Raw genomic sequence first — 107,734 nt, forward strand, 5'->3', positions numbered from 1 at the left:
TTATTTCTCCATCCAATTAAGTATTGAGAACGAGGGACATTTGCTTTTTTCTAAGGATGGGTGATTTTCTGTTTGACGTTTTGTTCATTTTGCTTGAAGCTTGATGTTTTAAAGAACTCGCCGGGTTACAGGCCGCGTCAGGTGTGTGATTTCGCTCAAGGCGACATTCGCTCTCGCGTACCGGGGGGATCTTGATCCCCGAGAGAAGTCGGGATCGAGAACATCGTTACAGTGAGAAAAAGTAAGAAAAAGAGAAAGAGCAAGAGAGACAGAGATAGAGGAAGGAGAGGCAAAAGACAGAGAGCAAGAGAGAGAAAGATACCAAAACGATTGCCCAACTCTCGACCCAGTTATAAATAGGTGAGCGACCTCGTTTCAGGGATGATATCTCGTGTTCATCATCTGCCGATGAATTTTCGAAGGTGGAGCAACATCACATCTGCAACAATTAAACGCCTTCGATACGTTAAGAACTCTCGTATGAGATGTTCTTCGTGTAGTTTTGTCCCTATCTGTATGCTTAAAGAGATCGCTATAAATCGCCACTTCCGACCAAAATTAAGCGATTAGATGGCGAGATAATTCCTATGACTAACTCACCATTGTAGTTAGGAAGGCTGCGTAAAGGAAGGAAAATAATTACAGTTTACCGTAAGCAACTAGTATCTAGATTCCTCGTGTTCTACATTGTGCTACTTAGTACTTAGTAGTGTGAATTAATCAAGCCAAAGTTGTACGATATGAGTCATCAGTGGTCGCTAATGGACCTTGTAATCGCATCCGCCGACACTAGGTCTTCATCCTTGAGAGGTACATGCGACGCGCACCGTCTATCGAAACTATATGGCCTCCTTGAGTTGAAATATGTGGAGCGACCGAAGCGCTTCTGGTTATTTCAATAAACGAGGAGAAATATCGAGTAATTTATTTGAAGAGCCTCAGAATTTTGTTCCGTGAATTGCACACCGACGGACAATCATTGAGGAATCTCACAGTTGACCAGAACTTGTTGATTAGGCGATCTCGAATCAACGTCATTGCGACGTTACATATGGACTTCTGCGTACACGATGGTGGTGATTTAAGTCACACAACACTCAACGTCGTAAAATAATAGTAGGCGGGTGGTCGGGCGAAATGGTGCGGCAAATTATATAGGATCTACATATATACTTTTTTCCGTCGTCCTGAATGCCTGCAGGTTTCCGTCGCGTTGTACACGCGGCTTTCCTTCATCGTATTTGATTCCAATTGGTACCGGAGAGACTCCCCGCTGTTAATGTAATTCAAAGTAGGTCCATAGCGTGAGAATATGTCAGTAGAAAGAGTAGGCTGAGAAACACGAAGAAGAAGAGAAGATTGGCCAGAAGAATGCAATTCGAGAATACATGTTAATCCTGGCTAAAGAATACTGAATATATTTATCAAGATGCTCGATATAAGAATCTCTCTGTATTATATAGGTACTCTTTTTTCCCCAATTTTTTTTTTTTTTTGATCGCATTTCTATCGTTGTTCCTCTTTCTCGCGCTTCGCTGATTTTTACCTTGCCAAAATAATCAGGATGACGAGAGGGAGGTGAATGAAAAGGGAGGAAGTCAGTGTGGGGAGATCCTGTGGCACCCGATACACTTGACGGAGTAAGAGAGAGAAAGGGGTGGGGGGGTAACGAGAGAGGAGCAGCGAAAGGAGGGAGACGAGAGAGCGTACGACGCGAATGCGGACCCCCGATGGCCTGCGAACCCACGAGGACTCCCCTCGTGCGATACTTCGGTATAAAAGCAAAGCAACCTCTTTTAGATGTAACACACGAGTCAGCATCGGCGCATCCTGGCGTGCTTGATTCGAACAACGCGCCGCTGCACGTTGGGGCACGGAAGAATCGAGAAACAAATTGCACGGGACGCACGCGACTTAAGGATATCTTCGGCGTCTTTTGTACGAGACGCGTAAAACGCGGTGAAGTCGCACTTGGGTGATAATGGCCAAACATTTCGTGACGTTATTGTGGGTGTCGGCGGCGTTGACCGCGACCCTGGCATTGCCGACCAGCGACAAGGCCAGCGGAAGTGAGAACGATCTGGTGGCGAGCATATACACCGATTGCCTGAAGAAGGAATCCATCAGCTGCATCAAGTACAAAGTATTCACATTTGTCGACAAGATGCTGGCCGACAAAGAAGACATCACTCTATCCGAGGGCATCACCGTCGTAAAAACGTCCAACGCCGAGGGCGAGGGTGCGCCAAGGTTGGTTGTCATTCTGTGAGATCCCGAGATCGCGCTTATGCGAATTTAAACGTCGAACGTTTAACTCGAGAGAACTGTTACATTTATATTTGCATTTTTGGCAGATCTATCGAATCCAACGATTTGGATACGTTATTGTTTGATCGTCTTGGAAGATTCCTGAGGACGCATTCGGTCAAAGTTGATCTTAAGGGCAGCGATATTTTAGGAGCGATTGAGTCTGCCGGACGCAGTTTCGAGGACTTTAGCGACAATGCTGTCGAGAGCCGTGGAAAAAAGAGTGAGTATAGCACGTGTGATGAAACTTACATCTTAATACTTATGTAAAACCCTAGGTTTAGATGCGCTCGAACCGGTTAATACAGAACCGGTTACGATAGCATCTAATTATGTTTTATTGAGTTCGTTATTCGCGGAGGAATTTTGTTACGGTGATTTCTTACATTTGCCAAATAAAAGATCGCTTTAAAAACAAAACTAGCGTAGCAATCAAGTCGCTATGTGAGCCACACACACACACACACACATGCGAAGTATTAGTCTCAATACATTTGCATTTATAAATGTCAACATTTTTAATTATTACAGTCTTTATTAAGTAATCTACGGGAAAAAATAAATTATTTTACACCAACTTATTTATGCAATCGTTTAGGACTAGGATATATATCTGATAATCAGATATACCAGAATTTCAAATTTGTTCTATCATATTTTTGTATGCAATTAAAGATTTTTATTGATATATGGTTTATATATATTATTATTAATATATAATATAAATAATATTTTTATTTTTTATTTTTTGTTATTGATTTGCATATTCTTCTGCTTTTAATAGAAATTTTGATAGAATTTTTAAAATTAAAATTATACAAAGATGCAATAGAAAAGAAAAAAAAATAAATTTTTCGCATATCGAAGAGGTAATCAGGGTTCATCGGGACAACGTCAGCTGGAGTATGGGAGTTCTCTGCGTTCATTGCCGCCGTGTGAACAGCGACGATGACGACGAGGAACCCCATACCGGTCGCAGACGTTGACCCACTGAGGAACTGGTTCCGCTTCCCCTTGAACCTCGCAACGGAGGAGGAGAACACCGGTGATATTGAAAGGTTGAGAGAGAGATAGATAGAGAGCGGGAGAGATCCCGCCGCGCAAGATTTTTGACATACTTTCCATCCTGGTACTTCGCCTTGACCTTCGACTATTATTCCACTTTAAAAAACATTAACATCGATCTCCGTGATCGGCCGGCGTGACGTGATTTACAGAGGACTATTATTACCGGGCCTACAAAAGCTACAAATAATTTGCGAACAATTGACTTGCGTGCGCATTCGTATCTCTCGGCGCTAAATCATCTGTTTATCTATTTATGAATTGCTATTACTGTTACACAATGATTAATTCTACCGTGCGAATATTAACGATCAGTTTTCTACACAAATTAATTCGGGATTATATCACATCATTTGCAAATTTACATGTATTATCTTGCAATCATTATATTATCGTTATACATTTTTATTAAAACATTTTTTTGTCGCATTAATTTTATATTTTATTAGACTTACGGATTTTTAATCCCTAGTTGATACTATTTAAGAAATTATATTATTGTCTTCTAATTAAGTTTTCTTGTAACTGAGAATTTTTATATCTTCAATTGAGTCTAAATGCAAGATCAATTATAAATAAGCACACAAAGAGAATGTGAATTTTTACATAAATATCTTACTTGTTATATTATTTGTTATTTTCCATTCGTTCCGAAAACAAATATAAGTAGATACCGTGATAGTACATCTCATAATAGGATAATTGGCATCATAAAACGAAAAACGTAAACTCTCAAATATATCTGTTATTACATCTGACGATGTACTCAAATTCCCGTTCTCCACAGAAGTGTGAAAAGTGAGTAATGATAGTATTAAACTTCGCAGTTCGTATACTTACAATCCACGTTAGAGATAAATAGATGCTGTATATATGATTGTATATACCAATCTTCATTTTACACAAATCAAGTGTCTCGACAGGTTAATTTACGTTGATTATAATATTATAATTATTAACTTCTTATATGTCTATAGAAATATAAAAAGTACAATTTTTTAAAAATCAGTGACATATTTTTAAGTGCTTATTATTCATTAAAGCAAGGCACAAGAAAAATAATCAAGATAAATATGAGGTTTCGAATCATATTTGTACGCACAATAAAACCAGGTTAAGAAGCTACTTGAAAATTATATTGATAAAAGCATCGAAATGAATATATATCGCTTATTTCGATATAAAATTAAAATGCAAACATTTGGAACATTACAGAGAAAGCGCAGAAAATCTTGGGACCCTTGATGATGGCAATGGCCCTGAAAGCGGCCGCTTTATTGCCGCTGGCGCTCGGCGCGATTGCCTTGATTGCCGGCAAGGCTCTGCTCGTGGGCAAGATCGCTCTCGTGATTTCGGCTATCATTGGACTGAAGAAACTTCTTTCTCACCAAAAACACGTGACCTACGAGGTAGTTTCGCATCCGCATCACAGCAGCAGCCATGTTAGCCATGAAGACCATGGCGGTTACGGCGGCGGCGGCGGCGGCGGCGGCGGTGGTGACTTCGGTGGTGGTTACGGTAGCAGCGGACACGGATGGGCCAGAAGTCTACCGCAAGATGCTCATGAGATTGCCTATCGCGCTCACCAACCCCAACCACAAGCTTAATCGTACCATAGAAAGTTTTCTTCCCGCCTCTCGCTTCTTTTCCGTTTTCTGACGGAGAATCTGACAATTCTCTTCCCTTTCATTACACTCACGCCTACTTCACTCGCCGCGTTTCTCGTTGTTTCTTTCCTTTTTCCTTTCTTACCTAAGCTGTTGCTATGTATAATACCTAGTCTATCTCTTACTCCAGGAAAATATGCCTATTTATATAGCTATTTTCAGTTTAAAATCTCTTCAAATTTGCCTATTCTTTTTTTATGCTTATATGATCTCTCTTATATTCCAATTCTTTTCTTTCTTATTTTTCTACTTTTTTTCTAATTTATCCTAAATAATGGTCGATTTATCCCACGGCCAGTCACCAGTACCTCTGGGAGATGCTCATTGTTTTATATTATCTAGATTTATATGTGAGTTATATTTATTCGTTGTATCTTATACTATTAATATTTATTTGATGTTTGACTGCGTGCTTCCATTATGACACCTCCTGTTTTTTTGTAATAAAAAAAAACCGACAAATGAGACGACTCCATCTTGTCCCGAAGAAAAAGAGCTTCATTGTTAAGTTCACCTGCAGCGTTCACCGGCCGAAGAAACCGGCACGTCCTGTGGCTCTCGTAAGAGTGACCGTGGTTCATGACCGAGTGCTTCTATTTATACATAACACTGCACTTGCACTCGTAGCCGTAAAGCGTAACGTAAGGCCGTGAAATACGGTCTATTGAACTCATAGCACAATCATGTACCGGATGCACCGCTGAACCACATTTTCCATACATAAATAGATATACAATAAAAATAGGATAAAGTTCACGAGCACGGGCGAAAGTAGTCGAAGAATGCGCGGCACAGACACTCTATTGCACCGGAATACAAATCGTATAATTCCTTTTCAGGATCATGAGCAATTTATTTAAACGTAGATTTACGGTATATGCAGAAATATATATTTATATATATTTCTTTGCCGCGCTCTCTCTTCTCTGTTCTCTGTTCTCTCTTTTCTCTTCTCTCTTCCTCTCTTCTTTCTTCTCTCTTCTCTCTTCTCTCTTCTCTCTTAAGATGTAACTTATTTTACTGCAAGAAAAATAAATTAATATATAATATATTAGTAAATTAATAAATATTATACATTAATAAATTAATATATACACAGGAATAAAATATAGAGCATCGTGAGCTGGATCAATGTCAGAGATATTCGTTTCCATGTGATGTAAATGCCACTAATTTGACTTATTATTAGTTTCACGAGGATTAGTTCTACGATAATTAAAAAAAAAAAAACGTCTGCAAATATCTTAGGTAAGATTTATCTGGACTTTCCACCGATTCATAGCTACAGCGAGACAATGTGTCATAATCACAATAAATATCCACGATATTTAACTCAACCCAGTAATTGCCCTCCAAAACCGGACGCACGCGCCGCCAGGTACAACTAGTAACCTGCATACCGCGAATAATGTTGCTCTGTTGCTCTTTCCGTTGCTACCGGAGTGGCCTTAAGGAAGAAAAAGGATGTACAATAACGACAGTTTCATCGGCCGAGCAGCCACGCGTATCGGGCCGGTCGAGAAAATCACCGTACGACGAAACGGTTGTACAAAATGGAATTCAGAGCCGCGGCTCGATGGGGTTCGTTCCGCGAACCGGAAACGGCACGGCGCGGCGCGGCGGAGGCACGATTATTATTTCGCGTCTCATCGTGGCGTCCTAATACAAGATCCGTCGCTTTCGCCATGCCGCGCCGCGCCGTCGGGAGATCATTTTCACGGCACGTACGCGTATGAGAAATCGGTAACGCGACATTATGCAGGTAAGTTCCGGCAGCATCGTAGTCGCGTGGACTTGTGGACGACGACGCGACGCGGCGGGGAGTAAGCCGCGAGAGGAGAAGAAACGTCTCCTTTGCATCCGTTACCTGGTCGCGATGCTTTCTTGAATAGCACGTGCGCTTCAATGAAAACGTCATGCACTGGCAGTTTTAAGGCTATATTAACGAAGGCGAAGAGGCTGATACGCTAAGCATACTGTACATATTTTAATAATATAATTGTACGATAGACGATACAAGTTATTTCGCTTTTTTTCCTCACGCGATGGTGATCTCTGTTTCGTTTTTTTTTCCTCGCTGAAACGCCGATGGTCTAAGCGTATCTACATGCAACGCGTTTTCACTTGGTATGACCCAGTTAAAGCCGTGTCTATTGGCGTATATCGAATTGGATAGGATGAAAAGTCAAGGATACGAGGGACCAAGTGGAAGAGAATGAAGCATCGTGCAAATTAGATGATTAATCGGATGAAGAAATTGTGCCTAACACGCATAACGGTATACGTTAATTTGCCGATTCATCGTTTCTCTTTTTCGATGACATGATTATGTTGATCCGTAAAGGGAAATGTTTGTTGGATCTTCCATTGAAAAGTGGAACGTATTGTCACCTTGATTTAATAGCTGAACCAGAGAACCACAATGCTGCCAGTATAACTGTGCGTCCAATACTTGAGAAGTAATGAGAAATGCAGTTATATCCAATCGCACACATGTGATGATGATAATTTTGTGTAGTAATTTTTTGTATAGTATCGATAGTAACTTTAAACTGTCTCGATCGATATTTAGAAAAGTTTTTCACGACCTTTCAGACGTACATTTTCAAGTATTTTGGAAGCGTGTCTTTTCTGTCTGAAGCTTATTCGTAATCTGATAAGTATTGCCGCTAAATTCCACCGTAAATAAATTAAGATAGCCTAGAAAGAAACAGTTGGAGCAACGGATTCCTAAAAATTATCTTGCCATCTCAGTTTAACGAACGATTTTATAGTATCATAAACGGGAGAGAATAATCTATGGGCATGTAGCCCCGTGCCAATAACACACTTTATATTTTATTGCGCTTCCTGCTTATCAAATATATCAATGACCGTGAACGTCAAAGTGCTTTCTATTGTACATCCGCGATGTACAATATTATTTCGTCTTCAGCAGCTGGTATCTCGTGTTTTCGACGGCGGATCATTCCGAGGTGCGCCTTTCATTTTCAATCTTGTTCTTATGCCTCCACGAACTCGAGCGGTGACGAGAAATTAGAGCCGAGGAACAACAGCGGGAGCATCGAACCGAATCGACTGGCAGCCGATGCGTATGTAGCGGCGCCGCCCACGCACAAGAGGGACAACGGAATAACGATACGGACGAAATGCGGTTAAACCGGTCGAATTAAATCGGCGAGATACCAACGCGAGATGCGAGCGGGGTGGAGGACAATGAAGAAGAAAAAGAAGAAGAAACCCGCGGAGAGGAAGCATGGCGGCAAAACTGTGGTGGAACCACTCGGATGCGTCCGACGTGTCGTTGGTGGGAGGCAAATCCGGAGGGAGAGCTTGAGAGATCATGACGCGCGTACCGGTGGAATTCTGCTCTCTACTCTCGTCTCCCGGGTGGTTGGTTTAAACGCAAAAGCAACCGTTCTCAAATCAATGTCCGCGAGCATGAAAATAGTCGCGCCATGGTGGTGTACACCGATGCCAACCGGGTGGGGAGAATATCGCTCGGTACGGAGGTATACCTGGCTAGATATATAGAGCTAGGGCAGGGCTTCCGTTACGTACAGTCTACTTAGAGTGCTCTCAGCTATACACGCATCTCGTGGTGGCACGCATCGTGTTAAATTAAATAGAAGTCGGTAGCCCTGTGGACGCAGCCGGATAGCCGAGGGAGAAGCGAAGGACGAGGCGTTTGATTTTTGTATCGAGCCGCGTGGAAGGTACAGTGCTTGATTGGGACTTGCGCGGCTTAATTCGAACCTTCGGCGATCGCATTAAGTGTTGTCTATAAGAGTCTTATAGACCTGTGATATATACGGGAAGCATATATGAAATTTCAAAAATGTATTCTAATTGATTCAGATAGATAACACAAAAGTGATTGGATTATTCGAAGAATATCATGATTCTGGATAGAAATTATGTTTTGAGATATATTATGCGGCATAAATGCTTTTAATTTTAAGGAAATTAACATTTTTCTACGTTTACCAAATTTCATAAACTTTAATTAATTTTAATTTAACAATATAATTAATTGTGATATAAATAATCATTTTTATAATTTAGAATTTAAAACTATATTGAAAAATTATTTGTGCTTACACACATACACACACGCACACACAAAATTAAGTAAATGTTTCATTTTTTATTAATTGATTTATTTATTAATTGCCTAACAGAGTTAGAGTTGTCTTGATTCCATATTATTTAATTATGAATCATATTATTGGTGTGTTAATTTATTATTATAAAAACAAATGTTGAATTGATTTCTTTTATAGATTTTTCTTCACTTTGAAAAATGAAACGGTTCGCGCGCTGTTACGTATGCCTGGCTGTATTATTGACAGCGGTCTCTGCGAGATCGGCCGAAACTAATCCCACGTCTAACTCAATCAACGAGCAACAAACCGCAAGATCGAATAGCAATGGCATATTTGGCGACTTACGTTACGTCTATCAAGTATACAAGGAATGTTCCGACACGGAACTGAGTCCTTGCCTGAAGCTGAAGCTCTTATCGGCTATAGATAGGGTTTCTCGGAGCGCTCAATTGAATGTGGCTGATGGCGTCACTCTGGTTCAAGATGAATCGGCTGCTAACGAATCCGAACCAGAAAAATCTCTGCAGGAAATCGAAGCCAGTTTACCCCGAGCATTGGAAGATAAAGAGGATGCTCTCAATGGCATGATTTTCGATAAAGTCGCCAAATTTTTTCAGAGTCACACTCTGAAGCTGAAGTTACCAAACGTAGAGGAACTTCAACGTAGTTTCACGGAAGAAGGTATATAGGAAAACACCGTTAATAAAGTTATTCAACGAAAATTATTTATTAATAATAAAATATGAAAAGTTTAATTACTTGATTAATTAGATATTCTTGCACTATTTTCGATAAATGTATGTTGAATATAATTGCAATTTAAACCTTTATTACGAAGAAATTAATTTAAATCTAAAATTAATTGTTTGTTATAATTCCATTATTTTATTGTTCGTTAAACACATATAGATTTCTTCCGTCAGATTGTAATTACATTTTCTTCTCTATGTCTAGGTCGTAAGAAGAAAAATAAAATGGGTGGTCTTCTCGCTATTCCTCTGTTAATTGGTGGTACGTTAGTACCCCTGGCGCTCGGTGCTCTCGCGCTGTTGGCTGGCAAAGCGCTGATAGTGAGCAAACTTGCGCTCGTACTCGCTTCTATCATTGGATTAAAGAAACTTGTGTCTGGCGGCCACGATCACGGACACGAAGTTGTTCAAGTCGGGGGAGGACATGCATCGGGTGGATGGGCGAGATCGGGACATGATATCGCCTACTCTGCATACAAACCATTGTCAGCATAGGAAAAAAATTTATAAACGTTATCATAGCATCTCTTTAATCACGTCGCTATTTCCTCTCGCGAAATTTCCTTTTCTTTCTTCACATAATTTTTATTTATTTCCATTTTGCGAATAATTCTTTCCAAACTGTTCGCGAAACTCTCATATCTGTCTGATCTCTCTTTTCACTGTCTCCTATCCAATTGTGTTCACTCTAGGTCGTCGCACGTACGAGGCCACTCATGCACGGATCATCTTCGGTATTTATTGTTTCACGCGTAGCTGCAATACGCTCGCTGTCATATAACATGTACATTTATTAATGCGCAAATAAATTAAGACTATATAATAATTATCGAACACAACCGTGTACCCGTTTTATTTTCTCATTTCACTTCCTGTCGATAAATTCTTGCATTCCTTGAATGAAATCTACATATGCGTGACTGAATATTCCGAAATCATCTTACTGTGTTAGTTCGATCGTAATCTTATATTTTTGCGCTGCTCGTTGGAATTCCGGTATCGTCTTTTCGCCGATTGCGAGATGTTTAAAATTCAGGTGAAACTAACGGATGTCGACGATACGCCAAAATCGTAGAATAGCGAGGAGAAAGAGCAACGAGCGAGAGAGAGCGAAATACGTTAAAAAGAACACGAGTGAGATGGATGCGAGGAAACGATGGGGATGAGGCGTGTAAAAGAACTGGAGCCTGACCGACTGATGGCTCATCAATTCGGGACTCGATCGAAAGTAAGAGAACTCAATGCGCCAGACGCGATGGAAGATGAAGGAGTGGGCGAGGGAATATCGGAGGTGAAAAGCGCCGAGACAAATACATGAGATAGAGAAAGGCTTTTATAGCATAGGCCGAGTACGCGATGAGTTGTCTATCTGAATGACGGTTTAGCATCTTGATGCGAGCAACTGACGTCTCCGAGTCTCCGGTTGTTTCTCCGAGAAGAATAGAGAAAGATCGTCGGGATAGCGAGCAGTAGAATAGGACGTAGGTACGTAGAGGGACCGAGAGAAGGAACGGCATCACCTACATACGAGAAACGCATGAATAAAACCTGACGTATCCACACAAACGCGTATCTATCCTTACGCACTTGTTCGATTCGCGTTTTGTTCGCGGCGGTCATCGTACACGTATTCGAGCGTGTGAACGTATGCGTGCACGCTCACGAGAGAGTCCTGCGTGTACGTAAGATGTACACGCGAGGACCAGTCGGTGGACACACACTTGGGAAGTAAACCAGGCCGAGCAGACTGATCGGGCCAGTCAGCATCCGCGCTGAGTCTTTTCAAGGTGCGCCTAACACTCTCTACCATACCGGAGAAAAAGTCGAGACCTGGTCCCCCGATTCTCCCCGGTACTCCGCGAGTCCATGTCTCTCTCTCTCTCTCTCTCTCTCTCTCTCTTTTTCTTTTTCTATATATATATTATATATATTCGTTCTTGTCAATCGACTTCTCTGTCTCTCGCCCAAACTCGAAGTTTCGTCGATTTTCAAGAACGCATCTCTGGCCAGGTGGTCCCGTTTCTGATACGCGTGTCGGCAGGGCTCTTCCATATTCGAGTTCCGAAAGTCTTCTCGATGAATCGGGATTCAGAATCCTTCATTTCTTTTTCCTTATTTTCCTGGATACGACACACGTCGCTATTTTAATACTGCGTTTATGCATTCGAAGTAAGACTGTCTCTGTCAATTCGTCTCATTGTCAGTACTCATCGTGGTGTTCGTAGAAATTGCAAACATTAGTACCGAACAGCGATATAAAATAGGTTGAAGAGCGGACTAGAAGAGTGCCCTATGTAGGTCATACGCGGGAATTAGCACTAACTGAGTTTACATTAAGCACAAATTTATTCTCGTGAAAGTACTAATATCGCTACTTTCTTCGGCGACGAGTAAACAAATTAGAACTCTGCGCGGAGAATACCCGTATTTGCGGTATCGCGCGCGCTGTTATTACAAAGTGGCTATTAACCACTCATCTGCTTACCTACTGTTTGCATCTCGGCGGGTGTATCATTCCAATGACTAACTCCCGTTCATTCATCTTTGCGGCTTCATTTCTTTTTTAGTAGTCCACCGTGTTTGCTCTAAATGAATCATAGAGAGAGAGAGAGAGAGAGAGAAAGAGGAGCTAATTGCTAGGCAAAAAACTATAGAATCGCATGCAAGTGCAAATGAGAAAGAAAAGAGGCGAGAAAGAAAGGTAACAACTTTCGTTTCGTTCATTCACGCGTGCTTCCAGCGTGTAAGGTGCGAATCTTTTTTTTTCTTTTTCTTTCATATCCCACTTCGCGCTCTCAACGGTATCTACAGAGGAAAGCAAGACGGATCAATACTACGGTTTTACTAACCCGCATAGCGACATATAACGCATATAATAACTGCACAAAATTACGTACTTTTATATACGTTTCACTTATCTTTCGCATCATCATATCTAAAAAAAAGATATACGCTCTAATGAGTCCGAGAATCGATGGATATATATAAACGAAGAAACGAGTTTCATCATATGTAGTAAAAAACGTTTTCTTCTTTCTTTTATTGCGGTATCATTCTATTTTATTGTTTTTTTATCGTTTCGATGGTTTTGAACGTTTCGTAATCAGCTCACGAACGAACAGACGGAACAGGGATAGGTGGTATAGGACGAGGCATGGGAAGAAACAGGACAAACAGGAGAGCGAGAACTCTCAGGTACGAAGGCTTCACTTCGTGGGGGCCTTGACCTGACCTCGATCTTCGGACGAGTTCACTCTCGCCGGCGTCGAGAGGAAAGTGTTCCACCACCAAGAGTGCGCATGACTGCCACCCGGCTCGATGTACCATCCAGATTAGCGTTTTAGCTCGCGATGCTATGTACAAGTTAATTTGCTGTACATAATACAGATGTGTAACGCAATGGACGGCGGAACTTTCAGATTTGTCTGCTGATCGTAATCGGGGAACATTTGACTGTGATAGAGCAACGGAATCTCCAATGCGCAAGGAGAATAAACGTTTCTCGTGCGAGACGCGGGAAAAAAAAGTTGCGAGAACAAAGTGAAAGTTCCATGAGATCCATTGTATATTATGTATCCTGCTTCGTCGCGAGGAGGTCGCGAATAATGTTAATTGAGAGAAAGAAAAAGAGCATTAATATTTTAGAGCAATAAAATATATAGAAATAATTAATATTTACGTTGTTTTTACATTACAACATTATTTATCCTAAATTGTATGTATCGTTATAAACTAGATATTTAAAATTTCTTTCGATTTTCATATTTATATATTCTTAGAATAATATATGTATCCATGTCCAAATTCCATGTAAATCCATCAAATCCATTAAAAAACTTATGCTAATTAAAATTTAAAATATGACATCCAAAAAATGTAAAATATTTTAAATACAGATGATATGGAGAGAAAATACCTGAAGAATGCTTTAAAAGTTCCTAAAAAACGTTTTGATTTTAAATATCTTTTAGATATTTTTTAGATTCTAATGTGATTATTGGAAACTTGATTTTTAGACGAAGATTTAACATCATTCATTTAAATAGCTCGTCGTGTGTTAAAATACCGTTTTGTGTAGGCAAATTCTTCGAATTTCATGACTTCGTGAGAACGTGAGCTGGACCGACCGATGCAGAGATTCGCTTGACCATCTTCGAACTTGAACACTTGAAGCGCGGAGAAAGTTAGCCGCACATCCGAATTCCTCGTGCGCGGATATACCGGCAGCGATGAAATACTTTTGGGTATGTCTCCTCCCTTTTTCCATCTTTTTTTCTAGACAAGAAGCCTTCGGGTCACGGTGACGCGAGACGAGGCGAGACGAGGCGGGGCGAGGCGAGGCGAGACGCGGCGAGGCGCGGCTTGTCCTCCTGGAGGAAACCTCTGGCTTGAGCCCAACTCACACACATGATCGAACCACAGTGATGCGTGCACGCACATTCCATTTGAAAAACCGTTAAATGTTCCGTGCGACAGAGTCACACGGAATACATTAATTTCAAAGATCACTAACTAGTTATCTTATTGGTACCATCCAAAAGATGACCTTAAATCATGTGTTTAAGTCGTAGGATTAATACGACGAATAGGACAGAAGACAAAGAAAAGAAGACAAATGGGGAGGCGGATAAGCGGAGTGCAGTGGAGAATCGAGAGGAATGCAGGATCACAAGACACAAAATCCAAAAGTAAATGTTATCAGTAAAAATCAAAGCATGTTATTAGGAAATATAAATAAAATTAGACTAAAAAATGTGACTCCAGGGAAGCGCGAGGGAGCTTCGGCAATCGAGGAACGTTAGGGATATCACAATTCCAAATAATAATGAATCGCGCGACGCGACGTCTGTACTGTCGATTGCAAGACCATGATAGGCTCGTATAAAGTTATAAGCACGTTGGAAAGTTGTGGAGGTGTACGCGAGCGAAGTATCATCTACTTGATATTATAGTATAGAAGTATCCGGTGTAATATACTTTGACGAAAGCGAAATCATAAGCTAACTTATCGCGAGTGCTTGGTCAAATATATAACTGCTACTTCTCTATTAGCATAATATGAGATTTTTTGCAAATGGTGTCACGAAATTTCTCGAAATAAAAATAGTGTTAATTGCAGATTCTAAAACAAATCGCTTTTTTTTTATTTAAACGCAAGTGGAAGTGCACAATCACAAAAGAGACACAATTTGATAATAAATTGAATATGAACAGTCTCCTTATTCTGTCCTAGAAACTAATTATGACAAGTGACTCAATTCGGCAAGTCATCTCAAGAGTCATCCGGAGAGAAGACTACGCCAAATAACTTATGCTACCGCAGATAATTCATCTTTAATGCATAGCACATTGCACATGTGTCTCTTTGAAAGTTCTGACAAGTAGGCAATTCCTGTCGCAGCTGCTGTATCTTCACCATTGCATTTAGCAGGTAAAAAACAGGACGTAACACCTAAATCTTTCGCGAGAGTAGCCTCGCGTAAAATTCCATAGTTATTTGCATAGCGGCTAGCGCGAAATCGCTAAATAAATAAGAATCGCAATCAGTGGCACACCGGTGAATGATAACGCGCGACGACGTCGAACAAGTCCGCTTTCTTATCTTCGTTTTTAATCTAAATTCCCAAAGGATACCCGGATTCCTTCTACCATTAGTCTCGGTACGTTCAGTGTCTTTGACTCGTGCCGAAATGTCTCCCTCGATTCGATCGTGGTCCGATCTTGGTGGTTCGGAGGAAGAGGCCAGTGCGTAGGTACACATCATCTTTCTCTCGTTTTCTCGTTTTCTCTCTCTCTCTCTTCTTTTTTCCTCGTCCTCTTCCCCTTGCGTTCTTGCGAATGTGCGCCTGTATGCGCATTACGCACACGTATGGGGCGGGTTTGTCGACAACCAACACACCCGTTGTGTACACAAACGACTTAAGTAGGCACACAGGCACACGGAGAGGAGAGCCGGTGGAGAAGGACCAGCAGTGTGGAGGCGCGTCAACGAGAGACGCATACGACACAAACGGAACGACCGCCTGGAGGAGAACCAATAGCTCGTATGGGTTGTAACCCGGCGGCAGGCGGGGGCCATCCGGTGGGGGCCATCAAAATTTCAAAAACGTACGCGGGCCCCTTTCGCGACGAGGATAAAAGGCAGCAATCGTGATTCTTTCGGGCAGTGTCGATACGATCGCCGTACTCGTTCGAGCGTTCACGTGCGAGAAAAAAAGGGAGTCGAAGTCGCAACGTCGAGGAAGCGCGAGGAAGAGAAGGAGAAGAAGTGAAGAGAAGTTTTGAGAAGTTGGAGTAATTAACTCGAGATTTGGTGTTTCCCTCGCTGTTCGGAAGAATCCGTCAAAATGTTCAAATTCGCGGTAGTCGGCGCACTTTTCGTGGTATCCGCTCTCGCTGCACCAGCGTCACAGGACGCGCCGGCGGCGGCGGCGCCGCCACCCTCGATCCTCGAGGAAGCCCTCGACGTGTACGCTTCCTGTTCCGAGGAATCGAGTATCGCGGTGTGTCTCAAGATGAAGGCCCTGCGCTACGTCGACCGTGCCGCTCGCTCGGCCGACATCGAAGTCATTGACGGATTCAAGATCGTGCAGACCGAGGAGGCCAAGAATAGGTAAGAGAGACAGGATTTACTCGAGATAGTGATCGGTATGTCCTACGATGATAGTCGACATTGAGTGCAATTGGGACGTGAGAATGCAGCAGGTGATTCGTGTAGTGAACGCGTAAAGTCATATACAAAATATATCGTATTTCTTAAATATCGTCTATTGTATTTTCGTATTAAGTTTTAAAGTGTATAAAATTATTTACATAGTATAAGATAAAAAATATATATCACTGTTTCGTTACCGAACTTAGCTTGATTAATTATTTCATTACTTGTAATATTTGATAATTTTGATATTTAAATTCACTTTGAATATAATCAGAATTAGAGAAAGAAAAAGAGACGAAAAGAGCAAAAATTCTTAAATTGATTGTCCAATAAACTATTTGAGAGAATCAATTCTTTACTCTCACTTAATTACTCTGTAATCAACGAACTCTTGAATGCTACTTGATTCTATTTGACTCTACAACGTCCGGTTGTCGTAAAATTAGCATAGAAAGTTGTTAACGGACATTAAGATAGCTTGAAGCGTTTATGCAGATATAACGATCATGATAAGAGCATGTTTCTTTCTTTTCAGCCGAGCTGACAATGCAAGGTCTCTTAATGACATTGAAAGTACTTTACCTGCTGAGACCGAAGCCAAAGAAGCCGCAATTGATCAGGCCATTGTCGATAGAGCCTCCAAATTCTTATCCACGCATACTGTTGAGTTGAGCCTCCCCGAAGACGTTTCCCGTTCTTTTGATGAAGGTAAAATTTAATTTTAACTGATATTTAATTTAAAAAAAAAAGAGAAGAATATCTTTGAAGTTTTAAAGTTATTTCCGTATATTTTCTAGACAGCGATAACATGTCGCTTGTATAACATTTGGAAATTTAATATAATATATATAAATGAAAGAAATTTGGATAAGTCACAAATTATAGCCTTTCAAGAAAAATTGGAGGGTTTACGTTTCGGAATTATGTTTCAGCTCGTGGAAAGAAGAAGAAGATCGCCAAAACTCTGTTGCCCATCCTTCTTCTCCTGAAACTGAAAGCTGCTGCTCTTATCCCTATTGTTCTTGGTGGTTTGGCTTTGGTAGCTTTCAAAGCCCTCATCGTCGGCAAGATTGCTCTCATCATCAGCTTGATCCTCGGCCTGCAAAAACTGCTCGCTTACAAGAATCAGAGCTACGAAGTTGTCGCTCATCCCGTTCATGATTATGGACACGATGTGCACCACGACCATCACGGCTGGGCGAGATCATCGGCCGGTTCTGATCTCGCGTACAAGGCTTATAAACCTACCGAATAGTTAAAAATTATGCACAACTTCTCTTCCTTCTAATTTTCTACCTTCATTCGCCAAAGTGATCGTCTCTAATCCGACGATCACCTGAGAGTGGCGTGGCTTATCTTCTCAGGGATCCGCGGACAAGCTCAACTCGACAACGAAGACGTTTGTCTTTACGACATACGAACGACTATATTGAACGACAATTCTGTATGGACGGGCAAACGACTGTTAGACACGGACGGTTACTGGATTTTGTGCGGACTGGATTTAACGGTACACGACTCGACGACTCCGACGACGATGCCGCAGTCGACGATCGATAGGGATGCTACGATCGCCGTGGTTCGATGTATATTCCGGCAAATCTCGACGACGAAACTTATTACTTCACTGACAACGACGAAAGGCTACACACTCAGAGATTATGAGAATCTCAAAAGACTCTCATGACAGAATAGTGGAATCCTGTCAGAATGGTAGAAGTCGCGCCCTCTCGATCATACTCGTGCGGTATCCTTTCAGAATCCTCCGTGTCTATCGTATGCGGAACGACTCGTAGTCAGTACTCGCACGAGACCACCAGATTTAATCCAATGATTATTTATATATCGATCACCCCGTTTTGGGATCATGTAACTTATCATATTATTTATAAATAAATTGTAATTTTTGTATAATATTAAAAGTTGACTACTTTATTTTTCCTCAAATATTTGTTCCATTATCCTTTACAATATAAGGCTGTTTTGATATAAGAATCCCTGAAATAATAATATAGCGATAAACTATAATATAATATATGCGATTTATATACATAACTTTACATCGGAGTCAAAAACAATGTTGAAATAGGATGTTTAAAATTAACAGAGACAATATCATGCCAAAAACGAGAGAAAGATTTTTAAATATGCTATTCAAAAACTCAATCCAATATATATCTTTGCCTGAACGTCTTAAGTGGATGATATCCTTAGATCTCGTTTGTTCCAGATTTGCGCAAATTCGGCAATTATATCCGCGCTACTTGCGTTCCCAATTTTTCTTGCTCAGCTGTCAGGCCTGTCTCATCAATTTGACTATATAACGATCTTTCCGACACTCCATTCTTCGACCAAAGGAAATTACCCTTCTCAGTGCATCCGGTGTATCGACCAAGCGCCATGCGCACGAAATACAAACGAAGTATACTTTCGCTACTTGTAAAATCCGCCGAGTGAAACCAATTGTTCTGTCGTGTGTGAATGCCCCCTTGTCGCCTATATAGGTGGGTGATCGTAGGAACAGCGTGAACAGTATTTTACGAGAACTTCATTACTCTGCATCTCCTCTGTGCGATAGAATTCTCTGTTACAATTTTGAAAAAAAAATTTCTAAACAAAATTATGACAGTTCGTAGATGTGAAAAGCGTGCTAGAAGCCAAAATTTCTTTAAGCGCCCGTTATCTTCTAGTGTGGATTATTTCTTGTGTTTGCCATCTCGGAATAAATTAAAATAAAAATACTACGTGAAAGTTTTCATAAACCTTCCGTAATTTTGTTCAATTTATTTTGAGTCTTATCAATCCGATGTTCAATTTTATCTAAACACGTTTGTATGACGTGAAGGATCGATTAAAGTCAGTGATCCAAAGATGAAAAGCGAACTCCGTTATTTATGTCTGCTTGTTCTCGTGTCTACGAGTTTTACAGTGATTATGGAATCTAAGGAGCATATCACTCTGGATGATGGACATTCCTATAGCTTCAATGAAGCTTTCGGTGTATGTCTCGCGAAGAAAGAACACGGTACATTCGAATGCGTAAATCGTGGTATTCTAAGTGCCTTGCAAACTTTAAACGACAAGGAGAGCTTGGAGTTTGGAAAGATGCGACTGGACAGATCGGAGGGCTACGGCAGAGATCTTCTGGATCTGGACTACGATCCGAAAGATTTTGGAAATGTCGTGAAAGCAGCTACCAGATTGATGGAACGTCGTAATATTAAGTGGAATCTGGATAATATATATCCGGGATTACAGATGCGCATCGGACCAATGCTGAACGGAAACGGGATACTGGAATTTGTTCTTAATGAAAGAGCTGCTTCTTACGGCGATAGGCAGATTGGTACAGGTAAGCTATATATAATGTTGATTCTGCAAAATTAATCGCGCATTTTGACTTTAGTTATCTTTGATAAGCTTGATCATCTTTCAATTTATAGACAATATAAAAAAGAGTTTGTTTTAAATACATATACAAACTGTTGCTCTACTGTAAAACATATGATAGAACATTTTTACAATATCGTAAATTTTACAAGTATTTCTTATATGTACACATATGTGTTCTTTATTAATAAATTGTGCAAATAATCTAATGTAAGAATTACATGTGATTGTTACAAATTGTTTATGAAAGAATGATTACATAAACGAATAAAATTACGAAGTGCTTACTTCAAAAGATTGTTGCTTGTTACACGCAGAATTACCCGCGTTGTCTTAGCGCGGAATCAAACCTCATGCTGGTTCTTGTACTGACTAAGATGTTCCAACCGGTTTCAAGAACGTCCTCCAGTAGGCAGCACGGTCAAGGCAACGGAACCGGTTGTAAATTCAAGGTCAAATTCTATCATTTCAGGAAGGCAGTTGACCAGACATATATTACTGCCATTTCTATTGGGTTTCAAATTCAATATGGCATCCCTGATCCCGCTTATGTTCGGTTTCCTGTTAATCGTGACCAAGAAGGCTCTTTTACTGACGAAGATGGCATTGTTTCTGATCAGTCTTTTAGGATGGAATACGCTCTTTTCCGGAGCACCTGCAGCACCTCCTTATTCGGCGAACGCGTTCAATGGCTTCCATGCTTACGGACACGAGACACCTGCTGGTGTATACACCCATCACGATCATCATTTTCCGCAGCGACCTTACAGACCGCTGCATGACTATAGTCCTTATGATCAGCATGTTATTAGGGAAGTCGTCAATGTTTACGAAGGAAATAGCGATTCGGGACAGAATGGACAAAATGTAAAGAATATTGTTTTTGACTCATAATAAATAATTAATTGATAGTATAGCTTAAAATATATCGATAAAAGTTTTAATAAATCATTAGTATAAAATTATGACCAAAGAATGTTTACTTCTTCCGGATTTAAGTTTAGTTTACTGTCTTTCCAACAATTTATTTAATTATTCTAAAATATAAGAATATCAACTTATATTTTATCAACTTTTGTTATTTAGGGACAAGATTCTTAAGAATTTAGAAGTTATTTTTTAAAACAACAGTTCTTTACAGTATCGTGTACAAATATTACAATTATACAATTTTTATATTCATTATATGCATCAATTGATTATACATATAATTAAATGGATAGTTTGATATGAAAGTTTAATTAAGATGCATTTTATTTTTTCTATATATATTTATCCTTAAATATTTACAGTAAACGCGTTATATACTTTCTTAGATAATATTTTCTTATCAACATTGATTTATCATAATCTATATTATTAAACAGTATTAAGTAATCTGTCGGAAATAAACATAATAAGAAATGTATAGTATTTATTAGAATATAGTACCTATTTTTAATTTTATTTACCTTTGACATTAATTTTTTTTTCTATTTCGTTACATTATTATATCATACGCAATCTTTATCAGTACAATTAATGTTGAAATGAGCCTAATAGATCGAAAGAGAAGAGATATTTTATGCCGATAGAACGACTATTATTTCTTCGTCTGGATTGTGTAATAATGTTTTTATTTATGAGTTTACTTTCAAGTTCAGTTTCAAGTATCTGTCCATTAGTATAAAGAATTGTCACTGAGATTCTGATGTTTTCACTTAGCGATCCCATTAGTCTCAGTCCATTATTGCGTCGTCCTTTCTTTCGGTCGCCTAACTGTACCAGGTCTCTCTTTCTTCGTCACTCTTATGTTACTACCGTCCGCAAAAAACAGCGATGATTACATCCGGGAAACGCACATTTGCTTGTAAAGGAAAATACCACCGTATCTTTACGGTCATGCAACTACACATACGACCACGTGCTCATAGCATCCTCTGTCAAGTATAACAATCAAGGTGGAAGCGCATCGCACGTTGTACGTTCGGTGAAAAAAGCTTTTAAACAAGTTTATCGTCTATGTCCATCATCGTTTAACTATTCTTTGTTTTACACATGTAGCTTCTTGTACGTTACTAATCAGTTTATGTCTACGTATAATAGTATTAAGATATATATATATATATATATATATATATATATATATATATATATATATATATATATATATATATATATATATTATATATATGTATATATATGTATATATACACACTATATTAAGAATAGATTAAGATTTCCAATTAATTGTACGATGGAATTATTATTTAAACATTTTAAAAATAAGCAATATCGATCAGATAGCTTTTTATTAAGAGAGCTCGTTCAGGTTTGCGAATTTCTGATAGATAGGGAAAAGTGGCATTTACGGAAGTATTATTTTGCGAGAAATGACAATATTATCGTTAAGACAGTACCATTTGGTAATGAGACCGTGACAAAACTTTACATTTGTATATACGCTTTCTTCTTGATAATAATTATTTGTACTATATCATTAAAGTGACAATGAGTGAAGTGGATAATGAATACTTGGCCTCGTATAACAATCGATGTTGATTTGATTGGAATTTTTGAGATGATGCGGAACACTTGGCTAGTATGACAAATAGCCTACATTTGAAAGAAAGAACTGCGAGAATTGAATACACTGAATGGACAGTGTTAATCAAGTCTATTACTGTAATTGTTTCAAGTTTCAAATTATTTTTCAAATGTAGCTCGTTACGGATCGTAAACTGTACTGGATTAAAAGTATATCAAGTGCAACATTAATGAGTTTCTTGATATGTTCATTAGTCATAGTATATTGTTTTGCTTATATAAGCCTTACATTTGATAATTTCGAGCCTCAATAATCATTTAACAATGAAATCAGTGTACTTGTCTGATGTATGCCTGATATATGCTTCATGTATGTTTTTTTCATTATCGTGCATCAATATTTTAATAAAATGTATATTTTTTTAGGTCAAAAGCATCGCCCCAGTAAGCAATCTGCTCGCAGTATGATAATAGATTGGCAGTAGATTTGCTCATAAACAGATATTGCAATAGATCTGGTATCATCTGTATTCGCATTAAACTCGTATTTTGCCGGAAAACCCTGCCGATATAATCTGACAGCAAATTGCCAGCAGAAATCGAACAGAATCTGTCATTTCGCAAACATTTAAATGGAATATATTATTTAAATAGCAAATCTTGCTCAATTTTTGCAATCAATTTGCTATTATATTCTGTTAGCAAAGTCTGTTATATTTCTACTGACATTCTATCGACAAAATTTGCAGTGGACGTTCAAAATCTGTTCTCTACAGATTTAGCTATCTGGGACAGTGTATTAAGTAACGAAGTAACTCTCTCTTACTCTTTCCAGTTTATTACTAAAACTTCACTTATCTTACCATAATAAAAGGTTTCAACTACATTGAAATTACATTTTAACAACTATTGTTTCTTTTACTAAAATAAAATGCTTAATTAATTTTCATTGTCAAGCATTTTATTTAAAAAATGTTAAATGCAACAAGATGAGAAAATTACCCAAGTAATCTATACTAAAGCTATTATTTTATGTTAATATTGAACTTAGACAGTGTGTATGTAGTAACAATGCCAAGAAATAACTGGCGTTGAAAATAAAGAAAACTCATTTCCGCATGACATTATTCTGTAACACGTAAAGTAAGTCATGCATGCAAATTGATGGATAAATCTACAACTGTTTCTATTTCTCGATACAGAGGTTTGCACTTATAATCATGTCTGGGTGGAGAATATCGTCTGTTTACCTGCATTCCACTCTTGATGCGTTGTTATTAACGACGATTGGCGCGGCGGAGTTTTAAGGTTCGTTTGACAAGCAGGTCAGAGGGATACTTACTTACGGGGCTGTACGACATTGTTTTGGTTGAGGGGTCTTTCCTTCCGTTGTGTAGCGTTAAACAGCGCGTGGATCAAGTACGGGCGCGTATACCAAGAATCTTAATGCGTTGGTAGGAGAGGCTAATGGGTGCACACTTATATAAGTCACAATGCAACCAGATTCTAACGAGTAGTCGGTAGGATTTATCGGACTGACCAGAGACTGAGAGCAGAGTGGAACTACAGACTAAAACGTAACAAAGGAGAAGCTGATCATTGTGCTAGAGACAGCTAGAAAATATCTGAAGAAGTAGAATCGACGAGTTAGCGTAAATCACGCAATCGCTTGATGATGGAAAAACGGCGTTTAATGATTTGGATCTTACATATCTTTCATCTCGCGGTGTTCTGCAATTTAGTGACGGCTAAAAGTGAATTTACGAGTCTATTCGAACGGTGCAGAAACGAGAGGAACACCTTCGATTGCTTCAAACGACGTGCCTTGGAGATTCTCGACTCGGCTATCCAAGATAATTCTGTGTATAAAATCAATGATTATATTTCAATTACTAAAGATCCAGCATCTATCGCCAAAAGTTACGACTCGATGACGTCTGAAAATGGCACGGAATTAAGTCTCGATCAGAAATTGGATAACAAGTTTCATCAGTATTTGACATCGAGAAGCGTGAAACTGACAATACCGGGCAACGCCTTTGAAGGTAACAGATTATATTATTGATAAATTGCGTTAGTAAACATTTGTTTTATACACTTTTCAATTAAATCATCGCACTGTAAATTATAAAATATAATTATAATCTATAATACTTAATAATCGACGTTATTTCTTACAAATAAAGTACGATTTGTTGCAGTAAATATTTGACAAAAAAGGTTTTTTGAAAAGAGAAAGAATTTATTAACATTCAAATAAATATTTGCAATATTTGCAGGAAGAAAAAAGAAGAATAAGGGTTACGGATATGTAATAGTAGCAGGTGCCGTGTTAGCAGGTAAGTTTTCCTGTACATTAATATTAAACATTAATATTCTAAACATTAATATTCTAATTCATAGAAGAAATAACTTTAAAGTCAAAGTTGAAGAAGTTCAATTAGCTTAGTGAAGCTTCTTCAGGTTATGAACTACTAAACTATATTTTAAACAACATTACTCTAACACAATAAATAAAATCTGTTTTTTTACTGTGTAGACAATGATTTTTATTTTAACTGTTTCCTTATTTTGATATTTGAAATGAATAAAATATCTTCTAGCTGTAAATTTAATTAGTAGAAAAAAATCAATTCTTCTAATCTTGCTTATGGAAATAATTATTATTTGTTTAGGCATGATGGCGCAACTAGCTTATGGGAAAATTGCTTTCATCGCTGGTACGGCTTTGTTGACGGCGAAAATGGCCCTAGTTTTAAGCGCGATAATCGGCTTGAAAAAGCTTGCATCGAGCGGAGGAGGTCACGAAGTGATCTATGCGACTGCATCGGAACATCATGGAGGAGGTGGTGGTGGTGGTGGCGGATTTGGTGGTGGATACGGTGGCTGGCAACGAGCAATGGAAGTTGTTCCTCCAACCTGAATCATATTCGATTATTTATCAAATTCAAAAGTTTTATGATTTAGTTACCGCATGTAATACATCTTCTTTGATGTATCCGATAATGAAAACATACTAACATATCAAAAAATTTTTTATTTAATTTATTTATGATTTAAATATTTAATTAATAAAAATAATTAATGTACATTACTTCCTTCTTTGACCCGAACAAACATGTTATTCCACAAAGAATAAATAATCCATAATATCATTGTTTGACAAACAACGTGTTTTAGATTTTAACTGTAGATTTTCTATTAGTTTACGAATTTTATTTTCCATTAATATGTTGATTTATATTAATTGGAAAATGTAAAATCAAGATAGATATGATATATTTGTTTGTACTGTTTGTATTTAAGAGAGAGATATTAAATATTTTTAATATAATTTATTACAATATTGTTATTTGATTTATATCTATTTCCATTATTTTATAAGATATGTTATAGGATATTTTATAAGATGTAAATACTAAAATAATTCCAATGTTAAAATATCACAAAATATAAATGTGTTTATTTATTAATTTTATGAACACTCTTGATATATAAATAATTGCATAAAAAATTAAAAGTATATATGAGAAATAAGTTATGTATTTAAAGTTAAAATTATGTATTTAAACTTTTTAAATAATTATATATAATATATTGTGTGTGTGTGTGTGTGTGTGTGTGTGTGTGTGTGTGTGTTAGATTTTGTTACAACATATCTATATTTAAAGATTTACAAATAATTGCTATTGTATAATTTTGGGTGTACAAGTAATTTTTCTATTACAAGATATTGCCTAAATTAAAGCTATTTTTCCGTTATGGATATATATTTAAAGTATACAATTGGTAACTTTTGTTGTTGTTTTTTTCCAAAATATCAAACTCTGCTAAAGCACAGTAAGTCTTAATTAAGCTTATAAATAATTTAGTTTATAAATTATAGCAGTGCGTATAATATATATACACAGAAGGTTGCTGCTAAACTTAAGAAGTGTATAGAAGGGTCAAAATAGAACAACTTTCGATTAGGAGCTTATGTTCTCCGAAGTAATCTTAAATCAGTACAGGTTTTTGAATGTATGAAACTCGGCTAATATACCAATGAAATAATCGTAATTTGCTACTCTTCCACTAGCTTTATTTTGTTTTTATTAAGGTTTTGTTAAGGAATACGCTAGCACAAACTGAATTTACAAAAGGTGTTCGAATTGGCGACCTCCACATTCAATGCCATGCATTGCATCATCGAACAGAACTCTGGCGCACTCTTTCAAATATCTTAGATATTTCACATGATATTTAATAAAATCTTAATAGAAACGAAATAAAGCTAGCGAAAGAGAAAATTGCGATTATTTCATTGGTACATTATCCGAGTTCTAAATATTATATGTATATAAGTGGCTTTATATAAATATAATTTATTTTATTTGCTGTGGTTGTCAATTTTTAAATACTTAAAATCTATTTCTATTAAAATATAAGTTGCCGTCGTTTTCGATATTCGTAAATATAATCATTACGGTCATCAGTATCATCACTACGATGATCGTAATCGACGCTTGAACTGTGGGTTTGTATATAGCTGGTATGTGGATGTTTCACTATTTCGTAAGAAACTTTTCCAGAATCTGAAAGAAAATTTTATTTATTAAATTATTTAATTTAATTTATATAGTCTGTTCTTATGTCATAAAATCCGTATCACTTTATAAAAACTAATCTTTCAAGTTTCATGATCAGAAAAATTTACAGAATGTATTTTTAAATTTGGAACAATTACAAAAATATATTGTAAAACGTACTGTTAAAACATACGTTAATAAATTCTGTTACAAAACAAAATATAATTTAATTTGTGCACTCTTTGCAATATTTATTTTTAGTATTCTTTTCCTATTTTTGACTGTAACCTTTCTGTTATTGAAAAACAAATATTTATATGCACTTTTTTAATCATAGAGACTAGAATTTTCAATTCAACAGAATTAAATAATATTTTTTATAATTTATGTAATTTACCTACTACGTACCTACCACGTACCATTCTTTTTTACAAGTGCGGCAATGGCAAGTGCTAAAGCTATTTTGGCCAGCAATATTGCCTTTCCTGCAAGAGCTGCAACGCCATGTAGTAATCCATAAATTAGCGCTGCTTTCAAAGCAGCTAACATGTAAACTATTACTCTACCGTATCCTTTTTTCTTTTTTTTCCGAGCAGAAACTGAAATTTAAAATAAATAAATAAATTAATTTAGTACCTGCTATCTAGCTAGTTCAAATCGGGAATTAAATTAATCGAATCGATAATACTATAAAAAAATGGAGAAACTGACATTTACGAACAAACATTATACATTAAATTATCTCTCTTTTTTTTCCTTCATGCATATACATATATAATATCTGATCTAGAAGTATTATTTTTTAAAGGAATAATAACAAATGTAATAAATATAATAAACAAATATAAAATATTCACAATTTGTTTTGATGTAATCATTAATTGAACTTAATTATTTCATGTCATACTTTCTTGCTTAATTGTTGGTTAAGAAATTCAAAATATCGACTATAGAGTTAAAAATTATATAATCTTTCCTTTTCACATTTTTTTCTATGTTAATAGTAGATAGCAAAAGTATTTGTGAATTATTTGAGAGATACTTTTGCACAAAGAAAAAAATGTTGTTGCAAAATGCTTTTGTTTCATTTAGTATACTTATAATTATATATATATAGTTTTTATAAGGTATACATTTTCTAATATAAAAATTTATTTGACATCTTTCGTTCAACATCCTTTTTCTTTGCCTAAACCTAAACTTACTTTAAGAAAGAATATAAGACAATGCAAATACTTTCTTTAGTACGATATATAACCATAGATTTATTTTAAAAATTCTCAGCGAGAATTCTTACCTTCATTCCCGTCATCGACATCATCTAGGAATCGGGCTTTCCTGCTAGATCGCATTTGAGTCTCGCTATTTGACGAAGGAGCGGCCGCCTCATTAGTTCTACACGTGGAGATGTCACCTTCATTGCTGGCACACTCGTTTGACTCTACAGCTTTCAGTTTTCTGTTCACGGGCTCGCAAGAACAAATGGCGATAAAACCGCCTAATACCAGAACCGCGAAGAGCCGCCAAAGCATGTTCGATCAGAACTGACGCTTTGTAGAGACCGTCATATTTATAGGCTCTAGCAATTAGTAATAATGGCGGAGTAAAGTGATGTTACGACATACAGAGCGTGAATGCATCTATGGTAAAATGCATCATGCGCGTAAAATTATTCCAACCGCTATAGAACCGTACGTTTCTGCACGCACATGGTGGCGCACATATTCAATATATATATAGTACCGTACTTATCACAATGTTAAATGGAGTACATGAAGCGCAGTGAGAAGACAAGTCCCAGCAGCGCGTATCATCATTTTCGACCTATCTAAAGTACGGAATAACGTGTATTTGTAGAGATACGCGGTGCAAGTTGACTCGTATATTCGGTCGCATTAGTGAGATAAATAGATAGATAGAGAATGAGATAGGGTGGGAAAAGTAGTAACGGAGAAAATGAAATAGATGAAATTTCAAATTTATCGAAATCGAGGGTCAGGCATCAACGAACATGTTGGTCAGAGTATCTATTTTTATGTAAGTTATTGTTATGCATTTTTGATGTACATATAAAGGTTACGGAGCCGTAATTTGCGAGAAAGGTAATTTATTTAATATCAAATAGACCGATAATAGAAACGTTGTTGAAGAAAGTAGAAAGTGATGTGAAACATATGATTAATTTACGTGTTAGTCCTAACTAGTGTTTTATTTGTCTTATATATACATACATTTTCTATATTTTCGAGTTGATCGCTTGATTCAAAGTATCTATTATCAATTATTTCCATTTGTTATTTAACATTGACGATTATATAATAGGTATATACTATTATTAATTTGGAAATTTTTCTTCAAATATAACAGGATTAAAAATGATGTGAGACTTGATTAAGTTTCCTACTATTAAGTTTATAATAATATTATAGTGATATTATTTCTCAAAAGTTCTTCCACAGTATTTTAATCTAACAAATGAACAATTATCATCATCATCATCATCATTTAGTATATTATTTTCAGCTATACACATCTTGGTATAAAGTGATAGTAAAAATCGTTATATTACAATAAAAAAACTATTCGGATTTGATTGCCTACTACAGCTACGTACTATAAAAAAAGTTATTAAATGAATTGGGAGTTGAATTAAGATAATAAGGATTGTTAAGTAAATTAACAAAACTTGCTTTTCACTTGTTATAGCTCCCACGATCCTCGCGCGCCGGAAAGTGGAGAATAAGGCCTAAAAAGCATGATCTTTTTCTTCGACGACTGTTTTGTATGCCACTGGGCCAATCGAGCATCCTCGATTCACTACTCAGAGTATGCAGGGTTACAGCCTCCGAAGGTTACCAGCTATACGCATCCTAATATGGATGTTTGTGCTGTACAAAGAATGCAGCTCTCGCACTTGAAATTCCTCGTCTGAAATATCTCTGGCGTTAATGTTAGGTATAATTCAAAGAGCCATTATTTTTTTTTTTCATATTTTTTTGCAATGTTGTTTTATAGATCCTGTTATATCTGCTATGTAAATTTGATGTTTTTGCGTATTGCTTTCCTTCGCTCGATTATACTCGACTATACATAACGGGCAACGCTCGATTATGAATGATTTTTTGCTGTAGTATACATACATGCCGTTTTAATATTTAAAATCAATTCTGATAGAGTAGCTCATCGGAGTACGAATTCTTTCGTTTTATTATTGAACCATACTAAATTTAATGCTTTAGCGAACGAGCGTGATCAAGTAATGAGTTAAATCAGAACCCTCCGCATGGCATGCGAATCGGCAGAACCACCTGTTGCTGGTCGTTGACCTGAATCTAATAACAGGCAGAAACGTCCTGTTCTTGTCTAAAATATCTCTCGAGGAAATCGCTCATGACGGTTTAACCTATTGCCTCACTTTTATTATTCTGGAAACCTGTGCGTTCCGCACCATAACTGATCTTCCGTATAGATTAAGCTTTTACTACGAAGCGCGCGCGAGGCTTTTCTGAAGTATCTATGTACTTTTCCCCACTTTGTATAGTTTGGTAGATTTAAATCACAAAGTGCAGTGGTAAATGAGTATAGTCTATTTTAATTTTCAATTTTCTTCGCGAAGAATAGTATTATTATGACCCAATGACGCCTCAGAAAGTATTCTTTCGGCAAACTTCCGCGAATTAGACGTTGAGGGATGAATGGGATAATTCATGCGACGTCATTAAGATAAATGTCCCGGCAGAAACGTCCTACTTGTCTACTTTTGCGAACAATCGAAAGTCCGCCGCTTTTGTGACTTGGGACCTGAGTGGAGGTATCAGATAACGAATAATAATTGGGCCTAACCGCACACTGTGCGTAGGTTCATTGCGGCGGAATCCATTTCTCGCACCGTTCGTGAGAATATAACTGCGCGCTCAGAATGTGGCACGGGCCTTAATACAGTTAAACACTGTCTGTGTAGGCCCATGGCACTGACTCTGGGATAATCGCGAAGTAGGTAACAGTATGGAGGATGCATCGTTGGCTGTTGTCGCATTAGAGATGCGCTAACCTCGATCGAGTGTGTCGAGGATGCGCCATGCGCTCAGCTTCACGCTCCTAACAAACCGTGATACAAGAAGAAAACAGAATACGTTGGGTCCGTCAGTTTCGTGTTGTGGGTCTGCATACATCGTTAATCCTTTCGAGGCTAAGTGCTATAATTTCGTACAAGAAAAGACGCAGATCTTTTATCTTTCACGTGCAGCCCACGATAATGTTTAAAAAAAAAGAAAAGGCTGTTTCCACTATAATCCAGAATTATAATAATAATAATTTTATTAAAAAATAGCTCTTGTTGAGTTTCAAAGTCTTGCTTTATTTTAATTGTATAAAGGAGTTACTTATCTCCAAGTAGTAGTAAATTGGTATGAAAACATCTAGTAATGCGTTAATGTAATCGGTAGGCATACACGGAGTGCATATGTATGTCAAAACATTACTGAGCAAATTAGCTAATTATACACCATAAGGCTGTGAATTCCACATGCTCGTAATATTCATTCATCTACCGATAATCTCCATTTCATAGTTATCGCGCCAAAAATGAATGACAGCTGGTTTATACGTGACGTGTGCTGAGGGATGCGATGTGTACGCAATCAAAGCGCAATTTGCGCAAGAGTGAGGTGCTATGCAGTCATAAGTTGTACTGTTGCGCAATATAGCAGTATCACATCACGAAGCACGTTACTGTTTTATTCGTTTCGCTTTACGCGTATTTCGGTATATCAATAAATCTGGAACGAAACAAAATCTCTTTTTCATATCTTGCTGAAAAAACAGAGATAGAAGATAATTTCCGTTATATTTCCACGTTTTTCTCATGCAATTTATGTTTATTTATTATTTTCAGAACAATAACGTGCAATGAAAAAAGATAAAAAGAGATAAGAAGCGATTCGCAACGATTCTCGTTACATTTTTCACATAAATACGAAAAATTATCGAACCACTGCGCGCACCGTCTGTACGGGACACATCATGATGAGAATGATGCACCGAAATATAGGGAAAGTAGATCATCCGTGTCGATAATCCTCGTTCATTCCGCGCCGCAGGAAAATCGTACGATAGGAAGGTCACGGGCTGTACGTAACCTGGAACCAGTTTCTAGCATCCTCACGTTATGCCAAGGGTCAGCGAGATCACGGTGCCAGATACTCTGCCAATGCAGTCCACGGCGCGGCGCTCCCCAGTCCCCTCTGTGGTCTCATCTCAACACAGGCTTTGCCTCTCCTCCCGCGCAAGATGCGAATCATGATGAGGCCGCACACTACATCACGCGGAAGACGCACACATAGTATGCTCGTAGGTACGTAACATGTAACCGCCGCGCCGCGCGGCGAAATTTAATGAACGAATCGCGTGGCGGCCGTTGAACAGCAGTGTCTCGATCTCGAGACGCGAGTGGGTCTCTGTGTCAGGAAGGGTCACATGCTCTTGGCGCGCTAGCATCATGAGAATTTTTACCTCGGCCCCGTCCCGCCGCGATGGCAGCTGTCTAGCGAGCTGAAAGAGAAAGAGGAGGATGCAAGGACGAGAGGGGTTCGCGACGGAGAGAAGATAGAAGAGGATTATCCACTCATACAAGTGAGGTCGTGTCGTCACGTGCACCGGCATATCCATCCGTTTATACGAGAGAGATACCTCACCCCCTTTGTGAAGGATAGCATCTAGCGGAGGATGGCTCCTCGCGCTGGTATATATCTGCCCGGAGACTTGGTCCTGGTGCCAGTTCTCTCTAGTCGAGGATCATCCAGCTCGTGGGTGCGCGCAACTATTTGTATCTCCGACTAGTCACTTCGAATTTCGAGTCGCGTGCCTCTCGCGTGATTTCGACAATACGAGGTGTCTGTGATTTCGTCCCAAATTGCCCAGCTAAGCATTCGCGAGTTGGAAAGCCATCCGAGTCCAGCATGTCGGCGATTAAGATTATATCCAAGTGCGTGCTGCTATTGTTAGTCTGCGGTGCAACTATCCACGCCGATGAGGACGGCGGATTCCTTGAGCGAGGATATCGTGCTCTTTATCGCGTCTACGAAGAGTGCGAGCATCGCAATATCGGTGTGTCGCCGTGTTTGAAGAAGAAGGCGATCACCTTCTTTGAGAGACTCGGTCGTATACAGACTTTGCCGATCGGCGACAATCTCGAGCTGGTCAAAGTCGCGTCTACGACGGACGACAGCTCGAAAAACACGGTCTCCGATCTGGAGAAGACTTTGGCTAGAACCAACGGAGGGGCCATGGACGAAATACTCAACGATATTCTGCTCGAGCGCATAGCCGCGCTAATGAACAGTTTCAACGTGCAGATCAGCTTACCAAAGACAAGTTCCAGCGATTTGAAACGAAGTATCGAGGAGGGTCGTGGGAAAATGAAGAAGATGATGGGCATGATGATGATGGGAATGGCGATGAAACTCGCCGCATTAATTCCTATTGCTATAGGCGTGCTTTTCCTGCTGGCCGGCAAGGCTTTAATCATCAGCAAGATCGCTTTGGTTCTGTCGCTCATCATCGGCTTGAAGAAGCTACTCGCCCAAAAACAGGGTGGCCACGACCATGGTGGCTGGCAGCAAAGCGGAGGTGGATGGGACAGAAGTCTGAAGGGAGTCGTAGGCGCACCGGTACCATCATTAACGGAAGCCGATCGCGAGTACGCTCACACCTTGGCTTACAGCGCGCGGCAGAAGCATTAAACAAAAAAAGAAGCGACGGGAAATCTTCAGGTATTGGGGGAGGGAGCAACGCCTGTATCCAAAGGAGCAGATGATACGCGATTTCAGAGACAGTTCGAGACATCGAAATAGTTTCGCTTATTTATGTTTTAAAACAAATTTTATCGTTCATGAGACGTCGCATTTATGCGTGCTGCACACATTGCGAGGAAAATAAGAGTGTAAAGATGGAATATATGTGTGATACTGATGTTGGAATGGCAAGATATTATTGTGAAAAGAAATACAAGATATGCAAAAGTTTTAGAAATATTAAAAGTAGGAAAGTAGATTCGAATGGGCGAGCTGTCTCATTCGTGTAAATTTTTACGAGTCTGCTAGCTTTTTGAATAATCATCGATATATCATTATAATCGCATCGCAATTTTTCGTCTTTTAAATTTACGGTTTGATAAATGACGTAACTATTTAATGCAATGATACAATAATAGAAATGTTACATACATTTGACGCGAAAAATAAGTTACCGCGACTCTTGACGATTTTTTGTAAAGAGAGAAAAAAATGCGCAAACCACAGCTAGAATATGTGAAAATAACTGGATATGTGTAAAAAAAACTGGAAAAGAAAAAAAGTTGCAACGACAAGTGCAACTTTTTTTGTTTTACAGTTTTGTAGTTCAACTGCCAACTGTCCCAGCAAATAATCTAATGAAATGATAGCGAGAGAGTAATTTTCACACACGCGAATTTCTAACGGTGCTGGTTTAGAAGTTTTTGTCGACAAGTTTTGTCGGAAACACGATCAATTTCGAGGTCGAGCGAAAAGATGACAGACTTCATTCTTTGATTAGCCGAATTTGCAGTCGTTTCTCAGTATACTTGCGATATATTTATATTTATTTATAGTACCGCACCAAAATAGGCGGCAAAGTATATTTATTTATTTTAGGTTTATAAGATAACCTTAGAAAGAGTTTAGAATGTGTAGCTTGCGACAAGTACTTACACGAATATCTGTATCCATGTTTACGTTACTAAAATCGTGTGTTCAGTAGAGTAAGCGTGACGACTAAAACACTTGAGTATTAAAATATAACGAATAAGAAATACTAATTCCATCATTTGTCAACATTTATTATAATGATTAACTCATATATATATATATTACATTTTAAGAAACGTAACATTTATTTCGTAATGATCGTAACCATGCGGATCGTTTCACGTAGCGTTTTTCACTTGTGGTCTCTAAAAATAATTTGACTTAATGTGTTTATAAGTACACACTTGACGACGCGACGCATTCTACGAAATGTATACGAGATGTATACGTTTGACTCCGAGAAGCGATTATAAATTCGGCCTTAAGTGTTACTTTGTGCACACAGGCGTTCAATACTTTCTCAAAGATAACGGCAATTAGTTATACAAGTTTAACCTGATTGTAAATTATTACGAAATAAAGTCGTATGTCATTCTCACTTCTTAGTGTATTTTTGGTGCACTCCTTCCAAAGATCCTTCCTGTCTGATTTTGTTGTCAGTGTACTTTTAATCCAAGGACGGCAGCGAATAGGGCGAAGAAAAATCCCGCGAGTAGCGTCGTTCCTTTGAGAAGAATCAAACCTCCGAGTATCGTTGGTATTAGAGCAACAAATTTAAGCTTGTACGCCATCAGCAACGCCATCATTGTACTTGGCCGTACTTTTCGTTTCCTACGCCGTGTTTCATCTAAAAATTGTCACGAACAATATGATTAAAATCTTGAACGTATTTTTGGTGACTTAAATTTCTTAAATTATGGAAATACGAATTATTTAACACTGTTATTTAATATTAATTTCATAAATTACATGATTTCGTGTATATGAAAATAATTTCACGTATGTTACAAGATTACATAATCAACATAACGTGAAATATAATATTAATTATTAATGTAATTGTTAAAACTTTTGATATATTTTTAACTTATTACAATTGAAGAGAAATTAACGTTATGTTTATTAATATCATTTCTTAGTGTTTAAAGTTCAACAATATGAAACTCTAAAAGTGTCAAAATAAATATTGGATACATTCTATCTCAATAAAAAAAGCCATTACAGTATTAAAAGAAAACCGTTATACAGCGGTATTGATAATCATACTTCATCAAGACGACAATTCAAATATAATACTTGCTACTATCTTTTGGCGTCAGTGCTTTATAGCACTTGCATTACGAGATAAAAACATTTCCGCCATTAAATATTATAACGTTATCATTTTTTATTTACCTCGGTCTCTCATTTCAATCTTGGAATATGCATTATAGATGTCTTGATCAATTGAACGATGAATCTTGGCTACCTTGTCTCTGTCACCGTTGCGACCATTGACCGAAGAAATAGGACTCTCGGACGTCACATTATCATACATGTACCTGAGGACCTTCTTGTCGGAAGTGACGGCTCTCCCTTCCTCCTGCCATTTCTCAAGCGGCGATCTCGAATGCTCAATCGCGCGGCTAACGCAATTCAAGGTCAGCAGAAGCGCGACCAAGTTAACTCTCGATAACATTTTTTCTCGCGTTCATGAAGAAAGGGTCCTCACCGGAAATCCACTAGCGGTATCTGCACGCGGTTTCGTTTACAATCTCACTCTTTCGCCTGTCTCACCCTATTTCGTTGTCAAGATGTCATCGCGCACTGACGGTTTTCCCAGGTCACGGAGTACCCGACGAACGTTTTCTCGAATCGTAAAAACATCCGAATGGATGACAGGGTGAACACTCTCTTTTTTCCAGGATCGACGACTGGTCACGAGAGATGAGCGCTACGACCGTCACGACATGCCTCTCTTCCGTTGCTCGTGCCCGCCTTTTGTCACGCTCGTTCTGTTCTGTATGTGGAATTTTAGAGTTGTTATCTATGGAAATGTGTGACATATAGGAAATCAACTGGGAGTGGACAGTGTAAGACGAAGGAATGAACGGTGCAACGAGCAACTGGGAACTAACCGATCCCGCCGTTGATCCGCCGCTCGACGACAAACTGACCGGACGCCGCGGCCGCGAATACCACGCCGGGCACGCTTCAGTTGCCGAGAAAATCGGCAGTCCGTGTAAAATGAGCTCCGACCGACGAGCCAGCGATATATACGCTCGCGGTAAACACTATGATCCAAATTGTCAGTACCGATATATGTATGTGTCACGTTATATCGCAAAACGGTATGTACGACGCACGGACGCGGTCGTTGCCGATAAGACGGCTTCTGCGGGTATTTTCGCACGAGAGAAAGGGAATGGAGGCCTCTCGCGCGAATGAGCGCGTTATAACGCCTTTATAGGGGCGGAAATGGCAGAACACGATGCGTCGACGTCGACGTCGATGTTTTGCGATGTGTGTGACCGCGCGATTCTTTTTCAGTTACGCCACGCAGACATCCGGGCCGGAGAGAACCGATGAATGGTCTTCATGTTGGAAACGCTTTATGTCTCGTGTCATCGTATAAGATCGCAGCGTGATTTGATCTATACCTCGAATGTTATTCCTATCTCGAGGAAAGTCAATTTACAATTGTGTGATTCAATTTTCGATTCTCTCTGATCAAATGCTGCGATATGTACTTTTGTATCAAATGACTTTTTATTCTTTTATGTTAGGTAACTCGTAACCAAGACGCTTGACGCTCACAAGTTAATTAGCATAGTATGTTGTTCGATAATCTCGTGATTGATTAGTCGCATTACGCAATTTTAAAGAGAAATTAGCGACTTTTGTTTAGATAAAGCTTATTTTAAAATTAGCTGAAAAACACAAATTTATTTGATGTTTTCACTGCTAGATAATCCCGTTTGTAAGTTAAAATGAACTGCTGTTAGTTTGAGTTTAGCTGATTTATTTGTGATTTGTGATTGAAATGATATCCGGAAGGTCTGGGAAAAGTTGTGTTACTGTTTCACTTCACTTCTTCCCACTTGCTTTTCAATTCAGTTACGCCACTTTTAGATTATCGATTGTCTTTTTCGTCAGAGCATCATCTTGCGCTCATAACAGAGCATCGCAAACTGCGCTATATCTTACAATCTGCTGCATATTTATCTGAACTATCCGAAGTACTCGGAGCACGTGGTTCCGCTTAAGCGCACAATAGAATATTGAACACATTGCCGTAACCAACGACATGAGCGTCTTATTTACCCGCAGGATAAGAAATTAGAAATCTGCGTGTATACGCGTAGAAATCTACGTGAAAAGATTGACCGATCGTAGATGATTTCGATGGGATATTTTTTTTTAGTTACGCCCAGCAAACATGCGGGTTGCTAATAACCCACAGCAGCTTTAAATGATCCTTACAACTTGATAATATTTTCTTCATTTTGCGTTTAATGCATCAATTTGCGAATGTAGGTATATGGGTCCGAAAATATTTATAAATACTACTCTTGCAGTTACTTTCGATTTGTGATGCCTTAAGATAGTACAAAGATATAATATTTTGACATAATATAGGGACATTGGTGTTACTTAATTGATTTAATAGATTCTCTATTGCTTTCTCATATTTCTTCAATGACATAATTTATAGTGCCACAGAAATATTTCTCTATAAAGTTACACATCATTGAGATTCAAATAAAACGGAGACTTTAATTGCGTTATTTATCGAAACTGTGCTGCAACTTCTGCGAGAGATTGACACGATATGAATTTATATTACTTAGCACCCCTACAGAGTAGATAGACAGTGAAACGCTTAATACTTATTAAATTATAAAAAAATATAGTGAAATTATTAATAACTTTGCATAATTAAGACAAAGCATTCAAAACATGTATCGGATGCTCGCACACGAGATTGATGAGACAAAGCGTTATATCGCGCGAAATTCCATTTTATTGAATGATTAATTGACTTTTTCCATGGCAATCATCAAGTTCTTATCTGCTCTGAAAATCACGAATCAAATGCACCACAACGAACAACGGACACTTAACAGTCATTATCACGTATGCTCTCTCCGTAACTTTCTTCATTCTCGGATGTTGCATCGAGCCAGTTTCATGAGTAATAAACCTGTTTATTTACTATCACAGGAAATCTGCACGCACTGATTACTCATTGGTATAAAAATTGTCTTTTTGAATGTATCGTTTCTAATTCGCTAATAAAAGATATTGCCCATGCATTAGAATGTTTGTTGCTATTAAAATCATCAGACTGGCTATTTGAAGACAGATTATAGTAACATATTAGTCAAGTCCTTCGTGTATGAAGCCGGCAACCCACATATCGATATAGTAGTTTTATTCATATGCCACCTAGGTGTATCACTTTAGATTCTTGGAAAGAGGAAGTCAAGAATAATTTGACAATTTTTTTCAAGAATTTGAATTCCAAATAACTATGACCGTTATAAATGAAGAGAACATCGAAAGATAAAATAAAGAACACAATGTTGATCTTGTTATTGGTTTCTGGTTAGATCATTATTGTTGTGTTACCATTATTTTTTTTTATTACACAAGTTATAATAAACTCTTATAATAATTACTGTAAAATTTTGTGACTGATAAAGTATAATTATACTTATATATTATTATTACGATTATTATGATTATTATAAGTGTTCAACAAATATACGTTCTTGAGATATCAGAAACTGGCAATTGTCTTTACAATAAATAAAAAATTTTACTGACAAACAATATTGCGTGATTACTAGTTTTATGAGCATAATGAATATCATTTGTAAGCTTACTCAAGTGTAACTATTATTACTGTTATTACTGCTGCTAGCCACAGTCCTAATTTTGACAAATAACAGGTGCTCACAAAGGAGTCTGTCATTAACGACATAACAACTTTATTCGTAAAGTAAATTAACGTATAATAACATTAATATGTATATAAGTACATATAACGGTATGAAATAATAAAAGGTACAAATTTAAACACGCATGAAAGTCTCAAAAAATTGCTTTTTGGATAAAACGGTATATCTCTGCAGTTTAAAAATAAGCTTTACTGTAATTTATTAATAACAATACTTTTTTCGTATGTAATCAAAATTATTTAAGAAAAGTATTATTGTGATTTAACAATAATTTCTAAAAATATGATTTTGATAACGTTGACGTGTACTCTTCATTGCTTTTCCGACGTTTATCTATCGTGCTCAAGCGTATAACATCATTTTTTGTGACATTGATAGAAAATACTTTGCTTGACGATGAGCACGGAAATAGATCTTTTTGCAGCCTTTGTCAATTAATTGAAAAGTCGGTTTCTAAGGACAAATACACTTTCTTCTGCGGTTGATTAATGCTTAGTTTAAAACACCGCTCAATAGAGATATGATATCATTTACTAATAATTCGTCAAAATCTTTTAATATTAATTGATTATTAACAATATTATTAATATCATTTTAGCTTCTTTATAGTATAGCATATTTGCAATTTTATCATTAATAAATGAAAATATCACGAAAAAATAGCTGGCTCTAATTTAATTATTTATCGTCACAATAATCGGAACGCAACTGATTCTCTTTAATTATAGATTTGCTTTTAAATGAAATAACTAAGTTTGCATTATTTCTGGCTTACTTTTCTCGATAAACAGGCCGTAAACAGACCTACGGGTCGTGGCAGCGAAGCTCGTTTTCGTGCCACAACTATTCGAGTGTAAAACGAATTGATAATAAATGCTGTACACTCTCACGACAAAGGACAGTAATGGTGAGGACGTTTGACGGAGAGAACGATCTACTTACCCCGGTCGAAATATTCCGGGGAAGATTTTTCGAGAGTGGTCGACGCGAACAGCGTCCAATGGTCGAGGTAGACTAGCTTGGGAGGTACGGGAGTGGACGTTGGGTCCTTCGTCACGCATCAGTACCAAGTTAGATGAGCGGTCTCCTCCTCTGAGCTTTTCGCGGTCTTACTATATAAACTAATGGCCCGGTCTGGCACGAATGTCAGTTAACATTGGCGAAGAGGTCGGTCGCGATCACAAGATAAGCGAAGTTTTCCAGATAAAACGTGATCATAGAGTGTGTTATAAGAAAGTATAAAAAAGGAGTAAAAAGATCTAGATGCTGGAAAGATGTTACTGCTGTACATGCTACTTTTTCTACCAACATTCGTCGCATCACAGGGATCGCAATCAATGAAGACACTGGACCGAGAGATGCTGTGGAACGATTCTAGAGGGTCTTTAGACTGGATTGGTGAAAGTTTTTTAAACACCATTGATACAATTTTTCCTATTTCGAAATCGTGTGACGATGTAGAAGGTACTAACAATAATAATTATTTGTGGTTGAATGTAGCTCAAGAAAATTCCATTTTCAAATTTTACATTTGGTGTTTCATAGAAAAAAAAGTTCAGATTTTGTTTTATTCTATTCTCTTATATTAGATAATAAAGCGGTGCATAGAGAATAAACAATTAATTATCTTCAGACAAACATATAATAAAATAAAAAACTTTTAACAGAAATAACTTTTATATTAATAATTAATTACTATCAAGTATTTAATAATATTATAGATTTTAAAGAAAAAAATTATAGTTTTTTTAACCGTTTGTATAAAATTTAAATGTTATAATGTATAATTTTTATATTACATTTAAATATAAAAAATATTGTATTAAATTAATATACGAGAGGTATTAGTATAGACGCGAAATATATGTAAGCATTACTTTGAAGAAAGAAATATCTTTACTATTAAAGACATTAATATTATTATAATCTACTGATTTTATAACTATATTTTTAATTGTATTAATAGAATGTCAAATAGAAAAATAAAATTATTGCAAAATTTATGGCTATTTAATGATGCCTGTATATAATGCAATTTAGTATTAAAGCACTGTGCAAAAGATATGTTTAAATTTTGATATACATTGGCAAAATTTTTTTTTTATTATTACCATAAGTTTTTTATAACAAATTTTACATAATATATTTGAATAGACTAAAGGAATTGCGAGCAACGAGCAAATCTAGTGTGGTATTTCAAGTTTAGTGGTCAAAGATTTGAATAACTTGCTGTGAAATTGAATTATGAGACCGCGTATTAATCAAACGTTGTTAAAGGAGCGTGTAATTGCACATGTTGTCCATTACGTTATGATACTTTTGGGTTTACGGACGCGCGGAGCCTCCCGGTACAAAAACATAAGTGCTTTCTACTCTAGTTCATCTTTATTAACTTCCGTGACGATCGTACCTAATAAGGAACGTATACTTCGATAAAGCTCGATATGCACATCCTGGTTTTCGAGGGAGCAAGATACTTTTATATAGCATAACTATAATATAACTTTTTAAAGTCAGCATGTGTAATGATTAGTAGAACGTTGCAGGCAATGTAGTATAGAATATATCGAGTGGGGATATAAAGGATATGTTTATTTTAAAGCGTGTCACACATTTATATATATTTCTTATATATTTTTTACATCCATTCATATTTACTAAATATCTCTTTCTTTATTAATTGCAGGGCGTAAAGATAATAAATACAAAAAACTGAATAAGTATGTTCTGCCTTTGATTATTGGGTTTTTGCTGATAAAATCGATTCTATTGCCCATCACGTTGAAGGTATTGGCTATTCTAAGTGGAAAAGCTGTTGTGCTGAGTTTGATGAGTTTGATCCTGGCAGCCATAATTGGATTAAAAAAGATTGCCCATAAGGAGAGCAGCTACGAATTAGTCAACAAGCACAGGCGACAGGATGTATACGGTTTCATTGGCGACGTACAAGAATTCGAACCTTATCGATTTTATAAAGAACGACGTAGAAAGAAGTGAAAAGAATTATTAACGGACAATAAAATTCTTCGTCTGTTCCTCGATTATTCTTATATAATGTGTTTGTCGTATAGGAAAATACCAATTTTACTTTAATTTTAAGTAATTCTAAAAATGATTGGCATTATATACATAAAATTAAGAATAAGATATATTCATTTATAGTTTTAATTAATTTTTTATTTGCTCTATTTATTTATTTAAGTGTCTAGCTATGATAAGATTACACTAAGATCAAACATTGTAAATATAATAAATTTAAAAGAAGCATAATATTGAAGCGTTATCATATATATCTAGTGCTGTAAAAGTTCCTCTCTTATTCGTATTAACATCAATGAAGAATTTTACAATGGAGATGCGTTAACTGCTTGCGTTAATCGTGTTAAATACGATAACTGACTGTTGGTATATTGGTGAAAGTTACCACAAACTATGAAATTTGTAGACGAAAACATACAATTGCTAAAATACATATACAATGCACTTATAGTTAATTTATTACATCTCTAAAATAGCTTTATGTCTCTTTTACTATAGTAATATTTAACAAAATCCTTTTCGAAGATGAGTAATCTCAACGTATCTTGACGCATTTCACTAGTGTGATGTAAGAAAGAGAGAAAGTTTCTTCATTCCGCAAGGAACTAGTTTGTAGATAGAGTATCCATTTCTTTCTTCGTAACTGTCGAAGTTAAATTACATCTAGTTATGGAAATAAATATGTTTCCAATAAAAATTTTTTGAGCGTTACAATTATAACATATTTATATAATTCTGTAATCAAAGTATAAATCTCACTATTAATTGTGAAGAAATAAAATATTGTAACTATTACAAAAAGACCACTTATTATTGTAAAATGTAATATTTTTTTAAACAATCTAAAATAGGAAATATTAATACGATCAATTATATAACAAATGCTCAAGAGAAAGCGAGAAAAGGAATTTTCTTCACGTTATTCACATGAAGAATAAGACGGAAAAAAATAAAGATATGACTGGAACTGACCCAAATGTAAGTCATCGACCTTCAATTCCTAAGTCCTGTGCAGCTAGAAACGCTCTTCAAGGGCTTTTAGCTTCATCATATCATTTCTATAACATATTATTTTTATAATGTAAATATAAAGTTTTACGTATGCATATATCAAATATTGCATATAGGTATTGATAATTGTTTGCGTTGGGTATAATCACCGACTGATGTATTAATTAGTAATTTTTTGTACTGTTCAAATAAATAGAATTATTAAGATTTTTTGTTTCTTAAAAGGAAAATATGTTTTTAAAATAATGGTGAATTTGTCATAGATAAGAATTGTTATATGAATTTCTCCGAAATATCATATTCGTAGGAGGAAGTAACTGATAGTATTCATAACCCAGAAAATTAATCGCAAAATTGTCTTTGTTCCTTCCAGGTCGAATACCGTTAAACGAAGATGACGAAGTACCTCCTGTACCTGTTAAATATTTAAACAGATTCGTGTGGAGCACAATGGAATACCTCCTGTGAATAAGTTATTTGTTACTTTCTCAAGGTTAGTTGCCTGAAAAAGCAACGTTGATGATACCTTTTATTGTTTATTGTTTCGTCACATCAATTTCTCTCATGTATAATCTAGTATACATCTTTTCAAATGTGAATTTAATAAACTCAATATATGATGTCAAAATTGTTAAGAGTACGTGCGATCTCTTATAAATCAACTATTTTGAGACTACAATAATGTCTTCTTCTGTCTGTATTTTAATACTTTAAATGTTTTTGAAAAATGAAATTTTTCACGGTGCAGCTGGTAGAAATTCTTGTAAATCAGAGCTAAGCGAGTGTAATAAAGTTGAAAAACAAAGCAAACTTGTAATAATAGTTTATCATATACTTAGATATTGTTCATAAAATGTCGAGTTATTTGAAAATAAAACATCTCACAATATATCTCTCATTTTATTATAATAATTACATTATACAATATTCGACGAAAACATACTAAAATAATCAGGTGGACACAAAAGTAGTAAAAAAAAGTTTTAAATAGTAAAGGAAATTTTATTAACTCCAGTTATATCAGAAAACCTGTCAGAGACGTAATCTATAGTTCATATGTATTACCGACGACGGCTGGGTCAAGGTAAGCAGCTTGGTGCACGTGCTTGGTTGCAGGAGAATGCATCGGTCCATTTTATAAAGGAAGCTGGACTATGATGGTTGGATTGTTCCGAAAAGATATTTAAAACTAAATTGATATCTTATAATTGATATGTTAAAATCAATAATAATGCAAATAGATTTAATAGATTTCAAATATTCTTTATTTATATTTCGTATTTCTTTTGAATATTTTTAATTTTATTTAATATAATATCTAAAATTGTATATTCTGCGATATGTATGCGCCTGCTTTACTCACAATTCAAAGAAAAATTACTACTAGAAATTGTTCACATTTAGCGTCACCTAAATGCACACGCACAGGCTACTTGTAAGAAAAGCGTATATCCGCGACCGCGAAGCACGTGCAACTGTGAATGGCGGCAAGGTGCGAAATGCACGTCTGTCATCACCGTTGTTGTCGGTTTTCTAAACAATCTGCTGCGCGTGAAGAAAAAACAGAAAGTGCCGTATGTCAAATTGTTAATCTTGCCGACGCGACGAGAAGAAAGGAAGTGATATCTAAAGAAGTAAAACCCCACATCAATATAAAGTACTTATTTTTAAAACTAAATTATAAAATATGTTCAACGATTATTTAATCAAACTAGATGTTGTCACCAAATATAATAGTAAAGGCTCATAAGATTAGAAATCAATCAATGAAAGATGGAGCGTGGAGCCGTAATAAGGTGTTGGTGTTCATATATTCTATACTTCCGTAAAGAATTAACGAATTGTAATGTACATACTGTACATATACATATATTCCAACTTAATAGACTGCGCGCCACAAAGCTGCGTTGTCACCAAAAAGATATTAGTACCCTTCTCAAATATAACATCTTCAAAGGTCTTTCCTCCAATAATTCCTGAATCTATAATAAGTGTTACCTTCCCTACTGACCCAAATTCTGAATGGTTACTGTGGTAAACGTAAACTTCTCTCGGTGACGTTAGGGAGAGCGACTTCTAGGTCCGCCCAAGCGGTGACGCGTCTCTCCATACGCAGTCGTTCGTTTGTTTAAAAATTATCGAAGAAAGTTTTCTGGGGAGGTGGCTGTGGCATTTACCCGTAATGATGAGTCGTTCGTCTCATCGTTCCTTGTCGTCATACACGTCGTCGTCATCCAGAGTGGGGATACTGAGGAGGGTCCTACATGGTGCACACCTATAAAGATTCAAGCGCCGCAGGGCCAGGTCACACTTTGTTCCGAAAATTTTCCGGAGAGTAGTTTGCTCCGTCTCCGGCCACAGCCTCTCGGTGTTTCGTTTCGTGACGACTTGACGAAGTGATTAGACGAAGAAGATGAACAAATTGCTGGCACTGGTACTTCTTGCTGCGTATACCGCAGCAGGACCTGCGAGCGTTTCCACGCAGCCGTCTCAGGATCTGAATTGTTTGGAGCACGACAATGAGTTCTTCAGCTGCATCTTCGTGAAGACCATCAGTGCTCTCGACAGAGCGGCTCGATCGAGTGACATCAAGATCATCGACGGCGTCACTTTCGTACGAGACACCCCGAGTAAGTTTTTATATTTATTGCATATATATTATTCTTAAATTTTAACCATATCAATCTGTATAATGTTAACTTTAAATAACATTAAATTTATTGCTGTAAAGTTATTAGTATAATATAAAATGTAACAAATATTATATATTACTGTAAATTAAGTCAGTACAAAATACAAAAAATGTTGAAGAGAATGTTAGTTTTGAAGAAATTTATATCTGCTTCTAAATATGCTTATTAAAATTATATTCTTGTAATATTCATGAGAACAGATATGCGATAGTGCACAATTTATATTTTTTATCAATTTTTGTATATATTCTGAATGAGATAATAATTATGGTAACAATTAATAATCATTCTTCTTATTTAAAAAAATTGATCTTCTAGTGGACCGCATTGGTAAAAATTTAAAAACAAACGAAGAGGAGATCATGAATGAATTACCACACGAGAGCTCTGACAGAGCGATAAAACTTGCCAACATGCTGTATGATTCGGTCGTCTCTTTTATAAAGAGTCACAGCTTGAAACTTAGCATGCCCGAAGGTTCGGTCTCTCGCGCCCTGGTTGAAGGTAAGTCTTATTCCTTTTGCCTAAGTATTTCGATTACGCAATTGTTCACTTTTCCTCGATTATGTCTATCCGATTAACGTTACGAATTCGCGACGTCATGAGTATAAACGAATAAGCGTCTCAGCAATCTCAGCATGCCTTTCACCTTCGTGATATCTATATGTACGACGTCAGGCCTGTTCCGGATAAACTCGTTCTTCAAGAAAAAATGATTCGCTTTCCTTGTCAAATGTATTTTAAAAAAGTTTAAGCAGATTGTAATTATATTATTAGAATTAGGATATAACATTCTTATTAATCATTCTTATTTTCTAAATATAATTATGCAACTTTTACATTGTCCAAATATATAAATAATATTAATATTTAATATCTCTTTACATATCAAAAAGTTAAACGTTAAAAGTGAAATCAAAAGATCTGGCAAATATAATATTAAATTTGTATCGATATATATTTCTATATTTATTAAAATATGTGTTTTAGTATAATATAAAATATAACAAAATACGAGTCTCCTCACATTTAAATAATTAAATTAATTTTAGTTTCTTATATTGTTGATATCGTTTATATTAATCTAATCATACTATCATAATCTAATACCAATTATATTAATTTTTTTCTTATGATTAGGACGTGCCAAGATCAAGAAAATGGTTCTACCACTGATTGCCGCAGCGGGTCTCAAAATTTTTGCGTTGGTACCGATCTTGCTCGGCGGCTTAGGTCTGCTGGCTGTGAAAGCTTTAATCTTCGGTAAAATCGCCTTAGTCGTTGCCGGTATCATGGCATTCCAGAAGCTTTTCGGTGGTACCAATGTGGCTAGCAGTTTCTTCAATAAGAGTCCCGCGCCTGTTTGGTACGACAATGGCGTCGCAGGAAGTTGGGCCACTGGTGGGTCTCCAGGATTACAGCACCAAGGATATAGAAGCTTCGACAAGGCTGACGCGAAAGTCGACGCCCATGATTTGGCATATTCAGCGCACGCACCGGTTGCCAACGGTACCGATTAAACGAGATTTTTTTACTCTTTTCGTGTTATCTGCCATGGAAAGACTTGGAAATACCCGAAAGCCATATCTCGCGGAGCCAAAAAACCTTCTCGAGGCCATTGGACCCACCTACGACTGCTAGATTATATGGAGGGGTAAATACCACAGTGGTGTAAGTCAAAATTTTAAAAATATTTCCTTGTGTGCATAGATGCAATCTGTGCAATATATAAATTGCATCTATGCACACGAGAAAATATTTTTAAAAATTTGACTTTTACACCACTGTGGTTTTTACCCCTCCATATGTAGTATTTATATATCTACGTTATATGTAATTTATATCAACTAAATAAATTATTTATTAATTGTACGTATTAAATAACTAAATTGTTTGTACTTAATAAATTATTCATAAAAAAAGTATATCCCAGAGAAATATTTGTGGAACATTCTTTTTTTTTCCGCTCTTGCTAAATACAAATCAGTATTAAATTTCTAATTTGGAGAAATTATCGTCACAGCGCAAGATTCAATGCAGTACAATGCATAGAAAACCTCGTACGTGATTAGTTTCTGCTAAAGCGAAATATTGACAGCTTTCGGCGTGCAATTGTAGCCGATCGAGCTCATAGCCGATTCCAATCGTATATGAGCTCCAATCGGCATACCTTCAGGTCATTTACACTCCCACTTCTGTTTTCTTCGGTCTTTCTTTCGTCTTAGCCGCTACTTCTGTCACTCGTTCCATTTCTCTTGTTCGACTGACTTCCGACTGCATGATTTAGGACACAAGTTTTACATACCATACCGTGTCACCAAGAGACACGGAAATCTAATTTTCACCAGACTGTGCGTTGATGATGTATGCTGATCGTAAACATAGGAGATGATAATTGCTTAGAGTCTTACAGACCATTGTATGTATATGTGATGCAAATAAACCGTAGGTGCATACAAATAAATTAGAAATTTCCTAAATGAAACGATTTCTTTTCTCTCTCTCTGCAATAAAATATACGTTTATACAAAAAAGTGTACATATACTAGAAGAAGAGTAATTAAACGATAAAACATGATATTTTCGAAATTATTTTATTTATTTTATTTAATTACAAAAACTTTTGTTATTAGATACTTTATAAAATTTTATAATTACTTAGTTTTTGATTGGAAAAAACTCTTGGAAAAGAGGCTGAAAGGTCCTAGAAAGAAATTTTCTAGGTTTGATAGTAAAATTCCGAAAGTAAAAGGAAAATTTGCTTGTGCCGGTGCATTCTACGTCACGCGATTCTTGTGCATTGCATGTGCAAGTTAACTCTTCAGAGAGTCGACAGAATTAAAATTCTTGACACTACTGCCCTTGCACGTTGCTTGCCAAATAGTTCAGTATTGGCCCCACCACTAATCGGTCGTGGTTCGTATAAAAGAAAAATTGTTCTGGGGGCAAACAGTCAAAAACGCTTCTTCGAAGGCACGCATATAGCACTTCGCAACAATGAAGACCAAAGTAATCATCCTCTTAGCGTTGCAACTGCTGACGTTGGTGATAGGCGAGCCAAGCCAAGAAGATGGAAACAGTTTGGAACATCTAGAAGGGAAGCTCACAAGAGCGATGGACGAATTCAACAGAAAAGATATCATCGACATTTACGGCGATATGGTAACCCTCGAAAAGGTTGTGGGAGACGGGGAACCATCGGAAGAGAGCGCGGATCCGCTTGTGAGCAGGATCGAAAAATTCCTGAGAACTCGAAAATTACAAATTAATCTTCCTAATGACGCTTCAACCGCTGGTTTGTTCGCACGCGCTCTCGGTCAGAGGAACATCGATATAGACCTCAGAAGTTTGGCACGTGGAACATCCGAAGGTAAACAGATGTATTACGAGCAAATTATTATAAATGGAAATTTAAATAGAAAAAAAACGCAACTATGATTATTTTGTATTTAACTAATAGAACAATGCGCTGTCAAATTAGAGATAACTGGAGCGTATACTTTCTAAAGTTTTTGTGAATTTGCGTAACGAGATTGCGGTTAGAATAATTTGAGGAAATATGCTAGTAATGACAATTTGAGATACTTAACCTTATATAATAAAATCTATTGCATTTTTACAGATTATATTTTTAAAACAGTTTCAATAAGCTCAAAAAGCAATAATTTTTCTTTGGAGTATAAAAATACTTGAATGTTACAATTTTCACTATAAATGTTATAATGAATAATATCTGCTTGCAGTGGGTACAATGTTTCGAAAAATATTTCAAAATCTTCGAAGATATTTTATTTAAATAAGCATCCATAAGCAAATATTTCAATCCATTAAGTTTATAAAATTAAGTCTATATTAATCTCGCTTAATATTATATGTATGAACGCTGTATTTTTCTATAGATGCATATGAATATGTTAAATACTGTTTCTCTCTTAAACACTTATATAAATTATTTGATAAATACATTTAATATACTTCTTATACCTAATTGATTTGTAGATTGATCTTACGCTTTATCTTTTCTATACATGTTAAATTTATACTTTTTTTTCGCAAGAATTTTTTACAACTAAGTTTTTCATTTGAACAGTTTTGAACATTAAGTTTAAAGTCCTTGTTAGATTCTCGTCAGACTTATGTTAGATACTTGGATCTAACAAAGGCTCTTATTCTTCTCTAACGTTCCGATCTGGTATGAATACATCATTCAGTGGGCGCAAACTTATAGTACCTCACCTTTCTAAAGTCTCGCCAATGGGGTTTAAGTAGCTCACGAATCTCGGGATTCATTGGCTGGAAAGTGTAACTTGTATCTTTCTTTTCAATTCAATCGTGGCCGGAATACCATTCACACACATCCTATATGTATCTCTCTCTAGCGCCCACCGTTCTCTCTAGTTCACCGCTTGTCTTATACTTACAAATTTTCTTGAATTTTTTTCATTCACGTATTTACAATGTGTAAAATACTTTTTTCACGCGATTCTGAAAATAATGAAAGATTCGGGTACGCATAACGTATTAATGTACGTTTATCGATGGTCACTGAGAGAGGGAGGTGAGAGCGATCGGAATGAAGGATTCGCGTATACGTAGAAAGCCACAACGATGCGTTCCACTTCTACCATGTTCGCGAAATAAATGCCGGAGGTAGGAGTGGACCAAAGTGGGTCTCCGTTTGGTAGATATGGTGGGATTCCGGGTTTCTGGGACGGCTACCGCGAGAAGAGACGTCTGAGAAGGACCTTGAACGAGAGTGTCGCGTGTCGAAGAAAGTAGACTGGATGATAAACGTCCGTTATAGCTTTTTAGAAATCCTCGATCATCCAAGTATTCTGCGATTATTGATATCATCTTTATGTATTAATTCCGTTCTACCATTCTTATTGTAGTAATGCAAATGTTATACATGTATATGTTTCGTACCTCTCACAAACTCTATACTCTATACTCTATACTCTATACATATATAATTCGACTTCGTATTTGAACATTCTTTTCATTATTTCTTTTTTTGTTGTAATTGTTAGGACCTAGATACACATGCATACGTTAACTGACAATTTTAAGAAAAAAAAAATTACATCATTACTTATACAAGATATTGTATATGTTGCTTACAGCGCGTACGAAATTGAAGAGGATGATCGTGCCACTCTTGATCCTGCTGAAGCTAAAAGCAATAATCGTTCTGCCTATCGTAATTAGCCTGATCGCCCTAATAGGTATGAAGGGCTTGGGCGCAGGTCTTATGTCGCTCTTGATTTCCGGCGCGGTAGCCTTGAAGGCCCTTGTTACACCACCGCCGCCGCCAAGAGTCTCCTACGGAATTGTAAGACCGCACGAAATTCATCACGATCACTGGCACAGGTCAGAAGAAGAGGTCAATCAACCTTACAGAGGCTGGGCACCGGAATACAATGGCGAACATTATCCGTACCATGAAATTCCATAAAATACAATGTCCGGCCCCTTGCCATTCGCACTCGTTTACTTATTTATTTATTTATTACGTGTCTGCATATGCTTGCTTTATACAATAAAATAAATCATCCTTTTTATAAAATTTTGTCTTGTTCATTGTGAGACATGGGAGACGACGCCGCGACGTAGTATCACCATGACATCGACGAACCGTCAAAAACGTCGTATCATTGCAGCGATTGGTAAATTGCCAAGCTCAGATATGTCATATCTTATTAATGCTCGACCTAAATGCGCATGTGTTATCCGCGACATCGATAATAAGGATTACTTGCGGCAAAGATTTTACGATTTGTAAATAATTAAATAAATATCGAAAAAGAGAGCTATATACACATATACATATAAATATATAGCTGTAGCTGTAAGCAGGTTACTCAGTCGGTCAGACGAGAAGGCTAATGACCTAGATGGAGGTTCACGGACGGAGGAAAGATAGAATGATGTTGCGCAGGTGGGAGAAGCGGAGAAAGACCGGATCAAGGTGGGGAACTAGGAAGAGGAAGGAAACGAGGTTACTGTGTCGGGAGCGAGGTAGGAAAGCGGATCGTAGCTGTGATTGGTCTACCGAGTTCCCCCTCGGTGCCTCGCACGTAACAAGGTCAGTGTGTCAATGTCTCCACGTGGTTCTCCACTTCTACCAGTAGATACGACCGTGGCCTTCGTGGTAGGGATTGAAATAACGGTATCAGTTGTGATTAGTCGAGTCGTTCGAGAGGAGTGGAACAGTGAATACGGGTATATATAGGCTGTTAGAGAGGCCAGCACCGTCGAGAAGTGGCGAACATGATGAGGAACGGAAGCTCTGATCGCCTGATCTCAAATGCTCAGGCATTCTTTTTTTAATAATAGAAAGGGACACGTTATTGTTTGTAAGATCGCAGACACTCTGCAAGTAGTCAACATTTTTCACGTATAATTCTACATCCAATTCTATTTTAATAAAATATTTCCTGTAATTCTATAATTCAATTAATTTAAGTTATTTGGTTATATTATCAAACGATTTTCTTTGTCATGATTAATAATAAAAGCACAATAAGATATTTGTTAATAAATTTAAGAATATTGTTATAAACTTTTTCTATGTAATAATACAAAAATTATAAATATTTTAAACCTTATTAAATTGCGAATGTAGATTTTATAAATAATTCAATACTTTCTTCGTTTTCAATATTCTTTTTCAATAATTTGATATACAAATATAATTTTGCTCTTTAATGAGACTTGTATAAAAACTAATAAATTTTTTAAACAATATATACTTTTAACAAATAAATTTTTTTACATTTTAATACTATTCTTTTTCAATATATTTCTTTAATAAATACCACACACATATCATGTAAAACTCGGTACTTAACTATAAATTTAATGTATTAATTTATATGCATTTAAAGGAAAAATTTTTACAAAATGTTGTAAAAATTAATTTGCGGGTGTATAAAGAGACAATGTACGATATACAGTAGTATATCATTATTCTCTATACTGTTATTTTATAAAAATTATTTTGATATTTGTAAATATTGCATGATGTAGAGGCATTCTATATATATTAAATTTGTGTGCTATCGGAAGTATTTTTTATTTTAGTTAAGAAAGTAGATCTAGGAATTTCTTGCGGATTTCTTTGATTCAAAGACTATCAATACAGCAATAAATTATTTCGCATCTTGACATGACTGGGCCAGTAGCGACCAGTTTGCTTGAAATATAACTTACTGAGAAAATGGCAACGTACGTAATATGGTGGCTGTATAGACTAATAGACTAGTCTATTCTTATAAATCCCCACCGTCGAGGCAGAAGAAATTCGCGGTATGTAACGTTCACTTTAGACCGCCGCGAAAAAATTGCGAAAGTATAAATGCACGCAATGCATTTTGAGTACATAACGGATATACGTTCTCGAATTAACGAGGTCTATGCAATCACTCGAGCAGCACTCAGTGTATTAAATGCGGTAATTCCACCTTTCTTCTTTCCTTCTTGTTTCACACCTCGACGCATAAATCATATACGCACTAAATGCGCGTATTTGTATCATACACTTTCCTAAAATAAATTCATGTACTGTCTAATTGCGAAAATTATGTTATTTTCAACAACAAACTAATGTTTATAAATATATATAAATAAGAAATTGTTAGACGTATGAATAAGAATATAAATAAGAAATTGTGGACATATCTTAAGCAGCTAAGTATAATGCAGATATCTTTATTCATTAAATTTATTTTTTTACTGTAATATTCTTTAATTTTTATATAATTAATATATTCAATGTAGCAAAAAACCATTTTACTATAACTTTTATAGGAATTTGAAAGAAAAAATAAATACGACACAATACTATTTTTATATAAATGTAGAAATCAAAATAACGAATCAGATTTTCCCGTTAAAGCATTGGAATCTTGAGTTTTCTGCGGCAAAAAAAGGAGCGGTAGTACCCAACCATTTATGGAATATAATAACGATTTGTGTGCGTGTGCCAAAGGAAGGAAGGATAACAATTGTTTTCTTGGAAACAGACCGTCCGTAAAAATTTTGCAGGTACCGTTTATTAACGGACAATATGGTAAACAACGTTCCAAACAGGCTCGGTAATTTTCAGCTTTCCAAGACAATCAATTTCTCCATATTAAGTATTTTTTTCTAAATTCCTAACAGTACTATTGTACTGACATTCTAACAATTTCGATGCGTAAGAACACGATTTGCCGCAGTAATCGTCAGGGAGAAATTATTGACACATTTTCTGATCTAGCGTGAACATTCCCTGAATTGTCGCAAATTGTTGGGTGAGTACGAGCGACTTTCTTGAAATAACGAGTATCTCAATTTCGACTGAAAATGGAGTAACTATGCGTTATGGAACGTACAATCATTATAGTCTTCTATACAATCTGTACGAATTCACCTGCCATGATGTTATGTTCGCACTTGCGAATATATGCTGTCTCTTATTTTCGGAGCACCCCATACTTAAAAAAATTTTATATTTTGCCCCCTTAATTTCATGTATTATAAAAAGTCATCTAAACAAAAATCTAAAATATAAAAAAATTCTTTTCTATTTTAGAAAGACCTTATTTTTATTCTAGGAACATTTTTCGATAAGTATATTTATCTTATAAATTAGTATTCAATTCACTCAAATTCATTGTATCTTAAAATTTATATACAAAATTTGAAAATATGAATAAATAAATTTAAATAAATATTAACGTTCACAAACTTTTTTCCTCTTTTTTCTGTCTTTATCTGCATGCCGCCAGCTATTTGATGATAAATTGCGAGATACAAAAACCTTGATTTTTTTATCGGATGTCCCAAATACAGCGCAATATTGCGGTTTCAACTAAAGCTTGGTAATTTAACAGGAAACACAGATTACATTACGGGTTATTTGATTGAGATCTAATAGAATAAAAAATGTAATAAAAATTGCAACTTCAGAATAAATTCGTGAATCAGAATGGGCGCGGCTGAATCCAATCTGCGTAACGTGATACCTTTTTCATTCCTGCGATTTTCGATTTAATTAGTAATGCAGATAAACGAAAAACGATTTTTAGGATCGTTCCACGTTGTCCTTTTCGTTGATGTTTACGACCGTAAAGCCGACGCCCATTGCACCACTGATTCGATCTGTCGCGCATAGTTTCGCGAGAACAGAATCAGCACGACGTGTTCGAGATTATTAACGAAAGGAAGGCGCTACGTGAAAAGGAAGCAACAAATCGCGAAATGCATGCCTCTGAAAGAAGGTCTAGTCCGTTCTAAGTCGGCACACCTGCCGCAGCAACATGCAAGCGCGTGATATCGAAACGTGGAGGCGCTCGTATTGTGCATACGCACACGCGCACGCAACGATAAGGCCCCATCGAGTTGCCCGTGAAAATCGACTGCGCGGTACTTTCACATCGGCAGATCCGTCTGAAGCGCCGTTGCTCGAGCGTAGCGCGCGAAAATCGGATCTCCTACGAGCTAGCTAAACTGGGCTGATTTAAAGTAGGACTCCCGTCTCGTTTCGCCTCGCCCGCAATTACAATTTTCACAATATACTTATCGGCAAACTTTTCAATTTGCAATATCCACTCGCGCTCAGTTTGCAAACTCCGCAAACACAATATGTGCACCATCGCTCTCTTAGTTTCGTTCTTGAAATCGAAAGTGATTTCACACTGGGCGATCGGGGGTTCCAATCCTGATCCTGGTAATTAACATGTGCTCCGATTGATCGGTCTTATCGCTCAAATGCCTTTACTATAATATCGCCTCTAATTTCAGTTGATTTCTGTTTCACCCCTTTAAATGGTTATTAATCTCTTTGCGAGATAGTTCAAGAACGAGAAGATTTCTAGGCTATCCGGATCATATAGACACTTACATTATATGTCCTACATTATAGCCCAAACGTTTATTAATTTATAAAATAATTATATATAATATAAAGGGTTGGAACATTTATATGATTTTTACATAAATATTTTTATAATTTCTATATTTATAATTTTATAATTATATTTCTATAATTTAAAAAATTATAATTTTTTACAAATATATTTAATTGTGCAAAAAATTGTGTAACGTAAAACAGATTCCTAATTTTTATAAGCTATTTCACTACAACATAAGCATGCTCAAAAGTGAAAATAATATGGAGAAAATCTTCGTAGACTATAAACATCGATAAACATGTAAGGAGTAATGATGCGCACATGAAAAATAATTGCATTGTTAAAGATTGATCGCGTACACATTAACTATAACTGCCGATTGAATTGGCATTAACGTGATCAGCCTTCGCTCTCATTCATCATCTCATATCCGTTCATTGGTAACGTTTTTTCCCGTAAATTTGACTCAGATTCGAATTCTCCGCTCTATTTGACGCTCCCTCTCGCCACTGCTGCTGGACGGCTGCGAGAAGTTCCTGCCTCCTCTTCGACGTCCGCAAAGAAGAGAGTTCCGTCGCCGGTGCTCTCGACTACGGAGAATGTATGGAACGACCGAAAGGCAAAAAGGAAAAAGGACTATCCGTTGACTCGCTCTATATATACTGCAAGTATCCGAGGGTATGCCCAGTGCACGATACGCGTCTCATCCGTCAGCTTCAAGGTCCTTCGTCTTCGAGGATATCGTCGTGTTACTGGCGATCAGTAAACCTGGGGCGAAAAAAATAACTGCACGAATTCGCGCGTTCTCCAGCTAGACTTCGTGGAAACATCCAAAAATTCACGATGAAAGGAATTACGCACGTTGCCCAATTGTCACGTTGTCATCTCCTTCTTCTGCTACTTTTTTTTTCGGGATGCGCCAATGCGGAGATCGAGAGACGCACCGCGAGGCAAATGGTGGAAGATGCGGAAAATCTGGAATCTAATTTGAACAAAGATTGCGGGAAGTCGTACAGTGCCACGTGCCTTAAGTTGGACGTGGTGTCCTTCCTGGATAAATTGTCGGAACAGGAGAATATCGGTATCCTGCCGGGTGTATCTGTGATCAAAGAGAACAGTTCCGCCAATGTTCCACCATCGGAAGTAGTCGCCAATTTGGCGAGAGATTTCCCGAATGATGTTGAGAAAAGGCTGGATGCCTTTTTGATTCACAAGGTCGGCAGTTACCTTAATAGCCACTCAATCTCTATCAAACTTTTCGATCCGAGGACTTTCGAAGCTGCCAGGAGCTTCAACGAAGAGACACTTGCACAACTCGGCTTAGGTGGCAACCAGAATGTTGAAACAGGTTAGAAAAAAATGTTAAATTTCAGTTTTATCTGTTAGCAAAGCTGTAAGACAATGAATCCTCGCATGGTCAGTTAATGTCACATTGTGATTTGTCACATAAAGACGGTTTTTTTTATTTCACGATTTTTTTATTTGACAGGACGTAAAAAAAACCAAGGTGGCAACGGCTTGATGGCCGGTCTACTGATGATGAAGGGCACCCTCGGCATGATGGGATTCGGCGCAATTGCGCTCCTCGCAGGAAAAGCTCTGATGACGGGTCTCTTAGCGCTCATGTTATCAGCTATCATCGGATTGAAATCCTTAGCGCACCACGGCGAAAAGAAGACCACGTACGAAATTGTTAGCAAACCGGTGTACTCCAGCTCGCACACGCATAGCTCGGAAGAGCATCACGGACACGGATACGGACATTCCGGATACGGAAGGTCTCTCGATACTGTTCACGATTCTCTTCAGCAGGCTGTGCTGAAGTACGGCAACGCGCATGATCGTAGATCGCTTTTGCAAAATTAAAATCATCCAATCAAGTTCGACGAGGTGTTCGCACACCGCCGCGCCGGTACACCATAAAATCTTTAGCACATCTCTACCTCACCGACTTTCCTTGTTGTTTCTTTTCTTTCATGTTCAAGCACTGTCAACTTTTCTCCCGATCTGTCTACGTCTTTTCTTCATTTCTATCTATTACTTCGTCTCTTACTTGTCTTTCTTCTTCGCCATCATCACACTTTCTTCCTTCTAAGATCTCGTCCAGTCTCATTTCATCGCGATTCACGAATTATCACCCTATTATTATTTATAGTCATATAGGTATTTATTGCGGCCACTGTTGCATTTTCGACTGGTACCTATCGAGAAAGCGTATCATCGTCGAGTACGCAGAGTTGCCCAAGATCATGTACATGATTTTTGGATATTTATTTCGTTATTGTAAAGTTGTAATAAAGAACATTTGTAAAAACATATGGTGTTATCATTATTGTAATAAATGCAACAGTTAAGAAATCGAACAATAAATCGTAGAATAACATCGCGCGATAACTTTATTTTATTGTCTAGCGATAGTCATCAGAGATAACTTAAATGAGAGAATTATGTTCAACTCTTCTAACTATTCTTCTAACTTGATGTAAATGCATTCATACAAGTATATCACGCGCTGAAAAGTGCACGTACTTTCTGTTACGGCAATTACATTTACGTTACTGTTAAACATATACATTTCTAAAGGTGAATGTACGGACCAATTAAGAAGTAATAAGGCCAACACCTTCACCACGTTAGACTATCAGACTGGCAGTTCTGCATCGGGTCATAAAGTATTGCCATTCTCAAGGCGCATGAATCCTACATTATTAATTATATATGTACATATGCATATGGTGTTTCAAGTATTTAATATAAACCCTATAACTGCTGTCATAATTATAAATATATACGCTTATAGAAAATGGTATGCCAGTTTTTTAAACCGTTAGTAAGAAAAGTAAGAAAAACTATGACATATTTTTTGTTGATATAATAAAAAACAATAATTTATATCAAATTTTCTACAAAAAATATTAAGAAACTTGATAAAATCGATAAATTTTATTCTTTGCTAACAAAAAAATGTAGAATTAATAAGACATTATAATTAAACATTTCTATAAATTGAATAATACAATTCTGTCAACAGAGATATTCGTTAAATATATTCTTATTATTGGTTACTATCCTCGCTTTTATTTCGATTATAAATGCTGTAATCCTTTAACTTATAAATTTCTATTCTGTTCTGTTCGTGTATAATTAATTTAGAAGTGGCACAAACTGTCTCATTCTACAAATGTTCTTATAAGCGTGTCAGTTTATTACAGCAGGTCGTAATGCAGCATCCGGAAATATTTGTTATTGTTCGCTTATGCCATCCATGGTTGTGGCTAAAGCTCGATGAATGATTCTGATTTACCTTTTCAGCCTTATTATTAGCAGTCTATTTATCTCGCTGCAAGTAATGACAATCGTGACAAAACGTTGGAAGAATACCGCGAATGACATAAATCTCAATGTATATAAGCGATTGTGATGACCCAGAGATCAGTCAGTGTTAACCAGTGTTCCTCCCAAAGTTATCTTCGTTATCATCGTCATCGGAATCGATCAACGTTTTACTTGTCTTACTGTGCAAAAGTGCGTGAACCTATGTTCATTTTTTGTTTGTTGATCACGTGCGTGATTCACGTGAATGCGTACGAGAAGAATGGGATACGAAACATCAAGGATTACATCCTTGATACGGAATTACACAGGATACCAGTCGAACGCCGAATATTCAACTTAACAAAAAATGGCTTTAAAATCGACGTGAAGGTCGTCTCATTGACCAGGAATAATTCGGTGCAAAATAAAAATGATTCTTTTCCGAAGTTTCCTGTAAAAGATATAGGGAAATGCATCATTGAATTTTCGCTTGGTTGCATCAAGAAACGTTTTGTCCGTTTCTTAGAAACAGTAAGTCGCCTCGATGAAATCACATTATTTGGGCAAGATGTGAAGTTAGTGAAGAGCAGAACAGTACGTAGATCTGAGGCTCGATCTATGAATGACTCGGACGTCAGTATCGAGCGCAGCGTAGATGATTTCTTTGATTCCTATACTCTGCGGATCACGCTACCTAGATGGAACAGCAAGCGAGAAAAGAATCAGATCGACGTGATGTTTGACGAGACAGCTGTAGCAGAAGGTTAGCGCAACAGCCGTTAAAGTATAGACTAAAAAGATATCTTAAAAATATCTAAGTAGCACACTAAAATTTATCGCGCACTTAAAATCTCTATAAAAAAACATTTTTAGAACTTTCATTTAGGAAATTATTTTTTTCTATATTACTAAATTATTAAATATAATTTGTTATAGGACGAGGAAAGAAAGGAGGCGGAGGTGGATGTGGTGGAGGCAAAGGCGGAAAATGCAAGATGATGATGATGGGCATGATGATGATGTTAAAAATGAAGCTAATAGGTAATACTATTTATCCCTTTCGTATTTTCCTGTACTTGCGAACATATTTCTATTATTTGAATATATATTTGCTGCACAAAGTCTTAAAATTACATCAGATTATGATAAAATATAATCAAATATTTCTCTTGAATACAATAGGATTGGCAGCGTTTAAAAGTATGATGATGGGCGGAATGTCTCTGATGCTTTCAATGATGATGTTCATGAAAGGGAAAGGCGGTGGAGGTGGCGGTCCTTGGAAAGGAGGAGGAGGAGGAGGAGGAGGTAAAATTGTCCTTCTCACGTTCTGTTTATCGTGTCTAATTAAAATAAAATACAGATACAATTAATTCTTTAATATTCTTACTAATTTTTGGTTAAGCTTCTACTAAAAAATTTTGATAATTATAAATCGCGTTTTAACATCTATAGTGTAAGAAATCAATATACGTATAAAAGCAATTTTTTTCAATAAAATCCATAAATAACACAAAATTAAATAATACTTTCGTAAAATATTAACAATAACAATTAACGTCTCTGATATCTTGACGGTTTCCAGACCAATACAAAGAGATAGTACTTGTTACAAAATCTTCGGGCGGTGGCGGGGGAGGGGGCGGTTGTTGCGGTGGCGGTGGCGGACCTAGCGATAGTTATGGTGCACCTCCACCAAGTAGTTATGGCCCACCCTCAGGAGGCGGCGGCGGTTATGGCGGAGGAGGAGGTGGATGGGGTCGCAGCTTCCACAAACGTCCAATGATATACGACAAAGAGACTAAGACAGAAATTGCGGATGGATCTAATTACATTCCAATGACAGGGGAAGTCATGTCGAATGCGGAAAGTACTGATTATCTGGACTATCAGGATTATCAAGAACCATCATCAATTAAAAATTCAAGTTCTGTAATTTCTAATTGGAACGCGCCAAGCTACACTGACTTCCACCAATACACGAGCCCCAGCGTAAGTACCGATTTGGCAAAGAATAATTTGAAGTCAGAAGCGACAGGAAATGCGAAAGCAGCGAAAGGAAGAAGTTTCATCTTTGACGAAAATCCAATCAATCCTATCAATATTGTAAATGTAATGGAGAAGAATGTTGATTCAATGACAACCACGAATCAACCTGTTGCTGACGTTACTCATGAATTTACCACAAATACAGTGTATATGGATGAATGGCAGGCTACAGCTGAAAAAACAAGTGCCAATAACGTGTTATCAACAAATTCGACTGCAGAAATTGAATTGCAAACCAAGTTGCGGTCTAGGGATATACCTTTGTTACATAAAATTTAGATCTTTCATTATTAATTATACATGGCATTATCGTGTATATGTATTTTTAAATAAATGGTACTGTAACTGTTACACAATTTTCGAAAAAATTTATTTTATTCTTAATATTCCAAATCCTTTTTTTATAAGAAGCAATTTAAAATATAGATTGGATTAAAAATTAATAACAGATGTATAGATATAAAAAAAACTTTCTTTTTGATAAAATTAACATATTATTCTTATTTATTCATTTATTCTATTCTTATATGTGTGAAAAATTTCTCATTTTACTCCTATAGAAATATTTTTATGAAGATTTTAATTGATTTTTGTCTGTAAAGTAGTGGCGCAATCTTTTGAAGAGTCTCCCAAGCTTCTTTCTATGACTGTCTAGTAAGTAACTGACCTTGAATGTTGCTGGAAGTATACGGAATCCGTTTTATCGAGTACACCTGGTATACCGATTGAGAAGCTGCAGCATGGCGAACCGATGACACTAGGTGTCGAAAACTATTCCTGTAGTCAATCATGTTCAAGATTGAACAGATGTGTATACGGATCGCCTTGAAGAACAGTTAAAACGTATTCACGACCCGTAACGGTTTTTCTTTTGCGTCATATTCTATAGATATTTTTATTTCATCGCTTTACGTCTTCGACATATGTGCGTATTTTTAAAGCAAAAAATCGGTCGCAATTATTTATGATTGAATCCTTTTAAAAATTTAAATATCATTTAATATCATTTAAATTTCAGATATCAGCAGACTTCATTACAAAACTTTATTTTATTTTTTAGAAAATTCGTTAATTTATTCAATCTTTATCTAGCACTTTCAATTGAATAAATCTGTGCTTCATAAAAATAATCACTAAAATAATACATTAACAATTAAGAAATTTAATACACCATTTAAAAAATATTCTAATTAATTAAAGCTCATAAAATAATTTTTTGTTGAATCAAACTAAAACTCAAAGAAAATTGATAAGAAGCGTGAGAAGTAAAGATTCCTTAGAAATATGTAAATTTCATATTAATTAATCCTTAAAAAATTTGCTAAAGCATTATTTTGAGTTAGCTGCTGTATAAATATGATATGGTGCATCTTTGAACACACACACATACACAATCTTATAATTTAATGTTTTGTTTCACTTATTTGAGATTATCTGTTTGTGTAATACACATAGTTATACTTTACATATTGAATGTTATACACAAAATTCTTAAGTCGTCTGCGGTTTTTACTCGTGCAATGATCGACCTACATTGGTATGTTGACCGTCTGTTTGAGACTCACAACACGTAATCTTTTCGGTGGCAACGCGATCTGATTTGAAAAGAGAAACGGTAGACGGATTTGTCAGCCACATCAGAGTGGACAATGTGCGAGCGTGCGCGTATATGGTCGCGCATTTGATTTTCTCGGGGCGCTCTCCTTCAACTTCTTTGAAGGGGAAGCGCCTGCTTAAACCGTGAGCTTATCTGTCAATCACCGTTAGGTAACCTACTGATCAACAGCTGAACAGGATGCTATTGACTACTTCGCTACTTTTCGCGATTGATCGGGAAAATCGGTGAAAGTACTCGTGCTGAAATCTTCTTTGTGTCGGACTATTCCGGAAATAGGCGCAACTCTACGCCCGAGGATCACTTTCCTATAATGTTACCGCATCTCGGGATCAATCATTAAAGAGGATTTATCCAATAATGATTTTATTTTACTATCAATACATCTCATTTTGGAAATATTGTAATATAACATTTATACTACTGTCCTTCGGAAATATAAGTTTATAATTTTTTACAAAAATAGTAATAAAGAAATTATAAAAATAATTATTTTTATACCGAAGAAAATTTGATATTCCAAAAAAATTTTTATAACTTATTATTTGTGTTAATATTAACTTAACTTACATTACAAATATGGTTTGTTTATTCTTAATATTTGTTTCCGTGTACATATTTCATACGATATTTCCGTTTACTTGCTTATCTAGAGAAGTTTATTACAAGAGCCGAAAGCCATTTCCCTGTCTCAGTTGACGTAACGGAAATTGTGTAGCAGTCTATGTCTGCATAATATGAGGCAATGTGCAGTATGCTATTTGTTCCGTCAGAGACGGTGCGATAATATTGTATTCGCATGTCTCTGATTTGTGGTAAAAAGTAAGAGAGTAGGGGGGGGGAAGGTAAATGGGTGAGTACTGAGTAAGTGTTGTCACTCTTTGTTACAGAATGAGAATGAAAAAGTTATGATTGATGCTTTGACACTTACAGTTAATCTTTCATCTATTCTTAACTGTAATATCTTTATTATAATTCTAATTTGCGATTAGTTAAAGATCTATTATTTACATATTTTATTTTTTACAGAATATACGTAATCAAATAAATCTCAAATTATTCCAAAAGTAGGACACTCCTCGAAAGATGATTTGAAAAATATCTCTCCAATTAAATTATTGTGAGAAATAAAAAGTCTCTCGCTTTCTCTAAGATTCCTTAGTATATTGTTAGAAAGATCATAAATTTTGATGAACTTCGTAATTATCACTTACCATACAATGGATTCTTTTTCTCCGGCGCTAAGACATTTTTTTTACTCATCCAATATATGGCATGTCCCAGTTGCTTGGTTCACTTTGTACTGCACGTACAAACCAGTTTCGATGCACCGCAGACAAATACTTTCCGTTGGATCTACTGTGGGCGCTGTGGCCGTTAAAGTTTACACTTCTGATTCACAATTGGCAATTTTCAACTACGTCTATAACTCAAAATACTTTCTAACATACGGTCACGAGCGACTGGCGCATCTCAAGTAATCTGCCACAGTCAGACCGGCACAAATTGCTTCCTTCTGTAAAGGTCGTCAGATACAATGTAATAATTAAAAAGCAGAGAGATTGGAAAGATTCACAGATATAGAAATCAACTACAAAATCACAAAACTATCAAATTAAATTTTATCGGATATATAATTTGCGTAGTAAATAATAGGTACTCCAAGAAAATTAAATTGTTTTTGAGAATTGTTTGTGTTGTAAATTATCTTCTGGAATAGAGATTCTATAATTTTACTTTTAATCACTGATACACTTTTCTATCTAATTAACCGTACTACAATTATAAGTATTAAAAATTTTAGCGTTATTTAGACTGTGCTCCGATATTTACTGTCAATACTGAAAATCTATAGTTTGTGTCACGTACACTACAGATTTTCAGTACTGGCAGTGAATAACTGGCGGAACACAGCCTTAATAAAAGTAAAGTTAATGTTAAAATCTAACAAATATTAGACATTTCATACATGAGTTTTTTAAAATAATGGTATTACTTAAAGTAGGAACGAATTAAAAGCACGCAAACTTTAATAACGTAACTGTCTTCATTTCCACGAAATGGAAAAATATCCTGTAAATTTGTCACCCGCATTTGATAAATTATGACTAAGACGTAACTAGGTTACGCTGGAATGTTGAACGAGCCTCTTGTTCCTCCATGGGTATCGAGAGCTCTAAAGAAGTGAAGTAAAATAAGAGAGTGCACATGCCGGTATGCATATTATGTTTTGTATTCATCAACGGAAAGAAAACATATCTTTGCAGCAGAATGAAATTTCTAGTGTGAAATCCTGTTCCTGAGGAATGCGTCTTCCGCGTACGCTTGTTTTTCGGCAACGAACGCGTAAGCCGGCCACGTGCCACAACCTACCTACCTACCTAGCGCCTTACATTAGTGGGTCAATGGAATTCATCCGGTCAAACTGCGTCCTTCCATTCGTTTGGCCCACCTGATCATCTTGACCAATGGTTTCCGAGAGCCATTGAACTTCCAGTTTCTTCACAGACTGGTATCGATATATCTTTGACCTCCATATTTTTGAATTTAGATCATTCTGAGAGATAAATGCGCTACTTCCAAAACTCGTTTTTTACACAAGACACAATATATTCAGAAAACGTTTATACATGGGATAAGCTAGATATTTAACATTAACGTTATTACATGTATAAAAATATATTAAAATTTCAAAATATGTCTAATTTGAGAGAAAGAAAGAAAGGAAGAAAAGAGTAAGAAAGTATAGTGATTTAACATATTAATATAATGCTATTATACATATAAAAGAATTGTTCTTATAAAAGAAAAAAAAACAAGTTTTAAAACATTGCAAGATTTTTTTTATTCAAGTGTTAAATTTATAGTGGATGCAATGTATGGTGCAGGCATCTTCATATTTCAATAATCATCGTATTGCATAATCAAAGTCATTTATAAGTATTATTAGCGTATTGAAAAAGATATGTCTAGCTGTCACCTAGGTAGGTATATTAGATATAAGTTGGATATGAATTCCATGTATCTTGGAGTTACTTCTCTCCTCTCTAGCTGGAATAAGGAGAACACCTTCACCAGGAATCTATTAATGAAAAGCGGCTCGTGAGTAAGAGAGAAATGTAGCAAAGTGATGTTTACTTGATAATGTTTTGCAGATATTAATACGTATTGGTGATGATTTTATAAAGCAGGTTTTTAACTCAAACTATTAAGCGACTTTTTTCTAGACGCGTCTAGTTAGTAGTTACGCGATAAATAATATTATTTCTTAGAGTAAAAGTATATTGCGATATTAAATGTAGTTTTTCAGAGTAGTATTACTTGCGTTAACATAATTTTTTACATACTGTATCATAACGATGTTTGTGTGGTCAGACACTTATTATTATTATGCTTCAATACACTTACGATTTTACGTTGCTATATTATTTCAATGTAGCGGTAAAAAAATAGCGTATGACGCAGTATTAGCATAAAGAAAAAAATAAATCAAAAAATTATTAGCATAAAGAATAAATCAATCAATTAACTTGTGATTCATTTATAAATATTTCATTACATTAACGGATCTGAAAGTACCTTTAGATTCCTATATATGATACATGTATAAAATTTGGAATAAATTAATTTATGATGGAATTGTGGCTACAAATATCAATAATCTGATGATTTATAATTGTATCTTATTCGAGGAATATTTTGGGAGAGAGGGGATAAAGAGTAAAATATATTCTTAATCATTTATCTTTTAATGCTAGCTGTTTGAACCCTACAAAAAATTATTGCGTCTAAAATATGATTTAAAAATCTTTGAAAAAGCTCTTTTTATTTCTTTACCGTAAAACTGAAATAGTTTAACGAAGGAAATATATTTCGCATTTTAAATTGACGTACATATTAACCTTTTTGTAAACAGTAAGTCTAAAAAGAGAGAAAAATGTTGTTTACAGCCATAAAATAACTTTATAATATATATATCTGCAAATATTCTAAATATTTTATATTTATATATTAGATATATATATTTTTTAATTCATGTTGCAACTGATTTTCTCCATTTAAATAATTTTAATATCATACTTTTTACATTCAAAATAACATATTGATTTTTACATATGTATATACTTAAAAAATTTAATATAAAATCCAGTTAGTATTACGTTGCTGTAGCGAGATAAGGAAGTTAAACTGGATTTGCACCGGGACGCATACCAGACTCACGCATAAATATTATATAAATCTATGCAATAGTTTAATTATATACTGTTTATGGGAAAATTTTTTGTTATCGCTATTTTTCGAAAAAATGAATTACAAAAAGCAATTGCAATTAATTTTTTATATGCAAATGCTATTGTATATTACATACGTTAATACACATCATATATTCTAATTGTATCTCATAATCTTACACTATTCATTATTATACAAAAATTTATAGGTCCGATAATAAGTAATGATCTCGTATAAGTAGCTTACAATAGAAACGTAAAATCTTCTGCAATTTCATAAAATTTATTAATTTATTGATTCTTATCTCGTGCAAGCATATTGTATTTCAATATATGTAGCGTGAACAAAAAATTCAAACCCAAGTTATATCGAATGAGCCTATTCATTAGTTGATCGACTCAGCCGTCATTGAGATCCGAAAATCTCGAGTACTCGCAACTGGCCGGCTCGTGTAGTCGTCCGTGTCTCTTGATTATACAAATAAAATTCAAGCTGATCGGATCATCATAATCATAATATACGCAAACATAAATATTTTACATTTTAAATGTTACCGGATATTCTAGATGCTCTGAATATTGGAAACACGAGCACACGTGGTATTCATACTCAATTAGCGAAACAGCGTTTCCGGTCAGCTCGTCCGGCTTGTCCTAAACGTACCCCACTGCCTACTGCATATTTATGTATCAGACCTGTGGTCAGGAGTCGGACGGTCTTAAACGCGCGCGTGTAAGAAGCACAGGCCTGGTCGGTTGCAGTCCGAGAGGAGACGATAATGACCTTCCATGGAGGAGCTGGCCGACGCGACGGAGTAGGAGGGCCTTTGACACACTTGACGCTCAGGTGAATTGTAACCGAGAACGGAGAGGTTCGTGGTTAGTGCGAACCGAGAGATTGAACGTAGCGCGTCTCCACGAACGAGATAAAAAGAGAGAAAGAAGGTGAAGCCTTCGAGACGAAACGGGTCAAAGGTGCACAGAGAAAAAGTCATATGTTATGGTAATGTTGGTGATGCGATTGACGGTAGTCAGCATGACGATCGACGTCTGCGATGCAACGTGATCGCGGCGACAGAGCTTACGTGACTTACGTCCGCGTCGCACCGAATTGCCGATCGCGAAGAAGAGGATCATCGATGTCGCTAAGAGGTGGGAGAAGGTCACGGTAGAGTTTTCGGCCAGGAGAGAAAGAAGAGGGGGAAGATCAACGTTGAACGTTGAACAGCGACTCCAATAAGTAGGAAGGGCGTGTGACGACCACGGGTAGATACCAAAGAATCCGACGTGCACGTGGACCAGTGATGATGACCCTTTCGCGAAATCAAAAGTGTACCGGTTCTAGTTACTAAACAAGTAGTTGGTGCCGGTCATATATATTCAGAGCGTGCAGTGCTTCCGGCACGCTACCTCACACCTCTGGTCATAGTGGTCATACGTAAACAAAAGTCAAATAAAATATATATGCATGTACATTAAACGTACTTAAACCTCCGTAAGTGATCCTGAAGATGTATCGGGGAACGACATTAATCCTGTTGTGTCTCTCGATGACGCTATCGTACTCGGAGTTATTCAGTGCTGAGAAACTTAGGCTGTACGCGAAGCTTCTGAAATTTAACACATTAAATATCAACGAAACCGGAAACGAGCTCTGGCACGGGCTTTTCAGGGACTGCAACAAGAGAGTGACGTTTTCTTGCATACAAAAAAATGCGTACACATATCTCGATAATGCATTTATCGAAAGGGACAATATCACCGTCTTCGATGGTCTTGTACTTACGAAAAACAATATCACTTATGATACGTGTTCCAAGACAAAAAATCGTAACGATGTTGGCGAGAATCTCGTGGATGTCGATACGAATGACTGTGATGAAAATAAAGCGGCCGAAGAAATAAAAACACAAGATCGGATGTTTAATGACGAATCGCCACTCGAAGAGATCACGAACGCTCTGCGACGAAAAACAGTGAAATTTTTGTCAACGCGTAATTATGAAATTCAACTTCCGCAGTTTTACTTTGAGGGTACTACGGTGAAGATAAGTCCGCGCGAAATAGACGAGAATGGCGCTCTTATCAGGATAGACTTTGGAACTAATGGTGTAGAAGAGCAGGGACGAATTTTTAAGAAAATCAGTAAGAAAAATCAAATTCTCCAATATTTTTATTATTAGGGATATTATGGATGGAGAATATAATGCCCCTCCTCTTATTTTATTTTAGAGAAGTTCATAACGGCTAAATTGTTAACCAGCTTACTGGCGCTTCTTTTAATTATCAAGCTGATTAAAGTCAAGTTTCTATTCATAATTCCGTTCCTCTTCGGTGTGGGCGCTGCCAAGAAACTTTTCCTAAAACTGCTGCTGTTCTTCATTCCCGCATTCGCTCACATATTCAAGCTTTGCTCCAGCTACTATTCGAACCATGGCCCCAAGTTCCATCACCATCATCATCAGGTACGTTTGTGATCTTTGCATCTCAGTTCTTTCGGATAAAATATTTTTATACAATATTAAATAATGTTAAAATAATCTAAATCTTTGTTTCAGGTAGCTCATCACCATCATCACGTGCCAGTTCCTGTACCTGTCCCAACGTTTTACGAGCATCCTCATCATGATGATACAACTTTAGACGGTTTCGCCGATTACAGCCATCCTCATCATATTCAGTATCGAAAAGATTTGGAAGAACTGAAGGAATGGGGCATCGAGCCTCTAAACGAACCCTACGAAGAATCCAGTCAACCTATAAATCGCGTAGTCCCGGCTCCGACCTCAGCTTCGGGACCAGTGTATTCGGGCTCATACGGATTGCCTCAATATGCGCCGAACGTGAAGCCGATCGCGTCGTCTTATCTGGACAATTCGGTGGCGGCTAATGCTCACAACTTGGCCTATTCCGCATACCGACGACCCGTAGCACAGCCAACTTCCGCTGTATTCTCGATAAGTCCGGGCCTCATGCCCGGTGCAAAGGCACCGATGAAGAACCCTTACGCGGTATTTGCGCCGAACATACGCCCGATTCACCATCAGCCTCAAAGGTTCTTGACACCTGTCGCAAGTGCCAAGAGTTCCTCTATTTCGCGACAGGACACGGAAGACGAATATTACGGGCCGATAATCGCTCGGCTGGAGGATATCTTCGGGCAGCTGAGATTCCATGGGGAGACGTGCAGAGAGATGCTCGTTTGCAGCATGTACAAAAATCCGGCGGGCTATTCGCCGCACAGTAACCTCGTGTCGAACGAACTCTCCAGGTATGAAGCGCAGTAGCAACTACGTGGCTTATCGATTAAATCGCGGATCACAAAGAGAAAGGTGGAGATCGCCCGCGCGCTCCGAATCACGTTAATCGGGTCATGTTGGTTTCTCTCTCTCTCTTTCTCTCTCTGTTTCTTTCTCTTTTCTTCATATCGTTCGTATTTGCCGTTTCTTAATGTCGGGAATGCGATTTCGCGCATCACGCTAGTCTTACCTAAATATATAGCTTTGAGCGTTGCGTCTTGCTTAGTATTTTATTAACAATTGGCATAATTTATGAAGATACTTTCAGTCAAGCCGGCTACGCGACGGACCGGAAATATAGTACAGTTCCGTTGCATTTATGACGTTCGTCGAGTAACTCGCTTACGCATAATTGCAGCCTTTTAAAAAGTAAACTTTTTATCTAGAAGCAAAATTACGTTTTCAAGCAATGTGCATATATTATCGAATTATTCCGGTAATGAGCAAGGAAAACAACATGAATCAGGTCAACGCGGCTCGAAACAAGCACGTTAATTGAGACGTATAATATCTCACTATGCTTTTTAACACAGAGTGCCTTTTGCGGATTGAATTAATTTAAAAAAATTATATGTATTTTTTCAGAGATCCGCAAGAACTCAGGCGTGATATAACAGAAAGTACGTCCAGTCAAAAGTTCTACAGATATATGAACGCAGCCAGACACGGTCAAGACGGTGGAGATTGCCTTAAAACGTATCCCTGTCATAGTAATGTTGAATAAGTGTCCCGTAACGTAAAATTTATATCGACTCGCATAATCTGCAATTAAAATATAACAGATATTACAATCATGTATAATACTGCTGGACATATATACATATATTTGCTCAATGAGGCCGAAGAAATTACATTAGAAGCTCAGCGTCGTAACGTTGCGTAATATCTTTATAAGAAAGACCGACGATATACTGCCATGCATTAATTTATGAATACATGTATGAGACGTGTGTGAAGTTGTATGAACTCTAATTTTCCTATTAGAAAAGAAACTGGGGTGCTCTGCGAATAGCACTCGTCGTACTAATACTAGCAATTAATTTAGTTTATAAAATGCTGATCAATACGTTGAACGTAATATATCTTATTGTAATTTATGCCAATTTTTCAAATTTTATGACCGAATTTAGTAAGGAGTAAAATCGGTGAATTTTGTGATGGCGTGTCAAAGTTTTTATAGTTTATTGACGCGTTGTCAGCAAGATCACTGTCTCCAAGAATAATATCATTATTAGATATGATTAGATAATAAGATTCATACAATGTTGGATTATGTGGCATTTTATGAGTTAAGCGAGCTTTATAATTTTTAGATAATTTTTCAAGTAATACAGAAATTCATGATATTCTATGAAATTATCGGGAAAAATTGTACTAATTTAATTGATTCATATCCGGAAAACACAGATATCTTATAATTAAAGAAAGAAAAAATTTCTTTATTCGTGGAACGTAATATGACATAATTATTTCTTAATATTTATGTACAGAACAAACTAATTAGAACATTTAATGATAAATTTATCTTCTTTATGATTACTTACATACAATAGCATAAAAGATATTTAGATGCCGTTTTAATAAATTAAAAATATATTAAAAACATATTGCATTTTTGCATGATAAGTGTGATGTTATGTAAAAATTAATTAAAAGGTAGCGTTTAGTATATAAGAGCTATTTATTTCGTTAGATAATTAATCAGCTGCTGTTATATATTCGGGTGCCATACCCAATAAATGTTAGTTAAACTTTATCTTAAATCTTCTAACTATACAAATATCGAAAAACAATGTAGAAAATGAACTTTTAATTAATTATGTGGCCTAATCGTGTATATTAATTTATGCGCAATAAAATATTAAATCAATGTTTATACATATGTATCTTTATACATTATCCTTATATATATCTACACGTTTGTATTTAATATTTTCAGTAGCAAATTATTCTTAAGTCACATGCCGACTTTTTAAATTAAAATAGTCTCAAAAATATTCTAAATATTCTATTTATTTGTTTCTTTCAAAAATTGTATGTGCAATTGTATTGAGCGAGATAATTTCTCTCTCTCCCTCCCTCTCTCTTTCTCTCTGATAATAATATAATAAAGAATATATAAATTTATTTAATAAATTAGTTTAAATATATTATTGTATTATTATTCTATTTTCTGGTTGACAGAGTCATTAAAGAAATCGTTGATTTTTTTTAGTAAACATACAAATAATATAAAAAATATATAATATCTTTCTCAATATCATCATATTGTAAAATTGTAGGTCTCCCTACATCTTTTCCTACTTCTCTCTAGTAATTGTAAATATAACTATTTGTTTAATTTTATAAAGTATAAATATAATTATGTAAAAATATATGCTACAAATCAAAGTATCTATAATAAGTAAATAGAAATTACTTATTTAGTTTCATCTATATTCACATTAAAAATGTTGAAGCGTTACGATTAAAAAAGGTGAACATGTAAAGTCCCGAAATAAATGTGCCGAAATTTGAAACTCAAACTCAAAATTTTGCAAGCAGAACAAGTAAGACTACATAATTATCCTTACCAACTTTTAGCTTTATTAGGAGACTCGTTTTTTTTAAATTTTTTTTTTAATTTAATAATGTAGTCTAATAATTGTTTTTAATAATGTAATCTTACTCGTTCGGTTTTAAAAATCTTATTTTTTTAATTATTTGAGATATAATAATTTTTCTCCCATTTTCCATAATACGACGTATAATTTTATTATTTAATTTTCTCAATAATGAGCTTCTTGAACAGTCTCAAACTTTAACAGAATTTTTTTTATAATGAAATCTACAGAATCTATTTGGATTCAAAGAGTTTTCATTATTTTAGTCGTAACGTTTCGACATTCTTAAAAGTAAAGTACTTAAAAATCCAAAAAAAGAAAAAATAAAATAAAAAGTTACTATTAAAATATTATAATTTTGCAGTAAAAGTCACGCTATAAAAATGTCTTAAAAAGTCACGAACTTATTGAAAAGTGTTCTGAATAAGTATCATCTGAATACAGTTCACTGATGAACATAATCTAAAAACGGAAATGATATTTGGTGTAGAACTGTAGACATTGAAATCGAAATCGTTTCAGAGGGACGAAAGCGCTCAGAGTCGTGAAAATACCGACACCCTAAATAATGAGGCTTTCTTCTTTTCTTTCAACCAGCCAGCAACACGTCCCTGATCAAAATTCATCGGTCGTACACGACTGCCATCAGCTATAAAACCCCGTTGACTTCGACCGTACTGGCATTCGGTCTTTAGTCTGGCGAATCGGTGATACCGCCATGAGGATTTTAACCACTTTTGTGTCAGTAGCCCTTCTGGCGATTCTCACTAGTGCGCAACAAATAGAAACTACCGTTGATGTTCTGCAAGAAATTTATCACAGGTAAATTATAATTTTTATATAATTCTAATTATTGATAATTATTTGTGTTAAATTAAACTAAAATGTCAAGATTAAAATAGTAATATCTTAGAAATATTTAATGCTCTTTTTAATAACCCTATACGAATTTGAAATGTTTCAGATGCGCAGATAGCGAATCCATGTTATCTTGCGTTAAACCGAAAGTGTTGGCTTACATCACCGATGCCGTGAAACAAGACAGATTAGCAATTACGGAAGATTTAGCAGTAGTTAAATCCCGCGATGCCCCAGAGCATAAGGTGGAAGATTTACCTTCACAATTTGACGCCGCAGATCCATCCAAGAGAAAACTCCTGCGAACATTGATACTCGAGAAATTGGACGCGTATTTGGCAAGCCATCAGCTTGAGGCTAAACTACCAGCAGTGATTGTAGGATCCAATATTGTCCCCAGATCCTTAGTCGACAACATGCCAAAGAGTCTTACAATCCCTCTTAGTGACTCTTCTAATGAACAAGGTAACTTAATAACCAATAGTACGAATACTGGTGTTTACATTATTTTATTTACAATCTGCATTTATACACTGAGAAAAAAAATTTGTCAATCCAAAGAAATATTTAGTTCGATACGTTCAACTAAACATTTTAGTTAGTTAACTAAACAATTCAACTAAACATTAGTTGAATTAATTAATTCTTGATTAAAGAAACGAAATAAATTGTTGAAATAACTAATATTTAGTTAACAACTAAAATGTTTAGTTGAACGTATCGGACTAAATATTTCTTGGGATTAACAATTTTTTTTCTCAGTGTATAAACTGATAGATAACTATAAAAGAAAAATAACTATGAATAAGTAATATCTGTTAAGACTACAAGATTTCTTGACGAACGTTTTAAGTAGAGTTTCTTTGTATTTGCAGGTCGCGGTTTCGTCAAGAAAGTGATGATACCGTTCCTTCTTGGTCTCAAGTTCAAAGCCACCGCTTTGGTACCTCTTGCTCTCGCTCTCATCGCTTTGAAAACGTGGAAGGCACTGACTTTGGGTCTTCTATCATTGGTTCTCAGCGGAGCGATGATGATCTTTAAGTTGACTAAACCGAAAGTCGCTTACGAGGTTGTTCACTATGGTCACCCACCTATAGAACACCCCCCTCATTGGGACACCGCACCCCACGGACCTTACAAGGCCTATAGGAAATAGAACGATGTATAACAAGATTGATTGTTTTATCGCGATTGTATAGATTTACCTATTTATTCATTGTTAGTTCCACCTACATTATTTATGTAAACTTTTACATTATTTCATCAAATAAACTTTGCCGCTACTTTCATCTCAACATTCTGTTTTAATATTTTATAAACTATTATTTTCTTCAGATGTAAGGACGCTATCGTTCCAACAGTGAATACGTCTTACAAAAGAATAATAAACAAATATGAAAGCATTAATAAGTTTCAAAATTGAAAAAGTAATTCTTTCTTTGGCGCCTTCTCACTCTTAACATATCGATGTGTAATTTGAATAAATGAACTATTGTTAGAATCAATACAATAATTTCATATAGAGATTATATATGTATAGTAAATTAGCATAATATATAGAAATGCGTAAATACATTTAAAAATATTAAGATATAATTTTTCAAACAATTTTACACGCACAAATTTGTTAGTTTATGTAATCTATACTATCGAATTGTTTTCAATTTTCATAAATATTGAAAAATGCCGTATCTCTAAAAAAAGATAGATATCTGTGGTAATACAGGGATTGCAGTTCATGGAATGTTTGTTGGTGTACGCAAATATTTGTTACTTTCCTATAATAAACGGACTAAAACGAATAAATTAATTGTACAAAATGCGAAATATATTGATCGACATTTTATCGGGTAAACGGCCTAAATGTTTATGCAAACTTGACCCAAAATTCTAGTTGTCGTTTCATTGTTATGATAAAGAAGAAGTCGGGCAGGAAGACAGAAATGTCTCCGATAGTACCCTATGCACATTCTCGCGCGAGAAACTCGCACGCAACGCGCATTACTGATGTACCCTGAACTGTTTTCCTTTAGGTTCGATCAGGAGCTTTACAATTTAATTAGGTCTGACAGGGTGAAATTAGTAGTGTCTAGAGATCGGGTTAACGACATAAGGAAACGTGAAGAGAACATGAAGAGACAGAAGGGAGTTTTAACGAGGCAGTCGTGTGGAAAGTTATGATCGTGCTATGAATGAACGATTGATTCAATGCCAATGTTATGACGACTTTAGTGTCAAGGATAAAGGACTCTTACTACGTATATATTATGATTTCCGATTGTATGCTATAAAGAAGAACGACTAAAAAGATTAAATAATCAAAAATAATTTAGGATAAAAAATTTTCACTTATTTCTCTTTCTTTAACTTTTCCTTTTGCCTGATACAGAATCAAGATTAATTATCGTTACATGTGCCTGAATCATAAATACTTATTACAATAATTAATTATCAATTTCTCGTATGCCATTCTGCATTCAAATCATTAGACGAATTGCTACGCACATCGAAAAATCAATCATTAAAGAATGACTTAATAAATTATTTAAGTAGGTAATATTGGTTTTAAAATAACAAAGATATTTAAATAATCTGATTACGCATTATTACATCAATTTTTTGTGTATATGTGGTCTATTTCTAAAAAATAATTATGTACTTTAATTTATTCTTGTTTTCTTGTAAAATTTTATTTTTATCCAATAATAGAGCTCTGTATAATGTCCTAGAAAACCTTTGTAAGATTAGACTTCTTTCCTCCAAACGTTTCTAATAACTTTTTTCAAAATTCCGCTCTCACCTGAATGAATCAAGTCTAATTACAAAATCCGACTGCGTTCGTAATAAAAAATTTAATTTCAAGCCATGCTTCAAAAATATTCCACGAGCGACTACCGTCGCAAGTGGGTCTTCAGATATCGTTCGTGGAAAGCAAACTACTGTTCATTAATATCATAGATTCCATCGCGTTTCATGAGCGAAATGTATGACCTATCGGGGCCGCCGCGCCACCCTGATTCGACGTCGCGTGCCGTATGTCGCGCGATCTCACGCTCGCCCGGTTTATCCTCCCTCATTAGGTAGTCGCGGCATGATCTGTAGCGAGGCCTCAATAATCGAAGACCATACTGAACGAAAAGAAAATCCACGCCCGGATGGAAGTGGGGGAGTATTCGGGATCGCCGCTACGCGACTCTTCAACGTGCGTTGTACGATTCGACGATAGGCCTTCGTATAAATACCGTACTGCCCAACCCATTGGCATCAGTCGTCGTCCCGCGATCGTCCTCATTCATTATCCACGAACAAGTGCATAGCGCGAATTTTCCCCAAGAGTCTTCACGAACGGATATACCCCCTGCTAACGCCATGAAGTTTTTCATCCTATGCGGCCTACTAGCGTTGGCCGCTGCGCAACCAGCCAAGAATGAAAACTGGAAGAATGCCATGGACGAGATGGTAGATCAGTCCAGGTCTGAATGTTCGCAGAAGAACGATGAGATCGCTTGCATGAAGTTCAAGGTGTTTAACCTGCTCGACCAAATCTTCAGTAAGGATAATTTTAAGGTAAGTATCGGTAATATTTTTTAAATATTACTCAATGATACGGTAGAGTTTCCTTTTCATTTTATTTAATAAAATTGCATAAATTTCTTATATATAGAACAGAAATATTTTGCTTTAATAAATCTGCCGACCTTTTATCTATCTTTATTTTTGCAGATATCCGAAACGGTGGAAGTTACACGTAACTCATACCCCATCGAAGCGACGTCTGCTCGTAGCGAGAGTTCTTTTCTCGATACCGTACAATCTTACTTGGCCTCTCACGACGTGACCTTTAAACTGCCGCTAGACTCCATCGTGAAGGTGAGCTCGCGCGATATCGAAGATGATCAGCTCACCTTCAACATCAAGTTCGGCCAGGGCCGTGCCGTCGATGAGGCTCGTAGATCCAAGCTGAAGAAAGTCATCATCCCTATCCTCGTGTTCGTCTTGCTGAAGGCGATGACTCTGATCCCTCTGGCCATCGGTGTGCTCGGTTTGAAGGCCTGGAACGCCCTGCAGCTCTCATTCTTCAGCTTCATCGTGGCCGTCGGCATGGCCATCTTTCAACTCTGCAAAAAAATTGCCGCCGATACCCACGCTGCGCCCATTGCTCACGGATGGGAATATCAAACTCAGTACAGATCTTTCCAGGATCAGGATCAACTCTCGACATCGCAACTTGCGCACAATCTCGCATACACCGCTCATGCACAACTCTAATGTCACTCTCGGTCTCTGTAGATGCTTTTGTAAAATACCTAGCTTCCTATTTTTACTATCTATTTAATAAATTATTATTGCAAGTCATTTCAACCTATGCTTATTTGCAAACCTGCTTTCCCGATGCCGCTTGTCACTCGATGCTAAAATTTATTCAAGGAAAAAGGAGATTAGTTAAATTAATGTTAATATATTGCAGTTTTCAATCAATATACTTTTTTACAAAATTAGATATATAAACAATATATAATATATATATAAAATAAAAGTAGAGACAGTACAATTTGTGCCATATATGAAAAAAAAGATAAATTTAAACTTGGTTTGAGACTTATTTGTTATTAAAACATTTAAATGTGTTTAAAATTAAAAAAAATTTAAAATATTGTTTTAAGCTTGTCTATTTTTTTTTACGTATACAAACTAGTAATTTTTTAAATTAATTTAATAATAGATATTTTCAGGTATTTATAAAAATAGAAAGTCAGATGAACATTTTATCTAGTCTATACTCTGTTTTTTATGATTGATTTAGCAATATGCCTTAGAAAAAAGTTTTTAATTTTACATCTTTAAGATTTGTGTGATATACTTTATCACCTTTATTTCTGCAACACATTGTTTAATTATCTTTCTTTTCTATATTTAAAGGAATGCTTACATTTTTAATCAATCGAAACTTTATAGGATATTTAAAGAAGTCCTACACGTACACACTTATATGGGAATGTGATCACTTTCGTTCCTTACGAAAGTTGATTGGAGAAATCACTACTTTTAAAGAGTCATTTCACTATTTTAACATATTACGTGACTTGCAATTTCCATGAAAACGAGAAAATCTATATGCACATCATACGTGCAACTAAGTATCACTTTATATGTTATGTTTAGCTATTCTCATTAACGTTCACATCATGTCACATCCATATGTATTCTGATATAAATTAGTACAATATATTTTGGAAAATAAAAGATTTATAATAAATTAAAATAAATAAAAATAACTAAATTAAGATTTCAGTTTGTACTTATATCTAGTTATGTTGTTACTATATATTATAATGTAATAATCATTATTTTCTACAGCTGTCCTTATTTACCACTTTAATTAAAGAAATTTGTTCAAACATACGTAACAAATAGCGCAGCAATAAATCTCTTTTTATATCTTTTTATTGCCATTTTATTTTAATTTAAAAACAGAAATAAATATCACAACAAAGTATCGAAGTGCGTTTTTTATCTTTATTAGAGAAAAGAAATATATCTCATAAATGGCACAAAATCAGTTTTAAAAATAACATAACGTAATTTTATAAATTGATATTTAGAAAAAAAATTGCCATCGATATTTTTTAAAAAAGAAGTTAAAATAACGTAGTAGCATTTTGAGTGCATAATGTATAGTTTCTAATTTTTTTATGATAAAAATCTTATCTTTTTTTAACACTATAACAAAATTTACACTTATCCTGCTTTCTCCACAAATGTCATTGCCGCTCACAATGTCATATGCAAGAAGCAAGTGTTACAGCGTTATAACAGTAGCGTATAAATCATCGTAATTCCATGTTACAATCAATTAGAGGAGATGCCATTTTTGGTCGGACTAAATATTGATAGCCTAATAATAATATTTCTATGTGAATTTAGTATACTTTTCCCAACTCAATAAACTACCGATTATTTGTCTTAAAACACAGTTTCTTGTTGGAACAGTAAATCCATCCACTTAAATCGATAATCTATTTAACTTGTAATGTTAATAAGCATCCTTTTAAAATCACTGAAAAGAATTTATTGTGAAAAATATCACCCCAGCCAGAGTTCGAACTCGAACCTAGACCTCTCTACAATCCGTGACGGATGTCGAAGATGGCATCTTGTCTAATTGACTGTAATTGTAAGATTCATATCGGTCCAGTTTCACTTATTAATGTAAAACGTAAAACAATGTGTTGCATCGTAACTCTAGAATAGCAGTATAGGTATCGTATCCTTTTAAATCACCGTACGCGCTCATATACGCATGACTTGCAATTTTCTGGAGTGTTACAGCGACAACAGTTACTCATTCTGTTAAATCATAGAAGGCATACAGGCCGCGAAACGGCGCCTGACAGTTTACGACGAGTCAAGTGAGACTCGCAAAGGCGAAGAGACGCGAGACGCAAGTTCCGTTTCCCGTATGCGTTGCATGCCATCGTGTACGCGACGTACAACAATCGATACATATACACGCGTGAGTGAATGAGCATGAGGGAGGTTCGAGGGGGATTGGAGGTACGACACTCTATGCCAGTGAAATTTGAATAATTTCCCTTTAATCGTAGATTCCCGGCATGCGCGACCGAATAACATAGATTCATAGGGGGACAAATTAAATAAAAGGGACGAGCCACTCCTCCGTCAGTCGCAGTTCGATTGCCGATGATCGCTCGCTCGCACGGGTGGACGATCGATCGCTTTTATTGACACGCGGTATTGCGAGAACGGCGAGTGGAATCTATACGAGACGAAGAAGAAGAAGAAGAAAAAAGGGGCGACTCGAATAATCTTCTACAAAACGTCGAAGAAAGGAAAAGGATACCGACATGCGACTGATAGTATCAGTAGGCGTGATCGTTCTATTGGTTGGATCTTGCACAGCCAATCAGGACTTTCTGACAAATTCTTTAAACGAATGTATAAAGACAGAATCCTGGACATCTTGTTTGAAGCATCAAGTTTTGGCTTATCTGGACAACAAACTGGGAACCACCACGGAAGCGAGATCGCTCGAAACCGTCGACGAAGCAATCGTTGCCAGGACCTTCAAGTATTTAAAGAGTTTCGATTATGGAGTTGATTTACCTTTCGTCGATGCTAGTTTGAAGTACAGACCTAACAGGAGCCTGACAGACCTTGACCTTGAATTCAAGGACAATGACGTAGCTACCAGTCAAGCTCGAGGACTCTTGAAGAAGAAGCTCCTACTACCGTTTTTGCTGCTGTTGAAATTGAAGTTGAAAGCTCTAATGCCCATCTTTGTCGCCATTATTGGACTAAAAGCGCTAAAGGCTCTGGTCTTGTCGAAGCTTGCTCTTCTTATCGTGATTGGATTTGTTGCTATGCAGCTCTTCAAGAAAGGTGGCATGATGATGCCGATGGGTACGTTTATATATCCTTAATAAATCCTTTCAGTACCTCTCTAATATTCAACATAAAAGTAATTTTTTACATTTATAATAAAAATTAGAGGTAGTTATATATTGTTACTTCTAAAATAATTTCAGTTTTCTTAACTCATTTATACAAAATAATTTCACTTTTTTCTATAAAAAAATATGTACTATTTTATGTTTATTAATTTTATTTATTTAAAAATATTAATTTAATTTATTATAACATTTCAATAAATTAATTATTAAATAAAAAAAGACATTACATAAAGATTTCTATTAAATTTTGGAGAATAATTGCAGCACGAAGAAAAATTTCACATTTGCACTGCGTAACTTTGATGGAATGCATAAAAAGTGAAATTTTTACGATTGTAGGAATGTCCATGGAACCGGGATCAACCTATGGTGCTCCACCTATGCTCTCGACGACGTCGAGCTATGACCCCGTCAATACGTGGGACGGCAGTGGTCCTTATTCCCGCGTTTGGACGCCGACCAATGGTGTGGAAGCCCAAAATCTTGCTTATAGCTATTACTCGCCCGGCAGCAGCTCCAGCTCAGTAGGATCCTCTTCGTCGTCCTCATCTTCAAGCAGCTCAACGAACTACAACTGAACTCGTTCTAATGTCCCACTAACGACGCATCGATCAATTGTCCGAGGTTGCCCTCGTAAACGCATTTCCCATCGTACGTCGGCAAATAAGATATACGACCAAAGAAACGCACGCCAAATAATCAAGTAGCTCACTGACGATCGATGCTGACGCGACGTCAGTTTCGTTCAAATTTAAAGACTGTCGGCTTTGTGCTGACTATAATCGTAGAATCGTTTTATCGGTTCAACAAAACTCGCATCGAGCTCGACAGATTTGTTAGCTTATCGAAAAATTAGTTGCGCTAATTAAATTTTTGATTAAGTTTAAGAATCCACAATATTCCCTTTAATCGTGACATTGCTATGCCTGACATTCGGAATATGTTGGCAAATAGAATTAAATTAAATTTTCTGTTTAAAGAATTATATGGAATATCGATACGACCGTTCGTCTTTTTTTTAAGTGTGACATGTAAGCGCCGAAGTAATGATCATCTTTGCATGCATTAAAGTGCAAGTAAAAGATATTGACAATTACATCGTCAATATGTTGTCGAATATATTTGCGAGGCAATACAAAATTATTTCTTCGGTGGATATTGATTATTTATTTTTCGTGTGACTATTTATTATTACCTTCGCGTTTGTTAATAAAAGCATTTTTTGTAAAGTAAATTGATATTTCACATATATTTATTCTCTTCCTAGTTTTATTTCTATGCAATTTCTCTAATATTCTCAAATTAAATATGACAAATAAATAAATTAAATATCATTTTTAAAAATTTAATTATTTTAGATAAGTCATATATTGTATAATTAAATAGAATATATTGTATAATTAAATCTCTCATAAGATTCATCAAGCCCCTGTAAGATGTTTGCTATGCCACAGTGTATGTAAAATCTGTTGCCATTCCTTTAAAGAATATGATTACAATAATATAAAGAATAAAATTCACAATACACTTAAATAATAAAAAAGTAATAACAATTACAATATTACTTTAAATTATTATCTTACCAAATTATATTTATGCAATATCTCACTATATTCTAAAAATGGTTAACAAGAAACCTTTTACAGTAATTTTTGACATTTAATATTGAATGTCAAAATGCATAATATTTAATTATTAATTTTTAATGAAATAAAAGTATAATATATTTTATTTAAAAAAAACATCTAAGCTTTGAAAACTGTATATTCTCCAGCTGGTAATATCGTTACAATATCATGGTCAAGAACAATGTGAGATGGCGCTTACAATGTAAGAAACCATTGGAACGATCCCGGATGATCCATGGATCACACAATCTATCTTTTTTATCGACCGTCACAATTTTTTATATTGTTATAAATCGTTAATAATCTTTGTAAAAAATGACTTTTAAGTTTTATCAAACGTTATTATCAGTGTTTCATTATAAATATTAAATTACAAATACATAACCACAATTATTACTTACATGCATTTTTAAATATTATGAAAATGATTTCGAATAATCAATTTTCATTCAAAGTAATTCTCATCTGATGTTAACAGGCGGAAAATAATTTTATTATACCAACAGATATAATAAGATTGTAAGTTATGTTTTTTTCAGAATATTATTTGATAACTAGAATACTGAAAATAGCACATATTGCATATTTTAATACATTTAGTCTTTGTCACAGTTATTACTATAATTGATGGGCTATTTGTCATTTATAGTGTTAAAAGATTATGGCACGTTTTCATGTTCAAATTCCAAGTAAACTATAAACCTGATTTCCTATTTGTTATGGACCGACCAATACAATTCTTTTGTTCTCACCAAACAATTGTCCTTTGAACTATCCGTTTTCAATGATATGCAGTTTAAACACCCTTTCGTTAAAGTAATATTTTCACTTTCACTTTTCTTCGGTGCTAAAAAAAAATCACATTGACCAAAAGGCTAAAAGACATAGTAAAAGTTGATGCATTCCAAGATTCCAAGGTAAGCTATCAGGTAAAATTGTCCTAATACTAAAAGGGTTTACAAATCCGATAGTCAGAAAAAGCTTAAAATATCTTAGTAGCACAACAAATAATCTTTTTTTGGGTTTTGGGTTTTTCACATTATGCACTATAAAACAGATCCTTTCTTTTTATTACCGAAGAGAGAGAGAGAGATAGAAAGAGAGAGAGAGAGAGAGAGAGAGAGAGAGAGAGAGAGAGAAAGAAGAAACCGCCCAGTACATTTCGCCGTGTCATCGTTGAATCACATTTGTAATAAGTAAAAGCAATCAGTGAAAGCAAAGAGCAGTCGGATCAGTCTAATTCATTGAAAGCGCGATTTCTATTCGTCCGAGAACGCTTGAGGTAAAGATATCTGCGGGGTCAACAGCAGGATACATCTACTTTGCATACGATCCCATGATCGATTTTGCGTAAGAAGTTTGCTTCCACATACGCCAATATCCTGCGCCCGCGCCGAGTATAGGGCACATATTCTTTAGAAAGCGTGTTTATCGCATCCTCAAGATCGTGCGCGATTGTGAAACCTTCCATTACGCTAACAATGTTGCTGAAAGTACGTATATATTATTTTAATAATCATAGTATGGATCTACAGTGTTGAACGGAGAGTTTCCGGGTACTCGCGCGTATGACGTTATATGGCGATTACGTAGAAAGAATCGCTCATGTTGTGATCAAGTTTTACTCGTATGATTGGTACCATTAGATTGCAAATTTCTTTCAGATATACCTTCGATTTCCACTGCATTTCCGCGTTGTAAAGCATTATAAGCTTGTTCTCACCGCGTCGAGAGATTTCAACGCTGACGGAAAATGTCACATTCCTGCACTAAAGACTCAAGTATTCGCAAGAATCTAAGAAGTTGCATACGTATGTATATTATTGTGTTACATATATAGTGTAACATAGTATTTTATAATATGTTTGCATAAAATTAAATATTGCAAGCAAATTCTCTTTCTATAATCACATAATGCGAAAACAGCTTGTTTCTTATTGCCTTTATACTTTCACGCAAATGTGAATAATTTTAATAAGAAAAGAAGAAATTTTAAGTGTATGTATATGATATAATTATAGCTGTTTTATTTTGGAATAAATTCCGAATAAATAAATTGTTAATAAATTAAATAAACCATTGTTTTATTTTTTCCTGTTTTTTCTGCAATAATGAATTTCTTCTATCTTGGCATAAAATAAATCAGACTCGTCGATCTTATCTCTTGCCGAAGCTTGCGTGTATAATAAACATGCATTTCCTGACAGAATAGAAATGCTTTCCCCACAACCCTTTCCGGAAAATATCCTTCCGTTTGCGCCCTTAATACATTCCGAAACTCCTCAAGAGAGTGGTTTCAAGATATTTTTGGGCGACCACATTCTCACGGTCGACCAAAACCGCGCTTCTTCTTCCTTCGTTTTATATCTGTTTTATTTACGATCTGAATTATGCATGTCTGTGGATAAAAACGTGGAATCGTATTAAATAATTTCACAAGGAACAATTATCCATCGATAAGGACCAATTTCTCTGACCGCTAAGTTTTTCCTACATCGTTGAGAGAAACTAGAATATGCGCTCCAGTTTCGCGGGTGATTTACAATTTACATGCGATCGTTCTTCTCACGAACGCGAAGAAGACCTCCGGCGAGAATCGCAGCGATACTTAACGATGGCATTCACTTCGATGCATCGTTACTCGCGCAGCGGGAAGATAGTATAATTAAAGTCTCCTAATCTTCTTGACACATAAAGATATCAGGAAGAGACATACGTCACGCAGGTGGGCAAATTGATCTAGACGAGGAGATGAGCGCACGAGGGCCCTCGAGCTATCGGTCGCACAGGATACGTTACTTCCTGCATTCGTATTCCCTGTTTCTGATGGTATATGGACAGTCGGCCGGCAACTGAAAAAGTAGCAGCGTTTGTCGAGCTATCGACAAGCTGCACGGGTCCTCTCTCTCTCTTCTTCGTGTACCCTCTGCCTTCCTTTTTATACGAGTTCTATTAAAAAAGCTCGTATAAAACTAGCGATCTTTTGTGAAGGTATACATAACGCGCAAGAAGGGTGCTCGAGTGCGCGCGGAAAGGACCGCGAGAAAGAGAGAAAGAGAGAAGGAGTGAGGAAAAAGAGGAGGAGGAGGAGAAGAGAGTGATGCATACACGCGGTGGATGCAACGTGTGGCGTAGGCGCCTGTTACACAACCGGAAGCGAGGCTACGGGGCGGAATAAGAAAGTTTGTGTGGACTAGCGCGGATACGAGACACACTTCAATTCTGCCGTGTTCGTCTCTTTCTCGCTTCCCGCTTCTCTTCTCTTCCATTATGTAACATGAAATTGATACTCGACGTCCCAACACTCGGCAAACTCATTATGCAGTGGTTATGCATGTCGGATTTGCTGGTAAATTGTGCAATTTCGTATATATCGTTCAGCTCGTTAAATAACGTTTTCGTATAAAGTATTTTCACATAGCGCGCGTGACCAATTGAATTTTAATAAAGCATGTAAATCTCTACGTTTACTTGCTGCGTACTGCAAATCTTGTCGTACAATTACCATAATTATATGGCTAGTTTGAATAATACCATTACTCTGTACAGCTCTGTACAGCACGGCGACATTTAATCGCGCGTGATGTGACATTTGATGCGTATGCCAGCGCGAATTTTTCTTAACAGGCTCCTTTTAACGCGACTCTTTTGCGGAGATGTCCTAAGCCAAGCATACCGGAACAATTACATCTAATGTGACCTTCGAAAACTAACATGTGAATCGTAATCGATCACTACAGGTATTCTTTATACTTCCCTTGGTAGCAACCTTTTCCAGGTATAATTTCTATTTTTACTTTACAATGCGCGTATACATGTGTTACATCTCCTTTCAAAGAATCGTATAGAACCTCGATCATATTGAACCTTGAATTTTGTTTTATTAATAAAGATCTTCAAGAATGGACATATTTTAAAACTTTTTACATAATAGTAAATTGCTTACAATATTCTTTTACTTAATATCTTATATTTGTTATTAAATAATTCGAATCTCTTAAATTATTATAACATACTATTATACATCTTGATGTAATGTACCAAATTTTTTATCCAAATAAATTTAACTCTTTTAAAGATAAACTCTTTTCGTGCAACATATTCCATATCAGCTTTTGAAGTTTTGCAATATTTTATTTTAAAGCACTTTTTGTATGTATAAAGAGAAATGTTGGAGGTACACGCGCGCGTATAGAAACTTCCATTATAACCGTTTCTCGGGATAATACCATTGCGTCCTACAATAACGTAGTGCAGAGCGACATTTAATCCCGGTACGACGTGACATTTCATGCGTCCGCATTGTAAATTTTTCTTAAGGGAAACACTTTCCAGAACGCTTTTCTTTTACCGACATCTAATAGGTGTAGCAAATTTGGTCGCCTTCATGGTCAATATTTTGCCGGCTATAAGATCCAATACCATCGATAACGAATTCTCGAGAGAAAGCATAAGGACGAGTGTCGGGTAATGGGACCCGTGAAAGAAAGGTGCACATCTTTCAAGAGACAGGTAAAAGCCGGGGAGAGCGATTTAAGTTATTTATTTTGGCACTCGCTAACGACTCTATTCTCTCCTGATTCTCTCGCCGTTCATCGATGGGTTTTTGGGACGAAGGGTTGGTCGTAAAGGGCTTGCAATCTCCGGCTTTCCTGTGTTTTTACAAATAGTACGGCTGGATGAAAACGCGTGTCGATTTTCCCGAAGATTCCCGAGCGGATTCCTTTCATGATCGGTCGATCGCTATCTGAATGGAGATGGACGATGGACGCGCGAGAATCCAAAATGAGCGGTACATTGTTGTTCGGCCGATCTCCATCGTCAGGTCCGCGCGCGATTGGTATCGAAAGCGGTTGACGTTGCGGAAACACACAAAATTTACTCGACTCTTGATATAAGTAACGATCCTGGCGGGCGAGCAAGCGGCCAGCTAGGTACACTTCAATATCTCACAGAGAAAAGGAACCTGCGCTGTCGGCGTCGTCCTTGCCGCGAAAGGACGACGGCGTACTGCTCGTTTCTTTTTCTATGTCCGATTCTCCCGTGCCTTTTGTCGGATCCTTTTTTTTTTAGTTCGCGCCGTGTGGCGACTTGGCGAGCCATTGAGTCATCGGCATTTTTCACGAAGGCAACCGTGACCTTCGATTTACGTAATCAACCAGGCGCACCCGAATGCTATGAATGATACATGATCATTCATTATAATGATAATAATGTTGTTCGATATATATATGAATTTCATATTATATTTAATAAAAAAAGAATTAAAATTTGTTAATGGTTCAATCAATACTTAATTATTCTATTTCTTTCTGTATTATAAGCATAAGAGCATTCCTCTGTAAATAATTATCATACTTTTAATAATTAAATAAATAAAAATTATCAGTTGACACATGTTCAGTTTCGCGTAAATATTATAATTTCTATAATTTGATTGTTTTGATTGTAAATACTTGAGTAGTCATCAGAATCAACAAGACAGCAGAGAAAACGGATGCATTTGGCGCCACTAATGAATGAACATCGATGCCTTCCCTCGCTAATCGGGAACGTCTAGACGTGGCGACACGCACGATTAGGAATGACCGTGTATTTTCGTTACCAGCCGATCAATGGACTTCGTGTTTGCTAAATGTAACCGGCGCTTTCTGAACCGCGTGCTTTCGTGCCCTCTTTCTATGGACCACCAATAATATACGAGAGCCACCGGCTCGGTTCATCGAGTTCAACTCGTCTTCGACGAACGCGTCTTCGATCCTCACGCGGCGCACAGGGATCGTCCGTTCGCGGGTGATAAATTGCGAATCGTGAGTGAATCTTCATCGTAAATGCATCGCGCCTGTCTTCCGTCGGCCGGGCAAATTAATCGGGCGAATAAATCGCGACTGTTAGAAAAAAGATTTAGAAAAGTCCCTCTCGCGTGGACGTCTTCATTTAATCCGATAGGATTCAAGGTCGGTGTGCGGCATCAATCTCGTCGCGGAATAAGGATCGGGATTCGGGAATGCGTGTATGGCATCGGCTGATGATAGCCGATTATTTCGTCGTACGTTTCGTTACCACGGTTCTGTAACCGCGCGACGGACAGATTAATAAGGAATATTAAACGCGATTACCATACGATATCGCTTATATTTGCGATACGCTCGTATATTGGCAATTAACGCATCGCGCTCGAGCATCGGTGCGTCATGAAACGTTGAGGTGCTTAGGATACCAGAGGATTCCTGCGCTTATCCGCATATTTTCAGGGGTCAGTGAGCTCGTTCGCGGCGCGCCGCGGTCCATCGCATACTACATGCGGTTTAGACAGTGGAAAAACAGACAAAGAGGAATAAAAATAACAAATGCCGTAGATGATGTGGAGAGGGGATAAGGGCGGATCTCAGAAAGGGGCGAGAGAATATTATTTGCACAACTTAAGATTCGTCTTTTCACTCTTTTCAGCCGGTTCGGTGGTACAACGAAAGCAACCTTATCATCGAGGCGGCAGATGCGCGTACAAGCGAGCAGCAACCTTTGAGCCTTCTTCATCGTCCTCGCTCCTCGAGGATTCGAAAGGAGATTCCTACGTGGTGCTGTCATGGATTTTATACATTCTTGCATGGACGCCGTAGGAGGTTTCCTTAAAACCGAAAGTGATACAGAAGACACTCATCGGCTGTCAGGGGAGAGAGGGAATTAAATGAGTTGCGTATATGTTATGTTTCATCCTAAGGTAAAAAAGAAAATGAAGAATTAGAAATATGAACGATAAACGATACTAATTACGATTTGGATATGAGAATACAAATTATATAAGATGACATGTAACGTGAAGTATTTTAAATAAGGATATAGATATCGAAACTGGCTTATTAATATTAATAAATCTGTGTATAACAAATGTCAATATATCTTCATTCAAACAGTCTCAATGCTCATTTTCACAGCTAAATACCGTGAGGGGGAAGAAACTGGAGAATGTGTCTTTTCAATGAGACACATGACATGTATTTTTACTCATTTCCGTGAAATTGCATGCTCAGGAATGAGGATGTTCGTTATGACATTTTCGTAAAAAAATGTCGTCGTTTATGTGAATTAATCGGGAATGCTGATGTGTCAAATTAACGAACAAGCGTACAAAGCAGCCGTAAAATCCGGTTTTAGAAAGACGCACACGTAATTATTTCAAATTAACATAAGTCGCGTGCCATATTTGGACGAGGCGCATAGGATGATGTTTTAATATTGATCAACATCCTCCACATCGGCGTTGGTAGCTACATATCTTGCAACTTCGTGGCCATGAGCACCGATTGAGACACTCGGATTATAATATATTCTCCGCGTACCACGATTAAAATTTCTACTATCAATATTTTTTTGCTTGCTGCTAATTACACATTCAGTGTCGCGTGAGATGTAATCAACCCTGTTGCATTTAAATCGTGAATTCTTTATTCATAAAAAAAGATTATCCGCCATATAAACTTCATGTTATCTGTAATGTAAAAAAATGTCTTGAGTTTTGAGTTTCTTGAATTTTAGGATTGTCCGGAGAGTCATACATAAATTATAACTGCACTGAAAATAAATCGGTTATAGACGACGAAGCGCCGCGGTCAAAGGACTAAAGTTTCGCGGTATTAAGGTATTTTCAAAACGATTGCTTCTTGGAGCAGGAAGTGACGAGGAGCACACAGCTGGCGAAATTTCAGGCACCTGGTGGAGGAAGAGTAGTCTTTCTCGAGTGGTCTGGCCGCGATCTGGAAGAGGCGGCGTAAGGAGGCGACGGTGGAAGAAGGTGAAAAAAAATTGGTGATCCCCTTCTCTCCTCCTCCCTTCGAATTCGGGGTAGGAGTGATGTGTGGACCAGCAGGAAAAGCAGAGGAAGGGGTTGCTGAGAGAACCGGATCGAAGAAAGGTGCTTTCCAAATGGCTCGCGATTAACACTGGTATGCGGAAGGGTTGAGGGTACCTCCGAATCTCTTTTCTTTTTTCATCCCATTTTTTTAATCCCCTACTACGATGCGAGGGGCGGTTACGGTAGTCCCGTTAGGTCAGCTCGTCGGCAAGCTGCCCCTTAAGCGGCGGTGGTGTGGTTACGGCATCTCGTTTTTTATTCCTTCATTTCTTCCGCCTCTTCGCAACCCTCGTCTAACTGTGGTCCGTGTAATCTACGCGCAGCTTCCGCGTTTCGGAGACGGGGATCGTTTCCAAGGACTCGATCGTTCTCACAGTCTTCGATGACGAAAGAACCGCTTTTCCTGGACAAAGAAATTCGACCTAGAGATGTATTTATAACACGTAGCATATACATCAATAATTTCAGATCATATACGCGAAATTTTTTACATATCCATTTTCCATTATCGTTTATTGCTTATATATTGCTTTCTTTAACATTTACAACAATCTACAAAATTTAATGTGCATTTTTGTTGCCATCCATTTGCAGTTATTTCATTAATAAGTTTGCTAATATTCAATTTTTTTTATTTTATTGTTCATTTATATATAATTTGAAAAATATATTGATATTTTAAGTTACGCACAACAAAAATTTTTAAATGTAAAATATAAAAATAAGTTTTTTAAATAAAATTCTATATAAACACTAGATATAAAACGTAAAACTAAGAAACACAAATGGCCGATAAATTGTAGCCTTAAAAGCCGTATTGCTTTTGACATAAATAACGCACGAATCTGTTTGGCTTTTATGATGATGTCATGTTTATATTAATGTGATGTTTATCTTTATAATATCATGATTACGTTTATCAAGATACGTTTCCAATTAATGAAAATGTGTCGCATGGCCGCTGCGCTCTTAAATTCCAACTAAAACAGTCAGAATCTTCGTGTTTTAGGTATTATAGTTGACCGTATTTACGATTGTGGTAACGAATGAAAATATAGGCGTTAACAGGCAGAAAAAGAAGCACTTTTAATACAAGAAATACAAAGGTTAAAAGCATAAAGGATACAGAAAGGGTCAAAACCGTATATTACAACGTGAATGAGCTTGACCACAATTTTGGTACGAAAACATTTGTACTTTTTAATGGTTGGTCATTTACCTTTCCTCAGCCACTTCAAAGGATTAACCTCCTCGTAAAAACTAAAAATATAACTTAAAGTTTGATTAATTAATGTAAAATTTATTATCTTATTTATTAATATTATTTTATTATAAGAAATTAATTTTATTTTTATAAGACATTGAAATTTATCTATATAATATTCTTTATTTTAACATAAGAATTTCCAATAAATTGTACTGAAATTGATGCGTTGTACTAGCTATATTTTACTGAAATTTATGTTTCAAACTTACATTCTTTTCTTTTAAAGACGATTTATGTATATAGCTCAATAGCTATGGTAACAAATCAATCAGCACAAAAAGTCCATCGGTCTCATAAATATAGTTGCGTGTCTGTGTAGAATCTTCTTTGAAATAGACTAAAAAGGAAGTAGTCACACATAAAAATGCAAGGTCGTGAACCATAATTTAATAGCATTTGCAAATTTTTCCTTTTTTAAGAATATTTATGTCTTTTTTCAGTATTTTTAAGGTTCTCTCTGTTGCTTAATTCAAAATCACAAGATCGTCGCCAAGGCTTTCCTCTTTGTAGGTCCCATAACGGTATTACAAAAAACCGAACATACCTGATCTGTTAAAAGTAGATCATATATTATAACACAAAAAAGAGAGTAGACGCGTAAAATAAAAGGCGGCAGTAAACGTGAAATAATAATGATTTAAAGTGTAAACAATTCATTTAGGTTTTCTTTGAACAGGTACCATACCGAGTTCCCAAATTTTTCACAGAAACATTGAAATCTACTAAGGAATGAAAAAAATATAGATAAGAATAATCTTCAACTCATTGTCAGTGTACACGTACACATACTCGACGTATGCATTGATGAGCTTTTGCAATTTACTTCTTAGACATCTACAAAAACAATTTTAATAAACACACAGTCGTACAGATGTGAATATATTATAAAGAGATCTATTAATAAACTGCAAGCATATCTAAGCAAAGTGATCGTTTCTCATCGCAAATCGCGACTGAGAAAAACTTTATTATCCCGCAATCTTAGTTTGCAAGAAATACTTCAGGTGACCTCGACTTTGGTTGCAACAATCATGCTGCATTATTGAGTTCTGTGCGGCAATTACGATTAATTTCATACCTACTCTATGTGAAGATAAAATATAATAATCCACTTGTAAATAATGCTGTAAAATCAATTGACGCAGACAATTCTACATAATAAGAAGCTACCTGCCTGTTACTCTGTTATTCGAATACTTATCGGAATAAAAAATATCTTTGTCACTTGTAAACGATAAATTTTAGAACTAATGGTTTTAATTAGTTCGAGATTATCTAGATCCATAAATCTAATTATGAAAGATCAAAAATAAAATAAAAATTTATTTGTAAAATAAAAGCTTTTAAGTTACAATTATTTGACAAAATTAACATTTAATTTCACTCAAATTTTGATCAAACGGTATTTTGAAGACTCTTTTAAAATTTTAAATTCGGAGTTTTACATTGATATGTGTCAAGAGCTATAATGTTGAATCAACAGATCGTAACGGAAGATGTCACCGGAAAGTTTAATTCAAATGGAGATCAAAAGTTCTGTAAGTGACAGTTATTTAACAGATATAAATGCAACAGCGAATGAATATCTTGGCTTCTTTTGCCGAATGTCAGAAAAATTCCATTCTGGGTAAATGGCTCTCGCATGATAGATATCGTTAAGTGGAAAAAGTGACAAATAAGAAAAAAAACCGTTAATCAAAAGGCACAGCATGGATTAAAACCCTACGTCAACAGCATGTGTCGGCGTGATATGGACGAAACTGCACATCGCATCTGGGGCACCATAAGTCGCCTGCGTTTATGGAAGAATTGAAGGGAGAGAGAGCCGGCGATCGCTGGATAGTGATGGTGGGGACACCGGCAGAAGGGGAAGAGCGAACAACCCGAGAAGAGAATCCAGTAACCTAGTGCCTAGTCGCCTGGTGGTCTGCAAAAACAAAAGAGATGTGCGCGTGCCACGTGCCCTAGGCGCCACCAATCCCTGATATCTCGTGATTAGCACCGGTACTCGCAGCGATAACGCGAATTTCTTGTAGCTTCGAGAAGAGGGTGAGACTGTAAATCGCGACGGGGAGTTGTTATGTTGGTATAATCGCCTATAATGGAAAAACGGAGGATGATAAAACAATAAATCAAAAGATACAAGACCACCAGCAGTAAAGACATCATCTTAGGGTTATTATTTTCTGCTAAAAGTTAAGGCTAACCGTTTAGCTGTAAGTAATAATTACGGGTAAATCAAATCCCATAAATATGGTCCATGACCTATGAAAATGTCTCAGTTTCTATAGATAGATAGCTTGGTGTATCTTTGATGAAGTAAAACTGTGATTATATCATAATCGTGATATATCTATCACGTGTAGGAGATCTCTTATGTTTGACACGATTTTCTGCTTGTTCGTACGTTTGCCGGTGTTACATTACATTGTACAGGTCACATGTAAAGATCAAAGAAACCTCTTTATTGAATATATAATACATTAGAATAAAGGAATCGATAGTCTCTCGCTCTCAGAACGACCAAAAAGGCAGCAGGGCAAAAGAAAGAGGGCGGAAAAAGAGCATTCAGAAATGACTCAATTATAGAAAGTCGAGAAGTCGTTCACGGACGACGAAATAGTTGTATTGCATTATCCTTGAAGGCCGACACAAAGGAAGCGGTGAAGGAGGTGACGGAACAAAAAGGGCTATCACCAACGCTCAACGGCTTTGTTTCATATTCTTTATTTTTCTCGCATTTATCATTTTTCTTGTACAAAGAAAAAAAAAAGAAAAACAAATAGCTACGATCTACCTATGATTCGCACGGGAGCGGAAGGAAAAATTAATTTAAGAGACAGTTTTCGGAATTAGAAACTCGTTACCAACGCCGTGGATCTTAGTCGGGGTAACGTTCAGACGTACGGCGACAATTGCGGCAATTCACGATTAATAATAGAAACTATTGACGCGCTTTTCCGAACGTGACCTCAAGTAACGAACTCTTATCGGCCTTACGGATCGTTGCGTTCCAATAGGGAAAGGTCACGGGGATCATGACGAGGAGAGAGAGATACATGATACGGTAAGACCGCCGTCGGACGCGCGGCGTCGATCGCGGTCGATCGCGAGCGTCTCGATTATCGAGGTGTCGATTTTCCTCGAGATAAAAGGTACAAAAATATATATTTATTTATATTGTGTGTATGTGTATATATATCTCTTATCTCTTTCTTCGCTTCTCCTTCAGTCCCGCTTGTCTCTCGCACATGCATTTGTACAAAAAAAAAAAGAAAAAAAGAACACTCGCATCCTTCCCCGTGCACGCACGCGTTCGCCTCTTTACTCGCTAAAAGAAAACGCATCTTCGACTACCTCCTCCCGCTCGTCATTCTCGCTTTCATACTCGCCATCCCCCATGGTACTCGGCGTCTTAACGAAAAAGAGCCGCGAGAGAAAGAGTCCCGAAACACTTAACGAGTAACAATGGAAAACAAGAATAATATCAATAATAATAATTGAATAAAGATGATAATTATAATAATACAATAGATTAATGATAAAAATAATAATGGTAAAAGATGATAATAAGAATTAGAATAATAGTTAAGAAGTAAGAAATAGACAGAACGCGAACGTTTACCTATGTGCTACTCGATCGTTGTGGTAATTAAGAGAAATACGGTAACTCGTACACATATACGTAGGTGAAGAACACGCGCTCCAGCTCGCGCAAAAGCGCGGCTAAACGCTTCGGTCCGTGTTTGTGCGTGTGCGCTCGTACGTGCTCGTGTGCGAGAACGAGTTGCAATGAGCTCGCGCACCAAGCGAGTCGATGTATGCGAGGAATGCAAAGTACGCGGTCGTCGTGGTTCGAAACGCGCGAATCGCGCATTACGATACAGCCGACGGAAAGAAATTATGTGTAACAATGCGCAACCGGTGTATGCACTGCGATCGCTTCCTGATAATAATCACGAAGGTGTCTGATCGATTTCGCACAGACTCTCGAAAGACACCGCCATACGTCGCACGAGCGCGAACGATCAGTTTGCTGGACATTCGTGTATCGTCTGTGTAAACGGCGATTTCTGCGCGCGGATATTACTTTTTCAAGTCTTCGCGATTTCAAAGAAAACCGCCATTTTCAAATTTATTATAAAACTGTGAAAACCGATTAGTTTTTTTGGAAACATACATTAAAATTTTGGAAGCTAATTCAGAAATGAGTTTTTTTCTGATTGACTACATATTTCGCAGTTTCTTAATTTTTAGTTTCAAGAATATTAATCGTATCCAATATTTAGAAGTAAGTCAAACAAACTTAATTTGAAATTTTCGCCAGTTTCAACAAAATTTGTTCATCAATTATGTCTAAATATTAAATCGATTAAAATAATATATGTATACACTCAAAAAAAGCGCAAATCCTGATATTCATTTATTTTTTGAAATTCGATAAAATTTGCTGTGTTTACGTTTAATTTTTATTTTTTAAGTAATATGTGTGTTTAATATGTAAAATATTAAAAATCACTGAATATGGACCTCCGTATAAATAATCAGGATCGATCTTACTTACGATAGCAAAATGATTTATTGCCTCATCTAAATTTATCTGCTTTAACTGCATAATTCTCGGTAGTTTATATAACGCGAATACTAAAGAGCCACACCAAGAGAGGAAACGGGATTTTTCTAAATAATCAGCTCTGTTTATACTGTTCAATCTATATGTGTAGTGCTCGACGATATCATCGACATTCGAAGCAACAGGAAAAAGATATATTAACGGTGATCATATTAGTCGTAACAACGTTGATAGTGTAGCGATAACGGTAATAGCGCGATGTTGTTGCATGCGTAAATGTCTCGATCACTGTGGCAGACATCAATACAAATGGCGATTAATAGTAGCAACAGCAATGATAATGAGGACAAAGCAGATATCGGACGGTAGGAAAAGTTTTTTCGGTGTTAACCGAGGCCGAAGCGTTGCTCTTCTCGTTGCTCTCAAAGTTGCGTTTTATTATATGAAATGCGTTTCCGCGTGGCCACCGTGTCTTAACGCGCAATATAAATTTCAAAAAATATAGCATCTTGTCGTGATTACTACATCGGTAGTGTACGGCGGATCGCGGAACATTCGTGGTGTCACGAATATCAAAAGAAACGAATACGATCTCTCCCGAGTGTTCACATTATTCGCCCTCGAGAGTCGCGCGTGTCTCCGCAAGAGACAGAGATGAAGAAAGAGATGGAACGACTAGGTGGTGAATTTCCATGGCAGTGTAAAGTTTCTGATCCTTCCATTCTCGAGTAGACTTCACTATATCCTCGTCATTGAAGATGAGAACGATGAAGTAATTCGATGGCAGTGGTGTCGTTGCTGATTGATTCCTAAAACAACCAATAAGAAATAGCTCTATTAATTCAAGGCTCGTTAATAACGTACGATTAGATTGTACGTAATACGAAGTATACATATCACAAACAGAACGCTATTAGCATAAATATTTATGTATATAAATAGATTTTAATAATAGTACATCGCCACACATAGCAACAAAGTATCTAACTTGAATTTTTATCTTTCAATGTATCCAACTGAAGTCAATGCAGGAGATCAGTTATCGGTAATTAATACGGCAAATTACGATATTAGTAACCTGCATATCGGTTTGTCACGCAAGTAGGAATAATTCAAAATGTGACAGAATTAGTGCATTTACGGAGGGCGCAGCGTAAAACAGAAGTTGAAGTGGGTGTATGTTGGAATGGCAGGGGGAAAAACGAGCGGCGGGATATCCTGATCTCAGCGAAGGCCGCCTAGTGCATTCTAGGCGGGCAAAAACTGCATAGGAAACCACGCCCTGACAAACCGATCGCGTATCCTCAGGGACAATTTGCCGGCAACGCGAGAGAGCATATACATACATACACATATCCGCACAGCATCGGCTGCACGAGATGCACCATGCACGTCTAACAGCGCAAGAATCACTTGCGCTTCCATTCATTCGCGCGTGTGTCCGCGCGCTTCCTACAGCTTCTCGCGTTCAAGAGCACGCGCTCGGAACGGAGATAATACTATGAAGCGTGTGTAACAGCACGCGATTTAGCCGGTTCGCATGTGGCGCGATAAGTGGATTGAAATGCGCGGACGCGCCGCTGTATGCACACGTACATGTGAAACAGCAGTGTACGAAGACGTAAAACAGACGGGCCGAGTGACCCGCTGGCTACCCGCTACCTATATCCTGCCTACTTGAGGCCGACCACCTTCCCACCACATCAGCCTACCTGTCTACGCCTGTGTGCGCTCGCTAGGTGGATAGGTGATAGGCGCGCTTTATCGCTAATCGATATAATATATCTTCCGGCTGGTAGAATACAGCGAGCATAATATGCGCGCTCGAGCTCGCGCTCGCACGCGCGCCGGACAGCCTTCGTGACGATTTTGCCGAGGTCACTTTACTCGCTCGATCCTTTTCTTTGCCGCGCGTCATTACGGAGGAGTGAAAGAGAATTCGAGGAACGGAAAGGTAAAGCCGAGAACTATCGTAATCCCAGTGTAAACGTATATATAGATTTCCACAAAAGATTAAGTTTTTTAGAGAATGTATCAAGCGATTGATTGTGAGTCAAAATGCGTAATGGAACTAACGAAAGTTATGAAATATCATATCCTACCATATCAAAGAAGAACGTAACACTCGTCTAAAGTAGACGCGTCGAACCATCGTCATGGCTAGAAACGGTTATTCGAGAGCGAAGGGTTTCACTTACACTTTCCAACTCAGTTATTTCTGGGCCAAGTTCGGCCGAAAATGTGTCATGAAACGCCAGTTTGCTCAGGAGAAAGCACTCTCGAAGCGGTAACGACGGCTGCGGGCTGCGGGAGCAACGGCGCTAGTGAGACCTAGGCCAAGATCAGCTAACGCGGAGAAAGAGAAAATAAGGAGAAGCGCAGGTACGATCGCTCCCTCTCCCTTCTTGTACTCACACGCGCGCGCGTGCAGTCGTGCACGCGTGCGAGGGAGGGTCCAAGGCGGGCAAGAGAGGAACGGAACGAATGGCCAGGCTTGGGTCCGTCAGAAAAATAAAACTAGGCAGACCAGAGCGGAGTCCGTTAGACCGCCTCCTGTATAGCGTACTCTCTCTTTTTCCCTTTGTGTTCTCTCCTCTCTGAGAAAGAGCGAGAGATAGACCGCGCACGGTCTGTACACGCGTCCACACGCGTCCACACGCGTATGCGTGTGCACATCGACAAGGGAAAGAAAGAGAGAAAGAACTTAACCTAAGGCACGAAAGGAGTCCGTGGCTCCGGGCATGGCGCTGCAGTTTGCCCCTGAACTTGGTTCTCGGACTCGTCCGACTCAACGTTGACCTACTTTCTTGGCTTTACTTCTACCTTTACGTCTCGTGCACCCGCTACCACCACGAGTGCTCCGCACTGATTTTCTCGCATCGCGGCCTAGACTATTCGATTGCATTTCGCTGCCCTAGATATGCGGTTCACTCGCGTGATCCTCCGTAGTTGCCGCGAGCCTCCGGTGCGACTCTACGCTTCCGCGTAACCCCTAGGAAGCACTGAGCACTTGGTGAATAATAAATTTCTCGAGACGTGACGATAACACTTCAAGTTATCCTTGATTGTTGCTTCTGCAGAATTGAATTTCCCGATCGAGTGGAATCGAGTCGAGACTGTCGAGAGCGCACGCATGATTGGCTCACGGGGGCGTTATCCGTTATCTCGCCGCGTCGTTATTCTTGCACGGTCGTGATAAATGCGACACGAGAACGTGAGACACGTCGTCTATCGCAGGGCCGCCGAGACGGCCGTGTCAGACTCGTCGGATTAGACGTGCAATGGCAATGTACAAGTACCGAGATAATCGTTAGTTTATATAACAAGTCATTTCCCGCGGCCACGTGATTTTCTCGTCAAGGCGATCCGCTCACCATCACCAACGCCAACGGCGCTTCTATCACCATAGATCGCCGCGCCGTGGCCGCACCGTGCGCTACCGCACGCGAGTACAATTGCTCAGAGGACCTCTGTACAGTTTGCCTCGGTTGGAATGCCCGCATGGGGATGTCGTCATGATTGGCCCATTTTCATCCGCAGACACGTAGTCATTGATTATAAATATATGTCAATTATCGCACCAAGGATTACTGTAATCGTCAAGGAAGTACGCCGTGATTGCTTATTTTTGCAGCATTAGTGCTCTTGGCCATTTATAATAAGATGTCACCAGTAATTGTAAAGATATTAGTCGTTAGAATATCATCTTCATAATATATCATAGACCAACACCAACGATATATTGGAGTAACTTAATTAAATTTATGTGTAAGAGGACACTAAACTGAGGGTCTACTTCGGTTACTGCGAATTGCATGATACCATTTATATAGTTTAAAATTTCAAGATTGAAATTCGCGAATTAACGAATATCAAATCATTGGTATAATTTTATCAAAGTTTTAAACTGCTAAAAGATGCATGTGTATGTATTACTCATTCGAATTATACGATCCGTATTGACTAATGTTTGTAACGTTTAAATAAATTTTTACTGCGATGGTAAAAGTATATGTGTCATGTGTCATACATGTGTATCCAAGAGTATTGTCGACAATGTTCAATATAAACGTTTCGTAATGTCCAAAATTAAAGGAATTTGAAGTTTATCATATCTTAACAAAATCTAACAGAAGACATAACATAATTGCTAATTATGTCAGACAGATTTCTAAAATAAAATCAGGCTACATGTAATGTCATCTGTCTGTAATCTTTCTATCGATAAATGAATGATTTAATTTTTAATATCTTGTGCTATAAAAATCCTGTTGACCGAAATGTTCTTATGTACAAATAGTTATGATTGGAACATTAACGATTGATGCTCTTCTTGCACCTTTTTGTCTCTTTAACGGACACACGTGTCGATTATTAAAGAAGCAAAAAGTTCAGCTCCGTTGTCTTGGATTTTAAGAATTTAAGGCCAATTCCGCGGACTTGGTCTTCGTAGGTGTTGTGAGAGACCGATGCATTCCATAGAACATCGGTAATGGAACGCTAAAGAAGCTGCTGCTCGAGACCCGTGCGCCGCGCCGCGAGAATGAGCTAAAGAGAGAGGAAGAGAAAAATAGAGACAAAGAAAGAGACAGGAGCAAAGAGAACGAGAAACGGACAGAGAAGGAGAGAGACGAAGATAAAGACGGTGCGCGAGGGTGTGAAGGAAAGAGCGGGACGAGAAGAAGAAAGAGAGAGAGAGATAGATAGATAGGGAGAGAAAGAGTCGAGGCAAAGGTGGTCTTACCGCCGTAAATGCCACTGGTTGGCATTATGCCGCTTGCTTGGTCAGACCTTCGATGCATCGAACACAGCCTAAGATGCCGCCCGATGATGAGTGCCTGGTATAATCGTGATATCGTTCTTTCTATTAGACTATCGGGTGCTTCGAGGGAATTTCGTGTTGCATGAGCCACAACGATGGCCCTGGCCCATTTACCCTTAGGCTAAGCTCGCGTCGCTCTACGATGCAGACGATATTGGCCTTTCGGAAATTTTTTCGCTCGCTCGCGGATGGTTAAATACGATGCGCGAGTGCTCGCGCGCTCGCTCGAGAAAGGTCGGCGGTTATCGAACGAGGAGATTCCTTTATCGCGTGAATAACATACTTGGAGTCAAACGTGGATGGTTGATGGCGTGCTGTCGCAAATATATACTGAGAGATTGACGATGCAAACGATGATGAAACAGGATCAAACGAAGATAAATCCAACATCGTCGTGTCGCATTGGCAACATAATTTTCCTCGATCTCCGTCACGGATCGTCGATCTTTGCTAGATGGAGAATGTTATAATCGGTTCAATGGCGAGTACGATAGCGCAAGGTTGAGCATTATACACGAGGCACGAGGCGATCGTCATGAGTGGGAAGGAAATGCAGGATTTTCGAGACCCGACCAGACGCGGTGAACTGCGAAGAAAACCGGGGAGAATCTGAAGAATGTTGAATTAAAACTTCTCTGCCCCGGTTCGGCGTAGCTCATCGAGCGTGATCTTGGATAGGACAGCCTGATCGCGTGTTATTCTAGTCAACTATATGACTATAATCGGCCACGCGGCAATACTCCCGGCTCCCATAGGAATAGACAAGTCCAAGCAGTAGATACCTCGTAAGGTGAACGAACCTCCGAATCTCCTGGACATGAGAAAAAAGAAGGAGAACCGCCGAAAAAAGAGGCGACCACAGCGGGAGAGGACGGAGTAGGTAACAAGGGAAAGGAGGAGGCAGAGATGGCGGAGGAAAAGAAGAAGGAGGAGGTGTTGGAGGAGAAGGATGATCGTGGATGCTCGCTATAGAGAGGAAGATAGGGAGATTGGAAGGGGACCGGGGACGACGAGAGCAGTCGGCGTCTTGCGTCTACGATCGTAATGCCGCGCGATCTCTTCTCGTGCGTCGTAGAAACGCATCTTTATGTATTATCCGTGCTTTAGCTCGAGATGTCCACTAAACCGATGATATTGCGCACTCGTTCAACACGTATCGTGATTTAACGCGCCCACCCCGACGTTAATTGCAACCGAGTCGATTTATCCTATTATCGCGGCAGTTTATGCCGCAATGTCGGTCGTTGAATACCGACCGGCATCCAGTATATGTACAACGGCGTTTTTCATACGTGATAATGTTGCCGGTCAAGTCGACCACGTGTCAGACACGTGCGATGATACTTATCGGATTATTCGAAGGAAAAGTATCGCTCCGAAACGCTCTGAAGAGAACTGCCAGGTGATCGTCCATCGAAGAGATAATATTCGAAGAAATGTGATGAGATGTCACATATTTATATAAAAACGTAATGTACATAATATATATAATAGCGAGTAACAATACCCAAATGTAAAGAGGAGCGTTTACAGTTTATTTTGTCATATTGAGGTAAACGCAACATATTGAATCACATATTCCTCATATGCATACGTGTTCGACAAAGAATTAATTGGCCCTTCGAAGAGAAATGAGAAAAAAAAACATTTAAAAAAATAAAGATTAACATTGACCGTTCACTTTAAGTAAGGTCCGTCTTAATTTTTCTGCTCATAGAGAAGAGTTTGCGTGCTGCGTGCACGTGGGCCGAAACTGCCACCATATATCCGACCACGTCCACCAAATTCAAATACGATAACGCTATTGTTATGCGTGATGCGTTGCCCGCGCAGAAGTCTGCCTGCCAAAATCCGCGAGCCCGTCTGCCTGGGTTCGATAGCATCGCGGCGCCTTGTTTTAAAACCACGACCGATGCGTCACGATCGCGGAACGAGGAGTACGATTCGGTACGCCTATTACTGCGAGGGGGAGCGGCGTAAGAGGGAGGAAGAAAGACGGCGGTGCGACACGGGAAGAGAAACCGCGCGTTCGAGTAAGAGAGAAATGAAAGAATGTGCGAGTACGTGCGAGAGTAAGAGAGAGACGATTGGCATGCAGGTCGCGCGGTATGTTGTCCTAGGTCACGCGTGATCTCTCTCCTTCTTCCACCTCTCCCTCTCTCCCCTGTCATTCTATCCCCATTCTTCCTCTTTTGCTTTCCCGTCTCGGTATTTCTGTACAGCAGTAGCAGCAGCAGCAGCAACAGCAGCAAGAGTAGCAACGGCAGCATTTTGTACATTCTATCTCTGCAGCTTCTATTTGTCTATTATTCTAGTAATAAGATCGTACGGCGAGGCAAACATTATGACGGCGAATAAACGGAAGCGGTTCGAAATTACACCCGGCGACGGCGCCTCCGGTGTACGCCGCATTAAAGTAAGGGAATGGGGTTCTCTCTCTTTTTCTCTCCTTCTCTCTCAACGACGTGCACGACGCTATTGTATACAAGTTTTACGCCATAAATCGATTGTCATAATAAAATAACATCAATTGTCTCAAGTTTACGCAAGTTTGAGTATTTGATATCTGGAGATATGTATGTATCTCATACATACATCTATAATACGACCATAATATGAGACACGTTTCATTGACGTGATAAATATATTATCTGTCATGTGCATTTGTTGACTGATTCTTTGCGCATAGCTACAATTATAAATTTATTCTTAATTAAAAAAAAAGTAAAGTATAAAACATATCTGTTTTACATAGTTTTGGAATAGAAATACAACGCGGTACATCTATCTTTTAATGTGCAAATATTCGTCGAGTAATCACGGCAAATTGCCGCGCTGCTCTTGTACACACCTTGCGCGAGAGCTAACGAACGGTTTGGGACGCACCCGGAAGAGGTTCATGTATGCGAGCCGCACAACCGCGCAGAAGAAAACTTTGAAGAATCTGCCCACGTCCGCTCCCGATTGAGTCGAGTTCGTCGACAATATCGCTCTTATTTTCCATAAAAATTAACGTAATTTCTCCGGAAATCTCGCAGAGATCGCGTTGATTCGTTCGCGAACGCGCGAGAAAACAATGACGGATCGCGGCATATCGCGGCTTGTTTCCGCGAAACCTAGGGGATCCCACGAAACGGTCATCGAGGAGGAAGAGGAACGGTGGCTGACCGAGCGGACTTGACTTGAGCGAACGGACGAGCGAAGGAACGATCGCTTATTCCTGACGAGGAGAGTACGATCGACGGTATGTACGCGCGAGCGAGACGGTGAATGCCCAAAACTCAGGTGGTGTCAATGAACTCGGCCATGTGAGGAGTCAGTCGGGGCCTCCTCCTCGGCTATACCCACTATATCGGGGTCTTGTCTTTCCCATGGGACCGAGACTAATTTCGTGACTTTGCGAAAGCGACGCGACACGCCCGCAAGTCGATAATGCCGAGCGCGACGGATTTCTAGAGCAATTTTTCCAGGATTTCTCTATTTTATGTAGGATTATATTTGGCGACGAGACGCATCATTGCATGCACGATTGCGAGCCGGTACGCCGAATATTTGTGATATAATCGCTTGCGCGAATATTATTTCGATCGTGATTAGTATCGCGTAGTTGATTATTAAATAAATTATGCGAAGATGTATTTATATATTTATTATAAAAACTTGCTAGCAGAATATATTTTATTGCAAAAGTTCTTTTAGAAATTCTGTTTGATACAAAAGATCGCGTAAGTATATCGTTAAATACATCGACAAACGGATAGAGAAAGAGATTTTTAGCTGCAATTTATCAGCAAACTGAGAGATATGTGCATACGACTTGTTTTAAAATATTTTATTGGATCTATCTCAAATAGTAAAAATAAAGAAGATACTCAATCGTGGGTTTAGATGATCGCAATTAGACATGATGCTACAGCTCGTTTAATTGCATGCCGGAACATATTCGGGTCTATGCTGGAGGTAATAGCGAGGTGAATGGTCTAGACTGACTCTCAGAGGGGCACCTGCTTGTAACCGCGACAAGAAAACCGGGTAGAAAGGATAAAACACGCATTTACAGCAGTGAGATACGCTGCCTCGCGTATATTCTAACGTCCAATCTCACGTCTGTCAAAATTAGACAACCGGTATCGACCACGGGATTCTATCAAGGGTCTCCTATCTCACCGATCTCGATTAGATCGCGGTAACCAATGGGTTGCAAACATAGGTATCGATATAGGATGAGGTGACGTAACGTTAAATAATCAAGCGGTCCCACCTCACGTGAGTCTCCTCCTGCCCTGTTCCCCCTGGCGCTCCTCTTAACTGGCTCCCTCCTCCTTTTGGATCGTCGGTCATGCGCGGGTCATCTTTGAAGAAATCTTTCTCCCTTCTTTTGCAATCTCGACGCGACCACGGTTACGTCGGAGATGGTAGGAAGAGAAGGTGAATCGCGGAGTGAGAAGGAGCAAGGCTCGCGGAGGTGAGAGAGGGTTGACCGCCGAAAGAGAAGCTCGCGAATAGTCGCGAGTCGCGACCTGATCGCGAGCTCGAGCAAATCACTGTCATAGATTATGTAACCATGACAAACACGTGCGAGAATAGACAAGTTAGTCGTAGTAATTGAGACAGGGTCTAATAAAGCTAGTACAATCGAAGCAGATCGGTCGAACAATTGCGATTAAAACTGACATCACGTAATAATCTAGCTACGCAGCTAATATTAATTTCGAATATTTCGATTAAATAAGACAAGAAACACTCACCCTGTACGTAGGCAGATTCGGCATCTTCATTGACATTCCACATTTACAAGGAATGTCCGATGTCGTCCCTTACGAATATGGATGCTCCATCTCAGTCTCCTTAGGTTGGAAGATGAGACTTCCTCTCTTCCTCTCACTTCTTCCATCATTGATGTCAGTTATCACCAATCTACAAGGATGTTTCCTCCGAATTTCGGAGGTTTTGATATCTCAGTACTGTCCGGTCGGATCTAGACCTCCGGTAGCAGCCATGTCGTGACCTTGAGATATCTCTCGGAACTCTTTCCTACTTCCTCGATTCTTCCGGGACCTTCCTTCACCTTCTCAATACTGACCGGTTGGATCAAGTCCAGCCATGTTGCACAATTTTAATTGAAAGTCAATCGAAAGATATTCGGAGAGATATGGATATATGTATGAGCGGTCTTGAGAAACGCAGTTATTCGACAGCACTTCAGTACAGACCGGTGGGGTCCAATCCTCCTGCTGCCATGTCGACGATAATGATCTTCAACAACACTGAAAGCGGAAGTATGTAGTTGCTTGATCGCGAAGAAAAACGTCTTCAGTAGAGACCGGTGGGGTCCAACTGCCGAGCCATATCTTCTTACTCGGCTCCCTTGGAAAGCTAGCAGAGCGTTACAGACACTTCTGACACTTCAAGTAGCCCGTGCGATCCCGTGAAAACGGCGGCTCTGAAATGTCCTGAATTATCGGAAATCTTCAAGATGATCGTCAAATGAAATGACGGTGCGCGAACGGAATGATAGTCGATGTGATCCACGAAATGGTCTGCGGTCTCAAGTGTGGCAGATCGATCGGGAAACGGTGAATGAATCGCAAAGAATATCACGCGATCCGGAGACGACGATCGAGGAGGCGGACGCCACCGGAAAAACTGAAGGGACCGGCTGCTGTGTGTGCGTGACCGTGCCCCACAGAGCTCTGACAGCTCCACGGCGAGTGGCCTCGCTTAAGTCTCGGCGGGCCCCCACCTGTCCGACTAGGAGCAACGGCGATTGGCCGTTGCTGTCGGCTACAGCGGCAATTGGCACTCCGACCGAGCTTTCGGAAAATTTCCCCCGATATATCGTTCGGTTCATAAGCCCAACCTCCACGTGTTCGCACTGGGCCTCACGTGGGGAGAAAAGTGGGATTCGCCAGACCAAAAGAAGGGAG

General features: G+C 37.4%; 16 protein-coding genes and 1 long non-coding RNA gene across 18 annotated transcripts; 14 read left to right on the forward strand and 3 right to left on the reverse strand.

The window, feature by feature from the left end:
- Positions 1-1,202: 1,202 nt before the first annotated feature.
- On the forward strand, positions 1,203-5,880 carry LOC139813392 (uncharacterized). Its single transcript, XM_071778893.1, has 3 exons — positions 1,203-2,250; positions 2,355-2,530; positions 4,588-5,880. The coding sequence occupies exons 1-3, from the start codon at positions 1,982-1,984 to the stop codon at positions 4,977-4,979; spliced, it is 837 nt and encodes a 278-aa protein (XP_071634994.1). The 5' UTR covers positions 1,203-1,981; the 3' UTR covers positions 4,980-5,880.
- Positions 5,881-9,284: 3,404 nt separating this feature from the next.
- LOC139813668 (uncharacterized) lies at positions 9,285-10,601 on the forward strand. Its single transcript, XM_071779292.1, has 2 exons — positions 9,285-9,826; positions 10,100-10,601. Exons 1-2 carry the CDS (start codon positions 9,343-9,345, stop codon positions 10,387-10,389), a joined length of 774 nt encoding a protein of 257 aa, XP_071635393.1. The 5' UTR covers positions 9,285-9,342; the 3' UTR covers positions 10,390-10,601.
- Positions 10,602-15,778: 5,177 nt separating this feature from the next.
- Osi9 (DUF1676 domain-containing protein Osi9) lies at positions 15,779-18,410 on the forward strand. Its single transcript, XM_071778899.1, has 3 exons — positions 15,779-16,507; positions 17,088-17,260; positions 17,485-18,410. Exons 1-3 carry the CDS (start codon positions 16,242-16,244, stop codon positions 17,805-17,807), a joined length of 762 nt encoding a protein of 253 aa, XP_071635000.1. The 5' UTR covers positions 15,779-16,241; the 3' UTR covers positions 17,808-18,410.
- A 1,013-nt stretch (positions 18,411-19,423) lies between these two features.
- Osi10b (DUF1676 domain-containing protein Osi10b) lies at positions 19,424-20,836 on the forward strand. The gene is made up of 2 exons (XM_071777383.1): positions 19,424-19,904; positions 20,415-20,836. Exons 1-2 carry the CDS (start codon positions 19,424-19,426, stop codon positions 20,834-20,836), a joined length of 903 nt encoding a protein of 300 aa, XP_071633484.1.
- Positions 20,837-23,700: 2,864 nt separating this feature from the next.
- Positions 23,701-25,729, forward strand: LOC139813279 (uncharacterized). The gene is made up of 3 exons (XM_071778667.1): positions 23,701-24,513; positions 24,748-24,807; positions 25,144-25,729. Exons 1-3 carry the CDS (start codon positions 24,141-24,143, stop codon positions 25,389-25,391), a joined length of 681 nt encoding a protein of 226 aa, XP_071634768.1. The 5' UTR covers positions 23,701-24,140; the 3' UTR covers positions 25,392-25,729.
- An 847-nt stretch (positions 25,730-26,576) lies between these two features.
- On the reverse strand, positions 26,577-28,572 carry LOC139812541 (uncharacterized). The gene is made up of 3 exons (XM_071777417.1): positions 28,334-28,572; positions 27,456-27,635; positions 26,577-27,042 (listed from the first exon to the last, which is right to left on the reverse strand). Exons 1-3 carry the CDS (start codon positions 28,566-28,568, stop codon positions 26,885-26,887), a joined length of 573 nt encoding a protein of 190 aa, XP_071633518.1. The 5' UTR covers positions 28,569-28,572; the 3' UTR covers positions 26,577-26,884.
- A 3,940-nt stretch (positions 28,573-32,512) lies between these two features.
- Positions 32,513-33,809, forward strand: Osi12 (DUF1676 domain-containing protein Osi12). The gene has a single exon (XM_071778538.1). The coding sequence runs from the start codon at positions 32,994-32,996 to the stop codon at positions 33,774-33,776; it is 783 nt and encodes a 260-aa protein (XP_071634639.1). The 5' UTR covers positions 32,513-32,993; the 3' UTR covers positions 33,777-33,809.
- Positions 33,810-33,820: 11 nt separating this feature from the next.
- LOC139813186 (uncharacterized) lies at positions 33,821-36,842 on the reverse strand. Its single transcript, XM_071778541.1, has 2 exons — positions 36,036-36,842; positions 33,821-35,487 (listed from the first exon to the last, which is right to left on the reverse strand). The coding sequence occupies exons 1-2, from the start codon at positions 36,316-36,318 to the stop codon at positions 35,297-35,299; spliced, it is 474 nt and encodes a 157-aa protein (XP_071634642.1). The 5' UTR covers positions 36,319-36,842; the 3' UTR covers positions 33,821-35,296.
- Positions 36,843-40,510: 3,668 nt separating this feature from the next.
- On the forward strand, positions 40,511-42,580 carry Osi13 (Protein). The gene is made up of 2 exons (XM_071778540.1): positions 40,511-41,047; positions 42,270-42,580. Exons 1-2 carry the CDS (start codon positions 40,858-40,860, stop codon positions 42,578-42,580), a joined length of 501 nt encoding a protein of 166 aa, XP_071634641.1. The 5' UTR covers positions 40,511-40,857.
- Positions 42,581-46,046: 3,466 nt separating this feature from the next.
- Positions 46,047-47,893, forward strand: Osi14 (DUF1676 domain-containing protein Osi14). The gene is made up of 3 exons (XM_071778539.1): positions 46,047-46,263; positions 46,645-46,830; positions 47,467-47,893. The coding sequence occupies exons 1-3, from the start codon at positions 46,047-46,049 to the stop codon at positions 47,844-47,846; spliced, it is 783 nt and encodes a 260-aa protein (XP_071634640.1). The 3' UTR covers positions 47,847-47,893.
- Positions 47,894-49,323: 1,430 nt separating this feature from the next.
- Osi15 (DUF1676 domain-containing protein Osi15) lies at positions 49,324-51,781 on the forward strand. Its single transcript, XM_071779933.1, has 2 exons — positions 49,324-49,696; positions 51,450-51,781. The coding sequence occupies exons 1-2, from the start codon at positions 49,324-49,326 to the stop codon at positions 51,779-51,781; spliced, it is 705 nt and encodes a 234-aa protein (XP_071636034.1).
- A 5,156-nt stretch (positions 51,782-56,937) lies between these two features.
- Osi16 (DUF1676 domain-containing protein Osi16) lies at positions 56,938-58,519 on the forward strand. The gene is made up of 2 exons (XM_071778925.1): positions 56,938-57,570; positions 57,712-58,519. The coding sequence occupies exons 1-2, from the start codon at positions 57,066-57,068 to the stop codon at positions 58,086-58,088; spliced, it is 882 nt and encodes a 293-aa protein (XP_071635026.1). The 5' UTR covers positions 56,938-57,065; the 3' UTR covers positions 58,089-58,519.
- A 9,583-nt stretch (positions 58,520-68,102) lies between these two features.
- Osi17 (DUF1676 domain-containing protein Osi17) lies at positions 68,103-72,594 on the forward strand. Its single transcript, XM_071779221.1, has 4 exons — positions 68,103-69,578; positions 69,666-69,898; positions 69,992-70,704; positions 71,318-72,594. The coding sequence occupies exons 1-4, from the start codon at positions 68,945-68,947 to the stop codon at positions 71,454-71,456; spliced, it is 1,719 nt and encodes a 572-aa protein (XP_071635322.1). The 5' UTR covers positions 68,103-68,944; the 3' UTR covers positions 71,457-72,594.
- Positions 72,595-73,841: 1,247 nt separating this feature from the next.
- Osi18 (DUF1676 domain-containing protein Osi18) lies at positions 73,842-75,512 on the forward strand. The gene is made up of 3 exons (XM_071779406.1): positions 73,842-74,157; positions 74,300-74,658; positions 75,069-75,512. The coding sequence occupies exons 1-3, from the start codon at positions 74,054-74,056 to the stop codon at positions 75,347-75,349; spliced, it is 744 nt and encodes a 247-aa protein (XP_071635507.1). The 5' UTR covers positions 73,842-74,053; the 3' UTR covers positions 75,350-75,512.
- A 1,970-nt stretch (positions 75,513-77,482) lies between these two features.
- Positions 77,483-78,625, forward strand: Osi19 (DUF1676 domain-containing protein Osi19). The gene is made up of 2 exons (XM_071779186.1): positions 77,483-77,760; positions 77,917-78,625. The coding sequence occupies exons 1-2, from the start codon at positions 77,563-77,565 to the stop codon at positions 78,460-78,462; spliced, it is 744 nt and encodes a 247-aa protein (XP_071635287.1). The 5' UTR covers positions 77,483-77,562; the 3' UTR covers positions 78,463-78,625.
- A 1,957-nt stretch (positions 78,626-80,582) lies between these two features.
- On the forward strand, positions 80,583-82,858 carry Osi20 (DUF1676 domain-containing protein Osi20). Of its 2 annotated transcripts, XM_071778844.1 has the most exons (3): positions 80,583-80,707; positions 80,799-81,615; positions 82,005-82,858. In XM_071778844.1, the coding sequence occupies exons 2-3, from the start codon at positions 81,060-81,062 to the stop codon at positions 82,241-82,243; spliced, it is 795 nt and encodes a 264-aa protein (XP_071634945.1). In that variant the 5' UTR covers positions 80,583-80,707; positions 80,799-81,059; the 3' UTR covers positions 82,244-82,858. The 2 variants fall into 2 exon arrangements, with proteins under 2 accessions (XP_071634945.1, XP_071634944.1); XM_071778843.1 differs by having other exon boundaries at positions 80,583-81,615.
- A 12,265-nt stretch (positions 82,859-95,123) lies between these two features.
- Positions 95,124-107,496, reverse strand: LOC139813282 (uncharacterized). The gene is made up of 2 exons (XR_011732117.1): positions 106,556-107,496; positions 95,124-97,794 (listed from the first exon to the last, which is right to left on the reverse strand). It is a non-coding gene; the product is annotated as an uncharacterized lncRNA (long non-coding RNA).
- Between the last annotated feature and the right edge of the window lie 238 nt (positions 107,497-107,734).

This window comes from Temnothorax longispinosus, chromosome 5 (genome assembly GCF_030848805.1).
Source record: "Temnothorax longispinosus isolate EJ_2023e chromosome 5, Tlon_JGU_v1, whole genome shotgun sequence".
NCBI lineage: Eukaryota > Metazoa > Arthropoda > Insecta > Hymenoptera > Formicidae > Temnothorax > Temnothorax longispinosus.

Bases quoted from the DNA above. Each gene is read 5' to 3' on its own strand.
- LOC139813392 (XM_071778893.1), top strand. From the start codon at position 1,982: ATGGCCAAACATTTCGTGACGTTATTGTGGGTGTCGGCGGCGTTGACC. The intron at 2,251-2,354 runs GTTGGTTGTCAT...CATTTTTGGCAG, and splicing joins GAGGGCGAGGGTGCGCCAAG to ATCTATCGAATCCAACGATT. The intron at 2,531-4,587 runs GTGAGTATAGCA...GGAACATTACAG, and splicing joins CGAGAGCCGTGGAAAAAAGA to AGAAAGCGCAGAAAATCTTG.
- LOC139813668 (XM_071779292.1), top strand. From the start codon at position 9,343: ATGAAACGGTTCGCGCGCTGTTACGTATGCCTGGCTGTATTATTGACA. The intron at 9,827-10,099 runs GTATATAGGAAA...CTCTATGTCTAG, and splicing joins ACGTAGTTTCACGGAAGAAG to GTCGTAAGAAGAAAAATAAA.
- Osi9 (XM_071778899.1), top strand. From the start codon at position 16,242: ATGTTCAAATTCGCGGTAGTCGGCGCACTTTTCGTGGTATCCGCTCTC. The intron at 16,508-17,087 runs GTAAGAGAGACA...CTTTCTTTTCAG, and splicing joins ACCGAGGAGGCCAAGAATAG to CCGAGCTGACAATGCAAGGT. The intron at 17,261-17,484 runs GTAAAATTTAAT...ATTATGTTTCAG, and splicing joins TTCCCGTTCTTTTGATGAAG to CTCGTGGAAAGAAGAAGAAG.
- Osi10b (XM_071777383.1), top strand. From the start codon at position 19,424: ATGAAAAGCGAACTCCGTTATTTATGTCTGCTTGTTCTCGTGTCTACG. The intron at 19,905-20,414 runs GTAAGCTATATA...CTATCATTTCAG, and splicing joins CGATAGGCAGATTGGTACAG to GAAGGCAGTTGACCAGACAT.
- LOC139813279 (XM_071778667.1), top strand. From the start codon at position 24,141: ATGATGGAAAAACGGCGTTTAATGATTTGGATCTTACATATCTTTCAT. The intron at 24,514-24,747 runs GTAACAGATTAT...CAATATTTGCAG, and splicing joins ACCGGGCAACGCCTTTGAAG to GAAGAAAAAAGAAGAATAAG. The intron at 24,808-25,143 runs GTAAGTTTTCCT...TTATTTGTTTAG, and splicing joins AGCAGGTGCCGTGTTAGCAG to GCATGATGGCGCAACTAGCT.
- LOC139812541 (XM_071777417.1), bottom strand. From the start codon at position 28,568: ATGCTTTGGCGGCTCTTCGCGGTTCTGGTATTAGGCGGTTTTATCGCC. The intron at 27,636-28,333 runs GTAAGAATTCTC...TTTAAATTTCAG, and splicing joins TGTCGATGACGGGAATGAAG to TTTCTGCTCGGAAAAAAAAG. The intron at 27,043-27,455 runs GTACGTGGTAGG...ATTTTCTTTCAG, and splicing joins CGCACTTGTAAAAAAGAATG to ATTCTGGAAAAGTTTCTTAC.
- Osi12 (XM_071778538.1), top strand. From the start codon at position 32,994: ATGTCGGCGATTAAGATTATATCCAAGTGCGTGCTGCTATTGTTAGTC.
- LOC139813186 (XM_071778541.1), bottom strand. From the start codon at position 36,318: ATGTTATCGAGAGTTAACTTGGTCGCGCTTCTGCTGACCTTGAATTGC. The intron at 35,488-36,035 runs GTAAATAAAAAA...GACAATTTTTAG, and splicing joins GATTGAAATGAGAGACCGAG to ATGAAACACGGCGTAGGAAA.
- Osi13 (XM_071778540.1), top strand. From the start codon at position 40,858: ATGTTACTGCTGTACATGCTACTTTTTCTACCAACATTCGTCGCATCA. The intron at 41,048-42,269 runs GTACTAACAATA...TATTAATTGCAG, and splicing joins ATCGTGTGACGATGTAGAAG to GGCGTAAAGATAATAAATAC.
- Osi14 (XM_071778539.1), top strand. From the start codon at position 46,047: ATGAACAAATTGCTGGCACTGGTACTTCTTGCTGCGTATACCGCAGCA. The intron at 46,264-46,644 runs GTAAGTTTTTAT...TTGATCTTCTAG, and splicing joins TTTCGTACGAGACACCCCGA to TGGACCGCATTGGTAAAAAT. The intron at 46,831-47,466 runs GTAAGTCTTATT...TCTTATGATTAG, and splicing joins CTCTCGCGCCCTGGTTGAAG to GACGTGCCAAGATCAAGAAA.
- Osi15 (XM_071779933.1), top strand. From the start codon at position 49,324: ATGAAGACCAAAGTAATCATCCTCTTAGCGTTGCAACTGCTGACGTTG. The intron at 49,697-51,449 runs GTAAACAGATGT...TGTTGCTTACAG, and splicing joins GGCACGTGGAACATCCGAAG to CGCGTACGAAATTGAAGAGG.
- Osi16 (XM_071778925.1), top strand. From the start codon at position 57,066: ATGAAAGGAATTACGCACGTTGCCCAATTGTCACGTTGTCATCTCCTT. The intron at 57,571-57,711 runs GTTAGAAAAAAA...TTTATTTGACAG, and splicing joins CAACCAGAATGTTGAAACAG to GACGTAAAAAAAACCAAGGT.
- Osi17 (XM_071779221.1), top strand. From the start codon at position 68,945: ATGTATCGGGGAACGACATTAATCCTGTTGTGTCTCTCGATGACGCTA. The intron at 69,579-69,665 runs GTAAGAAAAATC...ATTTTATTTTAG, and splicing joins ACGAATTTTTAAGAAAATCA to AGAAGTTCATAACGGCTAAA. The intron at 69,899-69,991 runs GTACGTTTGTGA...TCTTTGTTTCAG, and splicing joins TCCATCACCATCATCATCAG to GTAGCTCATCACCATCATCA.
- Osi18 (XM_071779406.1), top strand. From the start codon at position 74,054: ATGAGGATTTTAACCACTTTTGTGTCAGTAGCCCTTCTGGCGATTCTC. The intron at 74,158-74,299 runs GTAAATTATAAT...GAAATGTTTCAG, and splicing joins CTGCAAGAAATTTATCACAG to ATGCGCAGATAGCGAATCCA. The intron at 74,659-75,068 runs GTAACTTAATAA...TTGTATTTGCAG, and splicing joins TGACTCTTCTAATGAACAAG to GTCGCGGTTTCGTCAAGAAA.
- Osi19 (XM_071779186.1), top strand. From the start codon at position 77,563: ATGAAGTTTTTCATCCTATGCGGCCTACTAGCGTTGGCCGCTGCGCAA. The intron at 77,761-77,916 runs GTAAGTATCGGT...TTATTTTTGCAG, and splicing joins TCAGTAAGGATAATTTTAAG to ATATCCGAAACGGTGGAAGT.
- Osi20 (XM_071778843.1), top strand. From the start codon at position 81,060: ATGCGACTGATAGTATCAGTAGGCGTGATCGTTCTATTGGTTGGATCT. The intron at 81,616-82,004 runs GTACGTTTATAT...TTACGATTGTAG, and splicing joins TGGCATGATGATGCCGATGG to GAATGTCCATGGAACCGGGA.